Source organism: Podarcis gaigeae (assembly GCF_964106915.1).
Source record: "Podarcis gaigeae genome assembly, chromosome: 8".
Classification (NCBI taxonomy): domain Eukaryota; kingdom Metazoa; phylum Chordata; class Lepidosauria; order Squamata; family Lacertidae; genus Podarcis; species Podarcis gaigeae.
In genome coordinates this window covers 6,885,205-7,025,500 of record NC_139684.1, presented here as the reverse complement: position 1 = coordinate 7,025,500, position 140,296 = coordinate 6,885,205, and the positions used below count along the sequence as shown (strand labels likewise).

The 140,296-nt window shown below is 48.7% G+C and overlaps 5 protein-coding genes and 1 long non-coding RNA gene across 8 annotated transcripts; 2 read left to right on the top strand and 4 right to left on the bottom strand.

Annotated features, from left to right (window-relative positions):
* The first annotated feature begins 2,539 nt into the window (after positions 1-2,539).
* Positions 2,540-11,980, top strand: SLC20A1 (solute carrier family 20 member 1). 2 transcript variants are annotated; one of them, XM_083751276.1, is made up of 11 exons: positions 2,540-2,804; positions 3,795-4,438; positions 4,599-4,739; positions 4,882-4,967; positions 5,726-5,822; positions 7,538-7,657; positions 8,163-8,423; positions 8,534-9,074; positions 9,227-9,412; positions 10,847-10,931; positions 11,433-11,980. In XM_083751276.1, the coding sequence occupies exons 2-11, from the start codon at positions 4,084-4,086 to the stop codon at positions 11,592-11,594; spliced, it is 2,034 nt and encodes a 677-aa protein (XP_083607402.1). In that variant the 5' UTR covers positions 2,540-2,804; positions 3,795-4,083; the 3' UTR covers positions 11,595-11,980. The 2 variants fall into 2 exon arrangements, with proteins under 2 accessions (XP_083607402.1, XP_083607401.1); XM_083751275.1 differs by having other exon boundaries at positions 2,561-2,804; positions 4,882-4,971; positions 5,730-5,822.
* A 25,348-nt stretch (positions 11,981-37,328) lies between these two features.
* Positions 37,329-79,941, top strand: NT5DC4 (5'-nucleotidase domain containing 4). Its single transcript, XM_083753301.1, has 18 exons — positions 37,329-37,661; positions 49,499-49,572; positions 51,200-51,317; positions 51,419-51,514; positions 57,468-57,559; positions 58,786-58,843; positions 58,984-59,077; positions 59,427-59,480; positions 62,517-62,600; positions 62,960-63,001; positions 65,443-65,550; positions 65,909-65,975; positions 66,902-67,072; positions 68,334-68,385; positions 70,189-70,249; positions 74,583-74,759; positions 76,093-76,188; positions 78,700-79,941. The coding sequence occupies exons 1-18, from the start codon at positions 37,555-37,557 to the stop codon at positions 78,745-78,747; spliced, it is 1,599 nt and encodes a 532-aa protein (XP_083609427.1). The 5' UTR covers positions 37,329-37,554; the 3' UTR covers positions 78,748-79,941.
* LOC310851261 lies at positions 52,374-53,972 on the bottom strand. The gene is made up of 2 exons (XR_014567667.1): positions 53,799-53,972; positions 52,374-53,014 (listed from the first exon to the last, which is right to left on the bottom strand). It is a non-coding gene; the product is annotated as an uncharacterized lncRNA (long non-coding RNA).
* CKAP2L (cytoskeleton associated protein 2 like) lies at positions 79,893-97,252 on the bottom strand. Its single transcript, XM_083753255.1, has 9 exons — positions 96,888-97,252; positions 96,627-96,705; positions 93,900-93,957; positions 89,536-90,615; positions 85,033-85,236; positions 84,017-84,172; positions 83,046-83,106; positions 80,437-80,548; positions 79,893-80,279 (listed from the first exon to the last, which is right to left on the bottom strand). The coding sequence occupies exons 1-9, from the start codon at positions 96,979-96,981 to the stop codon at positions 80,000-80,002; spliced, it is 2,124 nt and encodes a 707-aa protein (XP_083609381.1). The 5' UTR covers positions 96,982-97,252; the 3' UTR covers positions 79,893-79,999.
* A 1,008-nt stretch (positions 97,253-98,260) lies between these two features.
* Positions 98,261-112,706, bottom strand: LOC310851192 (interleukin-1 receptor antagonist protein-like). Of its 2 annotated transcripts, XM_083753426.1 has the most exons (8): positions 112,333-112,706; positions 109,660-109,705; positions 107,568-107,607; positions 105,290-105,452; positions 103,547-103,723; positions 101,054-101,193; positions 99,534-100,381; positions 98,261-99,311 (listed from the first exon to the last, which is right to left on the bottom strand). In XM_083753426.1, exons 2-7 carry the CDS (start codon positions 109,695-109,697, stop codon positions 100,175-100,177), a joined length of 765 nt encoding a protein of 254 aa, XP_083609552.1. In that variant the 5' UTR covers positions 109,698-109,705; positions 112,333-112,706; the 3' UTR covers positions 98,261-99,311; positions 99,534-100,174. The 2 variants fall into 2 exon arrangements, with proteins under 2 accessions (XP_083609552.1, XP_083609553.1); XM_083753427.1 differs by lacking the exons at positions 98,261-99,311; positions 103,547-103,723 and having other exon boundaries at positions 100,067-100,381.
* Positions 112,707-128,424: 15,718 nt separating this feature from the next.
* IL1B (interleukin 1 beta) lies at positions 128,425-136,852 on the bottom strand. Its single transcript, XM_083753422.1, has 7 exons — positions 136,693-136,852; positions 134,177-134,236; positions 132,359-132,407; positions 131,161-131,359; positions 129,626-129,796; positions 129,379-129,515; positions 128,425-128,760 (listed from the first exon to the last, which is right to left on the bottom strand). The coding sequence occupies exons 2-7, from the start codon at positions 134,221-134,223 to the stop codon at positions 128,560-128,562; spliced, it is 804 nt and encodes a 267-aa protein (XP_083609548.1). The 5' UTR covers positions 134,224-134,236; positions 136,693-136,852; the 3' UTR covers positions 128,425-128,559.
* Positions 136,853-140,296: the final 3,444 nt, after the last annotated feature.

The following is a 140,296-nucleotide window of genomic DNA, read 5'->3' as shown; positions in this document are numbered from 1 at the left end:
TGCCGGCCGCACCGGGCACAACATCTGGGGGTTAGGAGGCGCAAATCCACAGGTTAGGGGGCGCAAATCCACGGGTTAGGGGGCGCAAATTACTTGCCTTGCCCCGGGTGCTGACAACCCATGCTACGCCACTGAGGAGGGTAAATATGACAAGCAGGATATATATCTGGTTATGGTCTGGATTTTGAAGCAACAATTGCCTTTAATCCCCACTGTGGCACCTCACATTTAAGACACACATAGCATTACACTGCAATGTATGTTCAGAGGAGGCTCCAAGCTACTCCCTGGACCAAGAAAGAAAATGAATCAATCAATGAAGAGGAAGGATAGGGGATGGCAGAGGCAGGTGGCGACTTCCAAATATCCCAGAGAGGAAAATGGGAAGCCTTAAAAAGCAGGGTTCAAATTACCCATCTGGCTCTCTCACAAAGTATCCAAAGGGCAAAGCTCAAATGTGGGTGGTTATTGGTTTGGGGTTTTTTTGCATATGGCATTTTATTTCCTATACAAATATTGAGGCATAGGGTTGCTCAGTACCATCAGTACATGCAAATATCTGGATCATTTAAGACGATATAGAACCTTTGTTCTCAATAAAGATGGAACTTACAGGTGAAGAATGCTGTTGTTTTTAATAAATCATTACTATTTGTAAAGGGAACCTTTGTTTAATACTGTATTAAACAAAGCTCCTTTGGAGTTGTGGTGGATCTCTGTAGTTTTCTCCAGTGATTTTTTTTTTCTGGGGGGGGGGTACACAGGGGTACGCATACCCCTAAACATTTTTTGAATCTTTGTACTTTTGTCCATTTACTGTATTTATTTTTCCCGATTTTAACTATGAAATAGTGATTTTCTTGAGTCAAAATGAGAGCACCCTTAAACATTTTTTTAGGAAAAAAAGTGCTGCTTTTTCTCCTTCCAGATTGTGGTGCTTTACAGTTTAAATTTCTGATTGTTTTCTTTCTTTTTTGTTATGTTTGTACTTGTTTGTCAACAAATGAGTAGCTTTTTAAATAGCCACCCCCCAAAAAGTTTGGGGAGCTTTGTGGTCCAGCGCCCCTCAGGCTCCCTTCCGCAGCATAATCCACACGGCTGTGTCTGCAAATCCACTTGGCAAGAGTGGAAAGTTATTGTAAGACTCCATCCAAAGGAGGAAGATGTTTGCTCCAAAGCATCAGATTAAAAGGTAAAAAAAACTGAAAAGGCAGGTGTTTATTTTCAATGAAGGTTTCATCTGCTGGGCATTCCTGTAGCACATGATATATGGAGGTGTGTGTGTGTGCGCAAAACAAACATGCTGTGTGCCTGTGGCCTGGCTCTGCTGCACAGGGGTAGGAAATTACACCACATGGGACGGAAGAAAAGAGCCAGTCTGTTCCCCAACGTCTCCTCCAGCTGCCCTTCCTGCCCTCCCAAAGCCACAATGACTTGCCAGCCCACTGTGGCGCAGGCCCTGCTGGGACGAAAACAGGATCCTTTTCCTCCCACAGGTCTGGCCTGGCACCATGACAGTGACACCGGCTCTGGCAGGCTTGGCTCCAAGACATTCATGGGAGGGAGGGAGAGAGAGAGAGAGAGAGAGAGAGAGAGAGAGAAAGGAAGGAAGGAAGGAAGGAAGGAAGGAAGGAAGGAAGGAAGGAAATATAACCTAGTGTCTCATCACTGGTGTGCCAGGAGGGCATTCTACAAAAAGCACCCAGTATTCAGAAATTGCAGAAAGCACAAAAAGTACACATTTCCCACATGAGAGACAGAAAACTAGAGGCCTGCCATAACTGTCAACCTTTTCGTTCTGCCCGGACACTGAGGTCCAGCGCCGAGGGCCTTCTGGTGGTTCCCTCGCTGGGAGAAGCCAAGTTACAGGGAACCAGGCAGAGGGCCTTCTTGGTGGTGGCACCCCGCCCTGTGGAACGCCCTCCCACCAGATGTCAAAGAGAAACACAGCTACCAAACTTTTAGAAGACATCTGAAGGCAGCCCTGTTTAGGGAAGCTTTTAATGTTTAATAGGTTATTGTATTTTAGTGTTTTGTTGGAAGCCGCCCAGAGTGGCTGGGGAATCACAGCCAGATGGGTGGGGTATTATTATTATTAATAATTTTCTCTTTTCTTGCGTGGAATCCTACTCGGAATAAGGGAAATTCACTTAAAAAAGGGAAACGTTGACAGCTATGGGGGGGAGAGGGAAGGATCGGGGTGGGGGGGGGGCCCTGCGTGTGCCGGAGGGGATAGCGTGCTTCTCTCTCTATTGGTGGTTGGGGGCACCTCTGAGCAAACAGTGGGTGGGGCATCGCCCGTGGGGGGATCCTTCCTTCCCCCCCGCCTCTTCCACGCGGGGGAGTCGCTGGGCGGGGCGCCCCCTGGCGGCGCTTCCACCCACTGCACCTTCCCAGGAGGCGCGCCTGCGCGGGAGGCCCCTCCGGTGCGGGGGCGTGGCTTCCTTCGAGTGGGTGTGGCGGGACACAGAGCGCGCGCTCTCTCTCTCTCTCTCCCGCGCGCGCCCATTCTCTTGTCTGGTCCCGCGCAGGAAGTGACTGGGCGGCCTCGGCCCCGCCTCCCTCGAGGGCCCAGGCTATAAGTAGGCGCGGCCCGCGCGCCTTCCGAGACAGAGCCGTGTGCGCACGAGGTCGGGCGTCAGCGCTGTCGGCGCCGCTGATTGGCCGAGGCGGGCGGACGCCAGCCAGGGAAGGGAGAGGAGCAGCCGGCGCGAGGCGGCGACGACACTCCCGGGCAGCCGCCGCTCGGGTCAGACCACCTGAGGGGACTCCGCCGGCGACGCCACTCCTACGGGCCTAACTCGGTGAGGCGGAGGCCTGAGGCGGAGAGAAAGAGCGGGAGGGCGGTTCTTCCTCCTCCGGGTTTCCCTCAGGCGGGAGCGGCCGTTACGCGCAGGCGGGAAATGCGGGTCTGAGGGGCGGGGAGGGTCCCCCGGGAGGGGAGGGGGAGGGGCCCGGCGCCCCCCCCCTCCGAGGGAAAGGGAGCGAGCGGGCCCCCGCCTCGGACTCCTGTCAGGACAGGCCGGTGACCTTGGCGCGGGCGGGCGGCATGGCTGCTGGTGTGGCCGGCCGGCCTCTTTGTCCCGCGCGGAAGCCGGCTCAGCGCCGCCCTCGGAGCGAGGAGGAAGCATTGAGCGCCTGGCCGGGGTGAGGGGCTCCCCCTGGAGTCGGACAGTGGGCAGAGGCGGCCCTGCCTCTGATGTCTGTGGGGTGCCTAATCCATCTGGCTCAGTACAGTGGTACCTCGGGTTACAGACGCTTCAGGTTACATACGCTTCAGGTTACAGACTCCGCTAACCCAGAAATAGTGCTTCAGGTTAAGAACTTTGCTTCAGGATGAGAACGGAAATTGTGCTCCTAAAGCAGCAGGAGGCCCCACTAGCTAAAGTGGTGCTTCAGGTTAAGAACAGTTTCAGGTTAAGAACAGACCTCCGGAACGAATTAAGTTCTTAACCTGAGGCACCACTGTACTTAATTCGTTCTGGAGGTCCATTCTTAACCTGAAGCACCACTTTAGCTAATGGGCCTCCTGCTGCTGCTGCATGATTTCTGTTCTCATCCTGAAGCAAAGTTCTTAACCTGAAGCACTATTTCTGGGTTAGCAGAGTCTGTAACCTGAAGCGTATGTAACCCAAGGTACCACTGTATTGCCTCAGCCGTGGCTCTCCAGGGCTTGAGGCAGGAAGTCTCCTCTTCCTACCTGGTCTACAGACCTTCCATGTGGTGGGCGGCATGGGCTGACTGACACAAGGCTTTTCTTCTTTTCTCTCCCCTCCCCTCCAATCTCCTTCCAGGATGAGAGACCCCCAGTTGTTGCCGCCTCCTTCTTCGCACAGACGTCCTTCTTCCTCCTCCTCTTTCGCAGCAGGATGGCGGACCAGGCATCTCCCCTGAGCATCTCTTTCAGCCAAAGGAACTTGACCACAGAGACTGGCATACCCAGCTTATAGCAGTGACTTTCTGGCCCTGCAGTATTTAATTTTGTAACACTATTTATTACAGTATTTTTTTAATCATACCTCAGTTTTTGTTTACACATCAAAGTAACGAGTTGCTTGTTGGGAACCGCCAAAGTTAGTTATCATGGAGACAACCACCGCCACTGTGAGGAGTTACATCACCACTGCCCTGAGCGGCACGGCCTCCTCAGGCCCCTTGGTGGATTTCCTGTGGATGCTGATATTAGGTTTTATCATTGCCTTCATCCTGGCATTCTCAGTGGGTGCCAATGACGTAGCAAATTCCTTTGGCACCGCCGTGGGCTCTGGGGTGGTGACCCTCCGGCAAGCCTGCATCCTGGCATCTATCTTTGAGACGGTGGGCTCTGTGTTGCTTGGAGCCAAAGTAAGCGAGACCATCCGGAAGGGGCTGATAGACGTTGAAATGTACAACAGCACCCAAGAGCTGCTCATGGCTGGCTCCATCAGTGCCATGTTCGGTGAGGAAAACATCCATTCCTTCTTGCCTGCGCTTGGAAACTTAAAAGCACTTGTATGTGGCTCACATTGTTCATGCTGGGTGTCTTGCTGCGAATTAACACTTTGAGTGGCTCAGTGGTTGCCCAAACTCCTCTTAACCACTTTGCCTTTCTTTCTTAGGCTCAGCTGTTTGGCAACTAGTGGCTTCGTTTTTGAAGCTTCCCATTTCTGGTACACATTGTATTGTCGGGGCGACAATTGGCTTCTCTCTCGTTGCCAAAGGACAGGAAGGAGTCAAGTGGTCTGAATTGCTTAAAGTTGGTAAGCATGACCATCTTTTCCTTAATAAATGACCATCTTTTCCTTAATAAATGCAGGCCTTGATTTCAGTATGTAATTTTAATGTGGCAACAGCATTGTCTTGCAGTAGCAAATATTTAGTGTGCCCTTAATTCTTTTCCAGTGCTGTCCTGGTTCATCTCTCCCCTCCTTTCTGGCATCATGTCTGCTGTCCTGTTCTTTGTTGTCCGTAGGTTCATTCTTTCCAAGGTAGGTCTTACTCCCAATAAAACCTGATGTGCATATGAGATGAATGTGGTGGGTGGGGACTCCTGAAACATGCTGCTGCCGGTATGTCAGAGCTCACATTGGGAGCCATGAGGTCTAGAAGCTTTTTATTAACTGACGCTGGAATGCTAATAATGGATTTCAAAATGTGCCCCCCCCGAAAGGTAGCCTACTGTAATTTTTAATTTGTGTCCGTCTGTGGACACCTTCCACTTGGCTGGACATTTTCCAAGTGATGGCATTTTCCCTTTTCTTGGCACTGACTATGCTGAAGAAGAAAAAAAAGTGTTCTAGGCAGAACAAATGCTGTGTAAACCACAGTTTAAAACATTGCTTATGTGAAATGTAATTAAGTTTTCCCCAGCAGCAGATTCTCACACCTCTCTAAAAGATGAATTGTCTCTGTTACAGCTGTCCAGAGTCCTGGTTGTTCCTTTACATGCAGGCACATGGCTGAATAGATCTGTAGTCCACAGTCTGGCCTAGACTAGATGGGAGGGGCAACAGTGAATTGCCACTGGCAACTTTGGTTCTAGATTTGAGTAGCATTGTATTCATTTCAGAGACCCAGTTTCAATTGTATTGTGTTAAATCATGCTATGATAGTTGCAAAGCAATGCATTTGTAAAAGTGGGGAATTCCCCACAGAAATGTGGGCTTGAATAATGTTTCACTTATGTGGTATCGCTGTGAGCAGAGTGGACCTGGGTTTGCCTATTGCGAAACTCCTTGTCTTGTAGGTAGATCCCGTTCCGAATGGTTTGCGTGCATTGCCCATCTTCTATGCCTGTACAATCGGGATCAACCTCTTCTCCATTATGTACAGTGGTGCGCCTTGTAAGTAGACATTGAAACAAGAGCTTGAATTTTTATGACCCTTTATTAACTTCTCAATCAAACAAAGAATTTTACCCCTTTTGCTTTACAGGAATGACTTCTCCTAGAAGGCAGCTGGCCTGGGCCAGTTACAGAAGGCTGCAGGCTCAACCCTAGATAATAGTTTCCTCCCTCCTACCCAAGAGGCCTGCCTGCTCACAATCTAAATGGCTAGTAGAGACCTGTTCTCCTTAGTCCTCACACAAGCTGCAGATTCTGACAGCTTAGCTGCTGATACTGGGGTGCCACAGGCTCCCTCCTTTAATTACCTGCAAATCCTGACACTCTCCTCTTGCCCTCCCCCTTTGCCTTTTTTTCTGAGACCTGGGATGCTAGCTGCTGAGAAAGAAGGGGGCCTTCTCAACATTCTGCTTAATGAATTCAGGCTCACGGCAGGGCAAGAGGCCCTGTGGTGTTTTTTCCGATGATGCCTTGATTGCGTTTGATCCCAAATAATTCATCCTGTTATCCTCCCGCCCCCAAGAAGAGCTGCTGGCAACCAAGTACTTTGAAGAGGAATTCCATGGTCCTTTCTTGTGGCTTTCTGGGGTCTCTCAGTTGAAATCTTAAACTGTCTGTTACTAAGAGTAGAAGAAAGAAGCTGCCTTCTAGTTCAATACATAAGATGTAGGATTAGGTTGTGACTGGTGGAAAGCAGATGGGTGTCAGCAATTCTAAGTTTCAGGTTGTCTAATGAAGGTTAAAAGCTTAGATTTGAATATTGGTTGCCTCAAGGTGAGAGACTGTGGCAGCTCTGACACAAAGAATATGGGGCAAGGGTAGGCTATGCCGCCATGTCCCACTTGAAATGGATGGTTTGCACCACAGTTGCTCTGTGGTACTTGGGGGTCAGGTAAATGTCAATCACAAATCTGTGGGCTCCCTCCTGGTTTTGCCTCGGAGCCTTTTGTTGCTATTGACACTCTCTGCATCTAGCCTCATGCCTTTAGGGGGGCCAAGTTAACAAAAAGTGCAGCTAACCATGGAAGCGAGGGGTGGAGGTGGGCAGGGAGAAGCAACTTGCATCCAGGTGTGTTATGGTTGGAGGCTAAGACCTAATTTGAACTACCTAATTCCATCAGGGCAAATCCTTTTCTGTAAACGAGGACTTATGCTGTGAGGGACCCTGACGTTTCTGTAGCTGGGCCAATTGAAGTGCTCTCGGGCTAACTCTGTAAAAAGAATCTTGAGTCAGACAGGTTTGGGAAGCCTGATGATGTGAGTGGGGCTGTTTCCAGGCTTCACAAACACTGTTAACGGAGGGAGGGTTTTAGAGTATGTGGATGTTGGATGGAAAGAATGTACTTTTTACAGTGGTACCTCGCAAGACGAAATTAATTTGTTCTGCGAGTTTTTTCGTCTTGCGAAGCAAGCCCATAGGGAAATTCGTCTTGCGAAGCAACTCAAAAAACGAAAAACTCTTTCGTCTTGCGAGTTTTTCGTCTTACAAGGCATTCGTCTTGCGAGGTACTACTGTACTTCTGTTAAGCTGCAATTGTAACTTTGAATGCTAGACTTCATGGCCTGTTAATATGGAAGACATAGATGTTGCAGATCTCAGAAGAGCAAGAAACCCTGGTCGCTAAACCTTCTCTTCAGCTGGGGAAGAGCTCTTTTGTGCTGGGAAGGGCCCCGCCGGCCTTGGGGTTTTCAAGATGCATTGTTTTATTTCCTAGTGCTGGGCTTTGACAAACTTCCCGTCTGGGGCATCGTCCTCATATCGGCGGGGAGCGCTGTTGTGTGTGCTCTCATCGTCTGGTTCTTTGTCTGTCCAAGAATGAAGAAGAAAATTGCACGTAAGTACATTTAGAATTGTACATAATGTAATCTTGCAAATGTATATCTGAATGCAGTGAGAGGCTGGCTGTTTGCTTTCAAGCGTAATCTAAACATGAAGCGCCCTTCATGCGTCTTCCCACAAGGCACTTGACTGGCACAAATGGATGTCTTCTGGATTTTGTGCAGTTGAGAACTTGAGAGCCTTTTCTGTGTGCACTTGTATCTGTTCCCTGTGTCAGGCCAAGTGACAAAAGGCAGACATAAACTATGCACATAGGTGGTAGGAAAGGGATACCCAAGAGAGGCATGTCTGTCACATCTAAAGACCTGGATGCAGAACCCTGTGCACATTCTCAGCCTTTTTTGCCCAGTGTTTTCACAGATGCGATAAACAGGATTCAAAACGTGCTAGCTCAGGGCTGCTGCTTTAACAGAGAGGCAAGGCAAGGTTTCAGGCATCTCTTTATGCACATTATGAAGGCTTTCTCTCTTGTCCTCCTGCAACTTCACTTCCTTCTGCAGAAGAGATCAAATCAAGTCCCTCTGAAAGTCCCTTAATGAAGAAGAAGAGCAGCCTGAAAGAGCAGGAAGAGGCCAAGGTGGATAATAAGATTGCTGATGATGACCAGAGGAGTTCCCCTACCGAAGGGGAGCCATCTTCTGTGCCCCACAGAGCAGCTGTGGAGGAAAGGATGGTCTCCTTCAACCTGGGAGAGCTGGAGGAGATTCCAGAGCGGGAGCGGCTGCCCAGGGTGGAGATGAAGGAGACCAGCATTGACAGCGGTGAGTTGGCTCTGAAGCGGGGCATGAGGGGTGGGGCAGCTCAAGCAAGTGTGAGCTGTGATGCCAGGGCAGTTTCCCTTCTTGTGCCAACCCGGACTTTCTGCCTGCAGGAGCCATGTCCTTTCCAAACGGTAGCCTTGCCCAATTCAACCAGGCTGTCAGCAGCCAGATGAGTTCCAGCGGGCATTACCACACGGTGCACAAGGACTCTGGCCTCTACAAGGAGCTGCTGCACAAGCTCCACCTGGCCAAGGTGGGGGACTGCATGGGCGACTCCTCGGCGGACAGCAAGCCCCTGCGGCGCAACAACAGCTACACCTCATACACCATGGCCATTTGCGGAATGCCCCTGGACTCGTTCCGGGTGAAGGAGCCTGAGCCAAAGGGAGCAGATGAGGCGGAGAGGCTGGCATGGTCTGGATCAGATTCCAAGAAGAGGATCCGGATGGACAGCTACACCAGCTACTGCAACGCTGTGGCCGACCCCCACCCAGCCGACGTGGACTTGAGCCAGGCAGAGAAGGGTGGCAGCAGCGGCTCCCTGGATGAGTGCCATGACCAGGACAAACCGGAGGTGTCCCTCCTCTTTCAATTCCTGCAGATCCTGACGGCCTGCTTTGGGTCCTTCGCCCACGGGGGAAATGATGTGAGGTCAGTGGCTGGGCAGCCTGAGTGGTTTAGAAAGTTCTGTTTTCCCATAAGGCCCTGCCTGTAATGGAGCCTTTGGCAAAATGGCTCCCTGCTGGGGTTTTCCCTTCTTTGTCTTTCCACTTAACTGATCCCTGTGTGTTCCCTTTTGGCAGCAACGCGATTGGTCCTCTGGTTGCCCTGTACTTGGTCTACAAAACAGGCGACGTGTCTTCAAAGGTGGCGACACCGATTTGGCTCCTGCTGTACGGTGGTGTCGGGATCTGCACTGGCCTGTGGATCTGGGGGAGGAGGGTCATTCAGACCATGGGGAAGGATCTCACTCCCATCACACCATCTAGGTAAAGTGGAGAGCTTTTTTGCTTTACACTGAGCATGCTCAGGAGGGAAATTAACTGTGTGGTTTGGAGGGCTGGGCTGGAATGGAGCTGGCAGATGTATGGACCCTGCTAGCTGAAAAGGTCTTGGGTTTGTCCGCTTGCTTTGAAGGTGTTTAGAACTCGGTTATGTAAGCATCAGCGTGAAGGTTTGTCATCACACCTAAAGTGTTCCTGATGCAAGCTTACTGTCTCTGACAAGAAAAATAACCCCCAGCAAAGCTTCAGCCATGCCTTCTTCTGAAGCAGTTTTCTTTAGTGAATGCTCTTGACCCCCTGAAGGTGGTGGACTCTCCTTCATTGGAGGCTTTTAAGCAGAAGTTGGCTGCCCATCTGTCAGGAATTATTGAGTTGTGGTTCCTTCATGGCATGGGGTTGGACTAGATGAGCTTTGGGGGTTCAACTCTGTTTCCACAACCCTTCAACTATCTGCCTTGTTCCTTTCACCCTTGGAGCTAGTTCTCTTTCTGACAGTGCCGCAAGTTTTCCTCCTCATACCTGCTCAGTTTCTTCAGCTTTGCTTCACGCCCTTCTTGAGTTTGCTTAGCGCTTTGTAGCCTTCAGCCTTTGAACTGGGTAGTTGTGCCTTGTGTGCAGCGGGCAAGCCTTTCATCTGCGCCAGCCTCCCCGGGGGCTTTTTCCTCTAGCCTCCTTGATGTGTAAAGGTTTGCTGTTTCAGTCTTGGCAGCAGAGCAAAATAAATGTGACTGCTAGGACTCTTTATCTCTTCAGGGCTCTCAACTATCATAAAGGTGTGTGTTTGGCTCTGCAGATGCCAAGGTGTTCTGCATCACTCACCAATGCAGCAGCGAAAGGCGCTCACCCTTTCCTCCGACCTTAGAGCAGAGGGAGGGGTAACAGGATAATTGCAGCCCCCTTTGGAAGCTCCAGGAGGAAGAGGAAGCCTGGGTGCTCCTTTGCCAGAGGGTGCTGAGCATAAATTGTGATACTGCCAGACATAACTTAATATTGTGTCCTTGACTCTGTTGCCAGCCCTAAGTGAGGCCTTGAAGAGTGTGGGTGTGTCATCCTGGGATGTCGATTCAGGCTTACAGCTAGACTTCAAAACGGAATAATGTAGAGTGGGGCAGCCAAATGTTACATGGTTACCAGTAACTGCAGGGTCCCTTATCTTTTCTTTTAGCTGCAGCTGGAGGGCAGAGCGTCAGCTTCCGCCTGCCTTTCCTATGAGCAAGAGCTATGAGCCCATGTAGGGTAAAGGAAGGAGAAATGTCAGGGCAGTTGGAGGCTGCAGTTCGCTTCCCAGCCCCAGCAAAAGGGAAAACCAACTTTAAATGGAAGGGGTGGGGATTGTGACAACCTTGGGCTCCACTTTGGGAACCCTAATATATTGAAGCTGCCCAGTGGCTCAGCCTAACACCAGCTCTTTGTCCACAGTGGCTTCAGCATTGAGCTGGCGTCTGCTTTGACCGTAGTAATTGCTTCAAATGTTGGCTTGCCTATCAGCACGACTCACTGCAAGGTAAGTGGAAGAGCTTCTTTGCGTAACATTTGGATCTGTGTCACTGTCAAGGGCAGTCCAGTTGAGGATCAGGGGCTCTACAAGAGCATTTTGGGAAGAAAGTGGGTCTATAGAGTGGCAGATTTTGGTTGGCTCAAGAACCGGGGTGGGGTATTGCATTTTTATTCTCATACCTGGGCTGGGAGAGAGTTGTTTGCTCAAGGCTACCTCGGCTTCATGGCTGAGCAGGGATCTGATTCCTGATCTTGCAGATCCAAGTCCTAGCACACTTTCCCTTTTGCCTCTGTCTCAGTTTGAGAACTGGATTAAGCTTTTAAAATTCATTTGAACTCTAAGGTAATGGAGAGTTCTGCACACGCTTCATCGTTTTGTGAACTGAATGAATTCTGGACTGTTCTGACTAGCCTTTGTGGGTCTGCCTGCTTTGGTGCCTGGGACTTTCAGATCTTATCCCTTGTCAGGAGTGCTTGTGCAAGACCTGTGCTTTGTCCCTTGCTGCAGGTGGGTTCTGTGGTCTCTGTGGGATGGCTGCGCTCCAAGAAAGCCGTGGACTGGCGCCTGTTCCGCAACATCTTCATGGCCTGGTTCGTCACAGTCCCAATTTCTGGTCTCATCAGTGCTGCCATCATGGCACTGTTTAAGTACCCCATCCTAGGGCGATGAAACAGACATGCCAGCAACCCCCGTAGCTTTGCTGCCCACAAGCGCCTGTCTGCATATCCTTGTGGCTGAAACAGTGTTAGGGTGACTCCACCATGTGCAAGAGAGGCCGGTTGTCTTCTTGATGCTGTACCTGCTTTTACGCGTAAATCTCTTGTCTTGGAACTAGAGAAGTCCCACTTCTGCTGGGCTGTGACTAATTGTGTCTACATTTCTATACTGTTTTGTATTGAGCTTTAACTTCATAATTAATGTTGTTAGACCTATCATTCTTGTTCTCTGAGCTGAGCCTTGAACCTGGCGAGCACAATGAGGAGGAGGGAGTAGCTTAGCAGAAATGTATGTGATGAGGGGCCACTTTTATAAATAAAAAAACTTTTTAAAATAAAGTAGGCTGGGGTGTGTTTTGGTGGGGGGGCAGCGCTGAATCTTTGCTTGGAAGTACGTGGTACTGGGGCCCAAGACAGCCATCAGCCCAAACTCTCTTGTTAAATAAGCACCAATCCAGTTTGGTTCAGTGAGCCAAGAACGTCTGCCTGTGCAAGCGGCTTCACTGCATGATTTGGAAACGGCAGCACCTGTAGAGTTAGTTGAAAGGTGACCCCAAGGGTCATCTAGTCCAACCCCCCCCCCTGTAATGCAGGAATCACAGCTAAAGAATCTGGCAGATGGCCAGCCTCCCAATGAAGGGGAATCCATTACCTTCTGAAGGATTCCTGGAGATAGTCCTCTCCTTTATGAATGAAGGGGCTATTGATGTCTGCTCTGCCTGCACAGCTGGAGGCAGCAATGCTTCTGAACACCAGTTTCTGGTAACCACAGGAGGGGAGAAGGCTCTTGGGAGTGAATCTACTTGAGGGTCTCCAGCTAGGGCATCTGGTCGGCCACTGTGAGAACAGGTTACTGGACTAGATGGGCCATTGGCCCGATCCTGCAGGTTCTTTTTTTCCTGAATGATCCAAATTTGTTCCTTCATGTCAAATGCACTTGCAAAGATAAACATTAAAACGTTAACTAACAGGCCACAAAATCAAAGAACCAGCATGAAAATATCAAATATTTGAACCATTGCCAAAAAGCTCAGGAAGATCAAAAGGACTTTGCAGAAAGGCAGGCGCCTGGGGAGATCCTGTGAGGCACCACCTTCAAAGCAGTCCCGTATATTTGTTTATAGGTGGGTACCCGGGGGGGGCGGGCAGAAGCAGCCCTTAAGTGCTCTGGCCCTCAGCCGTGAAAAGCTTTTCTAGGTCCCAGCAAACAGACTGGGTGCCTTAGGGGATTGATACACCACAGGTGTCACATGATACCAGCCAGTCCTAACTAGTCATCTGGCAGACACATTCTCTCCTGAGGGCAGTTTACGGAGACAGCCCCATGTAATGAGCCTGACCTGCAGGTTACTGGAGCATGGAGCACCTGGTTTATCATGGAAGCTAGGAGTTAAGGCATTCCATTCCAAAGAATGGGCCTGAGCTTTGCTGAGGTCGAAGTTGAGCTACCCAGGGGAGCCCTCCACTTCCATGCTGTCCTGTCTACCTTGCCTCAATCCCCTCATCCCTTAAGGCACACATGGGGGGTGGGGAGACCTAGAACATCTTTCATCCCCCTTGAAGATTAGAGCATATTTTCTGGCATGCCGTCAGTCCTGGAAGATCATAGCCAAATGCTCTGAGGAGCATCTGGCACACTGGTAAGTGGGCGCTTCAGCAGCCACGTGGATGGGCAGTTAAACTGCAATGTTGAGAAGCCAGTCTTATTTCGTGCAGCCTCCTGTTTCCTCTATAGCATGCTCTAATCTTCAAGCTGCACCCTGTAATTATATAATTACTCTTTCCCCCACTGCTGGCTCCGTGGAGTTGTGAGCTGGGGTGGGGGCAGAAGGGAGTCCTGCAAGAATCTGTGCTGGCCCTGAGGACTTCCTGCCCTGTAGTCACAACTGCAGATCATTCTTTCCCAGGCAACTCTCCCCTTCCTGGCATTTTATCTCATCTCGTAATCTGCTCTGAAGAATATTCCATGGCTGTTAAGTCCTGCTGTTGGGAAAGTGGTGAGAGGCAGTTGGGGAACTGTAGGGATGGTCCTACTGTAAGCAGAACCTGGTCTGCATCTAGTTATGTGGCTAGCCAGCTACAGTGCCTTCCTGAGTGTTCCTCCGCCTTGCAATTGGTATTCAGCTCCAGTTGGAATGTGTCGGGGGGGGGGCTGGGGTGATCTAGTCCACCGTTTATGGTAGCAGCCAGCCAGATGTTCTGGTAGCTCCCATATATGGCCTGGGCAGATGGCCTCCCAGGTTTGATCCTCCCCGGGAAGCCCCACAGATAGCACACTGCAGTAATCCAGCCTTGAAGTAACCAGTGCATGAACTTTAGTTGAGAGTTCTGCATTGGAGGATGTTGGACTAGATGAGCTTTGGGGTCCCTTCCAACTGGACCATCCTATGATTCTATTGTGGCAAGGCTTTCCCGATCCAAAAATCAATGCTTCATTGGAAAGTGGGGAGGTACAATTTGCCTCGAAGGAGTCAGTGCTGCGCCCCGCTCCTTAAGAAGACTCGTGCCCTGGCCCCATAAGTGTTAACAACTATTGCCCAGTGGCAGATACCCACTTTCTGGACAAGGTGCTTGAGAAGGTTGACGGTCCAACTTCAGGCATGTTCGGAGAAAGTGGATTACTTAGATCTGTTCCAATCTGGCTTCAGGCCTAGTCATGGCATCCAAACTGACTTGGTTGACCTTGACTGATGACATTTATTGGGAGAGAGATGAGAGTGTTGTGCAATCTTGGCTCATTCTCCTCAATCTGCCGCTTAGGATAGTGTTGGCCCAGCATCGTTCCAGACAGGTACGCCATCTCCTAGGGGCTGAGCCCAATATGCAGATGCCCAGCTCCATCTCTCTCTTCCACCTGAATCAGGAGAGGTGGTTGAGGTGTTAGACCAGCGCTTGGGGGCAGTGATGGGTTGGGTGTGGGTCAATAAACACAACCTGAGTGCTGAAAAGACGGAGGTGTGACAGGCCCCAGATTCTCAGGCCCAACAGATGGGGAGCTGACTTGCCCTTGGTGGGGTTGCGCTCCCTTGGAAGGCGCAGCTTTGGCGTTTGCTCCTGGGTTCAGCGCGGTCACTGGACTCTCAGCTGACCTTAGCTGCCTTATTTCAGCTCTGGCTGATTTGCCAGCTTTAACACCGTTTGGATTGAGATGACTTGGCTGCTGTACTCCGCACGCGGTAACTTCCAGATTGGATAATTGCAGCACACACTATGTTCTTTGCCAGCTGCTCTCCACAGCCATTTTCAGCCTAACCTGCCTCACAGAATTGTTGGAAGGATGAAAGGGGTGAAGGGAACACAGAGCCGTTCAGAGGAAGAGCAGAAGAAAATCCAATTCTGATGGTCTGCAGAACATTGAGGCTTGAGACTCCCTCAGAACGTCTCCTTCACTGGAGGTTTTTAAACAGGTTGGGCAGTAATCTATCAGGAGTTAATTAGCTGTGATTCCTGAATGGCAGAGAGGTTGGACTGAATTAACCCTCAAGGATTCCTTCTGACGCTATGATTCTACGGCTATCCATCTTGCGTTGCTCTGGAATGGGATGCTGAACCGTCGTCCTCCGAGGTCCAGAACATTTTAAACTCTAATGCGATATCGGTTAGCAAAACTATGCTGCCATCTCTAATTGGTTTTCTTTGCAGCTCTAAGATGAGAGAGTGTGTTACACTTTGGTCCAATGCGCATAAGGACAAGGTGACGTCCTTCTGCAAATTAAGAAGTGTCTAAATTCGAGGTCCCCTTTGTGCTTGAGAAACACTCCCCCCCACCCCCCCAAATGATCCTCCTGATTCCCCATCCCCCACTCACCCTGACTGTCCCTGAGCTGCATTGTTGATGCTGCCTGTTGGAAGGATGTTGGGGGGCAGGCAGGCAGGTGCTGTGATTGGCTGGCCCCTTCTCCAGGGGAGCCCGCCTGCCAGAGGAGGAGGAGGAGGAGCCCTCTCTCTCTTTGGCAATGGCTGCTGCTGCTGCGGTTGTGAGCCTGCAAGGTTACAGCAGCTGCTTCTGTTCTTGTAAGGACGTCAGAGGCTGACTATGCCAGTGCAATCCACTTAATAGCTAACTGCCTCTCCCAAATGCCAGCTCAATGCAGTACCTGAAGGGGGAAGCTTTGAAGAGGACATTCTGCCCTGCATGGAGGTGGGGGGGGGCGTGTAGCCAAGGTGATTTTGGGTGCAATGGCGGTGCTTTGGCCTGGTGATACGGGTGGGTGGGCTGTGTCAGGTTTCGTTAGCAAGGGTCAATACGTGCTCATGCATATTTCGCCATGGCTAAAGGTCTCCCCTCGCCTGTTGCAAAACTTGCCGTATTGAGCTTGCGAAAGGTGCCGAAATAATTTCGCTAGCAATTGGCTCGACTGGAGCCGGGCAGAGAAGAGGTGTTCTGGGCTTGGAGATTGGGGACAGGGACCTGCCCTTGATTCTAGGGGGGTGGGGGGCAGTGATGGGCCCAGGCAGGGCCAGGTGGGAGGCGTTGTTCCTGCTTGCAAGTGGGTGAGGGGATAACCCTGAAATTCAGCAAGCAGCAAATGGCATTAGAAACAATTTCTAGTGGGATAATGGCCCATTCCCTGTGCTGTGTTGAGTGTGAGGGAGGGGACGAGGTTGGCCTGGAGGTTGGTCATTTGCCAGGGATTCTTCAGCTGCAATTCCTGCAGTGGGGCTACCTTTGAAGGTGACCCAGAAACTACAACTAATCCAGAATGCGGCAGCTAGACTGGTGACTGGGGGCGGCCGCTGAGACCACATAACACCGGTCTTGAAAGACCTACATTGGCTCCCACTGTGTTTCCGAGCACAATTCAAAGTGTTGGTGCTGACCTTGAAAGCCCTAAACGGCCTCGGTCCAGTATATCTGAAGGAGCGTCTCCACCCCCATCGTTCTACCTGGACACTGAGGTCCAGCACCGAGGGCCTTCTGGCGGTTCCCTCCCTGTGAGAAGCCAAGTTACAGGGAATCAGGCAGAGGGCCTTCTCGGTGGAACGCCCTCCCACCAGATGTCAAAGAGAAAAACAACTTCCAGACTTTTAGAATACATCTGAAGGCAGCCCTGTTTAGGGAAGCTTTTAATGTTTGATGTATTATGGTGCTTTAATATTTTTTGGAAGCCGCCCATAGTGGCTGGGGAAACCCTGCCTGATGGGCGGGGTATAAATAATAAATTATTATAATATATTATTATTAATATTATTATTATTATTATTACTACTATTATTATTGCAAGGGGTTGGGCTGGCAAGATGTCCCTTGGGGTCCCTTTCAACTCTGCAATTCTATGATTCCATGTTGACTGCGGTTTTGCTGCTGCTGCTGTTACCTTAGGAGAAGCCAAGACCTGGAGGGGGGGGGGACACATCTGCTCTACTTACCTGCTCCCCAACCACTCCCAGACAATTTGTGCCTTTGACAGTTTTACCCTTGGCAATATAGGAACCAGACCTGGCCTGGGATGGGGGAAGAGGGCCTTTGCAACCTTAGTCAAGGTCCTTTGGGTGCAGGAGCCAGGGCTGTGGGTGGCAGAAGTTAGGTGCCTGGGTGCTGGTTTTGGGAAGGCAGCAGTGTTCAAAGCCAGCGAGAGAGAGAGAGAGAGGAGGGGTTTCCTGGAACTTTTGGATCTCAACTCCATGGCAGCAGCTGAAGGAAGCTCTGCTTCTTCCTTGTGGGTGGTCTGGCTCCCTTAATCTACATTTAAGGATGCTGATGATTCATGATCTTGGGCTTCACACTTTCATTCTCAACTTCCTGTGAATGTTTTCCAAAATTAGAGGGGGCTTGCTTTGTTGTTGTTGTTTTTAATTTAATTTCTGTTTAGGTGGAAGATTTAAATGTGGCAGATGAAAAAAGGAGCCGGGTGGTGGGGGTGAGAAAACGCAGGGGGTGCAAAAGCAGAACCTGTCTCTCCAGAGTGCTGGAGCATCACACAACTGCCACCTTGGGGGCCTGGGATTTGTTTCGGTTTTTCACAAGGCAAATGACGCTCCCAGGAGTCCCCGTGATTCGGCCATCTGATTTTGTGTCAAATTTCGCATTTGTACCTGTGAAATCCCAGAGGGGTGTGTGTGATGCCTCATAGGCAGACTCACTGAGTGGGTGGAGGAGAAGAAGAAGAAGAAGAAGAAGAAGAAGAAGAAGAAGAAGAAGAAGAAGAAGAAAGAAGGCAGTGCTGCATAGTGGGTAGAGTGTCGGACTAGGATAAAGGTAAAGGTAAAGGTACCCCTGCCCGTATGGGCCAGTCTTGACAGACTCTGGGGTTGTGCGCTCATCTCACTCTAGAGGCCGGGAGCCAGCACTGTCCGCAGACACCTCCGGTTCACGTGGCCAGCATGACGAAACTGCATCTGGCGAGCCAGCGCAGAACACGGAATGCCGTTTACCTTCCCGCTATAAAGCGGTACCTATTTATCTACTTGCACTTAAGGGTGCTTTCGAACTGCTAGGTGGGCAGGAGCTGGGACCGAACGATGGGAGCTCACCCTGCCGCAGGGATTCGAACCGCTGACCATGCGATTGGCAAGTCCTAGGCGCTGAGGTTTTACCCACAGCGCCACTCGCGTCCCTAGTTGGACTAGGATAGGGGTCAGCAAACTTTCTCAGCAGGGGGCCAGCCCACTGTCCCTCAAACCTTGTGGGGGGCCGGACTTTATTTTTTTAGGGAGGAAATGAAAGAATTCCTATGCCCCACAAACAACCCAGAGATGCATTTTAAATAAAAGGACGCATTCTACTCATGTAAAAACACCAGGCAGGCCCCACAAATAACCCAGAGATGCATTTTAAATACAGTGGTACCTCGGGTTACATACACTTCAGGTTACAGACTCCGCTAACCCAGAAATAGTACCTCAGGTTAAGAACTTTGCTTCAGGATGAGACCAGAAATCGCGTGGCAGCGGTAGCACAGCGGCAGCAGGAGGCCCCATTAGCTAAAGTTGTGCTTCAGGTTAAGAACAGTTTCAGGTTAAGAACGGACCTCTGGAACGAATTAAGTACGTAACCAGAGGTACCACTGTAAAAGGACACATTCTACTCATGTAAAAACACCAGGCAGGCCCCACAAATAACCCAGAGATGCATTTAAATCAAAGGACACATTTTACTCATGTAAAAACATGCTGATTCCTGGACCGATTGGGCTGGATCCGGCCTCCAGGCCTTAGTTTGCTTACCCATGGACTAGGACCTGGGAAGAAACCAGAGTTCAAATCCCTAATTGGCTGTGAAGCTCCCTGGGGTGACTTTGGGCCATTTACTGCCTCTCAGCCTGACCTACCTCACGGGGTGGTTGTGGGGAATTAAATGAGGATGGGGAAAGAACTGTGTTAGCCACCTTGATCACCTTGGAGAAAAAGGTGGGATATAAGTGCACATAAGAATAATGAGCATCACCACTGGGAGAAGCCATTTTTTAAAAAAAAATATTTTTATTAACTGGCCAATCACATCAAATTAAATCACATCGCATAAATTCCAAATTACAAAGCCAATTTTTAAAATTTTGTCGGGGGAACCCATACTTCAAGATCCAAAGGGGGATTCAGATCATCTTCTTATTACTGCGTTAATGTCCAATCAGTCCAGACAAAGTTCATAATTCTATCCAGTCTTGGTGTTTCCACATCATATCTTGTTCATATGATTTCTCTTTTTCCTTTATGATCTCTTCTGTTAGTCTCCTTAAGCCGATAAGCAAGTATAATAATCCTGTGTGGATTTACCACTGGTAGAAGCCATTGGCTGGCCAGGAATTTGAGTCTGTTAGGAGATTCCAAAAAGCCCAAGGAGTTCCAAAACTGGTGAAGGCTTTCTGGATCCGGCTGCCCACATGCCCTTTGGCAAATCTGGAGGAGAGGCTCCTGGATGGGCAGTAGCCAGCCAGGCCAGGTTGACCTGCGGTGGGGAGGAAGTCCAGGCTGAAGTCCCACTGGGATGTTTGCTCAGCCTGTCCAGCCCAGCTGGTCTTTACTTCTCTGCTTCTAGCTCCAGCTCCTTTGACATTGCAGAAGTCAGGGATAAGTGGGGGGGGGGGGAATATCCACAGCTGTGTTCATCTCAGGAGGCCTTGGGGTGAGTGAAAATAACCTTCTCTGTAGAGGCAGCCAAGAGGTTGCTTAGTTCAAATAGCTGAAGAGCTGTCCCACGGAAGATGGAGAAGCTTGCTTTCTGCTGCTTCGGAGGAGAGGTCCCAAACCAATGGATTCAAATGACCCAGAAGGAGATTTTGACTAAATCTTTCTGATGGCAAGAGCCAATTGACAGTGGACCTGGAGTCCCTCAAAATCTCCTTCATTGGAGGTTTTTAAAGCAGAGGTTGGATGGCCATCTGTCAGGGATTCTCCAGCTGTGATTCCTGCGTTGCAGGGGATTGGACTAGATGACTGCTGGGGTCCCCTTCTGACTCTACCATTCTATGATTCTGTGAGTTCTGATGCCAAAACAGCTGAGCAAAATATCAATCAAAGCCCAAGCAGAAGGGATGGAGGGGGGGGGGGGAAGGAACACAACAAGCCCTAGTGGGCCAGTGAGTGGCCCAGCCAGCGGGATGCTTCCCTTCCTTGCTGGCAAGAGGCAATGCTCCCTTTGCTTTCCTCCAGCCCGTTCCAAAGCAGAACTAGTAGCATTCAGTTTCCTCCCCTACCTGCCCCCCAGCCACATATGATCGGGAGCTGATTTTGAGGGTGTGCATTGGGGGGTGGGGTGGGCTTCAGGGCAAGGAAGGAAACATTACATGCTGCAAGTGGGTGTTACTTGTGCTCGTGGAGCAGAAGAGTGGGGTAAAGGTAAAGGGTCCAGTCATGGCCAAGTCTGGGGTTGCGGCGCTCATCTCGCTTTATTGGCCCAGGGAGCCGGCGTACAGCTTCCGGGTCATGTGGCCAGAATGATTAAGCCGCTTCTGGCAAACCAGAGCAGTGCACAGAAATGACGTTTACCTTCCCGCCGAAGCGGTACCTATTTATCTACTTGCACTTTGACATGCTTTCGAACTGCTAGGTGGGCAGGAGCAGGGACCGAGCAACAGGAGCTCACCCTGTCGCAGGGATTCAAACCCCCAACCTTCTGATCAGCAAGCCCTAGGCTCTGTGGTTTAACCCACAGTGCCACCCGCATCCCAGAAGTGTGGGATACCACCCCATTATTTCCTTCATAAGATTAGAGTGGGTTAATCTAGCAAATGCTAGGATAAATAAACACACCCAATCCAGCTATATGGCTGAGCACCAAGGCACCTGTGCTCATTTCAAATCGATCTGCATTCCTGAAATTGTTTTCTCTGAAACAATGGGATCCACGGAATTCACCCATGTGCAATTTTAGGGCTGGAGTGAACTTACTTAAAAATGTAGTTCATTGAATAAATTGTTTATCATTTAAAATTTAACCAATTATGAAGAGTTCTGTTGGCTCAGACCAGTGTCCCATCTAGTCCAAGTTGCATTTGCCATCTTGCTGCCTGTTTCCCCAATCTGGATAAATCCTCTTTGTGCTCTTCACAGCCTCTTTTTATACCCCAATAGAATTAGTATCTTCAGTGACTCTGGCAATCTCACTGTTTGCTGGCATCTCCAGGTCATTTATGAGCAAGTTAAGAAACATAGGTCCCAGTGCTGGTTCTGGGTGGACTCTACTTCCTTCATCCCTCCATCAGGATAGGTAAAGGTAAAGGTAAAGGGACCCCTGACCATTAGGTCCAGTCGTGGTTGACTCTGGGGTTGTGGCGCTCATCTCACTTTATTGGCCGAGAGAGCCGGCGTACAGCTTTCGGGTCATGTGGCCAGCATGACTAAGCCGCTTCTGGTGAACCAGAGCAGCACAGGAAATGCCGTTTACCTTCCCGCCGGAGTGGTACCTATTTATCTACTTGCACTTTGACCTGCTTTCGAACTGCTAGGTTGGCAGGAGCAGGGACCGAGCAACGGGAGCTCACCCCGTCGCGGGGATTCGAATCGCCGACCTTCTGATTGGCAAGTCCTAGGCTCTGTGGTTTAACCCATAGTGCCACCTGCATCCCTCCATCAGGACAACTGCCCCTTTATTCCTTCTCTTTACCGCTTCCTGTTATCTAACCAGTTCATGATTATCCACAAGAGGGTTTTGCCTCTTATTTCATGACTTACTTAGGAACCTCACTCAGGAAACAGAGAAGGAGGAGACATCACAATTAACAACTTGTGATGCTGGAGAAATATTTGCAACAGAACTAAAGAAATAGGACAGCAAGGAGAGGGAAAGAAACCCAGAGGAGAGATGATAGACTGAAAGAAAGTGAAGAAAGTTGAAATTCATACAAGGGGGAGACCAAAAAGTTCCAGAATAAATTGGACCTCTCTCAGGTGCCATTAAAGGTTGTGGACAATAAATGTAAAAGCTGAGATGGAAACACAAAAAAACACATAGCTAGTGGCTAAAATGGCTAAATAGTGGCTAAATATGTGCAACTGTTACAGAAGAAATTACAGCTGAACTGCATCTGCACAGAGACGACAGTGGAATGACAAGGACAGATTTAGCTGTTAGATTCCGAAGTAATATTAAGCGGAGATGAATCACAGAGAAAGGTGAAGGAGACGACCAGTCAGAGTACCTTTAAGGTACAGAGTCTAGGACGAGAGTGGGAGTCACAGAAAGAGCTTATAGGATTAACCTGAGATCTGCAGTTAAAAATAAACTTGACAGGGATATTCACATTAAATATATAAGAGTGAAATGTAATAATCTGAAGAGACACAGAAATATTAGGTGATGTACAACCAACCTGATGTTCTGAGGCAAAGGGAACCTGTGGGGTTTTTTTACAAAATGTTTAGACGAAAGAAAGATTCGGTCTAGATGTGCACTGATAAGGAGGGACAAACTGTGGTTCAAAATGCTGAAGAAGAGACAATTGCAAGGAACAATAACTTGCCCAACAAGGGTGGAGAAATTCAGAGGAGAGAAGCAACAAGGAAGCAGCCCTTTTTGGGGAAAAGATCTGTGAGATGGAAACGAAGTGTTTCTCAGTAAACATACATAGAATTAACGATGCGACAAAAACAGAAAATAATAGTTACAAAATGCTGCTGCGGGGATGCTGACTTTCTGATTGCAGTAAACATACAGTGATACCTCGGGTTACATACGCTTCAGGTTACAGACTCCGCTAACCCAGAAATAGTGCTTCAGGTTAAGAACTTTGCTTCAGGATGAGAATAGAAATTGTGCTCTGGCAGCGCGGCAGCAGTGGGAGGCCCCATTAGCTAAAGTGGTGCTTCAGGTTAAGAACAGTTTCAGGTTAAGTACGGACCTCCGGAACGAATTAAGTTATTAACCTGAGGTACCACTGTATATGCAAAGAAGGGAAATGAACAAAAAAATAAAATAGTTTATAACAAGCTGTATATTCAGTACTCTCTGGTAGACTGGGTATTAGAACATGTCTCTGTAATCTCACATTTATTTATTTATTTAATGTAATAAAATTTATACACTGCTAGATTGTAAAACAAAATCCCTCGAAGCGGTTTAAAAAAAGATAATAACACTGAGTAAACTGGGGGAAATGTTCAAATGTACAGATCAAATAAGTGTTGGAAATGTGAAGAGAAAGAAGGTTCCCTTTATCATATGTGGTGGTCTTGCAGTAAGGTTAAGGCTTACTGGGAAATGATTTACACTGAAATGAAAAAGATGCTCAAAATAATGTTTGTAAAAAAACCAGAAGCCTTTCTCTTGAGAATTATAGGAACAGAACTACCTAAATTATATAGAAACTTATTCGTGCAAGAATGTTACTTGCCCAAAAATGGAAAGAAGAAATTGTCTCAGCAAAGGAAGAATGGATACAAAAACTTACGGACTATGCAGAAATGGCGAAACTTACCGGAAGAATAAGAAATCAAGATAACAAACTTTTTATAAAAGAATGGAAATGGTTTATTGAATATTTAAAGATAAATTGCAAACAGATAAAAACATTAGCAGGTTTATAATATTTAAAGTAGATAATTAAATGAGCAAATTAAATGAATTTGGATATGCAGATGATATTAAAATATAAATTTAATGAACCGCAGAAAGAAGGGGAAGGAAGTCAGACTGAAATGTTAAAATGATTTTAAAACTAATGAAATGTATCAACTTGAAAAGTATAAATAAAAACTTTAAAAAAATAATAATAATACAATGGATAAAAATTCACAGCCGTACTTTAAAACATACAAAAGTTGAAATAATAAAACAGATTAAAATGAGCTCAACTTTCTAAGCATCTAGGTAAGCTTGCCTAAACAGGAATATTTTTAGCAGGCGCCAAAAGGACTACAATTTCAGCTTATCTGGAATTATTGCTGAGTCCCAGAAGCTTTAGGTACATTTTATCTTCTTTTTACTGGGAAACTGAGGCTTAGGTGGGGTCACGAGATTTGCCTCCGCTGTGAGGCCACCAGCCCTGCCTACGAGATGATAAAACTATCAGGGACTCTGGGGCAGCCTCATGTGATCACTGCAGCTTGTTTTGGAAGGTGGGAGAAAGGACCTCAGGAACCCTCTAAGAGTCTTTGCAGAGGAAGCCCAAGGCCAGTCTTAGCTGGAAGCAGTGCCGGATTTACGTAGCGGCGAAATATGTGCAACTGTTACAGAGGAAATTACAGCTGAACTGCATCTGCACAGAGACGACGGTGAAATGACAAGGACCGATTTAGCTGTTAGATTCCGAAATAATATTAAGTGGAGATGAATCCCAGAGGAAAGTGAAGGAGATGACAAGCTATAGCTTAGGGCCCCTCTCTCTTGGGGCCCCCCAAAAAAATTAAAGGAAAAAAACAACCCTGGATGTGCATTTCCAAAATATAAGATAAAAAACAAATAAAATAAAACCTAAATACCCCAATAGTGTTTTGTGTTGTGTAGGCTCCTATGATGTGAGCCTGCTAGCCTGCTCCCTCAAATATCACTGGTTTGCTCATTTCTATATATAGGGTGCCTACATTCTGCTATTTATAATTATTAGTAAAAGATAAAAGTAAAGGGACCCCTGACCATTAGGTCCAGTCATGGCTGACTCTGGGGTTGCGGCGCTCATCTTGCTTTATTGGCCAAGGGAACCAGCATACAGCTTCTGGGTCATGTGGCCAGCATGACTAAGCCGCTTCTGGCGAACCAGAGCAGCGCACGGAAACGCTGTTTACCTTCTCGCTGGAGCGGTACCTATTTATTGCACTTTGACTGCTTTTGAACTGCTAGGTTGGCAGGACCAGGGACCGAGCAACGGGAGCTCACCCCATTGCAGGGATTAAAACCACCGACCTTCTGATTGGCAAGTCCTAGGCTCTGTGTTTTAACCCACAGCGCCACCCGTGTCCCATAATTATTATCATATATTTACGCCTATTATTATTTCATGTTATAGCAAGTTTCTAGAGACTAGATCAGGGATTAGCAACCTTTTTCAGATGTGGGCTGGTCCACTGTCCCTCAGACCTTGTGGGGGGCCAGACTATATTTTTTGGGAGGAAATGAACGAGTTCCTATGCCCCTTAAATAACCCAGAGATGCATTTTAAATAAAAGCACACATTCTACTCATGTAGAAACACCAGGCAGGCCCCATAAATAACCCAGAGATGCATATTAAATAAAAGGACACTTTCTACTCATGTAAAAACATGCTGATTCCCGGACCATCTGCAGGCCGGATTGAGAAGGCAATTGGGCCGCATCCATTAATTTTCTCTATTTTAAAAAGAATCCATTTTTACCATAGGTTTTCATACATTGCAAGCATTACTCAAACCCTGCCAAAGTTTTTAGTTGTTTACAGTGTTCTCTTAAATACCTTGTAAAATTTTCCCATTCCTTCTTAAAGTTCTTCTCTCCCTGGTTTCTGATTTTCCCAGTCAGTTTCACCATTTTGGCTAGTCCATGATCTTTATCAACCATTTGTCTCTGGTTGGGACTTTATCTTCTTTCCATCTCTGGGTCAGTAGCTTTCGTTGCATACATAAATAATTGTTTCTGCTCCTTTGGTATCTCTGCACCTAAAATACCTAGCGAAAAAGCCTTCGTTTTTTCCACAAACATTATTTTAAACATTTTTCCCCAACTCATTATAAATCATTTTCCAGAATGCTTTTATTATCTTGCACGGCCACCGCATGTGATAGAACATGCCTTCCTTCTGCTTACATTTCCAACAAACATTTGAAGCAGTTCAGTACATCTTTGCTAATTTAAAGGTAAAGGTACCCCTGACTGTTAGGTCCAGTTGCAGACGACTCTGGGGTTGTGGCGCTCATCTCACTCTATAGGCCGAGGGAGCCGGCGTTTGTCCGCAGACAGCTTCCAGGTCATGTGGCCAGCATGACTAAGCCGCTTCTGACAAGCCAGAGCAGTGCACAGAAATACCGTTTACCTTCCCGGTGGAGTGGTACCCATTTATCTACTTGCACTTGACGGGCTTTCAAACTGTTAGGTTGGTAGGAGCTGGGACCGAGCAATGGCAGCTCACCCCGTTGCGGGGATTCGAACCACCGACCTTCTGATCAGCAAGTCCTAGGTTCTGTGGTTTAGACCACAGCACCACCTGCCTCCCTCTTTGCTAATTTAACAGGTGTTAAATACAACCGATGGGACATGGGTGCTGCTGCGGGTTAAACCACTGAGCCTAGGGCTTGCCAGAAGGTTGGTGGTTTGAATCCCTGCGATGGGGTGAGCTCCTGCTGCTCGGTCCCAGCTCCTACCAACCTAGCAGTTTGAAAGCATGTCAAAGTGCAAGTAGATAAATAGGAATTGCTCCGGCGGGAAGGTAAACGGTGTTTCTGTGCGCTGCTTTGGTTCTCCAGAAGCAGCTTAGTCATGCTGGCCACATGACCCAGAAGCTGGACGCCGGCTCCCTCGGCCAATAAAGCGAGATGAGGGCCGCAACCCCAGAGTCGGCCACGACTGGACCTAATGGTCAGGGGTCCCTTTACCTTTACCTTTACCTAAATACCACCGATACCTCATTTTCACATAGTTCTCCTTCATTGTACAGCATGCTGTTGATTTTAAATCCTCCAATTCATTGGAATTTTTAAACTGCCAGGGTTGGGCTGCATGACCCTTGGTGTACCTCGCAGCTGTGCAATTGCAGTTGTTCTCCAGACATAGGTGGGGTGGGGGGTAGCCCTCCACAAACTCCCTTCTCCAGCAGAAAGGGAGCCGAAAGGGCTCCTCTCTCCCCACCCTGGCAATCTCTCAGCCACAGTGGGTGGCCCAGCTCAGCTTGGCTCTGGAGATCAAAGGCTGGCACAGGTTTGGGTGTGGCTGCCGGAGACAGCTGAGTGCAAGTCACTCCATGTCCTTCCCTGCCATTATCAGCTCCTGCAGTGGCTCTGGAGCTGGTGGGAACCCAGGACTGGGGGGCGGGCAGGAAGGAAGCAGAGGCAGGCGGGAGGAGGAGGGAGAGCTCAGGCTCTGCTAGCTCCAACTGAAGGGCCTCTTCCTCCCCACCTGTGCCCTGTTCTGTCACCCAGACGGCCCCGTCTGTTGGGGCACCCCAGAAAGTCCTCCCTGCCCCCCCCCACTGTGTGGGAGAGCATTGCACATAGGTGGGCAGGGGTCTCAAGTCTCAAGGGACATAGACCCCCCCTTCCCTTTCACAGGCCTTTTAGCTAGCATGGTGTTGTGGTTAAGTGATCTGCGTTTGAATCCCCTACTCAGCTGTGAAGCTCTCCCTGGGTGACCTCAGGCCAGTCTCTCACTTGCAGTCCAGCCTACCTTGCAGGGTTGCTGTGAGGATTAAAGGAGGAGGAGGGGGAGGACCAGGTATAAACAACAAGAACAACAAGAACAAGAAGAAGAACAAGAAGAAGAACACAACAACAACAACAACATAATTTATTATTTAGACCCCGCCCATCTGTCTGAGTTTCCCCAGCCACTCTGGGCTGCTCCCAATCGAGTGTTAAAAACAATACAGCATTAAATATTAAAAACTTCCCTAAGCAGGGCTGCCTTCAGATGTCTTTTAAAGATAAGATAGCTGCTTATTTCCTTCACATCTGAAGGGACGGCGTTCCATAGGGCGAGCACCACTACTGAGAAGGCCCTCTGTCTGGTTCCCTGTAGCTTTGCTTCTCGAAATGAGGGAACCGGCAGAAGGCCCTCGGTGCTGGACCTCAGTGTCCGGGCAGAACGATGGGGGTGGAGACACTCCTTCAGGTATACTGGACTGAGGCTGTTTAGGGCTTTTAAGGTCAGCACCAGCACTTTGAATTGTGCTCAGAAACGTACTGGCAGCCAATGCAGATCTCTCAGGACCAGTGTTATGTGGTCCCAGTGGCCACTCCCAGTCTAGCTGCCACATTCTGGATTAATTGCAGTTTCCGGGTCACCTTCAAAGGTAGCCCCACGTAGAGCGCTTTGCAGTAGTCCAAGCGGGAGATAACCAGAGCATGCACCACTCTGGCAAGACAGTTTGTGGGCAGATAGGGTCTCAGCCTGCGTACCAGGTGGAGCTGGTAGACAGCTCCCCTGGATACAGATTTGACCTGTGCCTCCATGGACAGCTGTGAATCCAAAGGTCCTTGGAAGAAAAGGTGGGATAGAACTGCAATAACTATGGGTGTCAGACCCATCTAAATTCATGCACCCAGCAAGGATTAATATATAAACCAAGTGAGCTTCCTCGCGAAGTAATCGCCTGGGGTGATGGGCCATTGAGAGAACAAAGGAACAGTGATGGGCGAATGGGTGGGACCTCTCCAGCTCTTAGACAGTGAGAAGAATAAAAGCCAGAGTTTTGGGTTGAAAAAGTTGTCTATGAGATGACCTAGAGGGGAAAAGGTTGGAAAAGGCAGAGCATGGTGTTTGATTTCTGCTTGAATCCAAGGCTACAGCTATGGAAGAAACGGGACCCTCTTGGGGTGTTAATGCTGTGAGCTCATGGGCTCAGGTTGTATATATGTGTATATAAACCATATATCACAAAGACACCACAGTCTCCGTTGTGCCTCATTTCCAAAAGGAAACAGGAACTCTGGGTCAGCTCCTGGAATCCTCGCTGCCCAGAGATTGAGGTGATGTGCAACAATACAGTGGTACCTCGGGTTACAGATTCTTCAGGTTACAGACGCTTCAGGTTACAGCCTCCGCTAACCCAGAAATAGTACCTCGGGTTAAGAACTTTGCTTCAGGATGAGAACAGAAATTGTGCTCTGGCAGTGCGGCGGCAGCAGGAGGCCCCATTAGCTAAAGTGGTGCTTCAGGCTAAGAACAGACCTCCAGAACAAATTAAGTTCTTAACCCGAGGTACCACTGTATCTTGGAAGGCACACAGAGGACACGAGATTCCTGCACCAGGCTGTTCCATTGCTAATATTAAATTGTTTCCAGATATTGTGTTTATTACGCTGGCATAAGATGGGACTGGTGTGGGCATGGGCGTTGCCTATAATGGTCTTGGATTTATTTATTTTTTGGTATGTACGCCTGGCTTTGTACTTTGAACCGAGGCTGTGGGCCTGGGGTCTAGGAGAATGCCGGATGCTCCTGCTGCTGCTGGGCAGTTAGTTGGGCTGCAGGGGGTCGTTGCGCAAGGGAGACCACAGAGTTCCCAACCTGCCCAAGGCTATGCTGCTGCTGAGGCAGCTCTCTGGCTGTGCTGTGTGTACAGAGGGGCTTATTGCCAGCCTCCTCCCCTGCCCTTTGCCCCCTTTTCGAACGTGAGGCCTGGATGGCCCATCTGCACTGCTTGGTTAGGGCAACCTCTGGCGGTCAAGGCCTGGACACTTTGACGGTGCCAAACAGCAGGAGGTGGATGGGATGGCTGTTGCAAGAGGGAAGGGTGATTGCAGGGTGGGCGAGCTCAGATCCAGTTTCTCCTGCTGTTTTGGGGCTCTGGGAGCTGCAGTTTCCCCACGGATGGTAACATGGCAATTTGTGGATGCCAAAATCCAGCATCGCCTGAGCTCTGCAAGTGCAGCTTTCTCCCAATTGAAGTGCAGAGTGTTTGAGGACCGGAAAATTCGCAGGGAAACCAAAATGCTAGTTTACAAAGCTATTGTACTACCAACCTTACTATTGTTGTTGTTTAGTTGTTTAGTCGTGTCCGACTCTTTGTGACCCCATGGACCAGAGCACGCCAGGCACTCCTGTCTTCCACTGCCTCCCGCAGTTTGGTCAAACTCATGTTTGTAGCTTCGAGTTGTGAAACATGGACCACTTATAAACACCATTTCCAGCTCCTTGAAATATTCCATCAACGGTGTCTCTGAAAAAGTTTACACATCACTTGGGAAAACAGGCAAACGAATGCCAGTGTACTGGAAGAAGCAAAGATCACCAGTGTCAAAGCAATGATTCTTCAACATCAACTTTGTTGGACTGGTCATGTTGTTCGGCTGCCTGAGTATCATCTTCCAAAGCAACTGCTCTATTCCGAACTTAAAAATGGAAAGCATAATGCTGGTGGTCAACAAAAGAGGTTCAAAGACTCTCTCAATGCAAATGTAAAAAAATGTAGTATAAACACCAGCAACTGGAAAACACTGGCCTGAGAACAGTTGTGGGCTTTGAAGATGCTCAAACTCAGGACGAAAGGGAGAAATGCGCTAAGAGGAAGGCATGTTTAGCAAACCCTCATCATGATTAACTTCCACCCAGAAACTTATGTCCCCACTGTGGAAGGACATTTATAAACTCACGGTTAAGACAATCTTACTCAACTACGAGGGATCACCAAAGTAGAAAATGGCAAATGCAATTCTGTGTGTTTCAAGCGATGCAAGTTTGGGCAATTTCTGTTTCTCAAATTCACATATGCGCTCATGGGGCTTGAACCGGGGGTGACGGAGCAGGAACGAGACCTTGGGGTCGCAGCAGGCAGCTCAAGGAAGATGTTGACCCAGTGTGTGGCGGCCGTGAAAAAGGCAAATTGCATGCTAGGGATCATTGAAGATAAAACTGCTGACATCACAATGTCATCATACAACAAATTTGTGTTGCAACTGCATTTGAAATGCCACGTGCAGTTTTAGTTGCGTCACTTGAAAAAGGATATTGTAGAGTTGGAAAAGGTTCAGAAAAAGGCAAGCAGAATGATCCAGGGGGAGTAGAGAGACTCCCCTGTGAAGAAAAGTTGTAGCATTTGGCATGGAGAGAGAAATGTGTTTTTTCCTCCTTCCTAACTCTGGAACTAAAGGTAAAGGGACCCCTGACCATTAGGTCCAGTCGTGACTGACTCTGGGGTTGTGGTGCTCATCTCGCTTTATTGGCCGAGGAAGCTGGTGTACAGCTTCCGGGTCATGTGGCCAGCATGACTAAGCCGCTTCTGGCGAACCAGAGCAGCGCACGGAAATGCCGTTTACTTTCCGCTGGAGCGGTACCTATTTATCTACTTGCACGTTGATGTGCTTTCAAATTGCTAGGTTGGCAGGAGCAGGGACCGAGCAACGGGAGCTCACCCCGTCACGGGGATTCGAACCGCCGACCTTCCGATTGGCAAGTCCTAGGCTCTGTGGTTTAACCCACAGCACCACCCGCGTCCAAGCTCTGGAACTAGTGGATATCCAATGAAGCTGAAGGTTGGAAGATTTGGGACAGAGAAAATAAAGTGTTTATGCAGCGCATAGTTAAACTATGGAACTATGGCTCTGCTCCCACCATGTGAGCCACTGTGAGAACAGGATGCTGGGCCAGATGGGTCCCCATTGGCCTGATCCTGCAGGCTGTTTTTATGTTCATATGTTCAGGAGGCCTATCACACTCAGATCCTTGAGTGTTTTTGGGGAAAGCTGCCATCAGCTTTAGCACACATTCCACCCATGGCGATGCAGCTGCAGTTTTGGATCATATCGCATGGCGGGAAGTACGCCCCTGCCAGCGCGCATTCTGCGCAGTAGGCTTCGTGCGGGGGGGGGGGGGCTGAAAAGGCTGGGGGTGATGTGACTTTTATGCTGGGGTTTTTTTTTTTACAAAAACCGACCACTCCCAGATTCTGGACGCTCTTCACTGTAAATAGTTTGCACCAAGAATAGAGCCTGGAAAAGACAGATCGGAGTCCTGCCTGGTTACTCTCAAGCAATCACACCAGTACCTGACACCTTCCTGGCAAGGTTGTTGTGAAGGCTACAGAGATAATGTGTTTGCTGCACTGTCCGTCTTCTCTGTGACGGGGAGGAGCATGGAAACAGCCAGGCATTGCCCATACCCGGGGGTCTGAGGTTCGTAGCTGCTGTTTGCTGTGAAGGACTAGAATGTTCCCAGCATGAAATCTCTTGGGAAGCGGAAGTCTGGTCACCAGTGATGCATTTCTTGTCTTCCCAGAGGCTTGTCCTGCCTGGGGTGTGGAATAGCGCAAATGACTAAGCCTGCTGCCCCATTGCCACTGATGCTGTAGCCACACTGCCTCTGTGCCATGGAAACTCAGGCTGCTGGTTTGTGGGATCAGGGCCCCCCCCCCTTGCTCCCCATGAAGCGAGAAAATGCCTTGTCCATGTGATTTCTTTATAATCAGCTGAGGAAGTTGTTCTGGGACCAAATTTGCCTGGTGCGATGAGTATTCTTAGCACTCCCTGCCTTGTGATGTGTCTTTCAGAGTCCGGGGCACCAGAGTGATATTATTTATATCTGCATTTCATCCTGAAAGCCCATTTTACACTTCAGTGTCATGCTCTCTTTTGTATTCTGTTTGAATTTGCTGTTGCACAAATCAGCCGAAGCTCTTAAGCTCTTCCAAATCTCCTTTGAGTCCTAGTTGCCACCCAGCCTGAATAAATTTGCACAGCGGGACCTTTGAATGGGGTAGATTGGATTTGCTTCACCCAATTGCAGCCACCAGCCAGTGAGAGGTTTTTTTTGGGGGTGTGTGTGTGTGTGTGAAATGCAGCTCTGTGAAGTCTTGAGATGGCACTGCCCCCATCCCCCCCCCAGAACTTGGCCTTCAAAGGTTCCTGATGGCAGCACCAGAGATGATCTGGATATTCTGGTGTATAGTTAATGGCACAAGTGAGGTGGGGTTGGGGGTGGGAACGTGGGGACAGAGCTGGCCTCTTTGAAGGACAAGGTATGCCAACACAATCCGATGTCTATTTGCTCAGGAATAAACCCCATGAAGTTTACTAAGTGATTTTAGGAATGCAGCCTTACTGTGGCTGGAGAGAGAGACCCTTGTGGATTAGAGGCTGATTTGTTGGGTGCTGTCATTGGCAAGGTCACACTTTTCTCTGCAAGTGGCACGACATTTGTAGGCACTTTGCATTTCCCCCAGTCTCAGGCCTGGTAACCCCTTTCCCCTCATCTGTCCGAAATTTGGAAGGCCAGAAGCTGGGGTGGGGACTGTCCTATCTGCAACTTTCCTGCGGGGGTTGGACTAGATGGGGTACCTTTCTGTGAAAGCAGGAACACAACCGATGGCTTCGGCCAACAAAGGTTGGCCCCTTTGGTCATCTTGATGACAGGCTTTCTAAGCAAGGGTCCGAGCACTTTTCTGTTTGCACTGCCCGGGAAAACCCATTCTTTAACACGGAATTTCAGCAAATCCGATTGACGTTTGTTCCGATTCAGCACCAAAGAGCGGGTTTTCCTGGAGGAAAGCGGTGGCACAAGCCAAAGTCTGGATGAGACATGGCCAGCTGAATAAAGGATGGCCTCCAAGTGCCACCAAACTGGCTTTCATTGTGAGAACGCAATTGATAACATGCAACTTTCAGGAAAAGAAATCAAAGGGAATTTAACTGTGTGCTGATGTATGAATACAGTGGTACCTCTGGTTACTGACGCTTCAGGTTACAGACTCCGCTAACCCAGAAATTGTATCTCGGGTTAAGAACTTTGCTTCAGGATGAGAACAGAAATTGTGCGGCGTCGGTGTGGTGGCAGCAGGAGGCCCCATTAGCTAAAGTGGTGCTTCAGGTTAAGAACAGTTTCAGGTTAAGAATGGACCTCCGGAACGAATTAAGTACTTAACCCGAGGTACCACTGTACTGGAAAAGGGGAATAATCAGTAAGACTGTTATGGGTTGTGGGGGCAAAACAGTTTGTGGAAGTTCTGCCTTAATAATGTATCTGGTGGTCTTCCAGGTCCCACCAAAGGATAAATGCCAGCTCCTTCCAAAAAAAGGTCTAAGCTTTCTCATTTGAAAAAATGACTGAAAAAAGTGCTGCAATTGACTTCCAACAACACACAGAGTGCGAACAAGACTGAGTGTATGGGGGGTGGGAGGGGGCTTGTTTAATTTCACTGCACACGGGTGGTGTAGTGACAACAAAGGTTTTATTTATTACTATTATTTATTATTATTATTTTGTTAAGAGCATCCGTGCTTCTGGTGGACAAGGGGCACCCTCTGCTGGAAGATCCACACAATGGCGCCTGGTCTGAAGCCATGTAGTGTTTTGATTACCTCTCCCCATTGCTCATCATTCAAATGACACATCCGTCTCCATGCTCTCCCTGCGCTCATGGCCCCCTGGTTCCTAGAACAGCCCCAGCATGAGCAGTCCAGCTTCCCCAGAGCTGGATTTCATGGTGTCATGCCTAAAAATTGAAGGCATGGGAGAGCAACTGGGAGAAGAATTTGCCAAATAGAGTTGGGGCGAGAAAGCAACCCTGTTTCACACTGATCTTTATAGGGAAGGCATCCTAGGATGAACTGCTGTACTGGACAGTGCCATGCGTGCTCTCGTGGAAGGGACACTATCATCTTGTTGCAACCATAGCAAGTGACCAAAGGAGGCACGACCGCTGGAAAGAGTGCAGAGAGAACAAGCATTTTGGTACATCTACAGCAGCACAACCGGACGCCCAGCTGCAACAAAACATGTCTCTCCTCCATCAGTCTCTATAGCCACAACAGGTGCTGTAACACTTCCAACAGTTTGACTTCATCCCTGATGGCGAACTCAATAATAATAATAATAATAATAATAATAATAATAATAATAATAATAATTTATTTGTAGCCCGCCCATCTGGCTGGGTTTCCCCAACCACTCTGGGCGGCTTCAAACAAAGATTAAAAATACATTAAAATGTCACATATTTAAAACTTCCCTGAACAGGGCTGCCTTCAGATGTCTTCTAAATGTCAGGTAGTTATTTATCTCTTTGACATCTGGTAGGAGGGCGTTCCACAGGGTGGGTGCCACCACTGAGAAGGCCCTCTGCCTGGTTCCCTGTAGCTTTGCTTCTCGCAATGAGGGAACCGCCAGAAGGCCCTCGGTGCTGGACCTCAGTGTCTGGGCAGAACAATGGAGTGGAGACGCTCCTTCAGGTATACTGAGCCGAGGCCGTTTAGGGCTTTAAAGGTCAACACCAACACTTAGAATTGTGCTCAGAAATGTACTGGGAGCCAATGTAGGTCTTTCAAGACATTGTTCTGTGGTCCCGGCGGCCACTCCCAGTCACCAATCTAGCTGCCGCATTCTGGATTAATTGCAGTTTCTGGGTCACCTTCAAAGGTAGCCCCACGTAGAGCGCATTGCAGTAGTCCAAGCGGGAGATAACTAGAGCAGGCACAACTCTGGCCAGACAGTCTGTGGGCAGGACAGTCCCGAGACTGACAGTTGCTAACCATACGTAAGAATTAAATATCTTCAACAGAATAGTAAGGTAAAGGGACCCCTGACCATTAGGTCCAGTCGTGGCTGACTCTGGGTTGCAGCGCTCATCTCGCTTTATTGGCCGAGGGAGCCAGCGTACAGCTTCTGGGTCTTGTGGCAATCATGACTAAGCCGCTTCTGGCAAACCAGAGCAGCGCACGGAAACGCTGTTTACCTTCCCGCTGGAGCGGTATCTATTTATCTACTTGCACTTTTATGTGCTTTCAAACTGCTAGGTTGGCAGGAGCAGGGACCGAGCAATGGGAGCTCACCCCATCGCGGGGATTCAAACCACTGACCTTCTGATCGGCAAGTCCTAGGCTCTGTGGTTTAACCCACAGCGCCACCCGCGTAAATCCCCACAAAACACTAACCAGCAATATAATAAAACTTAGAGGAAATAAATGGCTGATTTGTTTGTGTATCTGCAACAGGGTTCGTTTCTGGTAGATTCCAGGGATATCTTAAGCCTGGTCACTGGCTTAAGTGACATAGGAAGAGCCTCCTGATCAGGCCAGCCTAGTCCAGCATCCTGTTCTCACAGTGGCCAACCTTCTCCCCTCCTGTGGTTTCCAGCAGCTGGTGTCCAGAAGCCTTGCTGCCTCCAGCTGTGAAGGCAGAGCCGAGGCCTTGCCATGAACTTGTCTAACCCTCTTTTAAAGCCATCCAAGGTCCTCGTTGCTTACTGGGGGAGGGAGTTCCACAGTTGAATTTTGTGCTGCATGAAAAAGTCTCTTCTATCTGTCCTGAACCTTCAGCTTCACTGGATGTCTAGGAGTTCTAGTGTTTTGAGAGAGGGAGAAAAACTGTCTCCACTCTCGCCATGTCCTGCACGATTTTATTAATGTCTATCATGTCACTTGGGACGCGGGTGGCGCTGTGGGTTAAACCACAGAGCCTAGGGCTCGCCGATCAGAAGGTCGGCGGTTCAAATCCCCGCGACAGGGTGAGCTCCCGTTGCTCGGTCCCAGCTCCTGCCAACATCAAAGTGTAAGTAGATAAATAGGCACCACTCAGGCGGGAAGGTAAACGGCGTTTCTGTGCGCTGCTCTAGTTGGCCAGAAGCTGCTTAGTCATGCTGGCCACATGACCCGGAAGCTGTACGCCAGCTCCCTCGGCCAATAAAGTGAGATGAGCGCCGCAACCCCAGAGTTGGCCACGACTGGACCTAATGGTCAGGGGTCCCTTTACCTTTTTATCATGTAACTGCATAGAACAGGGGTCAGCACACCTTTCCAGCAGGGGGCCAGTCCACTGTCCCTCAGACTTCGTGGTGGGCCGGACTATATATATATATATTTTTTGGGGGGGGGAATGAACTATATTTTGGAGGAGAAAAATGAACGAATTCCCCACAAATTACCCAAAGATGCATTTTTAAATAAAAGCACACATTCTGCTCATGTAGAAACACCAGGCAGGCCCCACAAATAATCCAGAGATGCATTTTAAATAAAAGCACACATTCTACTCATGTAAAAACACGCTGATTCCCAGACTGTCCACGGGCCGGATTGAGAAGGTGATTGGGCCGGATCTGGCCCCCGGGCCTTAGGTTGCCTACCCATGGCATAGAATAGTTTTAGAGCTGGAAGGGACCCCAAGGGTCATCTAGTCCTACCCCCTGCAATGCAGGAATGACTCGCCTTTTCTCTAACCTGAAATGCCCCAAACCCTGCAACCTTTCAGGAGAGTCCAGCCCCTTTATCGCTTTGGTTGCCCTTTCCCGAGCCTGTCCCCACTCTCTCACATCCCTTTGGCAGCGAGAACCGCGTGCAGCCTTCCCAATGCGGTCGCGCCATAGGTTTATGGTGTATAGATCGCCTTATGATCCCAGGATCGCTGGCATGAAACTGCGAGGAACGAGAGAGGGAGAGGTCCGGCGTGTGTGTGTGTGTTCGAAAGCGCCTGGCGCGCTTCTGGAAAGCGCCTCCTGCGAGCTGCAAATGCGCGCATCTTGCAGAGAGCCCTTTGCAGGATCCCACCCCTTCTCTCTCCACCCCAATCAAGTCCGGGAGGGGTCCGCCTGCAGCTGGGATGGCTGCCTGCGAGCAAGAAGAGGACGGGAAGGTGGTGTTTGTGTTTGGTGGGGGGAGAGGCTAAAAATACGCGCCGGCAGGAGGAGCAAAGTCCCCGGCAGGGGAGCGCAGTCGTGGCGGGGAGGCGGGGGCGCTGGCCAGCCTGAGCGAGCGGGGCAGCCCTCCAAGCCCAGGCACAGCAAGGGGGGCCGGGAGGCTATGGGCTGGCGGGGGGCGGGAGGAGGAGGGCCATCAGCTGGGCCGGGCTGATAGCCTCCTATCTCCCGGGTAAAAGGGAGCAGGCCGCCTCCTCGCCTCCTCCTCCGCGCCAGCCGCTGTCAGATGATGGGCAGCATTGCCAGGGAGCCCGCCGACGGAGCCATGGAGCCCCGCGCCGAGCTGAGCGCCCCCGAGACGCGGGCCCCCATCAAGCGGGACTACCATCACCGGTAAGGGGGCAGCTGGGCCATCGGGGCGTGGGGAGGCGCTGCTACCTCCAGACGAAGGGAGAGCATGCCGAGCGGCATCCGTCGAACCGGAGAGCTAGAAGGGGGACCCCAAAGGTCATCCAGTCCGACCCCCTTGCAAGGCAGCAATCACAGCTCAAGACTCCCCGGGCAGATGGCCAGCCAAGCTTTGCAGTCAAGGAAGGAGAGTCCGCCACTCTCAGGCTGCTGCTAGCTGCTCTGCGGAGTTGGGGGGCGGGAAAGGGGGGCAGCGAGCTCCCCCTCTGAGCGTATGGGGCAAGGGAGTGTTTTCGAGTGCGATCACTTGGCAGCGGCTGTGTTTGTTTATCCAGTGGCAGGGAGTTCCTCTGGTCCCCTTTGAGGATGTGGGGGCTTGTTGGGCAGGGGTGGGGGGATACGTCTCTCTTCAGCTGAATATGGTGCGGGGGGGCAATTAAGAAAGTGGATTATTGAGGGGAGCAGCGCAGCTCCCGCCTCCTCCACCCGCACTGGTTCATTTGCAATGGTTGCTGATATAATCCCTGGCCAAATTCAAGCTGTTACTTAACAGCCTTGTTACCTGTTACTTAACCAATTTACCTGCAAGATCAGCTCGCCCCATAAACGTCTAATTCGACTGCTTCCATCAGCGGAACTGACTCTGCCACATAGACCTAAATACTCTAGATTTTAGGGTGACAGCACACTCACTTTGGAACTCCCTGCCTCTTGACTGTGCTCTTGACGGTTGCCTGCTAAAATCATTTTCCTTAGGACCCAGGTGTTCAGAAAGCTGATGCTAGTCTTAATCGGTTTTTAGTCCATTGCCATTTTAATGTTACGGATGTCTTCAATTATTATTGCTCATTTTTCTTGGCGATAATTCTATTGCTTTATCTCTTTCGTGAACCGCTTGGAGGTTTCTCCTTTACAATCCAGTAGGGTAAAAATGAAATAAATGAGTGTTACTGGGGACGGGTGAGGAGAAAGGCCCTTCCTGGTCAGAGAACCAAGCTTTGCTGCATCCAAATTGGCCTCTCTTCCACTTCAGGGCTCATTTCCATCTCAAAAGCGCTTTCTGCTCTAATAACTTGTATTGTTTCCCCCCCCCCCCACAGTCCTCCTCCTCCTCTCCTGGCAAGGCCTTTCCCTGCTTTCTCCTCCTGCTGGCTCTTTGGGGCCAGGACTACACGCTCCCCCCTCCCCAAGGACAATGGCAGCAGGAAAGCTGCCCTGAAACCAGGACCCAAAAGTACAGGAAGACTGGGGGGGGGGGAATGGGGTGTCCCTGGAGGGCGGTCAGTCCTGAACTGTCAAACAGCATTGCAGGCCCAGAATCTCAAGCTGGAGGAGATAGGAGGGAAAAGACTTTTCCTTTGGGGTGCTCCTGTATTGTTGTTGTTGTTTATTTTAATTTTTGTTATTGTATTTATATCCCACCTTTTTCTCCACAGAGCTCAAGGGGGCATTTATTTATTTTTTATATAATTTTTTATTAGTTTCTTTTTTAACATACCATTTTCAACAGTAATTAAACATATTTTTACATCTTATTCCGTTTTTTTGACTTCCATCAGTCCTGTCTGAAAATGTTCCAATCTAATCTCTTAGTATACATTTCTTATTTCCCCTGTTACATTTAAAATTTGTAACCAATATCTCTATTTTTTTATCTACTTTGTAGCGCTTCATATATTCCTCCTTACAAAACTTCTTGTAGCCCTACTAGTGTAATTTGTTGATTACTGTTGCTTTTCAAATAGTTCATATACTTCTTCCAACCTTCTGTAAATCTCCGGTCCCCCAGGTTTTGAATCCTTCCTGTCATTTTGTCCAATTCTGAATAGTCCATTAATTTCGTCCGCCATTCTTCTTTCGTCGGAATTTCTTCTTGTTTCCTCAAGGGGGCGTTTAATCCCCCACAACAACCCTGTGAGGTAGGTTAGGCTGAGAGGCAGTAAGGGACTGGCCCCGGGTCACATCCAGTGGGCTCTGTGGCTGAGTGGGGAGTTGCACGCTGGTCCCCTGGATCCTAGTCCAACACTCTAACCACTATGCCACACTGTCCCTCAGCAACAACGGTGCCTCCTCCTGGCACCGGCGGCTGAATATGCAGCCTAGTTGGGGGTGTCAAAAGATCCCTCCTGAAGCCCTTCTGTGGCAAAGGTATTACTTGGCCCTTGTGACATCTCCTTTCTTTATTCTTTAAAAAAAATATTAAATTAATTCTCCAAAGATTCAAAAACAAACAGACATACAAACATACAGACATCCTGTTTCAATCTTGGTAACATTATTAAGTGACTTTCCCAAATCCCCTTCATTGAATTTCATTATACAGTGGTACCTTGGGTTACATACGCTTCAGGTTACAGTCTCTGCTAACCCAGAAATAGTGCTTCAGGTTAAGAACTTTGCTTCAGGATGAGAACAGAAATCGTGCTCCGGCGGTGCGGCAGCAGCAGGAGGCCCCATTAGCTAAAGTGGTGCTTCAGGTTAAGAACTGTTTCAGGTTAAGTACGGACCTCCAGAACGAATTAATTACTTAACCTGAGGTACCACTGTATATCATTTTAACAGTTTTCCAAAATCAATTTTCTCAAAAAATTCACTCGATCACTTAACATCTTTCGTTCTTTCTAATTTAGCTTTAAACATCTTAAATCTTATCGTTACATATTTCAATCCTAAACCTATCTAATATTTGCAAGCTTTTCCAGTTAAGTTATTTTGACATATTCAGCTAAATAGTCTTTAAATTTCTTCCATTCTTCCTGGTACTCTTCCTCCTTCTGGTCGTGGAACTTCCAGTCAGGTCGGCCAGCTCCGGAAAAATCCATCATCTTTATCTGCCATGTGACATCTCCTTTCAACCGCCAGTAAGGAACCCCGATCAGCCTCATCTGCATTCCAAGAGGGGTTTGGTTCAGATCTGGGTCAGGGAAGCTTGGGTACTTGACGGCACTTTTCTCTCGCTTCCTTCAGATTCCGCTCACCTTCTGTTGGCAAGGAGGGTGGGCGAGACCCTGCCCTCATGGCTTTTCCTGCTTCCCTGTTGCACCAGTGGCTGCCTGTGGGGGGCCTGGTCCGTCAGGGCAAAATGGGGCACTGCCAGCTTCCTACCTTCGACCAGGTGACCCTGGGGGTCCCTTCCAACTCTAGGTAAAGGTAAAGGGACCCCTGGCCATTAGGTCCAGTCGTGACCGACTCTGGGGTTGCGGCAATCATCTCGCTTTATTGGCCGAGGGAGCTGGTGTACAGCTTCTGGGTCATGTGGCCAGCATGACTAAGCCACTTCTGGAAAACCAGAGCAGTGCACGGAAACGCTATTTACCTTCTGGAGTGGTACTTATTTATCTACTTGCACTTTGACCTGCTTTCGAACTGCTAGGTTGGCAGGAGCTGGGATCGAGCAACGGGAGCTCACCCTGTCGCAGGGATTCGAACCGCCAACCTTCTGATCAGCAAGCCCTAGGCTCTGTGCATAGCGCCACCCACAGCGCCACCCATGTCCCATTTCAGTTGGTAATTTTTATTAATTGTCAAGGAAGGACATACAAAATTATGCCAAACACAGTGTTATCAAAACAGGATCTGATGACAATATTCTAGTCCATGAAGCATTGTTGAACAAATGGCCACTTTTTGGAGCAGGAACCTATTGAACTTAAAATGATACATAGCAAGGAAGCTGTGAAATTTGGGAGGGCCACAGCTCAGTGACAAGACCATCCTCTTGGCACCTGCGCAGGTTCAGTCCCTGCAATCTGCAGGTCGGACTGGGAGAGGCCCCTTTCTGAAACCCTGGAGAGAGGTTGCCCGTTTGAAGCAGCACAGGAAGACCGAACTGAAACCATTTTGATTCCCAAACTGACCAAATGTTTTCTCTGCAAGGAGGGAGGGGGTGAGCGAACCTTCCCATTGTCTCAGGAATTGAGTAATCAGCATTTTAATGGGTGACAGACTATCAGGAAAGGCAATCAGATAACCTGGCAAACAGGAAAAACAATATTCAAATTTCTGTTTTAGACCACCTTTTCTGTGATGTAAAAGGGACCCAGGTGGTGCTGTGGGTTAAACCACAGAGCCTAGGACTTGCCGATCAGAAGGTCGGCGGTTCGAATCCCCGCGATGGGGTGAGCTCCCGTTGCTCGGTCCCTGCTCCTGCCAACCTAGCAGTTCAAAAGCAGGTCAAAGTGCAAGTAGATAAATAGGTACCACTCCGGCGGGTAAGCTATATGGACCAAAGGTCTAATTCGGTATAAAGCAACTTCTTGTGGCTTTAAAAGGAGGTAAGACAAATTCATGGAGGAGAGAGCTATCGAGGGCTACTAGCCATGTTGGCCTCCACAGTCAGAGGCAGCAATGCTTCTGAAAGCCAGTTGTTGCAAACCACAGGAGGGGAGAGGGCTCTTGTATTCGAATCCTGCCTGCAGGTTTCCCACTGGGTGGCCACTGTGGGAACAGGATGCTGAGCTTTGGTCTGTTCCAGCAACCTCTTCTGATGTTCTTTTTTAAAAAAATATTATTAACATATAAAACACGAACATATACATTTACACAATACACATACACAACACACTACCTTATTTTCATAACATAAAACATACCTACATTTTATAATACCTACCTATACTATACATATCAACATACCTACACACCTACCGCACACGGACATCCACCAAGTGGCTTGACTTCCAGCTGTTCTGGTTACGCTACTTTATTTTTCCAACTGGCTTAAATGCATTTCATTATTTCTTTAATCTCTTCTTCTATCTTGACTTTACTCTCCTTTCGGTCTAATCATTTTCTGGATTCACTCAATATCTGTCAGAAATTCTACTTTTTCCACATAAATTTTGATGTATTCCTTAAAGATAGCCCACTCCTTATTCACTTTTTGCACCATATCTTCTCTTATCCTCCCTGTTAGTTTGGCAATATGGAAGTATTCCATCATTTTAGATAACCAGTCTGTTTTCGTTGGGACGCTGCTGCTTTTCCAATTTTTGGCAGTCAATAACCTTGCCGGCGTATCTGCATACATACCGTATTTTTCGCTCTATAAGACTATAAGACACACCTAGTTTTTGGAGGAGGAAAACAAGAAAAAAGATATTCTGAATCCCAGAAGCCAGAACAGCAAGAGGGATTGCTGCACAGCGAAAGCAGCGATCCCTCTTGCTGTTCTGGCTTCTGTGATAGCTGCGCAGCCTGCATTCGCTCCATAAGATGTGCACACATTTCCCCTTACTTTTTAGGAGGGAAAAAGTGAGTCTTATAGAGCAAAAAAATACGGTAAATGTTGGTCTGACCATTCTTTTTATTTCCTCTGACATGATACCTAGGAGAAAGGATTCTGGGTTTTTTACCAAATGAAAATCTAAACATCCTTTTCAGTTCGTTATAGATATTTTTCCAGAATCCCACTATCCCAGAATCCCACTATCAGTATCTTCTGATGTTCTTATGTAAGCGTGAGCCATGGAAATTGCAGGGTGAGCTCTGGGAGCCGCCGGCAAAGTGGTGACCTGCCAGAGTCAGGATTATTTGCGCTGGCTCAAAGCAAACAGGAGGGTCTCTCACCTTTGACCGGAGCCTCCGCTCATCCTACCAGGAAGGCTTCTGGCTACACACCTCTTTCCTGGCCTCTCCTGGCGGACCTTGCTTTGGCAAGAGAGGGATCCGTCCCCAAGGGAGGAAAGGTCGCCCTCCTGTGTGGGCATTGCCTGAGGCCATTACATCAGCCAGCGCTGGGGGCAGCGGCCAGGGGACCCTTTCCAAACTCTGATAGGGAAGCTAAAGTCACCACTTATGATGCAAGGCTCTGACACACGCGCTGAGGTCAGGGCCCTCCCTTGGCCTCTCAAGGCCTTTCTACAGGGTCCTGCTGGGCTTCTCCAGAGTAAGCAGCTGTCATCTCCTTGGGACAGGGTGGACAGGATGAATTGCTGCATTCCCAGGGGTTGGACCAGATGACTTTTTGTTGTAAACAATATCTGCCCTTCTTCCCTTATGGGGTATCCAAGAGCCCATATAGAGTCCTTAGGTAGGTTCCCTATCGGTAGGAGAAAATAACACAGGCCAACCAGAGACTATTGAGAAGCAAAGCAGCTAGTAAGCCTGATCTTTATTGATCTGTTGCAACAGGGTGCTCCTCTCACATGCAGGAAAATGGAAGAGGAGCCAGAACCAAGGTGTGCCTGTCCTTATATAGACATTTTAAATTCCCTGCCCTGGAGCTCAAGACCACCCCTCCATGCATCATACCTACATCACAGAAGGGGTGTAACCCAAGACCACCCCCCACAAACATCATCCCTACATCACAGAAAAGGCGGTCTACTACAGAAATTTGAATGTTGTTGTTTTCCCTGTCTGCCATGTTATCTGATAATGCCATATCTGATTGCCTTTCCTGGTGTCTGCCCATTCCTTTGAGATGGTGATTACCCAGTTCTTGAGACAATGGGAAGGTTCCTTCACCCCCTCCCTCCTTGCAGAGAAAACATTTGGTCAGTTTGGGAGTCAAAATGGTTTCAGGGCGGTCTTCCTCTTCTGCTCCAGACATGTGGTCCACATATCTATCATAGCTGTCAACATTTCCCTATTTTTAAGGGAAATTCCCTTATTCCGAATAGGATTCCTCGCAAGAAAAGGGAAAAGTTGACAGCTATGATATCTATGTACGTGCCTGGTTAGTACATTTATTATATATATAAGACCTAATTATTTTTTAATTGCTACGATTAAAAATGCTACGATTCTACGATTCTTCACTCCTAGCATTTTGTGGCTGGCCACAGGGCCTTAATGGCAGGCTTTATGCCTTGGACGTGGCTGCGTCTCCCCAGCTAAGGAGCTGGCAAGCAGCCTCTGGCAGGCACTGACTCCTTCCCTACAAAGCGGTCAGCTCCCTCCCTCCTTCCCTTGCTCATTCAAGGAATCTGCTTGAAGTCTTCCAACTAGGCCACATTGCATTTAATGTAGAACTTGGAAGCTCCTTTGGAAGAATGTGAGTGTGAGATCTGCTTGGGCGTTTTGTTAGCAAGGAGGATTAGTTTCTAGACCTCATGGTGAGGGTGGGAAGCTCTCCACCAAAGGCAAGGTTGGTTTCAGCTTGTGAAGGGGTGATGTGGGAATTTAAGCAGTTAGGTAAAGGGACCCCTGACCGTTAAGGTCCAGTCTACTTGCACTTGACGTGCTTTTGAACTGCTAGGTTGGCAGGAGCAGGGACTGAGCAACGGGAGCTCACCCCGTTGCGGGGATTCAAACCACTGACCTTCTGATCGGCACGCCCTAGGCTCTGTGGTTTAGACTACAGCACCACCTGTGTCCCACAGCAGTTAAAGGTAAAGGGACCCCTGACCATTAGGTCCAGTCGTGACCGACTCTGGGGTTGCTGCGCTCAACTCGCTTTATTGGCCGAGGGAGCCGGCGTACAGCTTCCAGGTCATGTGGCCAGCATGACTATGCTGCTTCTGGCGAACCAGAGCGGTGCACGGAAACGCCGTTTACCTTCCTGCCAGAGCAGTACCTATTTATCTACTTGCACTTTGATGTGCTTTTGAACTGCTAGGTGGGCAGGAGCAGGGACTGAGCAACGGGAGCTCACCCCATTGACCGACTCTGGGGTGCTGCGCTCAACTCGCTTTATTGGCCGAGGGAGCCGGCGTACAGCTTCCAGGTCATGTGGCCAGCATGACTATGCCGCTTCTGGCGAACCAGAGCAGTGCACGGAATCGCCGCTTACCTTCCCGCTGGAGTGGTACCTATTTATCTATTTGCACTTTTGATGTGCTTTTGAACTGCTAGGTGGGCAGGGGCAGGGACCGAGCAACGGGAGCTCACCCCGTCGTGGGGATTCGAACCGCCAACCTTCTGATCAGCAAGCCCTAGGCTCTGTGGTTTAACCCACAGCGCCACCTGCGTCCCACAGCAGTTATGGATGCTCAAAAAAGACTTCAGGGAACACATTGCTGAAAACGTTAAGACCACCGACCAGAAGCTCTTCAAATATATTAGCAGCAGGAAAACATCTAGAGAGGCAGTTGGATGACAAGGCAGTCAAAGGAGGATAAGGAAATTGCAGAGACACTGAATGAGTTACTTGCATCAGTCTTCATAATGCAAGATGATGGACATACCCCAGGGCCTGAACTAACTTTTGCAGAAGGTGAGTCCTGGAAAGACAGATAGTAGTGAGGAGAGGTCAAGTTCTAGGCCTAGTAGTCATTGAGTCTTCTTGTGCTTGAATCCTGCAAGCTGGTTTCCCACAGGTTGGCCACTGTGAGAACAGGATGCTGGAATAGTTGGGTCCTCGGCTTGATCCAGCAGGCTGTTCCTCTCTCCAAAGAACCCAGGAGGTAGTTGTCAGGACCGGAAGCCCACATCAGGGTGGTGTGGGAAGGGGTGATCTCACCAAGAGGAATGCTGATGAGTGGATGGCCTTTTCCCTTTCAAGAAAATGACCTTTGCCACCCCGGAATATTGACCCAGCCAGCTGCAGCAACCTGGCCTCCAAACAAGCCACAGGCACTTCCAGATGCAGTGATTATTGGGCACTCATCCTGATTAAGGACACCTCTTCCCATATGAACCTACCCGGTCCCCCTGAGATCATCTTCTGAAACCCTCCTTTGTGTGCCTCCTTGAGAGGTCCGGAGGGTGGCAACACGAGAACGGGGCCTTCTCTGCAGTGGCTCCCTGTCTGTGGAATGCTCTCCCCAGGGAAGTTTGCCTGGCACCTTCATGATACACCTTTAGGTACCAGGCAAAAACATTCCTTTTTAACTAGGTTGATTTGATTGACATCCCATGCCCTTTTTAAAAAAATTTTTGGGAGGTGTTATTGGGTTGCTGTTTTTATTTCGATTATGCATTTTGTGGTTTTATATTTTGATTTTGCTCTGTGAACCGCCCTGAGACCCCCAGGTATAGGGCAGTATATAAATTCAATTATTATTATTATTATTATTATTATTATTATTATTATTATTATTAATCATTGTTATGTACTGAAGTTCTCACCCTGGGCCAGCAGGGGGATACTGTAGATAGTTTTCACTCAGGTCCACATATGCAAATAAGGGATTGAAAGTGACGTTCAGTGATTGGATAGTTACAGAAAATGGTTACTGTTGCCTTGTAGTTGAGCTCTATATAAGCAGGCTGGCTGAACCCTTCAGTTCAGTTCTGTTCTGGCCTGTGAATAAACAAGAGCTGTTTGAAGAATCGCTGTGTCATCTGATATGTTCACCCACAACTTAACACTGGCGACGAAGGTGGGATTGATGGACATCAGAGCACAGCCAGATGCGGCCACCCTCTGAGCTGAGCTGAATCACTGAGCTGAAACACCGAGCTAAATAATAATAATAATAATAATAATAATAATAATAATAATAATAATAAATTAGAAGAAAAAGAAGAGCATATGCTGGATCAGGCCAGCATCCTGCTCTCATGGTGGCCAGCCAGTTGCCCATTGTGGGAAACTCACAAACCTGATCCAACAGAGGCCCGTCTTCTGCTCTTGGTACTCCAAGAGGGAGTTTGCCACTTGGATTGCAAGCGCTGGGCAAGTTTGCGGCTCCTCCTGGCCAGGCAGTGCAGGGTGTGGGACTCTGCCCTGGTGGTCCTGGAGATTCACCTGGCAGAGTGAAAAGATAACTGCCGCTTCACCCATCCCTGTGGGCCTCTTCCTGAACTCTAGAGCCTCTGATGTATGTTGTCTACTCCTTCCGCCATAGCTGTCAACCATCCCTTATTTGGCGGGAAAGTCCCTTATCCCAGCACCGTGTCCTGCTGCAGTCCCTTATTGATGATGTCCCTTAAATTTCCCAGGTTTCAAAGGAAGCAGCTCCTCTCCCTCCCTCCCTCCCTGCCGGCCAGGGAGGAGGGAGGCTCCAACTGTGTTGCTTGGCTGCGTTGCTCACCCAATAAGGAGTTGAAGAACGACTGGGGGGGTGGAGCTTGCATGCCTTGTGCCGATCAAATTGGCCGCGTTGCCTGGGGACTCGCCTTTGCTCAGCGCTTCCCAGCGGAGAGGTGACGGTGGTTTTCCTTGCTGCATCCCCTTTGCCGGGTTGCTGCGCTGTGGAAACCACCGCTTGAGGCTTCGTTTGGCTGCTGGCTGGGCTTTCTGCCTTTGGCTTGGAGGGGCTCAGAGGTTGAGCATACCTGTGCTAGGAAAATCCCTTATTTTGGCTGCTGATCCCTTATTTCCAAGGTTGCTGGTCCCTTATTTTCAAATCTGTAAGTTGACAGCTATGCCTTCCACGCAGTGGGGAGACCCCCGGGGGAGAAAACAGAAGAGTAGCGTTTTGCCTAGGTGCCTTTGGAAGCAACAGTTGGGCAATTGCAGAGCCTCAGTAATGATTCTCAGTATCATAAAACATAATTAGAAAATGCCTGGGATGCCTGTGGCAGAATCCTCGCTCAGTGTCAGGGAATGTGGCTGGGAAAGAGGAGCCCGCCTTTTCTGGAAGGCTGTGCGTGAATAAGGGCTGGCGGATGGATTAAAAACTCCTTTGCGAGCTGGTCTGGGTATCGAGATCTTGCATTGAGGAATCTTTCGGTGAATGTTAGGTTCAAGTGGGATGTGTGTGCGTTAAACAGGGAAGGCTGAGTTTCATAGCTCATAAATCCCTGTAATGGGAAACCTGTTGACACAACCTGCCCAGGAGCCCTGCTAATGTTACACAGCTACGCTTAGTGCCCTCCAGGCCAGCTCCCTCCCTCTCTGTGCATCAGCGATGCTGTGAGGCTCATCGCTCCGAGCCACCCAGGACCAGCAGCCACAAGTCAGGCCTGGGTGTGCAATAAGGTAAAGGTAAAGGGACCCCTGGCCTGCCAACCTAGCAGTTCGAAAGCACCTCCGGGTGCAAGTAGATAAATAGGGACCGCTTACCAGCGGGAAGGTAAACGGCGTTTCCGTGTGCGGCTCTGGCTCGCCAGAGCAGCGATGTCACGCTGGCCACGTGACCCGGAGGTGTCTCCGGACAGCGCTGGCCCCTGGCCTCTTAAGTGAGATGGGCGCACAACCCCAGAGTCTGTCAAGACTGGCCCGTGCGGGCAGGGGTACCTTTACCTTTTAAAGGGACCCCTGACCATTAGGTCCAGTCGTGACCGACTCTGGGGTTGCGGCGCTCATCTTGCTTTACTGGCCAAGGGAGCTGGCGTACAGCTTCCGGGTCATGTGGCCAGCAGGACTAAGCCGCTTCTGGCAAACCAGAGCAGCGCACAGAAACGCTGTTTACCATCCCGCTGGAGTGGTACCTATTTATCTACTTGCACTTTGACGTGCTTTCGAACAGCTATGTTGGCAGGAGCAGGGACCGAGCAACAAGAGCTCACCCCGTCGCGGGGATTCGAACCGCCGACCTTTTGATCAGCAAGTCCAAGGCTCTGTGGTTTAACCCACAGCGCCACCCGCGTCCCTGGGTGTGCAACAGGTGCAGTGGAAAAAATGGAAACCTGAAGAAATGGGATGCATGGGGGTCTTCCAGGAAGATTGGGCCACCTAGTCCATCTACAATTCGCACTCAGAACTCAGGGCTCTCCGTAGCCAAATGACCAAGTGTAACTTGGAGTAACAGGAAGATGGTTGGGCTTTCTCAATTTCAAAAGGACTCTGCAGCAGTGAAGGCAGAGAGTGGAGTGTGTGTACTTTTCGAAAGAGGGTTTGGGCAGAAAACCTTCCATGACACTGTATCCCAGTTTCCTAGGTCCTTTCCAGACAAAGCACATCCGATTAGATGGGACACCCAAATTGCCGGCAAGTCAGGGGCCAGATTGTGGCTCTTGGCGAACCTCATGACACAGCCTCTCCTTTTCAGGATCTTTGTGAACCGGAGTCTGGCGCTGGAAAAGATCAAATGTTTCGGCTTTGACATGGACTACACTCTCGCAAGTAAGTAAGAGGCCGCCAGAAAACAAGCTTGCTCCATCTTCCATGTGACACAAAGGAGACGGGGAACAGACCCCTGTGCATTTTAAGCTAGGGAACCAGGTGATAAAAGTTGTGCCCCAAGATGGCCCAAAACTCTTGTTTTTATACTTTATTTTAACTTTTCCTTTCTGAATCACTTTGAGCCATTTTTGTGAAAAAGCAACTAAGAAAGGGGATATACCGAGTCCTTGGGGGAGGTGGGTTGTCAAAGCGAACGCCCCATTTTTTTTTTCTTATAGCAAATACTAATACTAAATGGTTCCTCCCTCTTCAGGGGCAGTATACAAGCAACAGGGGAAAGTTAGCCCGGCTTGGGTTCTTCCAAGGACACCTGGCTACAGTTCTTGTCCACATTGCATAAATTCTTCATTTTGATTGCTTTCTAAAATTTGCTTGTTTGTTTATTATTTCATAAAATTTTTGCACCGCTTGACTGTAGAAAACATCGAAGCAGTTTCCAAAGAAGCCCCCAAACAAACAAAACACATGCACACACACAAAACACAACACTAAGAAAATTAACAATAATTGAAGACATTAAGTTAAAATAGTGATAGACTCAAAAATAATAATTGTTTAGGCTTGTTCATAATTCCACGACACAGAATAAAAGTAGAATCCAGTTGCTACTCCAATGACTCTAGAATATGCAAAGCAAGATGATGAAAAAGAATGTGAGGATATTGACAAATACAGAAGTGCAAATGGAAGTTTGCTTTATTAAGCAAACATATCCAGGCCTGACATAACAAATGCAACTAACATACTTAGCAGAAAAAGGAACCAAGCTTATAACGAATGGTTCCTTTAAAGTATCCTAAAACACGTTTCATTGCATTCCAATCTTGTTGTATTGGCATGGACATTTTCTGCTAAGTACATTAGTTGCATTTGATATGTCTGGCCTGTATATGTTTGCTAAATAAAACAAACTTCCAATTGCACTTCTGTATTTGTCAATATTCTCAAATTCTTTTTCAACATCTTGCTTTGGATATTCTAGAATCATTGGAGTAATCATTGCAAAGGGGGAAAAAGACCACTGGGCTGTATTTGATAGATGGGGCCCAAGATTTCCTGAGTTTGCTTTGCAACTTTTTTGGGGGGGGGGGGCAGTCAGACCAGCCTGCAAAGATAAACCCAGGAAATGCCTCCTCCAAAGGGCCAGATTTAGGTTTGATGAGGCCCTCAGCTACTGAAGGTAATGGGGCCCTTTATATGTCCAGCTGTCCTTTGTCAACAACAAATTGTCGCTGTTTTTTGTGTTGAATATATATGCTATATGGTAATTTATGGACCTAATAGGTATCTAAAGCCATTTGGACATAACAAAATATGTATTTTATCAAAGTAATTGTTGAACTGAAATACAATCAAGAAGAAGTATATTAATAGTGAAATACACACTGTTGCTGTATGTAGGTTTTATTTTATTTTTTATCTTATATTTTGGAAATGTACATCCAGGGTTTTTTTTTCCTTTAATTTTTTTTTGGGGGGCCCCAAGAGCGTGGGACCCTAAGCTATAGTTTGTTTAGCTTATCTGTAAATCCTGCACTGCTCCCCAAACTGCCTTTTGCCTCTGCAGTGTACAAATCTCCAGACTACGAGGAGCTGGCTTTTGAGCTGCTGCTGGAGCGCTTGGTGTCCATTGGCTACCCCCACGAGATCCTGGAGTATAGATACGACCCCACTTTCCCCACCAGGTAAGGGAGCAGCGATGCCTTGGCAGCCCAGAGGTGGCCAGGGGGAAAGGACCCACCCTCCTCACCCGCCCTCTCCTCACCCGCCCTCTCCTCCTCCTCAGGGGCCTCGTATTTGACGCCATGTATGGGAATTTGCTGAAGGTGGACTCCCACGGGAACCTGCTGGTCTGTGCCCACGGCTTCCGCTTCCTCAAAGGGTAGGTGACGTCCTCCAACACAAGCAGGACCACATAACACTGGGCCTGAGAGATCTGCATTGGCTCCCAGTACGTTTCCAAGCACAATTCAAAGTGTTGGTGTTGACATTTAAAGCCCTAAACAGCCTCGGTCCTGAATACCTGAAGGAGCATCTCCACCCCCATCGTTCTGCCTGGACACTGAGGTCCAGCTCTGAGGGCCTTCTGGCGGTTCCCTCGCTGCGAGAAGTGAGGTTACAGGGAACCAGACAGAGGGCCTTCTCGGTAGTGGCCCCCACCGTGTGGAACACCCTCCCTTCAGATGTGAAGGAAATAAGCAGCTATCTTATCTTTAAAAGACATCTGAAGGCAGCCCTGTTTAGGGAAGTTTTTAATATTTAATGCTGCATTGTTTTTTCTAAGACTTGATTGGGAGCTGCCCAGAGTTGCTGGGGAAACTCAGCCAGATGGGCGGGGTATAAATAATAAATAATAATAATTATTATATTTACTCTCCAGTCCCCACCAGCTGTGGGCTTCTGCTGCTCCCCCAAGGAAAACAGTCAGCCCTGGGAAGCCACAAGGAGAAGGTTCTCTTACGTCTCCTGGGATGTGGGAGGGGGGGGAACGGGACTTTCCTTCCTCGGAGGTTTTTAAGAAGACCATCTGCAGGGAGTCTTTAGCTGTGGCTCCTGCATTGCAGGGGCTTGGACTGGATGACCTTTGTGGGTCCCTTCTGATTCTGTGATTCCAAAACATAAAAACAAAGAAGGTCCTTTCGAACCTTCGGACCTCCTTCCCTCCCTCCATGGGTTCCATTTCCAAAAATGTAAACTTTTTTCCTGCATCTTTTACCGTTACCAATCTATTATATATAATGTTAATGTTTAATTTTTTTATTTTTTACCAACAACCAAACCACAAACAGTGAACCCCCCCAGGCGGCTGATACATTGGGTATACATAATCAATAATAACATATTCAAATCAACCATATGTACGATTTTATATACGTTAACACTCCTCCATCCACAAGGTTTATTTAACTTTTAACATTTTAATTGCCCCAAATTGTTCAAACCTACCCAAATAATTCAATATCTTCTCAAACCAATCCTCCTCTTTCTCACTGACCTGAAACCCTTTCATTCTGTGTATCTTCACAGTTAGATATTCTAAAATTATAATATTATTTAGTTTTTTCCTCCATTGGTTCACCCCTAACTTCTGCATTTTTCCAATTACTCACTATAACCTGTCTGGCTGCAGTTACCATCAATTTTACCCATTTACATTCCTCTTTTGTTTTTAACTCGGTGCTTCTCAGACTAATAAGAAGGAAGGTAGGAAGGTAGGAAGCTGGGAATATCTAAGTTAATGGTTCTTATCAATCTGTTATATAATCATATTAACCAAAGTTCATTTCAATTTACAGGTGTCAACTGTTTACAGTGATCTTTTAAGTATATTACAAATTTCTTCCAGTCTTTTAAGAAATACTTGGTCTTCCTGGTTTCTGATCTTTCATGTCAGTCTTGCCATTTCTGCATATTCCATCAGTTTGGTTTGTCATTCTTCTCTGGTCGGTACTACTCCTTCTTTCCATCTCAGTTATACTGGGCCGAGGCCATATACCTCGACAATATCGAATCCATAAAATGGGATTCTCTGAATCCCGTGACTTCCCTCTGCCCCCCCCCCCTGAAAATTTTATTTTCAGCTGCTTATCATTTCTATTCCAAATTATTATTATTTTTACCTCAGATTTCCAGTACTATTTCTAAAATTACAAGTGTTTTTAAAATCCTGCCAGTGTATTAACCTGTTTACAATACTTTTGCAAATGCATAATAAACATTTCCCATTATGTTTCAAATTTCTTGTCATCTTGATTTCTGAGCTTTCCATTTGGCTTCGCCATTTCAGCACCGTTCCATTTACTTGGTTTCCCAATCTTCTTTAGTCGGGACTGCTTCCTCTTTCCATCTTTGCGCTAACAATATCCGGGCAGCCATCATAGCATACATAAACAATTTCCCCCCCGGTCTTTTAGAATCTCTGCTCCTACAATACCTAATAAAAAGGTTTCTGGTTTTCTTTTAACAAAGGTTACTCTAAACATTTTTCCATTTTGTTATAAATCATCCCCCCCCCTTTAACCTTCCTACATTCCCACCACATCTGATAAAACGGTACCCTCTGTTTCTTTCCATTTCCAACCCTGATTAGGTCTTGTTCTATACATTTTTGTTAATTTAACCGGGGCTAGATACCATCGTGTTCATATAATTCTCTTTCAATAGACAATTTCATATCTGTCTTCCAAAGCCTTTCCCAACCTGTCATTAAAATATTATGTCCCACGTCTTTCGCCCATTTTATCCTAATGCATTTGACCTGCTCCTCTTTGGTGTCCCACTCCAAGAGCAGATTGTACATGTCTTTAACCTTCCCTCTGTGGGTTTTCCTACAGTAAGGTCAGCAGATTTTTTCCAATGAATCCTGGGACACTTTAATTCTTTATTTATTTAATTAATTAATTACTACAGGCTTGGGGCATTGATGCTGCAGCGATGGTGGTGGCAGAGGGGCCGCCTCCGCCTTGACCTCAACGGCCACGTTTCCCCTTCCTCCGAGGCTTCTATCTCCTTTCTCCATGAGCCTGGGCAGCCCCTGAGTTGTTGGTTCTTCGGTGGTGGTGGTGGTGAAGTGGTGCGCAGTGGGTCAGGCAGGAAAGGCGGAGAAGGAGGGCCGAGAGCGGCGGCGAGGCTCGGGCAGCACGATGCCTCCCTTCCTATCGGAGCAGCCCTAATCCCATTCCTACTTGTGTGCAAGCAGAAGGGGCAGGGATCCCTCAGCTGGGAAGGGTGGCTTCACACTGCCTTTCGGAGCAGCCCCATCCCAACTCCTACTTCATGCAACTCCTACTTGCATGCAAGCAGGAGGGGGAAGGGATCTCCCCTCCCATCGGAGCAGCCCCAATCCCATTCTTACTTGCGTGCAAGCAGGAAGGGGCAGGGGTCCCTCAGCTGGGAAGGGAGGCTTCCTGTTGCCTAACTGAGAGATGCCTGCTCCTTCCTGCTTGCAGGAGTTGGGAGGCTGCTCCGATAGGCAGCATGAAGCCTCCCTTCACAGCTTAGTTGCCGGGGTCAGGGAAGGTGGAGGCAGCCCGGAAGCTGCATCTTAGAGCCCCTGCACCATCATCACATGGGGACCTCCGAGCAGCTCCTGAAGCCAGCCAGAGCCAACTGCTCCGGGCTGCTGAGACGGTCGCTGCTGCGTTCCCCGGGGACATTAGATGAAATCCGGGGACGGAATTTGTCCGGGGACTTATTCGCAAATCTGGGGACTGTCCCTGGGAAACGGGGACATCTGGTAACCCTATCCTACAGGGCCAGACCTGGCAGTCACCTTCTCAGGTGGGAGCAGCTGGTCTGACCTTGGTGGTGGCTTCATCCTGCCCCTCGGAAAGCTGTTTCACCTCCCCCTCTCCCCCCCTCCCCAGCACATTCCTGCCTTGCATTGTTCTGATACCTGGGATGGTTCTTTGCCCTCTAGTGCACACAGGGCCAGGTGGGAAGGAGAAGGGACCCACGGCAAGGTCACCCCCTGCCCTCATGTCTCCCCAGAGCTTCCCAAGCTCTGGGCATTCAAATCACCAGCCTGGCATTTGCTTGCTCTGAACCAAGAACCCTTCGAGGTGTGTCCAAAGGGACCATGCTCTCACAGTGGCCAGCCAGGGAGTCGGAATTCTGCAAGCAGGATTCAAACGCAGGAGCAACTCTCCCCACTCCTGTGTTGCTGGTATTCAGGAGGAGGCAGAACACAGCTCTGGTGGCTGCCAGTAGCCCTCTCTGCCATGAATTTGCCCAGTCCAGGAGGCAGGATTGCTGCCTTTTCAGAAAAAGGCCCCATACCTCCCCTCTCCTTGGGTCGGCCAGTTCAGATAATTGTTGTCGCTTTGCCTTTAAGTTTGCCCCCTTCCCTGCTAATTTCAAGGTCTCTGCCATTCTGAGAGCAGGACCAGTGCCCTCTTTGCCCTCCCTGCCAGCAAGATACCCCTGCTCTCCTTTTCCCCACAGAGATGCCCCCCCTCTGTTTTTGTCCCTGGAACAGGCTGAGAATAGCTTTTGCAGGCGGTCCAGCCTGCAGGAGGGGGAGGCTGCAGTTGGGGGGGGGGGATAGTTCCCAGCTGCTGTCATGATGCTAAATTCTGCCCAGATGACTTTCCCTTTCCTATAGCGCGGATACTTCTGCTTCCCTAAGTGCCAGGCTTATTGTCCCCGGATCGCACCAGCTCTGGCGTCCCTCCTGATGCCACGGGGCACAGATCCCTCTTGCCTTAAACTAGGACAGGGTTGGACAGCTGGGGGTGCAAGGAATTGGCAGAGAAATGGGGAGGCCCCAAATTAGATGCTGGTCTGAATGCAGGCAGAGCCTCCGTCAGTTGGCTGCAAGGAGGCCCAGCTGATCAATGGGAAACAGGAAGAGACAGCGTGGTGCAGTGGTTAAAATGTTGGATTGTGACCTGGGGGACCAGGGTTCAGATCCCCACTGAGTCACGAAGCTCGCTGGGCATGATCTTGGTGGTCAGTCCCTGCCGCTCAGTGCTACAGGGAAAAAGGTGAGATGGAAATAAACTTAGAAAGGCGATGGCAGCCAAAGCGGAGGACTTTCTGCTCCCCCCCCCCCCGCCACCCATGGTATGGACAGAGTGGCCGGGAAGACTTCCCCTCTCTTTCTCTTCTAAAAGCAGAACAGGGTTTCCGTGGGTCCAGAGCCAGCTTGTCACTCACCTGGCATCAGGTGATATCAGGTGCAGGGCAGGTAAAGCACAGCTGCCAGGGAACCATCTGGACACACAAGCCTCCCCCCCCCCCGGTCCCCATCACGGCTTTCAGCAGGGAGCAGAATGACCACCTGATGGCAAATGGTTGACAAGTGACCCATAGATCGGTGATTAACCGGAACCCTAAGATACATCACTGCCAAATGACGGACAGGCTATTCAGGAGGTTTGCACAACACATAATTTAATTTTCCGTCGCGAGGTTTATAAAAATTCATGGAGGAGAATGTTATTATGTTACGTTATTATCTGTGATTATATATGATGATAAGGGACGCGGGTGGCACTGTGGGTTAAACCACAGAGCCTAGGGCTTGCCGATCAGAAGGTCGGCGGTTTGAATCCCCGCGATGGGGTGAGCTCCCGTTGCTCGGTCCCTGCTCCTGCCAACCTAGCAGTTCGAAAGCACGTCAAAGTGCAAGTAGATAAATAGGTACCGCTCCGGCGGGAAGGTAAATGGCGTTTCCGTGCGCTGCTCTGGTTTGCCAGAAGCGGCTTAGTCCTGCTGGCCACATGACCCGGAAGCTGTACGCTGGCTCCCTCGGCCAATAAAGCGAGATAAGCGTCGCAACCCCAGAGTCGGCCACAACTGGACCTAATGGTCAGGGGTCCCTTTACCTTTTATATTTGATGATGATATTATTCTCCTCCATGAATTAATCTTAACCCCGTGGTGGAAAATTAAATTACATGCTGCCTGAATCCCCTGAGTAGTCTGTCCATCAGTTTGGAGGGGTCGGGGATGAACTTCAAATTTTATTTTATATACTGCCCTATCCAGTCACAATGGAGTGTGTATGTATCTCTCTGTGTGTGTAATCTCTCTTGCGGGGGAGAGTCTGCCTTTGTTCCCCCGCCCAGTTTGAGGGTTTCTCATCAAGGCAACTTGTGGGATGCTGGATTTACTGGGTCCCCTCGGGCCCAATCCAGCAGTCAGGCAGGCAGCGGTGAGCAATGGGGCCCCCATTCACCGCTCCCCTTGTGCACAGCCTTACTCTCAAAACCTCTGAACGGAGTGGGAGGTTTGGGGTTCCCAGTCTGCCGGTTCCTTCCAGCCCCCCTCACCTGCTTCACCATTATACACTCCCACCTCATGCCTGTGTGCTGTCCCCTCCCCGCTTTTAGGGCTGAGATCTGGAATTATTACCCCAACAAGTTCATCCAGAGGGATGACATGAAGAGGTTCCACATCCTGAACACGTTATTCAACTTGACAGGTGAGTGCAGATGGGGGAGACACCGGTTGATTAGCTGGTTAGCCGGTGGGGGGAGAAGTGGGTGCCACCATGGGACTGAAACCGCCTTGGTCATGCTGGTCAGTGATCTCTGGGCAGGCTAGGGACAGAGGTGTGAGCTGTTTCCTGCTGGATCTCTCAGCGGCCTTTGATACCATCGACCATAACATCCTTCCTCCTCTAGAGGAGCTGGGGGCACTGTTATACAGTGGTTCCGCTCCTTCCTCCTGGACCGTGTCCAGAAAGTGCTGATGGAAGATGAGTGTTCAGACCCCCGGGCTCTCACTTTTGGGGTGCCTCAGGGTTCCGTCCTCTCCCCCATGCTTTTTAACATCTACATGAAGCTGCTGGGAGAGATCATCACGGGGTTTGGGCTGGATGTTCATCAGTACAGTGGTACCTCAGGTTAAGTACTTAATTCGTTCCGGAGGTCCATTCTTAACCTGAAGCACCACTTTAGCTAATGGGGACTCCCACTGCTGCCGCGCCACTGGAGCATGATTTCTGTTCTCATCCTGAAGCAAAGTTCTTAACCCGAGGTACTATTTCTGGGTTAGCGGAGTCTGTAACCTGAAGCGTATGTAACCTGAAGTGTATGTAACCTGAGGTACCACTGTATGTGGATGATACCCAGCTCTACCCCTCCTTTAAATCGGAACCAGTGAACATCCTGCGTGAGTGTCTGGAGGCAGTGGGGGTGGATGGCGGCGAACAAATTGAGGTTGAATCTGGACAAGACAGAAGTACTGTCATACCTTGGGTTAAAGTGAGTTAAAAGTTGAGTGCTTTCAGGTTGCGTTCTGTGGCGACCCGGAAGTAACGGAACGGGTTACTTCCGGGTTTCGCCGCTCGCACATGCGCAGACGCTCAAAATGACGTCACATGCATGCGCAGAAGCGGCGAATCACGACCCGTGCACGTTCAAACGCAGGTTCTGTTTTGCTCAGGATGCAAATGGGGCTCCGGAACAGATCCCGTTCGCATCCAGAGGAACCACTGTACTGTTTTGGGAGGGGACAGGACAGGCAGCTGTGAGGGACTCCCTGGTCCTGAATGGAGTATCTGTGCCCATAAAGGACCAGGCGTGCAGTCTAGGAGTAATTTTGGACTCGCAGCTGCCCATGGAGGCCTCTGGGTAGCTCTGGGAAGGGATCCCTGCACTGACCTTTGAGGTGTCCCACTGACCTCTCCCCCCTCTTTTCCTGCAGAGACCTACCTGTTTGCCTGCCTGGTGGATTTTTTCACCAACTGCTCCAGATACGTGAAGTGAGTGCGATGGATTGTTTTGCCTGGGCGGTCTGTGTCGAGGGGGCACGAGGTGCAGAACAGTGCCGGGGGGAGGAAGGTGCCTGAAACGGTTCAGAAATCCTAACATCTGTTTGTGGTGTCTGTTCCTCTTTCCCCAGCTGTGACACAGGCTATAAACACGGGAACCTCTTCATGTCCTTCCGAAGCATGTTCCAAGATGTCCGAGACGCCATGGACTATGTCCACCTTTCAGTGAGCACCGCAGGGTGGGCAGTGAGGGGTGGGCATGGAAAACGACAAAGGAGCACCACCCACCTTTAGAAACCTTGCCCTCTGCCAACCTCCCCCAATTTGGCATCCGCCAGATGTTTTAGACATTGGCTTCCACCAGCCCAATTCCTCTCAAGATCTCATCAAAGCAAATGCAAGAGGTGTTGATTGATGGCTGGTGCTTTTATGTCATGCTGGGATCTGTGCTGGGGGGGGGGGAACGTGTCTGGGGAAGCCCCAAGGAGGCCCTGCTGGCAGCCCTCAAAGCCTTGCCTTTCTGCTGGGCAGAGTGGGGGGACTCCGATGACCTCTTTGTGTCTTCATCTTCTAGGGCTCCCTCAAGGAGAAGACGCTGGAGAATCTGGAGAAATATGTGGTCAAAGACGTGAGTGTTAGAATCATAGAATCCTAGAGTTGGAAGAGACCACAAGGGCCATCGAGTCCAACCCCCTGCCAAGCAGGAAACACCATCAGAGCACTCCTGACATATGGTTGTCAAGCCTCTGCTTAAAGACCTCCAAAGAAGGAGACTCCACCACACTCCTTGGCAGCAAATTCCACTGTTGAACAGCTCTCACTGTCAGGAAGTTCTTCCTAATGTTTAGGTGGAATCTTTTTTCTTGTAGTTTGGAACCATTGCTCCGTGTCCGCTTCTCTGGAGCAGCAGAAAACAGCCTTTCTCCCTCCTCTATGTGACTGTTGCCCAGGCCTAGGTGCAGAACTGCTGTCAAGACAGGAGGTTTTCTTTGGGGTTGGCCCCTTTGGCCCTTGACAGGCAGGCCTCTCCACCTTGAGCTCACCTTGCCTCCGCTCCACCAAGCCTGCTGAGGCAGGTGCCAGAGGGCCAGGAAGTGCGAGGCAGCTTCCGGCTCAGCAGCTGCAGCTGTCGCTGCAATTCCATTTTTCAAATTTCCTGTGCTCGGTCATACTTCAGCAGCTGTTGATAAAGAATCTGGGGAGCTCAGATCCTTCCCCAAGGTCATTTTGCCCAGAGGAACCAGGGGGCTGAGCGACAAGTCCAGAAGTCCCTAATTTGAATCTCGTCTCTGCCCTGCCTTCACTAAAAGAGGGTGGAGCTTAGGCAAGCCCCTCCCACCCAGCCTCAACCTTCCCTTCTGCAATATGGGGTAATCCTACCCACCCTGCTGGGCATTGATTACATCAATCCATTGAACGTAAAGCCCTTTGATCACGCCAAAGTAGGAGGTGCTTGGATTCTTCCTGGCTGGGGTCTGAAGCTCCCTTATCCATCCTTAGGTCACCCAAAGGTGCCTGGATGGGTGAAGCTGCTTGGGCATCACTTGGCGCTCTCAAGATTGTCCCAAAAAAGAACAAAGGTTAGGTTTCTTGAACTGATGTACAGGTTCCATTGACGCCGGGGCTACATTCCAAGGCACCGAAGGCATCGGTGAAATCCTGTACAGTGGTGCCCCGCAAGACGAACGCCTCGCAAGACGGAAAACTCGCTAGACGAAAGAGTTTTCCGTTTTGGAGGCGCTTCGCAAAACGAATTTCCCTATGGGCTTCTTTCGCAAGACGAAAATGTCTTGCGAGTTCCTGCGGGTTTTTTTCCCTCCCCCCCTTTTTCTAAGCCGCTAAGCCGCTTATCCGCTTATCTGCTAAGCCGATAAGCCGCTAAAAGCTGCTAAAAGCCGCTAATAGCGCTAATCCGCTAAGCCGTCAATGGGCTTGCTTCGCAAGACGCAAAAACCGCTAGACGAAGAGACTCGTGGAACGGATTCTTTTCGTCTTGCGAGGCACCACTGTAGAATTGAAACCCATTGAGAAAGCCTGAAAAACACCCCTTTTTGCCACTGTTCCATCCTTTTAGTGACGTTTCAGTGACGCCTTTATGATGTTTTCTGGGGTTCAGCACAATGTGCATATACATGTTCACACACATATTGAACGTGTGTAAATGGGGGGGGGGGGTTGCCTGCATAAACTCCCACAGGGGAAAATCCCAACGTGATTTACAATGAGAATAAAATGCCATGATAAAAATACTTCCAGAGAAAGGGCAAGTAGGAGGGTGCAGAACAGAAATTTATAAAATTATACGTGGCAGGGAGAAAGTGAATCAAGGAAAGTTTTTCTCCCTCAGGACCCTATTTTTTTACAGTGGTACCTCGGGTTACAGACACTTCAGGTTACAGACTCCGCTTACCCAGAAATATTACCTCGGGTTAAGAACTTTGCATCAGGATGAGAACAGAAATTGTGCAGCGGCAGCAGGAGGCCCCATTAGCTAAATGCTTCAAGTTAAGAATAGATTCAGGTTAAGAACAGACCTACAGAACGAATGAAGTTCTTAACTGCTTAATTGCTCAGTTTATTACCTACTTCTCACCATAAAGTCCCAGGATGCGCTACAGCAGTTTAAAATACAGTGCAGTGGTATCTTAGTACTCGAACAGCTTGCCTCCCAAACAAATTGGCTCCTGAATGCCACAAATCTGGAAGTAAGTGTTCCGGTTTGTGAACGTTTTTCGGAAGCTGAATGTCAGATGTGGCTTCTGCCTGAGAGCAGGAAGCTCCTGCAGCCAACCGGAAGCTGCTCCTTGGTTTTTGAATGGTTTTGGGAGTCAAACGGACTCCCGGAATGGATTAGGTTCGAGAACCAAGGTACCACTGCATTAAGAACGTGAGGACAGGCCCGCTGGACCTGGCCAATGGCTCAACTTGTCCAGGCTCCTGCTCTCACCATGGCAACCCAGATGCCCCAAATGAGAAACCCACAAACAGGCCCTCTCCCCTCCTGCGGTTTCCAGGAACTGGTACCCAGAAACATTTACCGCCTCTGATGGTGGAGACAGAACATAGCTGTTGTGGCTGGTAGCCATCCATAGCCCTCTCCTCCATGACTTGGTCTGTTCGTAAAACCTTTTACAGTGGTGCCCCGCAAGACGAACGCCTCGCAAGACGGAAAACCCGCTAGACGAAAGGGTTTTCCGTTTTGGAGGCGCTTCGCAAAACGAATTTCCCTATGGGCTTGCTTCGCAAGACGAAAATGTCTTGCGAGTTCCTGCGGGGTTTTTTCCTTCCCTCCCCTTTTTCTAAGCCGCTAAGCCGCTTATCAGCTGATCCGCTAAGCCGCTAAAAACCGCTAAGCCGCTAATAGCGCTAATCCGCTAAGCCGTCAATGGGCTTGCTACGCAAGACGAAAAAACCGCTAGACGAAGAGACTCGCGGAATGGATTAATTTCGTCTTGCGAGGTACCACTGTATTGGCATCACATACAGCATCAAAAACAAAACAAATCAATACAGAATTACCACTTCCCCAGTGGCACAAAACATTTGCTAAAAGAAAGGAGGCAGAGCAGTCTGTCGTATAAAAGGTTTTACGAACGAATTGGTCTGTTCCCCTCTGAGGTCTTGACGCCTGCCTTCTTCATTTCCTCCTGCCTTGCTTCCACAGCCACGAGTGCCTCTCCTGCTCAGCCGCATGAAGGACCACGGGAAGGTCTTTTTGGCCACCAACAGCGACTACAACTACACAGATGTAAGTAAGCCCCGCCCCACGGCTCACCGAGGGTGGGTGGTGCACCTCCGTTTTCCCCACTTGGTGTCTGGCTTCACCCACGGAGAGAAGACTTGGCCGGCTGCCAGACGCGTGCAACGCTCGGCCCCCCACTTCTGTCGGTCTTCCCCACTGAGCTATCCGCCGAGTGCCACTGCCCCACACAATGTCATAGCAGGCAGGGGGACGTTGTTGGCTGGCAGGGGTCAGGAGGGGGAGCCACAGGGTCAGAGAAGTGTTGGCGGCCAGGGTGGCTCCTTTGGAAACAAGGAAGGCGAGCCTGTCTTAGGTTTGGGTTCCTGAAGGAAGCTCCAGTGACACGTGGGTCTGTCCCTTTGCAGGCGATCATGACGTACTTGTTTGACTTCGGAGAAGACGACGTGGTGAGTCGCCGCTTTCCCCCCCGATTGCTAGCTCTCGCTCTTTCTCTTGCTCCCTGCTCCCAAGTGTAGCGTTCCCAAAGCAAGGAAGGATTGGACTCTGATTAATAAAATGCACACAAGGCTTGACCAGCAAGACTCTGGGAGGGGTGCCAATAATAATCCTGTCCACCCCTTGGCCCAGGTCGTTTTATTCACAAAAGAACTTTTTACACAGTGTTCATAAGAACCAATCAGATTTCCTCTGAGCATTTAAAAAAAACACATCCCACGTGGGGACAAAGTTAAAATTAAAACTACAAAGAAACTATTTCCTACTTGAGCATGCATACATAGTTCAGAGTATCGTATTTTTCGCTCTATAAGACGCACCAGACCACAAGACGCACTTAGATTTTGGAGGAGGAAAACAAGAAAAAAATATTCTGAATCTCAGAAGCCAGAACAGCAAGAGGGATCGCTGCGCAGTGAAAGCAGCAATCCCTCTTGCTGTTCTGGCTTCTGGGATAGCTGCGCAGCCTGCATTCGCTCCATAAGACGCACACACATTTCCCCTTACTTTTTAGGAGGGGAAAAAGTGAGTCTTATAGAGCAAAAAATACGGTAAATAAAATAGGAATCAAGGAGGAATGCTTTTAGGAAACCCTGGAGGTCATAAACAGCAGTAAACGGGAGAGGAAGGATGTCAGTATTTAACATCTCCTTGTGAACTTTCTTCCTGGCCCTTAGATTAACAAAACTAAATAAAGGTACATCAAAGAAGCTGCCTACTATCTTTATGACCCAGGATGCCTGATGATCAACTGGCCTGTGTATTTAGAATAATAATAATAATAATAATAATAATAATAATAATAATAATAATTATTATTATTATTATTTATTATTTATACCCCGCCCGTCTGGCTGAGTTTCCCCAGCCACTCTGGGCGGCTTCCAATCAAGCGTTAATATTAAAAACTTCCCTAAACAGGGCTGCCTTCAGATGTCTTTTAAAGATAAGATAGCTGCTTATTTCCTTGACATCTGAAGGGAGGGCATTCCACGGGGCAGGCGCCACTACCGAGAAGGCCCTCTGCCTAGTTCCCTATAGCCTCACTTCTCGCAGTGAGGGAACCACCAGAAGGCCCTCGGCGCTGGACCTCAGTGTCCGGGCTGAACAATGGGTGTGGAGACGCTCCTTCAGGTATACAGGATGCTTATATTTGCCTGTCAGGCATAGAGAAAGCAAATGGCAGAGGTGCAGAGGCTTGTGGGATTCGATCAGAAATTATTGTCAATGAATCAAACCCAGTCAACGCAATGCTTTCATTGCGGACGCAATGACTTGCTCCATATTTCATGATTCCTCATAGCAATCCCACCTGACCCCCACACTCTGGATATTTGCACTCCTACATCAAGGACCAGTTGGAAAACTCCATGAGTGGGCCTCATGTGAGGAGAGCTTCTTGTCTCCTGCTGGGTGACAGGAATGGGGGAGATTCCCCTTGGTGGGGTGCCGCCTCACAGATGGGCCAATTCTGGGTTAGAGTGTTGGACCAGGACCTGGGAAACACCAGGGTTTGAGTCTCCTCCATGAATCTGTCACTGGGTGTGACATTCTATCACAGCCTACCTACCTCACAGGGTTGTTTTGAGGACAAAATGGGGAGGAGAACCCCCGCACGCCACCTTTCAGAGGAAAGGTGGAATAATAATTATAATTATAATAATTTATTATTTATTCCCCAGCCACTCTGGTTTCCAACCAAATATCAAAAACAATACAGCGTCAGACATTAAAAACTTCCCTAAACAGGGCTGCCTTCAGGTGTCTTTTAAAAGTAAAATAGTTGTTTATTGCCTTGATATCTGTTGGGAGGGCGTTCCACAGGGCGGGTGCCACTACCGAGAAGGCCCTCTGCCTGGTTCCCTGTAACCTCACTTCTTGCAGTGAGGGAACCACCAGAAGGCCCTTGGTGCTGGACCTCAGTGTCCGGGCTGAACGATGGGGGTGGAGATGCTCCTTCAGATATACTGGACAGAGGCCGTTTAGGGCTTTAAAGGTCAGCACCAACACTTTGAATTGTGCTCGGAAACATACTAGGAGCCAATGAAGACCGGTGTTATATTGTCTTGGCGGCCACTCCTAGTCACCAGTCTAGCTGCTGCATTCTGGATTAATTGCAGTTTCCGAGTCACCTTCAAAGGTAGCCCCACGTAGAGCGCATTGCAGTAGTCCAAGCGGGAGATAACCAGAGCATGCACCACTCTGGAGAGACACTCTGCGGGCAGGTAGGGTCTCAGCCTGCGTACCAGATGGAGCTGGTAGATAGCTGCCCTGGAATACAAATGTAATAAATAAACCAATAAGCTTCCAGACTCAGAGGTCAGCATCTTCCCAACAAAGACCCCCTCCTACCTAGCTCTAAGCCGCCCTGATTTTTCCTGTCCCCCGGCAGGAAGAACCCCAGAGCCGGCCCTGGCGCTCCTACTTCGACCTGATTGTGGTGGACACTCGCAAGCCTCTGTTCTTCGCGGAGGGCACAGTCCTTCGGCAGGTCAACACGGTAAGTGCCCTTTTGGTACCAGCTGGGAGGCTGGATGGGGGTAGAGGCATTGCAGGGGGTTGGACTAGATGGCCACTGGAGGGCCCTTCCAGCTCTACTGTTCTATGATTCTAGGAAGTGCTTCCCCATCCAGAACTGAGGCAGGATTGGGGTCTAGAGCAGAACACATAGACAAAGGCAATTCCTTTAGCTTGGGTTCCTGCATTGCAGGGGGTTGGACTAGATGACCCCTGGGGACCCCTTCTCAACTCTACAATTATGTGATTCCATGCTGAGCAGCTGGAAAGCCAGTCCCCCCTCCTTCCAGCTTACCTCATTCCTTCCCTGCCCGACATAACTCCCTGTCTTTTTTTCTCAGGACACAGGGAAGCTGCGGATCGGTACCTACACAGGACCCCTTCAACACTGCGCTGTCTACTCGGGAGGTAAAGCCTGCACCAAAGCTATAGGCCACGTTGGGAAAACTGCCTGGCCTTTATAAGAACCCCCAATATTAGCCAGACGTGGGCTGCTGCAGAAGGGAAACTGAGCCACAGGGAGCTTCCGGGTCATGTGGCCAGCATGACTAAGCCGCTTCTGGCCAACCAGAGCAGCGCACGGAAACGCCATTTACCTTCCCGCCGGAGCGGTACCTATTTATCTACTTGCACTTTGTGCTTTTGAACTGCTAGGTGGGCAGGAGCAGGGACCGAGCAACCGTTGCGGGGATTCGAACCGCCGACCTTCTGATTGGCAAGTCCTAGGCTCTGTGGTTTAACCCACAGCACCACCCGTGTCCCTTTTACATCACAGAAAAGGTGGTCTAAAACAGAAATTTGAATATTGTTTTTCCTGTTTGAGAGGTTATCTGATTGCCTTTCCTGATAGTTTGTCACCCATTAAAATGCTGATTACTCAAATCCTGAGACAATGGGAAGGCTCCCTGACCCCCTCTCCCTCCTTGCAGGGAAAACATTTGGTCAGTTTGGGAATCAAAATGGTTTCAGTTCGGTCTTCCTGTGCTGATCTATGTATGTGCTTGGTTGGTACACTTATGAACATTTAACATATATCTAAGACCTCCAATCCTGCCAACTTAGCAGTTCAAAAGCACGTCAAAGTGCAAGTAGATAAATAGGTACCACTCTGGCGGGAAGGTAAACGGCGTTTCCGTGCGCTGCTCTGGTTCTCCAGAAGTGGCTTAGTCATGCTGGCCACATGACCTGGAAGCTGTACGCCGGCTCCCTCGGCCAATAAAGCGAGATGAGCGCCGCAACCCCAGAGTCAGCCACGACTAGACCTAATGGTCAGGGCTCCCTTTACCTTTACCTTTAAGACCTCAAAATTCCTATCGCACCTCTTCTCTTTCCAGGCTCTTCAGACCTGGTGTGTGACCTTTTGGGAGTGAAGGGCAAGGACATCTTGTACATCGGAGACCACATATTTGGGGACATTCTCAAATCCAAGAAGAGGCAGGGATGGAGGACCTTCCTGGTGGTACCCGAGTTGGCCAAGGAGCTGCAAGTCTGGACAGAGAAAAGTGGTAAGGAGGAGGAGGAGGGGGATGAAGGTTTCAGTGGGTGGAGGCAAGCTCCTCTCACCCCTTGGCAATGACCCAGAGAGACCACCAGCCAGAATTTCTGTTAATCTTTGGAACTCCTTGCCACAGGAGTCAATGCTGGCTAGCAACTTGAATGGCTTTCAAAGAGGATCAGACAAATTTGTGGAGGAGGTTAGGGCTATTGATGGCTCCTAGCCAGGATGGCTCTGCTGTACCTCCACAGTCTGTGGGGGTCAGGTGGGATTGCTATGAGGAATTATGGAAAATGGAACACGCCATTGTGTCAGCGATGAAAGCATTGCTTTGACCGGGCTTGATTCGTTGACAATCATTTCTGATCAAATCCCACAAGCCTCTGCACCTCTGCCATTTGCTTTCTCTACGCCTGACAGACACGTATAAGCATTCTAAATACACAGGACAGTTGCTTCAGCAGGCATCCTGGGTCATAAAGAATAGAAGGTAGCTTTGATGTAGTTTGTTAATCTTTAGGGAGATCTTAAGGGCCAGGAAGAGAGTTCATAAGGAGATGGTAAATACTCTTTCCTTGCCATCTTTCCTTTCCTGCCTGTTTCTGACCTCTGGGATTTTGCTAAAAGCATTCCTCCTTTATTTACAGTACTCTCAGATATGTATGCATGCTCAAAGTATTCTTTTGTAGTTAAAAGGATTTCTTCTGATCTGACTTTGTCCCACGTGGGATTTTTTGAAATGCTCAGAGGAAATCTGATTGGTTCTTACGAACATTGTGTAAAAAGTTCTTTTGTGAATAAAACGACCTGGGCCAAGGGGTGGACAGGATTATTATTGGCACTTCCTCCCAGAGTCTTGCTGGTCAAGCAACGACAGTCAGAGGCAGCAATGTTTCTAAATTCCAGTTGCTGGAAACCACAGGAGGGGAGAATCCTGCTGGTGGTCTTCATCTGGTTGGCCACTGTGAGATGAGGGTGCTGGATTAGATGGGTTATTGGCCTGATCCAGCAGTCTCTTCTTATGTTCTCTGCCCTCCCGTGGTTAAGGGGTGTCCCAGCCCACCCTACCTCCAGATCTTGGCTCCAATCTTTTTACTCGTGCCCCAAACCAGGTCTTATTTCCTAGATGTGTATCAGATAGCTTTGCTACTTGCTGATACCAAGAATCTAAAGACCCACCTCACCCCCAGTCCTAAGAGGTTGTGCTGGCAGGTCTTCTTCACCTCCTTTTCAGAAGCCACACTTAAGAATGTCCATTTCCCCCTCCACAGAACTTTTTGAAGAGCTGCGGAGCCTGGACATCTTCTTGGCTGAGCTATACCAGTAAGTTGGGATTCCTGCCCATTAGCACTTTGCCTGGGTGCTGCCTGTTGTGTGCACATGAGAAATTTGCAAGGAGCCCATGTTTCATATTATTAGAAGAGAAACTTTGTTTTTAGACAGACGGACAAAGTTTCTGAATGTGGAGTCGTTGCCAGGGAGAGCTGCCTCTGTTGGAGGCGTTGCCATGGCTGGAACCGGACTGGAAGTGTCTTGCGGTGCCCCCTGCCCTGATTATGGCGATTATAGAATCACAGAATTGTAGAGTTGGTTGGGACCACTGAAGGGTTATCAAATTCATCCCCCTGCAATGCAGGAATCACAGTTAAAGAAGCCCTGACAGATGGCCATCCAGCCTCTGCTTAAAAATGTCCAATGAACGAGAGTCCACTTCCAAAGGAGTTCATTCTATGGACAAACAGCTCCTACCCTCAGAAAATTCTTCCTGATAATTAGACACAATCTCCTTCCTTGTCATTTGAATCCATTGGTTCAGGACTTACCCTCTGGGGCAGCAGAAAACAAGCTGGCTCCATCTTCCATGGGACAGCCCTGAAGATGGTTAAAGATTGCAATCAAATCCTCTGTGTTTGTGTACTTAGAGCATCTGTATGTTGTCCTTCAGCCAGAAAGAATGGGCTTACATACAATACGATAATCTTTATTGTCATTGTCCCATACAGAACAACGAAATCGAAAAAATCTACATCAGACATTCAAAAACCAACAAGCCTGCTATCCCAGTCTGGTTAACCCCCTAAAAACTCTGATACCCCATAATTAAATACAATATATTCCCATAGAGACTACCTTACACTGTGTTTAAAACCAAAATTGCATTTGGATAAAAACTGTTTCTCAGGCGGCTAGTCCTGGTCTTTATAACCCCGTACCTTCTTCCAGAAGGCAGAAGCTGAAAGAGATCATTTCCGGGGTGTGCACTATCCTGCGCTATCTCTGCAGCTTTCTTATGGCACCTGGAAGCATAGATTTGATCCAAGGTGGGAAGAGTGCACCCAGTTATTCTCTCCGCAGTCTTTACAACCCTGGACAGCATTGTTTTTTCCCTGACCATGCAGCTCCCAAACCACACACAGTAAAAACAAGACAGCCCATACTTGCAGGCTTACAATTTTTTTTAAAAAAGTCCTATGACAAACAGAGGAAAAATGACAGAGAGGGAATAGGAAACTCAGCATCCAAATTCTTTTTTTTTTAAAAAAATATTTATTAAAATTTCAAAACACAAAAAAGTAAAAAACAATTAAAAACAAATCAACCTTTCCATATCCTGACTTTCATTTGCTTGTTTCCCTGACATCCTCGCACCTCCCTTTTTTGTATTCTAGTTCAATTAGTTATTTCAGCAAATCCTTTCCATTTTTGCTTTTATCTCAATAATTTATCTTAATATATTATAACTTTATATTCTCACCAGTTAACAATCCATCTTTAAATACTCCTTTAAAACATTACTGCTAAAACCACATAGCTTCATTCCAACATCCTTCCAACATTCCTTAATTTTACAATATTTCTGTAAATAGTCTTTAAATTTCTTCCAATCTTCTTCTACCGACTCTTCTCCCAGGTCTCGGATTCTGCCAGTCATTTCCAGTCAGCATCCAAATTCAGGCACCAGCTTCAAAACAGCTGTTCCTATAATCCCCAGCTTGTACATTTCAGGGGCAAGGAAGTGCTGGGTGGAGCTGGGCCCACAACAAATCTTTAGGCAGGCAATGTGACCTCCACACAGAAGGGATTCAGGTGGGATTTTGAACACAGGTGTCCTCTTTTTCCCCCCAGGCACCTGGACAGCGGGAGCAACGAACGGCCGGACATCAGCTCCATCAAGAAGCGGATTCAGGTACACCCCCCCCCCCGTTCCCAAGCAGCATCTTGGCCTATGGCCTTCCTGAGCCCATCACTCAAGCCTTTGGGCTGCTGGTCAAGGCTTCTGGGGCCAGAGCTCAGCCTCACTCAGTCACAGATCCATTTAGGGCTTGCTTAGTAGGCAGCAGAGTTGGCTAAAAAATGGAGCCACCTTTAAGGCTCTGCTGTCTTATGGTCCAGATGCCCAGCAGCGCCATCCTCTTGGTTCCTACCTGGGGGGCTGTGACAGGCCGCAGGTGACAGCCAGAAGCCCCAATGAGGAAACCTGCAAGCGGGATTTGAGCGCAAGAGGAGTTTGGATTTGATATCCCGCTTTATCACTACCCTAAGGAGTCTCAAAGTGGCTAACATTCTCCTTTCCCTTCGTCCCCCCCCCAACAAACACTCGGTGAGGTGAGTGGGGCTGAGAGACTTCACAGAAGTCTGACTAGCCCAAGGTCACCCAGCAGCTGCATGTGGAGGAGCGGAGACGCGAACCCGGTTCCCCAGATTACGAATCTACCGCTCTTAACCACTACACCACACTGGCTCTCACCCTCCACCTGTGGTTTTTAGCAGCTGGTGTTCAGAAGCATTGATGCCTCTGGCTTTGGAGGCAGAGAATAGCCTTCTCCTCCATGAATTTATCTAGTTCTTTTTTAAAGCCGTCCCTGCCTCCTGCAGGAGTGAGTACCATAATTTAACAATGCGCTGCATGAAGAAGACCTGGCTTCTGTGGGCAGGAGTGGGGGAGGTGGGTTTCTCACAGAGCCTGCTTTCTCCCACAAAGCAAAGAATGTCTTGCTGGTCCTAGGCAAAATCCCCAAACCCACATGAGGGCAGGAGCTTCTTTAAACCAAGCAGCACGTTGCACAAAAGCTCCTCTTTATCGGTTGGTAAACTAGATGATGGGCAGGTCCAGCAGTGGGGAGAAAGTCCATGGGCAATGGCAGAGGTGTGGGTGACACCTGTTATAAGAAAAACACCTCTGATTCCCTTATGGGGTTATCTAGAGCCCACATAATGGGACGTGGGTGGCACTGTGGGTTAAACCACAGAGCCTAGGACTTGCCGATCAGAAGGTCAGCAGTTCGAATCCCCGCAACGGGGTGAGCTCCCGTTGCTCGGTCCCTGCTCCTGCCCACCTAGGAGTTCGAAAGCATGTCAAAGTTCAAGTAGATAAATAGGTACCGCTCTGGCAGGAAGTTAAACGGCGTTTCTGTGCACTGCTCTGGTTTGCCAGAAGCGGCTTAGTCATGCTGGCCACATGACCCAGAAGCCATTAAAGCGGGATGAGTGCTGCAACCCCAGAGTCGTCCGCGGCTGGACTTAACGGTCAGGGGTCCCTTTACCTTTATTATATATATAAAACCTTAATTTTTTTATTACATTTTTTTTTTTATTATTTTACCTAGAGGCTCTGCATTGTGATACCAAAAGCGGTTCCCTGAGAGCCCACCAAGTTTGTTTTTAGCTCGATTTGAAAATCAAATGAAAGAATGGAGTATTTTTTTAAAAAAAGATTAAAAGTAGTGCAGAATATCTGGTGGGCCAGCCTTTTGGAAGGCACCCTCAAGAGCTGTAGCTCTCCCCATGTCCACTTTCCCCCATGCTCTTCCCCCCACAGGCCAAAAAAGGTAATCCACCCCCGCCCTGGTTTTAGGAGGCCACAGAGAGGTCTGCTCACGCAGCACAGATTATTCAGGCAGTCGGGAAACAGGGGCTAGAACCGCCAGATTCAGAACATTGCAACATAAGCTTGCCACAGGGGAAAATTTGTTTTTTTCTCAGGCCCTTGAGCGATGCAATCCAGCTGACCACAGCTGGTTTTGCAACATCCTGAGGGGGTTACTCCAACTTTAATTACGCCTCTCTCTGTTTCCTGTGTTAAACGTTAACCAATCCTGGGTTTTTTCTCTCTCTCCAAGTGTTCTGTTATAGAGAAGTAGTTCCTAAATTTTTTTGGGCCAATGTCCTCTTGGTTCCATATTATTTGGCATTTTGCACACCCTATTATGGAAGATAATAACACAATAAAATTCAGAACAGTAAGGATGAATTGCACATTTATTCAAAACCCAATTAGAACAGTTTATGTTTAAGGAAGTCAACAAAAGTGATGCACTTGATCAAGTGATACCAGCTTTTTGAAATAAGATAGTCATTTATACCTCCAGCGCCCCCCACCCGCCCCCTTAGTCATCCTATGATCCCAGTGGCTGCTACAACTCAAGTTGGGAACTCACTGTTAGGGAGTCCTGTATATTGGTTCTTGAACTCAATCCTTTCGGGTAGTCCATTTGACTTCGAAAACGTTTGAAAACCAAGGCCCCGGAAACCATGCCGACAGCTGAAATGGATGTTCAGCTTCCAAAAAACATCCCTAAACCAGAACACTTACTCCGGGTTTGCGACATTTGGGAGCTGAATTGTTCGTCACCTAAGCTGTTCAGAAACCAAGGTACCATTGTACTTAAAATACCCCTGGCACCTGGACATTGTTGGCTGGGTTGGGGGAGCATTAAATGTTTTCCTGTTGTGAAAGTCATGGAAGAAAATGAGGAAGAAGACACAATTAAGGGTTCAATGCAAAAACCTAAAATATTAGTCGGAGCGGCCACAGGTCACTTGGACTGCTGTTAAGACTGAGATCTTGTACAGTGGTACCCCAGCTTAAGTACTTAATTCGTTCCGGAGGCCCGTACTTAACCTGAAACTGTTCTTAACCTGAAGCACCACTTTAGCTAATGGGGCCTCCCACTGCAGCTGCGTGATTTCTGTTCTCATCCTGAATCAAAGTTCTTAACCTGAAGCACTATTTCTGGGTTAGCTGAGTCTGTAACCTGAAATGTATGTAACCTGAGGTACCACTGTATAGGGTGGTATACAAATTTCAATACTAATACTAATAATAATATGGTAAAACTTGCATACTAGAAAAAGCTACCTCACATGTGGAACAAGGCCAAGAAGCTGCCACCATCGGCGAGCTTACTTGCTTACAGGATTTGCTCATTTCTTCAGGGACGCTTCCCAGTTGAGGGAGTTGGGGATGTTTAGCCTGGTGAAGACGGAGAGGTGACAAATACCTGGAAGACGGAGTGAGCTTGATTTGTGCCGTTTCAGAGGGGAGGACCCGAACTGATGGATTCAAATTGCATGAAAGGCGATTCTGACTCAACGTTAGGAAGAACTTTTTGATGGCAAGAGCTGTTTGCCAGTGGAACGGATGACCTTGGAAGGTGGTGGAATCTCCTTCATTGGAGGTTTTGGACGGCCATCGGTCAGGGATTCCTGCATTTCAGGAACCAGATGACTTTTGGCGTCCCTTGCAACTCTACAATTCTCATATTCACTTAGGCTTTCATTTGCAAAAGTCCTGAGAGCCAGTGTGGTGTAGTGGTTAAGAGCGGTAGTCTTGTATTCTGGTGAACTGGGTTCGCTTCCCTGCTCCTCCACATGCAGCTGCTGGGTGACCTTGGACCATAGCTGTCAACTGTCCCTTATTTGGTGGGAAACTCCCTTATCCCAGCGCCGTGTCCTGCTGCTGTCCCTTATTGTTGATGTCCCTTAAAACTCCCAGGTTTCAAAGGAAGCAGCTCTTTCCCTCCCTCCCTGCCAGCCAGGGAGGAGGGAGGCTCCAACTGTGTTGATTGGCTGCATTGCTCACCCAATAAGGAGTCTAAGAACGACTGGGGGGGTGGAGCTTGCATGCCTTGTGCTAATCAAATCGGCCGCGTTGCCTGGGGACTCACCTTTGCTCAGCGCTTCCCAGCGGAGAGGTGACGGTGGTTTTCCTTGCTGCATCCCCTTTGCTGAGTTGCTGCGCTGTGGGAACCGCCGCTTGAGGCTTCGTTTGGCGCTGGTTGACTAAAATCCCTTATTTTGGCTGCTGATCCCTTATTTTTGAGGCTGCTGGTCCCTTATTTTCAAATCTGTAAGTTGACAGCTATGCCTTGGGCTAGTCACACATCTTTGAAGTCTCTCAGCCCCACTCACCTCACAGAGTGTTTGTTGTGGGGAAGGAAGGAAAATGAGAATGTTAGCCACTTTGAGACTTCTTCTGGTAGTGATAAAGCGGGATATCAAATCCAAACTCCAAACTCCTCCTCAATATACAGATAGTAGACCTGAAAGTTGTGGCCATATCTCGCACAAAGCATTTGTGTTACCACCACAGAGAGATGGGAGTGTGTGTGTCTCCTCTCCCCTGACAAAGGATAAAAAACCAAAAAGGGGTACCTGGTTGCCAGGACCCCACCTCCCAAGCCTAGGTTTCTGCGCTTCTACCCTTGCCAGCTGACTGAGCAGGGACTCTTCTCTTGCAGAAAGTCACCCACGAGATGGACATGTGCTATGGGAAGATGGGGAGCCTCTTCCGCTGTGGGTCCCGCCAGACCCTCTTTGCCAACCAGCTGATGCGCTATGCAGACCTTTATGCCGCCTCCTTCATCAACTTCCTCTATTACCCTTTCAGCTACCTTTTCCGGGCACCACCCACCCTGGTATGTGGCTAGGGCATCCTGGGGCAGGAGATGGGTTTGTGTGTGTGTGTGTGGACCTGCCTCTTGGCCCAGAGAAAGGGCTGAGGATTACACAAATTCAGGGAGCAGAGGGCTATCGATGGCTGCCAGCCCTGCTGGCTGTACAGTGGTACCTCGGGTTAAGTACTAAATTCGTTCTGGAGGTCCGTTCTTAACTTGAAACTGTTCTTAACCTGAAGCACCACTTTAGCTAATGGGGCCTCCTGCTGCTGCCGCATGATTTCTGAAGCAAAGTTCTTAACCCGAGGTACTATTTCTGGGTTAGCAGAGTCTGTAACCTGAAGCGTGCGCACCGTATTTTTCGCTCCACAAGAGGCACCTGACCATAAGACGCACCTAGTTTTTAGAGGGAGAATGCAAGAAAAAAATATATTATTTAAAGGAAGTGCTGAGCAGAGCCTGTATGCATCCCAGGCTCTGACGGGCTGCCCTTCTCCCTGCTCGGGAAAAGCCCCCAAGAGCTGCACACACGGCTCTTTAAAGGGAGCATGGCTATCCCTGGCTTTTGTGGGACGTGGGGGAAGGGACAGAGTTGCGTGCTCTGTCCCTTCCTCCACCTCCCGCAAGAGCCATTCGCTCTTTAAAGGGAGCGCAGCTATCCCTAGCTTTTACGGGAGGTGGGAGAAGGGACAGAGCTGCCCGCAAAAGTCAGGGATAGCTGCTCGAAGCCTCTGCAGGGCAGCGGGAAGCCTTAATCCCACTGCCCTGCGGAGGCATCATGGGCTATCCCAGAAGCCAGAATAGCTAGAGGGAGCACTGCGTCGCGCTCCCTCTTGCTGTTCTAGCTGCGCAGCCTGCATTTGCTCCATAAGATGCACACATATTTCCCCTTCCCTTTTAGCAGGGAAAAAGTGTGTCTTATAGAGCGAAAAATACGGTAACCTGAAGCATATGTAACCTGAGGTACCACTGTATTCTGCCTTCACAGTTGGGGCCAACAATGCTTCTGAATGCCAGTGGAAACCACATGGCGGTCGGGGAGAGGGATTCCCACTGGGGCATCTGGTTGGCCACGTGAGAACAGGATCCCATAATAGATGGGGCCCTTTCGGCCTGCTCCATCAGGGCTCCTCCAATGTTCTTACATCACAGGCTTTTTCTATGGAAGAGACCAGTCTTCTAAGCTGGCAGGGGGACGGGATGAGAGGGGCAACCGTCTAGCTTTCCTGCACAGGCTTGCAGCTTTTGGCCAGCTCTGCAGCAGCTTCGCTTTTTTCTCCTCTGGGAGGCTGGGTCTGCCTCCCGATGCCCACCCCCAACCCTGACAGTTGTATGACAATTCTTGCCCCTCCAGATGCCCCATGAATCTACTGTGGAGCACACTCGGGTGGAGTTCAGCGAGATGGGTCTCCTGGCAGGGCATATGATGCCCCAACACAGGCCGCTGCAGGTGAGTCTCTCTCTGCTCTGCTGTCCCAACACACCCCTGCTTTCTTCCTCCTTTTCCTCCTGTGGTTTTCGACTGCCCTCTACTGACACCCACACCGGCACACTGAAAATGGCTTTAGGTTTCAGTTAGTCATTGCCAACACAGTGGTTCTCAAACTTAATCAGTTCCAGATGTCCGTTCCAAAACCAAGGCACGCAATCAATCAGTAGCTGAACTGATTCCACACATTCGCATTCACAAAACAAAAAGAGCTGCAAAAACAAAAACGCAAAATGAATAGCAAAAACAGACAGACCTCAGCGTAACACTCAAAACGGAAGTGTGGCACTCAAATTGGAAGCGCAAAACTCAAAACAGAGCATGTTCGGCTTCTGGAAAAGGTTCGCAATCCGGAACACTTACTTTGCAGTGTTTGGGTTCCAAGGTGTTTGAGAACCAAGGTACCACTGTGCTCCTAAAAGCTTGGCCACACTAACTGAAACATGCAAGGGTTTCTGCAATGCAGGAATATGCAGCTGTCCCACATGGGAATTGAACCTGCAACCCTGGCATTATGTGCACCATGCTCTAACCAACTGAGCCATTGTGAAAGGATGGAACAGAGAGATCAGGACCTCTTGGACATCTGAGTGCCAGCACCCAAATACAATGAACACTCTGGGATCCTATGTCCACATCCCATGCAGCTTCTTCAACGGGATGGCACTGTTGAAATCCTCACTTGGCCGTGAAGCTCACGGGGTGATCTTGGGACAGTCATTGCCTCTTAGCCTAGCCTACCTCACAGGGTTGTTGTTGAAGATAACATGGGAGAACTGTGCCACCTTTTTGAGCCCCTTGCAAGAAAAGGTAAAGGCAAAGGGACCCCTGACCATTAGGTCCAGTCGTGGCCGAGTCTGGGGTTGCGGCACTCATCTCGCTTTACTGGCTTCCAGGTCATGTGGCCAGCATGACTAAGCCGCTTCTGGCGAACCAGAGCAGCTCACGGAAACGCCGTTTACCTTCCCGCCGGAGCGGTTCCTATTTATCGACTTGCACTTTGATGTGCTTTCGAACTGCTAGGTTGGCAGGAGCAGGGAGCGAGCAACGGGAGCTCACACGTGTCATGGGGATTTGAACTGCCGACTTTTTGATCGGCGAATCCTAGGCTCACTGGTTTAACCCACAGCACCACATAAATGCAAGAGATAGCCAGCTCCCCTCCGCCTGTCCCAACAGAGGCAGTGAAAGGAGGGCAGTGGTGGTCCCCACCCTCTGCTGCTAGCAAGGGAAGGATGGGGGAAGAGCCAGGGCAGAGAGCGCCCATCTGAGGAATGGGTGACCTTGGCACGATGAGCTGCTGGGGTGGAGCATGGGTGCCCCTGCAGTAGAGTGTGCAAGGCACCCACCCAAAAACCGAGGGAGATGGGCAGGCATGTCTTCTGCCCGCTAGAGAAAACACACAACAGGTCACTAGCTTTTAGATAATTCCACCCACCCAATATAGACTTATTTCAATTTGCTTGTTGCTGTGAATTACATTTAGAGGGCTGCATAGCCTTGAAAGGTGTTTCACAAATACCTACCTAAACAAAGAGGAGCAAAGGACCTAAGAAAACCAATTCTGAGCTCATAGAATTGGGTTCTAGTGCAAGGGTCATCCAGACCAACCCCCCAGGAAATACTTATTTTCAGCTGGGGGGGGGGCAGTCCCTGCATTCGGCTGCCATGTTGCTATTCACATTTTTCCTCCTTGCTCTTCTGTGTGCCTTACCGACCTTCCTAAATGGCTTCGGCCCAGTATACCCGAAGAAGCGTCTCTGTCCCCATCATTCTGCCCGGACGCTGAGGGCCTTCTGGTGGTTCCCTCCCTGCGAGAAGTGATGCTACAGGGGACCAGGCAGAGGGCCTTCTTGGTGGTGGCGCCCGCCCTGTGGAATGCCCTCCCGTCAGATGTCAAGGAAATAAACAACTACAGTGGTACCTCGGGTTAAGAACTTAATTCGTTCCAGAGGTCCGTTCTTAACCTGAAACTGTTCTTAACCTAAGGTATCACTTTAGCTAATGGGGCCTCCTGCTACCACCGGAGCACTATTTCTGTTCTCATCCTGAAGCAAAGTTCTTAACCCGAGGTACTATTTCTGGGTTAGTGGAGTCTGTAACCTGAAGCATCTGTAACTTGAAGCGTATGTAACCCGAGGTACCACTGTATCTGACTTTTAGAAGACACCTGAAGGCAGCCCTGATTGGGGAAGTTTTTAATGTTTGATTCTATTTTTAATATTCTGTTGGGAGCCGCCCAGAGTGGCTGGGGAAGCACAGCCAGATAGGTATCAATAAATTATTAATTATTATTATTATTAGTAGTAGTATTATTATCCTCCCCCCACTGCCTCAGGGTTACACTTCATGCAACTGGATTTGAGTCCAGGAAAGAAACTGCTTAAGCGTTTAGCAAGCAACACTTTAACTGCTGCAAAAGAGCAGCTTTGGGGCCTCTCTGAATGCTGTACCAATTTCTCTGTCCTGTAGAAGCTGTACAGCACTTCCCAGGAAGACACCGACGATGAGCACGACTGAGCCAGACCCCAACGGAGGATGCGGAAGGAAAATCTTGAGTGGAACGAATGCCTTAAGCTGCTAAGGGAGGGGTGGGGGGAGGAGAGGTCCGCCCCAGACCCTTCCCTGTGATGCTCCTGATTCCAAAGAGAGGCAAAGGACCCCACGGCTGCTTTCCAAAGTGGGAGCTTTCTGGGGAGCAGCCCCAGCTGAGCTCCTTATGTCTGCTGGCTTCCCACCTCCCCAAAGGATTGTGGCCCCTGCAGTTGTGGGGCCAAGGATTTAAGGGAGAAATCCAGCGTGCTGGAGGGAAGCCCCTTCCCTCAAGGCTCCAGCCACTAGGCTGTCCTGCTCTTCCAAAGACTCAAGAAGTCCTGGGAAGAAATCGGGAGATGCTTACGGCAAAGGAGAGGCTCTCTGGTGGGGTTGGAGAAAACCCAAGCCCCTCTTCTGCCTGGGCACTGAGGGAGGTCAATGCAGTTGCCACAAATGTAAGGGGCTGTGGCTCTGTGTTTTGACAGGAACAGCTGTGGCCTCGACGCTGAGCACTGGCAACCTAGACAAGCCCCTCAGCTGTCCCTTGAGCACAAGGACCTCCTAAAGGAAGAGAATGTCCGAGGGAGAAGAGGGGCAGCATTTGGGGGCACGGTGGCCGCCCACTGAGGATGGGCTTGCAACGGAGTGGATTTGAGTGTCTTTCAGAGAAGCCAGAAGCAGCCCCATAAAGGAGTTCAGAAACAGCCCCATGCCAGGTCCAAGGGGAGCCCGGAGACCCCCTTTGCCACAATGCCCTCTCTTGCGAAAAACGCGGAAGAGCTAACAATCCACTTGCAGCTCCCAGAAAATCCACACAAATGCCACCACCGAGGGGCTTCCCGTTCACGGCCACCTGGCAGCCAAGACTTGGACTTCGTTGGGGGTCTAGGGTGAGGCCCGGCGGTGCCAAGCCCAGGACGCCAGGCCCCCACCCCACTCTGAAATACCCATTCCACAACCAGGATAAGGGGAGGACCTTTCTCTGCCTGTGCCCACAAAATGGCAGGCAGAGGCTCCCCGTCCCCCAATTCCTTTTGCTCAGAGAGAAATCCAGCTGGGAGAGATGAGGGACCCCCCCCCAAAAAAAATCTTGGCGCTTCCTAAAGCCACCCGTGTTGTCAAAAAGGTTGTTTTCTTTTTCTTTTTAATCATTTCAAGAATAAAGATACATATATATATATATTCTGAAAAGGGTCCCATGCTATGACCCCCACATTTCCAGTCCGCTGATGCAGCTCTAACAGAAAAGGGCCCTGTGTAGGGGTGGGTCTGGGGAGGCTGGCGCTGAGGTCCGTGGCAGAAAGCCCTCCACCTCCACCGTCTCTGGCAAAGCTTCGTTCTTGCGGAAGATGAAGCGACAGCCGTCCTCCGCATCCATGATTTCGTCCAGGCAGGACACGACGGGGTCGTGGTCCCTCAGCATCTGTGGGTAGCGAGCAGACGCCTGCTCGATCCGCAGGGACCGCCGCACGGGGGTCAAGAGCTTCAGGCTTGGCCTCGCACTCGGCTCCTTGGCTCTGGAAAGGGACAGAGGGCGTGGAATCACAGAGCCCCCCCAGAACCCCCCCAGTTGCCCCGGCCTGCTCTGCCATCTCGTCCTTCCTTTCCTGGTTGCCTCACCTCAGAAAGGATAGGGTAAAGTTGAAAAAGACAGAGCTAAGGCCCACCCCGTACCTGGGCAGCGATGCCACTTGAAGCTTGATTGCCGAAAGAGGCTGGCAAGCCGGTCTTTGCCCGCTGCTCTGCGCCTGCTCCTTGCCGGGAAGTCGGAGTTCAGCAGGGGTTGCTGTTGGGGGAGAAGAGAGTGAGAGAAGCCATTGAACGAGAGGCAGTGGCTGAAGAGGAACAGCCCTGCGCTGGGCCTGCAGAAGACCGTCCTGCTTCCAGGGGCAGGCAGTCGCCCAGAGAGCCCATTGCCACAGTTGGCAACCGACAGCAAGTGGGGCATCTTTCTTTCAAGCTGGCTCCAGAGGGTCCTGCCCATAGCTGTCAAGCGTCCCTTATTTGGTGGGACAGTCCCTTATCCCAGCGCCATGTCCCTTAAATTTCCTGGGTTTCAAAGGAAGCAGCTCCTCTCCTTCCTTCCCTCCCTCCCTGCCGGCCAGGGAGGAGGGAGGCTCCAACTGTGTTGCTTGGCTGCGTTGCTCATCCAATAAGGAGTCGAAGAACGACTGGGGGGGGTGGAGCTTGCATGCCTTGTGCCGATCAAATTGGCCGCGTTGCCTGGGGACTCGCCTTTGCTCAGCGCTTCCCAGCGGAGAGGTGACGGTGGTTTTCCTTGCTGCATCCCCTTTGCCGGGTTGCTGCACTGTGGGAACCACCGCTTGAGGCTTCGTTTGGCTGATGGCTGGGCTTTCTGCCTTTGGCTCGGAGGGGCTCAGAAGTTGAACATACCTGTGCCCGGAAAATCCCTTATTTTGGCTGCTGGTCCTATTTTCGAGGCTGCTGGTCCCTTATTTTCAAATCTGTAAGTTGACAGCTATGGTCTTGCCCTGCTGCCTACCCAGCCATGCTGCCAGGGAGGCAACTCCAGCGCTTTCAGGCCCAACAAGATTCAAACGGTGCTGAGATTCTCCAGCGTTAGCCCTCCCTGCCCGCCCTCATCCGTCCAGGTCCAAAGCTCTCTCCCTGCAGGGCTGCATTAGGACATGCAGAGCGAGCTACGGTGCATTAAGACACAAGAGTAACAAAATATAAACTGAATGTAGACCTATAAATGCAGAAATTGCAATCGGGTAAAAAGAAACACGCACACAGCCTTCTCGATGTGCAATGCTTGAAAAACTCTGAAGAACAGGGAGCCGCCTCTGCTGAAGGAAAGCAGGGCATGAATCAAACAGTCCATGGCCACTTTGGGGATCGAGGACGGGGTCACGAGATCCACTGTGTTGGATTTGGAGGTGCACGGTTCCTTGCAACCTGGGACACCTTCAGGGAATGGCCCTGAGCTCTAAGGAAGCTTTGGCAAGAAGCAAAGGAACATCGCTCCCTCGCAGGAAGGTTTTGAAACAAGGGGGCCAGAAAATGGAAGCTTTGACTGGCACCCAGGAATCCTTAGCCCAATCCCATCTGGAAAAACCAGGAGCATTGCCTGCAGAACTGACAGAGGCTTTGGGCATTGCCTGCAAAAGGCCGCCTGCGTATATTCCCAGATGCAGAGATACAGTGGTACCTCGCAGGACGAAATTAATTCGTTCTGCGAGTTTTTTCGTCTTGCGAAGCACGGATTTTGGAAAAGCTTCAAAAACCACCAAAGTCTTCAAAAAGCTCAAAAAAGGCTACCACACCGCGTGCTATGAGTTGCTCCTCAAAGTCAAGTTGCAACTGTACCCCCTGAATGCACGGTTTTAAGAAAAAGGAAACAAACTTGCAAGACAAAGGAAACAAACTTGCAAGACGTTTTCGTCTTGCGAAGCAAGCCCATAGGGAAATTCGTCTTGCGAAGCAAAAAACGAAAAACTCTTTCGTCTTGCGAGTTTTTCGTCTTACGAGGCATTCGTCTTGCGAGGTACCACTGTACAACATTAACTTTCAGTGAGGAAACTGAAAAATCATTTTGTTTACAATTCCTTTGCTAGGCACTGGCCTTAAACCACCAGTAAGGTATTCTACAAGGGGAGGGGGGAGGCGGGGTAGGGGAGAGAGAAGCTGCACTCTCTTCACTCTTTCGTGTGTGTTTGGGGGGGGGGCAGGGGCAGAGTTTGGCTGGCAGGCCCAAAGCCCAGACCAGCCAGTGATGATGGCTATGCTCTGCCCTCCACAATTGGAGGCAGCAGTGTTTCTGAATCTCAGCAGCTGGAAAACACAGGAGGGGAGAGGGCTCTTGGGCTCGGATCCTGTATACCTGAAGGAGCGTCTCCACCCCCATCGTTCTGCCCGGAAACTGAGATCCAGTGCTGAGGGCCTTCTGGCGGTTCCCTCATTGCGAGAAGTGAGGTTACAGGGAACCAGACAGAGGGCCTTCTCGGTGGTGGCGCCCTCCCTGTGGAACGCCCTCACTTCAGATGTGAAGGAAGTAAGCAGCTATCTTCTCTTTAAAAGACACCTGAAGGCAGCCCTGTTTAGGGAAGTTTTTAATATTTAATGCTGTATTGTTTTTAACACTCAATTGGGAGCCGCCCAGAGTGGCTGGGGAAACTCAGACAGATGGGCGGGGTATAAATAAATTATCATCATCATCATTATAATATTATCCTGCTTGCGGGTTCCCAAAGGCATCTGGCTGGCCCCTGTGAGAACAGGATCCTGGACCAGATGGGCCCTTGGCCTGATCCATTGCTTACCCCAGGCTTGACTGGAACGCTTCAGAGTGTCAACAAGGGCATCTCTCAACTCTCGTAGCGGCTGGAATGAGAACAAAAAGGCCACAACTGAGCGACCAGAGCAGGCCTCAGAGTGCTGCCTGCAGGATTTCACAGAATCATAGAGTTGGAAGGGCCCCCCAGGAGTCATGTAGTCCAACCCCCTGCAATGCACGGATCCCAGCTAAAGAATCCTCGACAGCCGCTAAAAAAATATCCAATGAAGGCAAGTCCACCACCTTTCCAGGGAGCAGGTTTCATGCACAAACATCCTTTTGCTGCAGCTGTTTGGGGGGCAGGGGGAGAGACACACATGGGGGGGGCACAGAGCTGGCGGCCCCTGCAAGGGCGATTACACAGGACTGGCTGCTTAACAGCTCCACCCCAGGACGGATGGTCCTTTATAGCAGAGGTGGGGGGACCACAGCCAGTTGCAACCCCCTCCCCTGCTTGTGGGCACACAGGTCTTCCAGCAGCCCCCAGAGAATCATAGAATTGTAGGGACTCCCAAGGCTCATCTAGGAAAGCCCAGCCCCCATGATCTGATGAGAACAAGAGCCCACAGCAAGAAATGGCTCCTTACTGGGGGTGCGCCCCACGTTCTGGGGGCACCTCTTGTGCAAATCCCAGTCAAGCAGATGCTTCGAGCATTCTCAGTGCAGGTCGGATGGGCAAAGGGAGCCCGCTTTGGGGTTCAGGAAGCTCAAGCCCAGACGGTTAGGGAGGCAGGAGGCTGGCGTAGGGCTCCGCCTTTGCCTGGGAGCCCTGCACCTTCCCACACCTCTTGGCATGTCCTTGCAAGGGGAAAAACTCCTTTGGGCTTCCGTGGCTCTGACTTGATTTTGAACCCTGGCCTCCCAGGTCCTGGGCTGCCACTCTAACCACTACACCACACTGCCTCTCTGCCGCAGACACAGCGGACGAGAGGCCAAGAGTGAGGGGATTCCACCCACCACAGCTCCAGCGCAAGCAGCAGCACGGTACAGCCCAGCTGCATCTAACGGGCCTTGGCGGGCCAGCAGCTTCGCCTTGCAGGCCCAGAACTGTGCAAACTTCTCTGCCTCTGGGATGCGGGACAGCATGGCCAGGAGCTCTTCCGAAGGAACCCCCTGGAGGGAAACAGAAAGGAGTCAGAAGGATGAGAGACATTTTGGGCTCGCTCTGTAGGCAGACTGTTTCCACTGGGCAGTGCTAGCCCAACCTTAAGGGTGCGTTTGTGCAAAATCGGTTTTTGTTTTACTTTTGCCCCGGTGTTTGAGGATAGAACCAGCAGATGGCAAAGCCGCTGGCACTGAAGACAGAAAACTGAGTGGGCATTCCTGTACCTCCAGACATTACAGAGCCTGCCAAGAAAATGAGGCATAAAAAACCCAGTCCCTCTTGACCCTGGAGACGTATATTTTAGGACCCTCCTTATTTCTGTAATTTTGAGTTCTTTTAAATTGCTTTTTGTTTTGTTTTCAGTTTAATTTTGTGTTTTAATTGTTACCTGCCCCTTGAACCTTAGGTCACCCAACCTCCCTTTAAAAACCTCCAACGAAGGAGTCAACCACTTTCCAATGTGGTCTGTTCCACTGTCAAACAGCTCTAATAATAATAAATGCACATGGGTCCTGCGTTTTGACTTCCCCATAGAAAATGGGCTTGAACTCGCTGCCCGTCAGGCCTGACATTCTCTGCTTTGGTCTGCAAAGGGTCAGGGAGTTCCACAGGCTTAATGCAGACCCCCCCCCATATAAATGATTTAGGGAACTTTCCCTTTGATGTTGGACAACGGGCATTTCTGAAAACGTCTCTGTTTCAACTGACTCTTGGACTGCCCAGTTTGTTTCTTGAGCGGAAAGAAAAATGAGTATTTATTGATGGGTGGCGCTTATCAGTCTAACCAACCAGGCCTGCACTTTCTGCCCCATCGAAGGATGAAGTTCGTGGGCAACTTTTCTGACTAGATGGAAGACCCAAAGCTCACCTCATCTGCCAGCTTCATGCAGTCTGCCAAGGTGCTGGCGATTTGCTGTGCCACCTTTTGCCGCTCCATCTCTTCCTCCATGCAGTCCCAGAAGGAGCGGTCCAGGGCCTCCTTCTCCTTGGGCGGGGGCCGCCTTTTAACGGGGAAGGTCATCGGGGGCCGCTTGTATCGTTTCCCTTTGGATGCCAACCACTCCTCTAGCTGCTTCCTAAGGGAGAGCAAGGAGAGGTCAGTTGACGTCAGAACCAAAGACCGGCCAGCCGGATCAGCCGCGACTTTCATTTCACTTTTAATTTGTCTACCGCATTTCTATATTGCTACAAACGAGGCGGTTTGCAAGCTGAGGGAGCAACAAGACAGACAGCAGAGATCACACACCTAATCACAATCTGACCCAATACAAAAATGCCAGAACAACATATCTAATGAAGACATATTCAATAAGGCATTAAAATATAACAGTACAGTGGTACCTCGGGTTCAGTACTTAATTCGTTCCGGAGGTCCGTTCTTAACCTGAAACTGTTCTTAACCTGAAGCACCACTTTAGCTAATGGGGCTTCCCACTGCAGCTGCGTGATTTCTGTTCTCATCCTGAAGCAAAGTTCTTAACCTGAAGCACTATTTCTGGGTTAGTGGAGTCTGTAACCTGAAGCGTATGTAACCTGAGGTACCACTGTAAACAGTAAACTTTCATGCCAGCACATAATAATTAAATGGTTCACACTTAACAGTAAAGAACTGCAAATCTATAATCAGTAAAAACGTCAGCAGTTTACAATGCATAAAATACCACAAAACATACCAAACCACGTAAAAGGATCAAATTGAGAAACAAGGACACACAAATTATGAATTGTTTTATATAAAAAATGATCCCTTCTCTCTTCCCAGCGGCATCTTCTGTTCTTAAAGTCATGGTCTGGGAAAGACTCCTAGAGCTGAAGGGTGGGGTCAGGCAGGTGGTGTCAGCATCGCCCTTGAGCCAGTGCCACCAACTGGACTCATCCACTTCATTTTTTTTAAAAAAGATTTTTATTAAGATTTCAACAAATTTATAATAACAAACAAGACAAAATAACACAACAAACAGTAAACGATAAAAAACACAAACACCAAACAAAAATATATAAGTTCAACTCTTAATTTCATATAACTTACTTTCCTGACTTCCTCACATCTCCCTTATCTGTATTCAAATTTCCAATTTAGTTTAAGCAAATTCTTCCTCTATTTTGACTAATTTTAATATTTCTTAATTTCTTTTAAATTAACCATTCCCACTGCTGTCCACTTATCTTCTAGTCCCCCATCATTTGATTAATTTAACTACGTTTCTTTACTTGTTACTCATAAAACATCTTTGCACATTCCTTTCAGCTTTGTCACTAATGCCACATTGTCTCACTATCCTGCATCACTTTAACATTCAAATAATTTACAATGTTTTTGCAGATAATCTTTAAATTTCTTCCATTCTTCTTCTGTTTGTTCTTCTCCCATGTCTCGGATTCTGCCAGTCATTTCTGCCAATTCCATATAGTCTATCAATTGCATCTGTCATTCTTCCAAGGTGGGCAAATCTTGTGTCTTCCTGGACTCATCCACTTCAGCCCCGACTGGGCTAGGCGAGCTGGGTAGCACTTCCAGAGACCACCTTCTCCACAGGTACAGGTCAAAGTGCTGTGGACTCACAGCTTAGAGTTGTGAGCACCGGATTCACTTCCACAAGAAGACAGTCGTCACACAGCAGAGTCTAGCAGAGTATATAAATGACTCGGAGAGCAGCTCTGTAGAATACCTTCTTTATTCTGTCTACAACTAAAAAGGTAAAGGTAAAGGTACCCCTGCCCATACGGGCCAGTCTTGACAGACTCTGGGGTTGTGTGCCCATCTCACTCAAGAGGCCAGCGCTGTCCGGAGACACTTCCGGGTCACGTGGCCAGCGTGACATCGCTGCTCTGGCGAGCCAGAGCTGCACACGGAAACGCCGTTTACCTTCCCGCTGGTAAGCGGCCCCTATTTATCTACTTGCACCCGGAGGTGCTTTCGAACTGCTAGGTTGGCAGGCGCTGGGACCGAGCAGCGGGAGCGCACCCCGCCGCAGGGATTCGAACCGCCGACCTTTCGATCGGCAAGTCCTAGGCGCTGAGGCTTTAACCCACAGCGCCACCTGCGTCCCTAACTGTCTACAACTACTATACAACTATATACAGAGCTTAATGGGTTCTCTAAGCATAAAGAATGCTACACTACACTGAGTGTCTGCAGCTGCTCTTAGCAGCAACCTTATCTCTAGACACGATCTATAACACTCAGTCTCTCTCTCTCCCCGACACACTGACTGACTGACTGACTTGGTGCTGGAGTAGAGTAAGTAGAGAGCAGAACACGCCTCCTCCTCTCTGGAGAGTCAGCAGAGATCATCAGGAGATTCTTGGATATGGGAGGGGTGAAATCTCCTCAGGTGGGAAAAGGCCTCTCCTCCTCCATGAATTTGTCTAATCCTCTTTCAAAGCCGTCTGAGTTGTGTGGCTCTCACTGCCTATCTTGACGCATCTCCCAGGCTACAGTGAGAAGCTTGGTCTTGATCAGAGCCTCTGTGGGCAATAGGGTGGCCCAGGACAGGGGTGAGGAAAGGGGGCCAGTCCACTGTCCCTCTGACCTTGTGGGGGGCCGGACTATATTTTGAAGGGGGGGGGAATTCCTATGCCCCACAAATAACCCAGAGATGCATTTTCAATCAAAGCACACATTCTACTCATGTAAAAACATGCTGATTCCTGGACCGTCTGTGGGCCAGATTTAGAAGGCGATTGAGCCGGATCCAGCCTCCTGGGCCTTAGTTTGCCTACCCATGGCCAAGAACAGGGGTCAGCAATCTTTTTCAGCAGGGGGCCGGTCCACTGTCCCTCAGACTATGTGGTGAGCCGGACTCTATTTTGAAAAATAATAATGAACGAATTCCTATGCCCCACAAACAACCCAGAGATGCGTTTTAAATAAAAGGACACATTCTACTCATGTAAAAACCACCAGTTCCTGGACCGTCCGCGGGCCGGATTTAGAAGGCAATTGGGCCGGATCTGGCCCCCGGGCCTTAGTTTGCCTACCCATGGCCAAGGAGGTCTAATTAATAATTAGAAGCCAGAGCAAAATTGGGGTCATCTATGACCCCCTGCAGGTCTATCACTTTTCTTCTTCCTTGTCCATCTTTTGTTTGGAGCTGCTTTCTGCATGCCTTCAGTATTCATAGAATTGCAGAGCTGGAGGGGACACAAAGGGCCATCTAGCCTGACCCGCTGCAATGCAGGAATCACGGCTCATCATTCCCAAGAGGGTGGCTCCTCATGCACACAAAGTAACACATGGGCATGATGTCCCCTGTCAAGTGTGGAAGGTCTATTTGCAAGCAGATTCATTCACAAGGAGGCACTTTAGGGCACCTTTTCCGAACTGTAATCTTGAATCTCCTATCAGTCCATCAGCAGAACCTGGTGGAGATACTGAACACCTCAGCTGAATAAAGATCTAGGAGTTCCTCTGCACATTACAACACACAGGTGTATGAGGGATTGAGGCAGCAGTTTGGCCATGCGCTGGCCCACCCTTAAGGGACACGCCTAGACCCCATTCCCCACATAGGAAAGACAGACAGATGGAACAAGATAGTGGCATCAGTCCAGTCCTATGGAACTCTCTGCTACTAGAGATTCAGCGGGCAACCTCTGTGCCAAACCTTAAATGCCTGCCTGTGCAGACAATTAAGGATACATCATCCCACAATGGTTAATCGATGTGTGTTCTAAACTTCTTTATACAGTTGTACCTTGGAAATTGACACAGAATCTGTTCCGGAAGTCTGTTCGACTTCCAAAACCAAATCGCGACTTCTGATTGGCTGCAGGAACTTCCTGCAGCCAATCGGAAGCCGCGGAAGCCCCGTCAGATGTTCGGGTTCTGAAATAACGTTTGCAAGCCGGAACAATCACATCCGGGTTTGCGGCGTTCGGGAACCGAAACATCCAAGTTCCAGGGCCTTTGGGATCCAAGGTACGACTGTATAGTTTTATGGCAAGGTTTTATGCATTTATTGCTGTAAGCTGCTCTGATGTTTTTCTTTTTCCTTCCTCCTCCTGTGATGAGGCTGCATTTTAATATTTTAATGTTTCAATATTTTAATGTTGTATTTTAATCTTGTTTTTAAGTTGTATTCATTCGACTTGTTTTTATTATTGCTTGTTAGCCGCCCTGAGCCCGGCCTTGGCTGGGTAGGGCGGGGTATAAATAAAAATTATTATTATTTATTTTTATAAACGAATAATTGAAGTAGGTGCAAGAGCCACACAGGCACCTACTTCTCTGATCTGTTGTGAACAAGAGCGCAAACATTCCAGGGGCAAACCCAAGAAGGGGCACTTTATCAGCCCAGACCCCCACAATGCACCTTTGCTAGTCGCTGCTCAGAGCAGCCTCAGCCCAGATGGAATGAGTGAATGCAACTTGCCTCCGATCCCGAGTGCCTGGGGTCTTGGGCTCTTGGCCTGTCTCCCTCGCCGGCTGCTTTTCTCCGGGTGCGCCTCTCCCGCGTCCTCCAGAGCCCTGCTCCGAGGCTCCATGCCTGGATTTTGGCTCGGGAGTCCTGGGCGCTTGCTTGAACTTCTTGCCGCCCGGCTCCCTCCCTGCTGGGCTTCTGTTCTGCTTGGCGCCACCAGGCGCCGCTGAACGACATCTCTCCGGAGTGGCCTTCCGTTTCCTCTGCAAAGCCCCGTGGCGCCCGGGCAGCGGTCTCTCCTGCAGAGCACCAGCCTGCGGCCTGGACCGACCCCTCTGAAGAATGCCCAGGGATGAGGATGACGCTGTTCCTTCCCTCCCAGCCAGAGACCCTCCAGGGACAGGCGGACCAGCGGCCTGTGGAATCACCACAGGCCGCTTTATTAATCTGGGATTTTGGCTTCGGACTCCTGGCCTAGAAACAGCTGAGGGCCGTCCACGGGGTGGTGAAGTCCGCACCACTGAGATGCTGTTGACTTGCCTCTGAGGACCCCCTAAGGGTGCTCTGGGCTTAACCTGTGCCGCAGCAGCCCTGTGGTTTTTCGAAAGGGTGCCGTTCCCCACAGCTTGCTTGCCGTTCTTCACGGGCGGTTTGGATCCAGTTTGGGATTTAGCTTGGAGGCTGAAGTGAGACGTCTCTCTCTTCCGAGGCTGCCCAACAAGCTTCAGCCCAGAATTCTCTTTATCTTGCTCTGCCTTGCTGGAGTCCGAAAGGACGTTTGACGTCCCGGATGTCGTGGCCAATTCCTGCTTTCCAAGTTCTCTCATCCCGCCTAAGCGATATCCAGCAGATGAGCTCCCGCTGACCAGCTTCTCAGGGTGTTTTCTAGCAGGGGGCTTTGAGGGGAGAGGAAGTACGGGCCCCCGCTTCCTTGGAAGTTGTGTAGGTGCATTGTTTGGCTCCCGATGCACAAGAGCCCTGGAAGGCTTATCTGGAAGGACTTTGATAGCAGGTCCCAGCCCCTTTGCCTCCCTGGTCAATGCACTTTTGGCTGCGCTTGGGGCAACGGTTTTCTGGGATCCGACAGTCTGGAAATGGAGAAAATAATTTTTTGAAATTATTTGAGAAACTCTTTAAATCAATTTTTCACCAAATAGAGCTTTCAGGACATTTTATGTAAAACAGAATTAGAAAAAATAGTAAAATCCTTTGAACAAACAAAAATATTCAATTGCCTTTAGTGCCTTTGTTCCCATCCTGTGGAACTCTCTGCCACTAGATTCAGCACCTGCTGAAAAGCATTCTATTCCATCAGACCTATGCAGGCAACTAAGAACGAATTCTTCCACAATGGTTAACTGATGTCCGATTTTAACTTGGTTATGCTTTAATTGTTTTTATTGCTGCAAAGCACACACAGAGTATACCGTGGTACCTCGGTTCTCGAAAGTCTCCGTTGTCGAACGTTTCGGAACCCAAACACCGAAAACCCAGAAGTAAACGCTTCCGTTCTTGAATGCACCTCAGAAGTCAAACGGCTTCTGCTCTGTGTTTTTCAGTTTTCTTAATTGCATTTGCAGCCATCCCTTTGCATCTCAGTTTTTGAACGTTTTGGAATTCGAACGGTCTTCCAGAATGGATTACGTTCGAGAACCAAGGTACCACTGTATATATTTATGATTTAGCAGTATACATCTATTTTTATAGAGAAATAAAAATAATAATAGCATGGAGACCTTGGACAATTTCATCTGATGCTCTGCAAGTACCTCTTAATCTGGTCCTGTGAACCCAGCAAATTAGGCAGCCTTTCCTGCCACTATTCAGATCTCAACTTAGCTTGAAAAGTGCCATGTCTGTTCAGTTATTTTGAAGGAGTTTTAAAATATATATATATAACGAGCCCTATGGACAGATTTGCTTTAACAGAACATTGTGATATACTCAAGGGATAACTTAATGCCCACGCAATCATCGCATGAGGACAATTTTAGTGAGAAATCTTAGAGAAATACCTTTAAGCTGAGTAAGTCAATGTATAGAAAGACAGGAGCATTTGGGAAGAGAGTTTTTAGATAGCAGAGAAAAGGGGGGGAGGGAAGGAAGGATGAGAAATATTGCACTTTCACATAAAAACAACAGTGAATCTGACATGTTACTTGTTTGAATTTGGGGAAACTAAAAGCATCTGCCTGTTGTCTTTGTCCATGGAGTTTTCTTGGCAGGGATACTGGAGTGGCTTGCCGGTATAGTTAAAGCTCTGGTTTTCCCAGTAGTGATGTATGGAAGAGAGAGCTGGACCATAAAGAAGGCTGATCACCGAAAAATTGATGCTTTTGAATTATGGCGCTGGAGGCGACTCTTGAGAGTCCCATGGACTGCAAGAAGATCAAACCTATCCATTCTGAAGGAAACAGCCCTGAGGGCTAACTGGAAGGACAGATCCTGAAGCTGAGGCTCCAGTACTTTGGCCACCTCATGAGAAGAGAAGACTCCCTGGAAAAGACCCTGATGTTGGGAAAGATGGAGGGCACAAGGAGAAGGGGACGACAGAGGAAGAGATGGTGGGACAGTGTTCTCGAAGCCACAAACATGAGTTTGACTAAACTGCGGGAGGCAGTGGAAGACAGGAGTGCCTGGCGTGCTCTGGTCCATGGGTTCACGAAGAGTCGGACACAACTAAATGACTAAACAACAACAACAACAGTAGCATGTGCAGAGTGCCTTGCAGAAAACATGGTCTGAAAATGCGTTAAGTGCATGAGATATTTGGGGGAGGCTTTTTTCCACCCCACCACCCTCACAGGCATGATTCAGGATGTGGGAGAGGGCCATTGGAACTCCCTCCCTAATGACCCTAGACTACCTCCCTCCTTGCTTTCCTTCTGCCAGAAGGTGAAGACTGTTTTATTCTGACAGGCCTGTAGGACCTGACTGGTTTGTTTTTTTTTTTTAAAAAAGAAAGAGCTTTAAATAGGGTTGTGCTGTTTTTATTACACTATCTGTATTTTAATAGAATTAAAATACAGTGGTACCACGGGATGTGAACGGGATCTGTCCAGAGCCCCGTTCGCATCCTGAATAGAATGTGTGTGATGTCATTTTGAGCGTCTGCGCATGCGCAAGCGGTGAAACCCGGAAGTAACGCACTTTGTTACTTCTGGGTTGCCGCGGAGCGCAACCTGAAAGCGCTCGACCTGAAGCACATTCAACCTGAGGTATGACTGTAATATAAAGAACAGATCCAGTTGAATTTACCTACTTTTAAACTTTTAAAAAAAATATTTTTAGCATCCTGTGTTGTTTCAATTTGTGCAAGCCACCTTGAGTGCCATTCTGGGGAAACAGTGCGATTTAAATAAATATAGTGATAATTCAGTAACTGTCACCAAATTTGTACGGCTCCAGAGGAGAGAAAGAATGAGGATGGCACTCTATATATTTGTCAGAACCGGAGACCAGAGGATGCCTCTCTTCTTCCTGTGACAGGAGGTTTGAACAGCAAGGTTTTCCTCCAACACAAGTTGCCACCTTCTGAGTGGCCTTGGGTTCCACTGCCAAGAGAGCTTGCCAGCTCACACCAGCTATTGTGAGGAAAAGAGAGATTATCCTGGTAAAAGGGGCAGGATCTAAATCCCAAGGGTGGCCCCCAGAAGGATCCAGAGTCTCAGACACTCTTCATGCCATTGGTCAGAATATACATTTATTATTCATTTATTGCACGTACATTCCACTCTTTCCTCCAAGGAGCTCAAAGTGGGACTGGCAGAATCCGAGACCAGGGAAGAGAGACAGCGGAAGAAGATTGGAAGAAATTTAAGGACTATCTTAGGAAATATTGCAAAATTAATGAATGTTAGAATGATGTTGGTTTAGAAATTAAGTGGTTTTCAGCTGTAATGATTAAGTAAAAAGAAGAGAAAGGTTAAAAATTAAATGAAAATTAAGGGAGAGGATTTGTTGAATTAATAATTAGAAATTGGAATACAGAAAGGGGAGGTATGAGGAGGTCGGGGAAGTAAGTCATAAGAAAATAAGGGAACGAAACTTTATTTGTTTTTAAATAGTTTTTAGTTTTGTATTTTGTCTTTTTTATATCTGTTATTTTCTGTGTTGGTGTTTTGTTTTTTTCCCTTCTGTATAACTTTTAAAACTTCAATAAATATCTTAAAAACAACAACACACAAAGTGGTGTACATGGTTCTCCTTCAATTAACCTGAGAGGCAGTGGCCGCCCTGGGTCACCCAGGGAGCTTGATGGACAACTGATTTGAACCCCAGTCTCCTGGATCCCAGTCCAGCAATCTAACCACTACACCACTCTGGCTCTCTAGATCACAATACAGAGGCTCACTGGATCTTGTCTACTTACAGGTTGTGCTTTGGAGTGAGCTGGATTCTTCTGCCTGCTGTTGTCCTTCAAGCAGGGTCTGTGCAGCATAAGGAAAAGTTTGAAAATAATTTACTTTCTTAAAAAAATTCCCCCCCGTTTTACAATTTAAAGGACTCATTTTTGCATTCTTAACATATCAATGACTTCCCTTCTTCTCTTTCCATGGTTCATTTTACATATAATAAATCCCTGCATATTTTACAAAAATTATGCCAGTCAGTATTCCATTATTACATCCATCAAAACTTATTTACACTGTTGAATTTATCTTAATGCTGCCAGTGTTTTCAGCTGTACACAGTTATTTTCCACATATTCAATAAACGTTTTCCAATCTTCTCTAAACATATGTTCTTCTGGTTCTCTTATTTATATGTTAAGTCTGCAAGCTGCACATATTCTGTCAACTTAAGTTTCCATTCTTCTTGGGTTGGGACCTCACTTGCTTTCCATTTTGGGGCTAACAAAACACAGGCCGCCATAAATATTTATTACATAAATAACCTTTTCTGAAACCTGGGAATTTCAGTCTGAATTCTCCCCAACAGAAAGGACTTTGGTTTTTGGGGGAAAGTAAACAATTTTCCAATTCATCATGGATCATTTCCCAATACTCTTTTACCCTTTTACACCACATACGGACGAACGTTCCCTCTATCTTCCCTCTACAGTGGTACCTCAGGTTAAGTACTTAATTCGTTCCGGAGGTCCGTTCTTAACCTGAAACTGTTCTTAACCTGAAGCACCACTTTAGCTAATGGGGCCTTCCGCTGCCGCCGCGCCACAGGAGCCCGATTTCTGTTCTTATCCTGAAGCAAAGTTCTTAACCTGAAGCACTATTTCTGAGTTAGCGGAGTCTGTAACCTGAAGCGTATGTAACCCGAGGTTCCACTGTACTTTCAAGGGATAAAAAATGTGACCAATATTGCAATTCATGCACACACAGGAGAGCTCAGTTGTCTAAAGTGTGGCGATAATGCCAAGGCTACAGGTTCAATCCTCGTGTGAGACAGTTGTAAACCCCTGCATTGTGGGGGGTGTGTGGGGGGCAAGATGACCCACAGATTCCCTTCCATCTCTATGATACTATGGATCTGCAGTCCCACCAAATCCCATACAATTTACACCTGAAGAATCTTGCACAGGATCAGACCGCAGAAGTGCGCATTTATTTCTCAGCCTAACAGGATAAAAACAGGGAGGAAGAAAACTTATATAAAGGTAAAGGTAAATGGACCCCTGACGATTAGGTCTAGTCGTGACCGACTCTGGGGTTGTGGTGCTCATCTCGCTTTATTGGCCGAGGGAGCCGACGCACAGCTTCCGGGTCATGTGGCCAGCAGGACTAAGCCACTTCTGGCGAACCAGAGCAGCGCACGGAAACGCCATTTACCTTCCCGCCAGAGTGGTACCTATTTATCTACTTGCACTTTGAGGTGCTTTTGAACTGCTTGGTGGGCAGCAGCTGGGACTGAGCAACAGGAGCTTATTCCGTTGCGAGGATTCGAACCGCCAACCTTCTGATCGGCAAGCCCTAGGCTCTGTGGTTTAGACCACAGTGCCACCTGCGTCCCAAAAACTTATGTATACCACCTTGAACTCCTTGGAGAGAAAGGTAGGATATAAATGCAACAAATGAATGAGGGTTGTGAGCCCAGGATGAAGCCCACCCCTCTTCTCACGCCAGCAGGCCTTCACCATCCTCAAGGGGTCCTGGTCTGTTTCTGGGGTCAACCCCAGGGGCTGAATTGGGTGTGGCTGGTGCAGTGCCCAAAGGACAGAGTGGCATTGAAAGGCTGTTTGGTTGCAAGGGAGAAGAATGAGAATCTTTGACAGAAGCCTGCACCCCACTTCCAGCTGGCACATTGAGGCAGGCAGGGGTTCCCAGCCCCTTCAGAGCTCCTTCTTCCTCCAACTGCCACCTCAGGCTGCCTCAGCCAAGAGGAAGCAGGAGCATAGCTGTCAACCTTCCCTTTTTTGAGTGAAATTCTCTTATTCCAGTGCTGTTTCCCACTGCTGTTTCGGATTGTTAGATATCCCATAGACAGTTCCCAGGACAGGTGAGGCTGCTGATCCCTTATCTTCGAGACTGTTGGTCCCTTATTTTCAAATCTGAAAGTTGACAGCTATTAGCAGGAGGTTCTCTTATTGCACTAGGTTTACAGGAGGGCCTGATCCAGGGAGCAACTCTTTGGGTTAAACTGTGCCACCTTGGTGCCTGCATTCTGAGTTTTCCTCTTCCCTCCTTGTCCCTTTCCCCTTGCATGCCATGCGATGATGATGATTGATTATAAGGTAGAAGAGGGACTTTCTTGTTTCGATGCTATGTAAGCAACTCCAAAAGGGTGGCGCTGTGGGTTAAACCACAGAGCCTAGGACTTGCTGATCAGAAGGTCGGCGGTTCGAATCCCCGCGACGGGGTGAGCTCCCGTTGCTCGGTCCCTGCTCCTGCCAACCTAGCAGTTCGAAAGCACGTCAAAGTGCAAGTAGATAAATAGGTACCGCTCTGGCGGGAAGGTAAACGGCGTTTCCGTGCGCTGCTCTGGTTCGCCAGAAGCGGCTTAGTCATGCTGGCTGCATGACCCGGAAGCTGTACGCCGGCTCCCTCAGCCAATAAAGTGAGATGAGCGCCGCAACCCCAGAGTCGGCCATGACTGGACATAACAGTCAGGGGTCCCTTTACCTTTAAGCAAAGCAAAGACTCACTTGGTGCTGGCCGGTCTCAGCTTTCCTTTGGCAGCTAAATATTCTTGCAGCTTCTGCCGCCGCTCCTCCACTGCTGCTGCTGCAGGAAAGAGAGAGAAAAGTCCTCAGAGGGTCGCAGTCAAAGGGGCGCCCCTAATCCCCTCGCCCCAGCCCCTCTGGAGAGTCAGCAGAGAAGTCCCCCCAAACGACCTTTCCTCCTGGACCCCCTTCCCCGTTCGCGCCTGCACTCTGCACATGCTCCGGAGACCCCTGCACCCTCACCGATCTCCTCTCTCCTTCCTCCTCCGCGCCGCAGCCCCGGCCCTCCCGAGCTCCGAGGCGCCTCCATGACAGCCAGCTGCGGCGGCGGCGGCATCGCCTTAGGGCGGCCGCTTCCCGCAGCTCCCGTTCAAAGGGACCAATAGGATGCGAGGGGCGGGGAGGAGCCTATCCAATTGGTCGGGGAGAGCGGAGTGGGCGGAGTCGGCGATGTTCTTTCAGAAAGGGAAAGGCCACTCCCCTGGCCGCGCCCCTCGCGCCGTAGCCACGCCCAGGGCCAACTCCCTCTTGCCACGCCCCCTTCTCAGCTCGCCTGCCGAAGTTTTCCCACGTGCAAAAAGCCCCGCCTCGGTGGTGGAGGCGGGGCTGCGCAGGGCTCCCCAGCCCCACTTTTTAAAGGGTGTCCAGCCCCTCCCAGGCCCCCGCAAATCCTGTGCTCAAACAGGAGCGCCAGGACTGCAAGGGGTTTTGTCCGGGGTGGTGGTGGTGTGAAGGCAGCCCCTTGTCAATCATGGGATCACGTGATTCCTGCATTGCAGGGGGTTAGACTAGAATCACCTCCTGGCAAATAGAAGGGGAAGAAACGGAGGCAGTGAGAGATTTACTTTCTTGGGCTCCATGATCACTGCAGATGGTGACAGCAGCCACGAAATTAAAAGACGCCTGCCTCTTGGGAGAAAAGCAATGACAAACCTAGACAGCATCCTAAAAAGCAGAGACATCACCTTGCCAACAAAGGTCCGTATAGTTAAAGCTATGGTTTTCCCAGTAGTTATGTATGGAAGTGAGAGCTGGACCATCAAGAAGGCTGATCGACGAAGAATGGATGCTTTTGAATTCTGGTGCTGGAGAAGACTCTTGAAAGTCCCATGGACTGCAAGAAGATCAAACCTCTCCATTCTGAAGGAAATCAGCCCTGAGTGCTCACTGGAAGGACAGATCCTGAAGCTGAGGCTCCAAGACTTTGGCCACCTCATGAGAAGAGAAGACTCCCTGGAAAAGACCCTGATGTTGGGAAAGATGGAGGGCACAAGGAGAAGGGGACGACAGAGGACGAGATGGTGGAACAGTGTTCTCGAAGCTACCAGCATGAGTTTGACCAAACTGTGGGAGGCAGTAGAAGACCGGAGTGCCTGGGGTGCTCTGGTCCGTGGGGTCATGAAGAGTCGGACACGACTAAACGACTAAACACCAACAGACTAGATGACCGTGTGTGGTCCCTTCCCAGTCTATGATTCAGTGACTGGTGTCCCCGCCCACCTATCAAAATTGGGCCTTAGGTAGAGATCTGGCAGCCCCCTTGCACCACCCAGACAATGGAACCCCCCCTTCCGGGCTTAACTTTACTTTCAAGTTACAGGTAGGTAGCCGTGGGGTTTTTTTGTTTTTTAAAAAACAATTTTTATTGATTTTCTTTTATAAAAAACAAATATTCAACATCATCATTTAACATCCATTTTCTAGTTTCCCCCTCCCTGTTGACTTCCCCCACCTTCCATTTCTGGTTTATCAAACCAAATGTTACATTCTGCTGTTTATACATAACGTTCTATTATCACTAATTGTATTTCTTGTTGTCTGTAAAGAAAATTGTAAATGTTTATATAAATTCTGCCAACGAGTCCATGTTTTTTTGTTGTGTCTGCAAGTATGTTGTAAAAGGTTCCCATTATTTTCCAAAGTCACTATTGTCCTTTTCACACAGTTTGTCCGTTAACTTTGCCAGTTCTGCCTATCTCATAAATTTTTCTTGTCATTGTTCTTCCAATTTTGTGCTGTTAGAATTCTTGCTGCTGTAGTAGCATACATAAATAATGTCCGATTTTCCTTCGGCATTTCTTGTCCTAGAATACCTAACAAAAAGGCTTCTGGTTTCTTCACAAAAGTTATTTTAAACATTCCCCACCCCCCAAATCATTATATATCATTTCACACATCTTACAATCCCACCACATATGATACAATGTACCTTCGCCTTCTTTACATCTCCAACAGTTCTTTTGTTCTGTTTTGTATATTTTGGCAAGTTTTAATGGTATAATGTACCACCTGTACAAGGGATGCGGGTGGCGCTGTGGTCTAAACCACTGAGCCTTGGGCTTGCCAATCAGAAGGTCCCGTTGTTCAGTCCCAGCTCCTGCCCACCTAGCAGTTCGAAAGTATGTCAAAGTGCAAGTAGATAAATAGGTACCACTTTGGCGGGAAGGTAAACGGCGTTTCCGTGCGCTGCTCTGGTTTGCCAGAAGCGGCTTAGTCATGTTGGCCACATGACCCGGAAGCTGTACGCCAGTTCCCTCAGCCAGTAAAGCGAGATGAGCGCTGCAACCCCAGAGTCGTCCGCGACTGGACCTAACAGTCAGGGGTACCTTTACCTTTACCACCTATACATCATTTTCATATAGTTCTCTTTCAGCAATACAGTGGTACCTCAGGTTAAGTACTTAATTTGTTCCGGAGGTCTGTTCTTAACCTGAAACTGTTATTAACCTGAAGCACCACTTTAGCTAATGGGGCCTCCTGCTGCCGCCATGCTGTCGGAACCCGATTTCTGTTTTTATCCTGAAGCAAAGTTCTTAACCTGAAGCACTATTTCTGGGTTAGTGGAGTCTGTAACCTGAAGTGTATGTAACCTGAGGTACCACTGTATACAATCTGTAAACTTCAAGTTCACTTTCCAAAGCCTTATCCAGTCGTCCAATTGTATGTTGTGACCTATATCTTGTGCCCACTTAATCATCACCGCTTTAACTTCCCCATCTTTTGTTTCCCATTCCAACAGGATATTATATGCCTTTTTAACAATTTAGAATTGTCATCTATGATATCTTTTTGGAATTTGGAAACTGTGTAGGTGAATGTTGTGTAGCCGTGTTGGTCTGCTGTAGTCGAAACAAAATAAATAAATTCCTTCCAGTAAGCATCAAAATGTTCAAGTAGGTTAATGCTAATAAATAAATAAATAAGCAAATGAATGAATAAACAAATAAATAAATGCAACATTTCCATATACAGTATATACATGATCAAAAACACGTTGACAAAAACTGCTCCGAGAGTTGTTGTTTTTTTTACAATCAAGCGGTGTATAAATTTTATGAAATAAATAAATAAATAACTAAATAGACAAATAAATAAATAAATAAATAGTATAACATTTAACAATAGTATAACATATAACAGGAATTGGGATTTCTGTACGTGGTACATACGTGGCCCCTGAGAAATTCAGGCAGCCTAAAAAGATAACCAACCAACCAACATACCACTGTGGCTGCAAACATTAATGGTTATTAAAATAAATGAAAGTCGGTGTAAAAACGTTCTCCGATGACGTTGTGCATCTGTACGTAGCCGCTATCGTTTGGGGTGGCCATGTACCACCCGGGACAGACCAGGGACTGGAAAGTGAAGGTTTCGCTCGCTGGGCTGGTGGGCTTGTAATAAAAGAGGTACTTCTGGTTGTCTCCAGAGATTTCCTTCAGGGGCTTCTCCGCTTCCTAGAGGAAAGGGAGAGCGGTCAGGGGGGTGCCAGCACACACAGCCAGCGTCTTGGGGGCCACACATAGCTGCCTGAGGAGCATAGCTGTCAACTTACAGATTTGAAAATAAGGGACCAGCAGCCTCAAAAATAAGGGATCAGCAGCCAAAATAAGGGATTTTCCGGGCACAGGTATGTTCAACTTCTGAGCCCCTCCGAGCCAAAGGCAGAAAGCCCAGCCAGCAGCCAAACGAAGCCTCAAGCGGTGGTTCCCACAGCGCAGCAACCCGGCAAAGGGGATGCAGCAAGGAAAACCACCGTCACCTCTCCGCTGGGAAGCGCTGAGCAAAGGTGAGTCCCCAGGCAACGTGGCCGATTTGATCGGCACAAAGCATGCAAGCTCCACCCCCCCAGTCATTCTTAGACTCCTTATTGGGTGAGCAACACAGCCAAGCAACACAGTTGGAGCCTCCCTCCTCCCTGGCCGGCAGGGAGGGAGGGAGAGGAGCTGCTTCCTTTGAAACCTGGGAAATTTAAGGGACATCATCAATAATGGACAGCAGCGGGACACAGCACTGGGATAAGGGAGTTTCCCACCAAATAAGGGACGGTTGACAGCTATGCTGAGGAGCCCCATGCATTTTGTGGGGGGCTCTGGAGCCCTACTGCTCACCTCCTACTCACTACTCACCTCCAGCTGCAGGCGGCAGCCATCTCCCTCCTTGACGCATGTCAAGTACAGCTTGCTGTCGACAATGTCCAGAGCGACCAGCTGCCCAGAGTTGGCATCGCTGCCCAGCGGTGAGCGATAGAAACGCAGGTCCAGTTTCACTGGGAAGAAACCAAAGGGCAAATTCTGCCTCAGTTCTGATGAGCTCAAGGCCAGAACTCTTGCAGAGGGAGGGGGCTTGAGCTTTGGCTATGTCTCCCCAAGCCCCCTGCTCCTGGGTGTGCGCTTCCAGGACACAGAATCATAGATCAGGCACAGGGTGGGTTTCTGGTCTCCTGCCTCTCCCCCTAGCTGATGTCCTCACCGATTCCCTGCTGAAACATCTAGAGGGGTGACTTGAAATGCACCCCTTAAAATTATAAGCAGGCCGTATCGCTCTCTTGGGGCACTTTTTCATGTGACCCAGGCCAGCAGACTTTCACAGCTTAAGCAGGAGATCCTCCTTGACGCTGGATTTCCCCTGTTTCATTATATTTATGAACATTTATAAATTGTTAAGTAGGTCCCATGAAACTTGGTACATTTGAACCACCTAATGCATGGGTAGGCAAACTAAGGCCCGGGGCCCGGATGAGGCCCAATTGCCTTCTAAATCCGGCCCGTGGACGGTCTGGGAATCAGCATGTTTTTACATGAGTAGAATGTGTTCTTTTATTTAAAATGCATCTATGGGTGATTTGTGGGGCCTGCCTGGTGTTTTTACATGAGTAGAATGTGTGCTTTTACTGTGTTACCTCTGGATGCGAACAGGATCCGTCCTGGCGCCCCATTCGCATCCTGAAGCGAACGTAAGACGCGACTGTGCGTCTGCGCGGGTCGCATTTTGCCACTTCCGCGCATGCGCGTGACTTCATTTAGAGCCTCTGCGCATGCGGCAAAACCCAGAAGTAATGAGCTCCATTACTTCCGGGTTGCCACGGAGCGCAACCCGAAAATATTTAAGCTGAAGCGTATTCATCCCGAGGTATGACTGTACAGTGGTACCTCGGGTTAAGTACTTAATTCGTTCCGGAGGTCTGTTCTTAACCTGAAACTGTTCTTAACCTGAAGCACCACTTTAGCTAATGGGGCCTCCTGCTGCTGCCACGCCGCTGGAGCACAATTTCTGTTTTCATCCTGAAGTAAAGTTCTTAACCTGAAGCAATATTTCTGGACAAAAAAAATTCCTTCCAGTAGCACCTTAAAGACCAACTAAGTCAGTTCTTGGTATGAGCTTTCGTGTGCATGCACACTTCTTCAGATTTCTGGGTTAGCGGAGTCTGTAACCTGAAGCGTATGTAACCTGAAGCGTATGTAAACCGAGGTACCACTGTATTCAAAATGCATCTCTGGCTTATTTGTGGGGCATAGGAATTTGTTCCTTTCCACAAGGTCTGAGGGACAGTGGACCAGCCCCCTGCTGAAAAAGTTTGCTGACCCCAGACCTGATACATAAGCATTAGATGCCAGGGATGTTCTGATCTCGCCCTCCACCTGCAAAAAGATGTACCTTGCCCTGACACTGAAATATATGCCACGAGGAGGCTGGGCATGCCACAAACTGGGAGCTAGCACAGAGAAGACCCTCTTATTGTTTCCCTATCTTTCATTGACCAAACTGTTGGAGACCATTGGCACCCTCCAGATGCCTTAGAGCATCTATAACTCGCCCTACAGTGGTGCTTGGCTGGACAAAGGAGGGAGGCTGGTGTATGAGGGAAGATGGAGAGGTGTCGTGCTGGCACTTTGAAATATCTGAAGGGCTGTCTCACAGAAGTTGGAGCCAGCTTGTCTTCTGCTGCTCCAGAAGGCAGAACCCAGACCAATGGGTTGAAATGGCAAGGAAGGAGATTCTGAGTAGATGTTAGGAAGAACGTTCTGCCAGTAAGAGCCATTGCACAGTGCAACTGGACTCCCTCGGAAGGTGGCAGATTCTCCTTCATTGGAGATTTTAAAGCAGAGGTTGGATGGCCATCAGTGAGAGATTACAAGACGAATGCCTCGCAAGACGGAAAACCCGCTAGACGAAAGGGTTTTCCGTTTTGGAGGTGCTTCGCAAAACGAATTTCCTATGGGCTTGCTTCGCAAGACGAAAATGTCTTGCGAGTTCCTGCGGGTTCCCCCCCCCTTCTCCCCCTTTTCCCCAAGCCACTAAGCCGCTTATCAGCTGATCCGCTAAGCCGCTTAACAGCTAAGCCGCTAAGCCGCTTAACAGCTGATCCGCTAAGCCGCTTAACAGCTGATCCGCTAAGCCGCTTATCAGCTGATCCGCTAAGCCCGCTAAGCCGCTAATAGCGCTAATCCGCTAATCCGCTAATGGGCTTGCTTCGCAAGACGAAAAAACCGCAAGACGAAGAGACTTGCGGAACGGATTCTTTTCGTCTTGCGAGGCACCACTGTATTTAGCTTTGCAGGGGGTTGGACTAGATGACCCTGGTGGGTCCCTTCCAGCTCTACGCTTACATGATTCCTTACCTGGCTTTTCGTTGGCTTGTAAGTGCAAGGCAAGGAGCTTGGGCTGCCCTGGGGTCCTGTCCAGGAAAAAGCACTTGTTGTCCAGGTCTTGGATGGTCCACCTTTCCACTTTGACATAGGTGTAATCAGACGGAAGCCCTGAAGACACAAGTCTGGCTTCAGCAAAGGAAGATGGACCTGGACATGCAAGAGGGAACAGGGAGCATTATGGTCAGCACAAGGGAGAGGCCAGCAAGACTTGGAAGCTCTTGCTACAGCCCTTCCAGAACAATCCTCTCGACGCTCCTTCTGGTGGAAGCGATATTCTCCCAATCTTAACACATCTTTATCCTCTAAAGACCTCGGATTGGTACACATGGTTCTCTGCCAGCTCATGTTTCCCTGTGAGGTAGAATAAAGGTAAAGGTAAAGGAACCCCTGACCATTAGGTCCAGTCGTGGCCGACTCTGGGGTTGCAGCGCTCATCTCGCTTTACTGGCTGAGGGAGCCGGCGTACAGCTTCCGGGTCATGTGGCCAGCATGACTAAGCCGCTTCTGGCGAACCAGAGCAGCGCATGGAAACACCATTTACCTTCCCGCCAGAGAGGTACCTATTTATCTACTTGCACTTTGATGTGCTTTCAAACTGCTAGGTGGGCAGGAGCTGGGACCGAGCAACGGGAGCTCACCCTGTCGCGGGGATTTGAACTGCCGACCTTCTGATTGGCATGTCCTAGGCTCTGTGGTTTAACCCACAGCACCACCCGCATTAGGTGGGGCTAATGTCACCTATGGCCGTGTGGGAACTTGCATAAGAACATAAGCAGAGCCAGAAGGAACATTTTATCATATGTGGTGGGAGTGTAAGAAAGTAAAGAACTTCTGGGAAATGATATATAACAAGATGAAAAAGATGTTGAAATATACGTTTTTTAAAAAACCAGAAGCATTTTTACTTGGTATTATAGGTCAGGATATTAATAGGCAAGATGTTAAACTGTTTTTATATGCAACAACAGCAGTAAGAGTATTGTTAGCCCAGAAATGGAAGCAAGAAGAAATTCCGACGAAAGAAGAATGGCAGGTGAAATTAATGGACTATGCAGAACTGGACAAAATGACAGGAAGGATTCGAAACCTGCGGGAACAGAGATTTACAGAAGATTGGAAGAAGTATATGAACTATTTGAAGAGCAATTGTAATCAACAAATTACACTAGTAGGATTGCAAGAAGTTTTGTAAGGAGAAATATATGAAATGTTACAAATTAGATAATGAATAGAGATATTGGTTATGAGTATTAAATGTAATAGGGAAAGTAAGAAATATATAATAAGAGATTAGATTGGAAAATTTTCAGACAGGATTGATGGAAGTCAAAAAATTGTATAAGATGTAAAAGTATGTTTAATTACTGTTGAAAATGGTATGTTAAAAAACATGTAGAACATATAGAACATAAGCAGAGCTTTCTGGATCAGCCATATGGACCGTCTAAGTCCAGTTTCCTGTTCTCACAGGGGCCACCCAAATGCAGGATTTGACCACTAGGACCCTCTCCCCTCCTGTGGTTTCCAGCAACGGACATTCAGAAGCACTGCTGCCTCCAACTGTGGAGCCAGAGTCCGGCCGTAGTGGCTAGTAGCTGTCAGTGGCTTCCTCCTCCTCCATGAGGACATCCAATCCCCTTTTAGAACACTGCTATCCTTTGGAACTCCTTGCCACTCAAAACTGGGACTGGCTGAATAGAGGGAGCTCAGTACCTTCCACCAAGTTGCTGGTCAGCATCTCGCTCAAGTCGGCATCTGTGAACAGCCTGCTGTGGCTGGGCCTTCTCCGTCTCGGTGGCTGCGTGCTGGGCTTGGTTGCGGCATCTTCTAGAACGGAAAGGATAGCTGCGTGCTGGACAGACTGATAGAAGGAGATCTATAGGGGGGAAATGAGCTGGAATAGTCAGAAAGGGGCCCTGGAACAAACAGCGCAAGGTGTCCCCTTATGGAAAGAGCTCAAGGGAGCAGCCCCTTCCTCAGGGGCTCTGGCTCATTCTGAGGAGACCTCCTGCCGCTTCCTCCAAATGCACCCTGCTTTCGCCCCTTCTCTCCTGCCTGCTCCCATTGCACCCAGCCAAGGGCTTGGCTCTCAGGCACCCGAGGGAAGGAAGTGGTTGCTGCTGTTGTCTGCTGCTGATAAGAATGCTCAGGCCCTTCTTGGAATACCGTATTTTTTGCTCTATAAGACTCACTTTTTCCCTCCTAAAAAGTAAGGGGAAATGTGTGTGCGTCTTATGGAGCAAATGCAGGCTGCGCAGCTATCACAGAAGCCAGAACAGCAAGAGAGATTGCTGCTTTCACTGCACAGCGATCCCTCTTGCTGTTCTGGCTTCTGCGATTCAGAATATATATATATATATATATATATATGCAGGTTTTGGTGTCCTCGGGTGTCTTCCCGTGTAAAAGTTGGGGTGTCTAGGCGACGTTTCGACGAGGTCTCACTCGTCATCTTCAGGCTGGTGCTTTCGGCTTCTTGTTACCTGCATTCCTGTACCCGTGAAAATCTACGAAAGCATATATATATATATATATATTGTTTTTCTCCTCCAAAAACTAGGTGTGTCTTGTGGTCTGGTGCGTCTTATAGAGCGAAAAATACGGCAACAGGTTTGGAATTGCTCAAGAAAGATGTCAAATTTGTTTTTGTATGCCACAACTGCAGCAAGAATTTGGTTAGCTAAGAATTGGAAAACACAAGAAGTTCCAACAGTGGAGGAATGGCCATCTAACAGGAATCCTTTTTTCCGTGATCCCTGCATTGCAGGGGGTTGGGCTAGATGACCACTGCAGTGCCCCTTCCAACTCTGTAATTCTAACCAGACTCAGCTGTGACGTTTGAGACAGCTTTGCTTGGCCGGAACTACAGCCGTTGCTGGGGAACACACAAAGGTGGAGTCCGCAAGGCATTTGCTTTTCACAAGCATATAGAGAGGCATCTCTCAGCCTTTGCTTTACACATGCGTAGAAATTAAGTACGTAAAGAGCAGTTACAACCAGATAACTAAGCTACAGCCTTATCAGAGGAGCAGAAGTAACATCCTAGGCCAGAACTTCAGAAGAAACAAGAGGTCAATCCCTCTTCCTTCCTTATGAGGAAGTCTTGAAGGAGTTGAATATGTTTAAGCTTGGGGAGAAGATGGCTAAGAGGAAATATGATAAAAAGGTAAAGGGACCCCTGACCATTAGGTCCAGTCGTGGCCGACTCTGGGGTTGCAGAGCTCATCTCGCTTTACTGGCCGAGGGAGCTGGCGTACAGCTTCCGGGTCATGTGGCCAGCATGACTAAGCCGCTTCTGGCGAACCAGAGAAACGCACGGAAATGCCGTTTACCTTCCCGCCAGAGCGGTACCTATTTATCTACTTGCACTTCGACGTGTTTTCAAACTGCTAGGTTGGCAGGAGCAGGGACTGAGCAACGGGAGCTCACCCCAACGTAGGGATTCGAACCACCAACCTTCTGATTGGCAAGCCCTAGGCTCTGTGGCTTAACCCACAGGCTACGACAGCCAAGGATTTGTCATCTTGTGTTGGAAGAATTGTGTAAAATTCAATAAAAATTATATTGAAAAGAAAATTTCATTGTTTTATCTTCATTGGCAGCTCATGCACGACGCTATTCTGAACAATGTTTTTCATAGGGGAGGGTAGAGGGAGGGAGGGCAGGAGGCCTGGGGACCTGGCAGAAAAGATCTGGGGCTGTGTCCCTCCCCAACAATGGCCCTGAGCCTAACTATGGCACTCTGCTTAAATGCCATTAACTATGGCACTCTGCTTAAATGCCAGGTGAAAAACATCTTGGCCTACAGCTCTCTGTCTGGAAGGGCGAATTCCTGGGCTGAGCCCCAAGCCTTCCCTGCCCTCTGGGTACCATTGAAGCCACTCTGATAGACTTGCAAGCCACCCCCATTCCCAAGTTGGAGCCGAATAAGGGGGTGAGCTGTGTTATGGGGTTTCCCCTCCCACCCCCCAAAATGCTGAAGGTTTCTTACCTCGTTGCCGAATGAGAACTCCATCTCCATCTCTTCCTCACTAGAAGGGAAGGGGGGCGGGGAAGGAGGTGAAGAAGAGAGTTTAGATTCTGAGATATCAGACCCTTAAGGATAGGACTCAGTAATAATAACAATTATTATTATTATTATTATTATTATTATTATTATTATTATTATTTATACCCTGCCCTCCCCAGCCAAGACCAGGCTCAGGGCGGCTAACACCCAGCATAAAAACAAATTAATTGAAATACAACTTGAAAACAAGATTAAAATACAACATTAAAACATCAAAACATTAAAATTAAAATACAGTCTCATTTCAAATCAAAAACCTTTTTGGGGGATGAAAATGTCAGGTCTTCACCCGTGCTAACTTTCCAGACTGGTCCTACATGGGCCAGAAAAAAGCCAGGGAAGTCCCCAAATAGGAGTTCCATCACAGGAGAAGAAAGGAAAAAGGAAAGAGGGGGAGTTAAAGAAAAAAAAGTGGTGGTAATGCCCACCACTGCCCTGGCCAGCTGGTGACTCTTCCCATCCAGGTGACAGCAGGGCTAGGAAGGGGAGATGCCAGAGACGGTGGCACTCCTCAGAGGGGTACCCAGGAATCCCACAATGGGAGAACGGACTTGGGGTTGGGGCAGAAAAATAGACGGCAGTGAAGGGGTCAAGCAAGGCCTTCCTGTTTCATAATATTTATACAATGCTTGATCGTTAAAAAACAACAACCCTCAAAGCAATGTACAAATGAAATTTGGCAGAGGGAGGAAGGAACTGTCTCAGGCGGCAAGGAAGGCTGTTCCTCCCAAGGTCAGGGCCGGGCCGCGAGATTTAGTTGCTTAAGGCAAAGAACAATATGGAAACTGCCTGGAGCTACAGCTGAACCTCAAATGATAGTGATGGGGCACCGTCCTCCCCCATCCCTGAGGGCAGCAAGCTGGCATCTGCATGGAATTCATAGCTGCTCGGCCCTCCAGCATCTTCCGCCTGAGGCAACTCCTTGCTCTGCCTCTGCTCCGCACTGTTTCCTTGGGGGTCTGAGCCATGGGTGCCTGGACTGAGTCTCTGTCTCAAGCTCCTGGCCTTCAAGGTTGGTGCAGGATGCGATCCCATTCCTGGCATGGAGGCAAGATTCAGCTGCTGGTAGATTTGGCTTCTGTGTAAGAACATCAGAAGTGTCTGCTGGATCAGGCCAGTGGTCCATTTGGTCCAGCACTCTGTTCTTACAATGGCCAACCAGGTGCCAATAATAAAAATAAAAATAAAAATAAAAATAAAAATAAAAATAAAAATAAAAATAAAAATAAAAATAAAAATAAAAATAAAAATAAAAATAAAAATAAAAATAAATAAATAAATTATACCCTGCCCATCTGGCTGGGCCTCCCCAGCCCCTCTGGGTGGCTTCCAGCAAAACACTAAAATACAATAACCTATTAAACATTAAAAGCTTCCCTAAACAGGGCTGCCTTCAGGTCTTCACCCATGCTAACTTTCCAGACTGGTCCTACATGGGCCAGAAAAAAGCCAGGGTCTGGTAGTTGTTGTTCTCTTTGACATCTGCTGGGATGGCGTTCCACAGGGCGGGCGCCACCACCGAGAAGGCCCTCTGCCTGGTTCCCTGTAACCTCACTTCTTGCAGTGAGGGAACTGCATTCTGGATTAGTTGTAGTTCCCATTATGGGAAACCTGCAAGCAGGTTTGGAGCGCAAGAGCCCTCTCCGGTCAGCAGTTTGCCAGCGACTGGCATCCAGGAGCATTGCTACCTCCAACTGGGAAGGCAGAGCGCAGCCTCTGACAATGGCTAGTAGCCCTTGCAACCCTACTCCTCTTTTACGGCCACCCAAGTTGCGTGCAGAACCGTGGTGTTTGTGAGCATCTTGTCCTCTGTTCCAGGCAGCAAGTGGCTCAGCCCTGAGACGGACCCTGCTGAGGAGCAATGATGAGGTTCATGGGCTGTGTGAGGGGCGCTCCATGACTTCCTATGGGGCCACCCATCACACCCCACCACAGAAAACCCTCCTTCTGCCTCTGCATAAGCAGGTACCAGGAGTGCAGATGACCCGGCAAGGAAAGCAGGGAAGATTCTCACCTGATGTCTCTCAGCAACATGTCCGGGACTCTGGCCATGGTTGTGTCTGGAATGGGAAAAGTGCAAGGGTGAGCCCCACCAGCCACAGGCCCCCCCCCCTGAATAGGGTTCCCATGTGCCCCCTTTTTCCAGGACACGTCCTCTTTTTCAGGGTTAAAATTTCTGTCCAGATTTTTTAAATTTGCTGAAATGTCTCTGGTTATAACATATTTTTCGCTCTATAGGACTCACTTTCCCCCCTCCAAAAATTAAGGGGAAATGTGTGTACGTCCTACAGAGCGAATGCAGGCTAAGCCCAGATCCAGAACAGGGAGACGGAGTGCTGCGGAGTGGGGTGCCTTCACCCCGCTGCTCTGCAGAGGCTAGAAAGGCTGTTCCCAAGGCTGTTCCCAAGCCAGAACAGCAAGACGGAGCGCTCCGTCTCGCTCTTCTAGCTTGGGGATGGCTGCGCAAAGCTATCCCTGAATCTTTTGGAGCACAGTGGGACCTTGCGCTACGCTCCAAAGGCTTCAGGGATCTTTGAGGCTGGCGGAGGGGGAAAGTAGCGCTTCCCCACACCGCCAGCCCCACAAGCTCAGGGGGCAGCAGCAAGGCTGTGCACAGCCTTTTCGCTGTTGCCCGACCTGCTCTTTGGGGCTGGCGGTGGGGGAAAGCAGCGGTTCCCCCTGCCAGCCCCAAAGAGCAGGTCGAAAGGAACCTGAAGCCAAGCCTCTGGAGCCCAGCGGGAACTCCCCGCATGCTCCAGAGGCTTCGCGTTGCCTTCACTGAAGCCTGGAGAGTGAGAGGGGTCAGTGTGCACCGACCCCTCTCGCTCTCCAGGCTTCCAAGGTAGCCGCCTGAAGCCTCCAGAGTGCAGCGGGAACTCACGCTGTGCTCCAGAGGCTTTGGGTGAACGCACCTTGAACGCACCTTGTTTTAGAGGGGGAGAACAAGGGAAAGAATTTTTTCCCCCCGTTCTCCCCCTCCTATGGTCCGCTGCGTCCTATAGAGTGAAAAATACGGTACTTTCTGGTTGAGACATAGACATAACTGGTGGTTGAAGGCTTGCTTTCCTCTTCTCTCCTCCTGCCCCCCCCCATAGCAATATACCACAGCTTCTATAGCCTACATAAAGGTAAAGGGACCCCTGACCGTTAGGTCCAGTCGCGGATGACTCTGGGGTTGCAGTGCTCATCTCGCTTTACTGGCTGAGGGAGCCGGCGTACAGCTTCCGGGTCTTGTGGCCAGTATGACTAAGCAGCTTCTGTCGAACCAGAGAAGTGCATGGAAATGCCGTTTACCTTCCCGCCGGAATGGTACCTATTTATCTACTTGTACTTTGACGTGCTTTTGAACTGCTAGGTTGGCAGGAGGAGGGACCGAGCAACGGGAGCTCACCCCGTTGTGGGGATTCGAAACACTGACCTTCTGAATGGCAAGTCCTAGGCCCTGTGGTTTAGATTACAGCGCCACCCGCGTCCCTTTTATAGCCTACATAGAGTAGGGGTATTTAAAATGAGAGTCATCATAGCGTCCTCCTTTTTGCTCTTCAAAATATGGCAACTCATGCCAGCTGGGCCTTGGACGTACCAAAGCTCAGGGCCGGAACAATTGTTTTGTTGCTGGAAGTTGTTATTCACTACCCAGTGAAAAACAAATCCTTAGAAAGATTAATAAAACCAAAAATCTAGTAAGTATTTTCCAATGATTTATTGGTAAACATAGATCCTATATTCTAGGTCAGGGGTCAGCAAACTTTTTCAGCAGGGGGCCGGTCCACTGTCCCTCAGACCTTGTGGGGGACTGGACTATATTTTGAAAAAAAATAAATGAACGAATTCCTATGCCCCACAAATAACTCAGAGATGCATTTTAAATAAAAGCACACATTCTACTCATGTAAAAACACGCTGATTCCCGCACCATCCGTGGGCCAGATTGAGAAGGCGATTGGGCCGCATCCGGCCCACGGGCCTTAGATTGCCTACCCCTTCCTTAGACTCTTATATATTGCATTTATATATCCCACCTTTTTCTCAAAGGTGCTCAAGGTGGCGTACATGGTTTATTCCCCCTCCTCATTTAATCCCCACAACAACAGTCTTGTAAGGTAGGTTGGGTTGAGAGGTAGCGGCTGGCCCAAATTCACCACCCAGCAAGCTTCATTCGTGGCCGAGTGGAAGGATTTGAACCCAGCTCCTATTCCGTCACACTAACCCAGACCTTTGCAAACTTTTCATATTGGTGACGCACCTTTTAGACATGCATCATTTCGCGACACAGTAACTACGTTTTCCTAGCAAACCAGAGGTTAAACAAACCCCTTTCCAGCCCTGGCAGGAGCACACGGAGTGTTTGCGCGACACGCCAACACACAGTTTGGAAAGCTCTGTTCTAACCACTACGCCACATTGCCTCTTGAGCGGCAACCTGCCAGTATCTGAAAGACATGACCATTCCCTGGAAGCTTCTCTTGGCAACCCCAATTGGCAGGGGGCAAGCTCTGGCAATCTGGGTGGAAGGGGCTGCAGGGTGGAGGGGTAGGAGCTTCAGGATTTGGCTGCAAAGGTGAGCTTGGGTTTCCTCTCCAAAGGCAGTCTCCCCATCCATCATCTCCTCAGCAGAGCCACCAAGAGAGGAGGATGCCTGTGACCAGGAGCCAGGTGGGAGGGGAATCTATGGAGGCATCCTTACCTGTGGTTCTTGATCCAAGGCTGCTTGATGCTCCTCTGCTTTGGTTCTCACTCCAGAAGCCTCTGTCCAAATTTATAGCATGGAGAAGGTGGAGCCTGAGCCTGGAATTTCCACCACTGCCTTTTCTACGAACCTGCTGTCAAGCTCGGATTGTGCAATCTACTTTTGCTTGCCTGCAAGGCCGGAAAGTCTTTTGCGTGGGGTGGAGAACTATCTTCGCTCCACCCATGAGAAAGATCAGCTCCTTCCAGGGATCAGATCTTGGAGAGTTCGTGGCCTCTGGCCTGGTTTCTCTAAAATACAAACCATCTGGCTGAACATTTGATCCAAGATGCAGAATCTGTCCCCCAAGCCAAGCTTTTCTCTGCTTCTCAAGAGCAGAAGCCCAGAATTATTATTCTGTCCCCCCCCCCCCCCGCAAACACTTTATGTCAAATGTATGCTTTCAGTTTTTAGCTCCATAGGTATCAAGGCTGCAAATGCTGGGACAGAGCAGATATTCTGGAGATGTCCCCAAATCAGAAAATTCTGGGAAGATATTGCAGTGGAAATTGAAGGAATAACTGGCTATACCTGTATATCTTCTAATTTTACAGTTTGGATATGTTAAAGAAACTGTGCTAATAGAGGACAGGGAATTAATGCAACATCTTTGACCCCATTATTCTATGAACTCTTAACTGCTGCCAGAGTTATTATTTGTCAAAACTTGGGGGTGGTAATGAGGACACTGTCCACGAAAGAATGGAGAACAAAAATGTGGGACTCTGTATGCATGGTTAAGCTTGCATATATGGTGAGAAACAGAGGGCAGGCAACGAGATAATGCCCTTATTGAGAAATAGGTCTTTTAATAATTTACTGAAATAATAAGGTATAGGATAATGTAAACGCATTTGTGATACTTTCAGCCTTGTGATATTAATTAATTAATTAAGTTTGACATTGGTGTGGAAATTTTTTCCTATGTGTTTGGTTCTAGATATCCCCTTCTACTTTTGCGTCATTGAAAGGGCATCTCCTTCATGCCTCCCATTTCACAGCTTGGAGAACTGAGGCCGGGGGCTTTCCTTACTATTTATCACGGAACATAGTTCACTTCTGAGTGAACAGTCACAGGATGACACAGCTCAACAGCTCTTACATATTTGGGCACAAGGAAAAGCCAGTGCAGTGGTTAAAAGCAGGGGTAGGCAACCTAAGGCCTGGGGGCTGGATACGGCCCAATCTCCTTCTCAATCCGGCTTGTGGACGGTCCAGGAATCAGTGTGTTTTTACATGAGTGGAATGTGTCCTTTTATTTAAAATGCATCTCTGGGTTATTTGTGGGGCATAGGAATTCGTTCACCCCCCCCCCCCAATATAGTCCGGCCCACCACATGGTCTGAGGGACGGTGGACCGGCCCCCTGCTGAAAAAGGTTGCTGACTCCTGGGTTAAAGTGTCAGATTAGGACCTGGGAGACCAGGATCCGAGTCCCCACTCAGCCATGGAGCTCACTGGATGACCTTGGGCCAGCCACAGTCTCTCAGCCTAGCCTACCTCACAGGGTTGCTGCGTGAGGAGGAGAACAAAGTTGGGATATAAGTGCAATGAAGATATGAATAAGCTCTTTATTTGGGCTAATAGCAGGAAGTGCTAGATGCAAGCACAGAGTCTGAGGTCAGGATCCTTCCAAGGTTCAAGGGCAAGGGAAGAGCTGCAGGACTGAGCAGATGACGACATCCCAACGGCTGCCATGCTTCCCTCTTCAGGGCCAACTGATTGGCCACTGTGGATACAGGAACCTGGACTAGATGCGCCAAGCCCTTTTTTATGTTCTTATTTTGCTCATACGACGCAAAATTCCAGCATAAGCATCTAGCATTTCCTGTGACTCACTTCCTTGTTATTTTGTGTTGTCAGAGGCTCCCTTGGACACCCCATTGGGTTTTTCTATCTTTTAGATCTATCTAAGAAAACAGTAGCTTAGTTCCTTGTTTGAAAAAAGGCGGGGGGGGGGGGACTTATGGAAAAAGCAATTCTTTAAAAAGCAAGAAAGACAACATATTGCTCCAAGGTTAGAATTGAAAGCCAACAAAAATATTTTTCATTATGAAAGAAACTCAGGGATTCTTAGTAAGTTTTGATTCTAAATGATCAAAATTCTTGTGTCCAGGTTTAATATTGCTATGAGTTTGTGGGTGCAAGACACCCATCATTCCTGGACTTGTTAGAATGTAATCAGTGCTTGGAGAGTTAAACTGGAAGGCAGACTTTCACCTCCCTGTGTTCAAAAGATCGCTTGAAAGATGGGCCATTAGTAGGGGGGGGAGATTGAAAGTTGGGCTATCAGCAAATCAAAGACTCTGTCTGCCAAACTGCAAAAAGTGTGTGTGTAGGGGAGAGAGTCCCTCCCTGAGCTCAGAGTTTTTGTTAGGAGGAAGTTTTAGGATTTCGGTTGGCTGTGGCCTGATCAAGGAAAAGAGGTGTCAGTCTGTCAAATGCAGCAAACTGGAGGAGTGGGGGTGAAAGGTCAGTGTGGGCTGACAGTTGGAATCCAATGGGAAAAATGGGACCGTCTTGGAGTGTAGAAGAAGAAGAGTTTGGATTTGATATCCCGCTTTATCACTATCCGAAGGAGTCTCAAAGCGGCTAACATTCTCCTTTCCCTTCCTCCCCCACAACAAATACTCTGTGGGATGAGTGGGGCTGAGAGACTTCAGAGAAGTATGACTAGCCCAAGGTCACCCAGCAGCTGCATGTGGAGGAACGGAGACGCGAACCCGGTTCACCAGATTACGAGTCCACCGCTCTTAACCACTAGACCACAATGCCTTGAACCCCCTCCACGGCAGGCTCAGGTTGCATATATGTGTAAATAAACCATCTATCATAAAGACACCACAATCTCAGCTGTGCCTCATTTCCAAAGGAAACCTAGACCCTGGATTCCTGGAAACTTGCACTGCTCAGAAAGTGGGGTGGTGGCATGTAACAATATCTTAGTTTTCCAGAGGATGTTTTCAGTCTGCTGTGACGGCCAACTCACACCCACAAGGATATTGATAAACTGTGCAGAGGACGACAACCAGATAGATAGATAGATAGATAGATAGATAGATAGATAGATAGATATCTAGGAATTTACTTCCAGTATAATATGGGATGGAAAGCGCATATCACATATTTACAAAATAAGGTTAAAGCCCTTATCTACACTCTATTACGCTTCTTCTTTACTGAGGGGGCTATGCATGTTCCATCCGCCTTAAAAGTTTATAGTGCAAAAGTGGTTGCAACTATGGCCTATGCGGTCCCTTTATGGGGCGCCTTTGTAAACCTCTTGCCTCTGGTGACGTTGCAAAATCTTTTTCTAAGACGCCTTTTGAAACTACCCTCCTGTGTAAGCAACTCTGCCATTCACTTAGAACTTAAGACCCCCTCCCTAGAGATTCTGATGTGGAGACATGCCTTTAATTATTGGCTGTCCCTTTGGCATAAATTGCCAAACTACCATCTTATTCAGTGCCTTTGGAGAGATGAATTCACCAGCCCATGGGCAACAAAAATCCATTCCAAACTGTTGTCTTATGGAATCTCTCCTTCTGATATACTTAATTTAGATCTAATTACAGCTAAAAAGGTCATCAAACAAAGATTGGAGGAGGTAGATTTGCAACAAAATCTTACTACAGGTAGAGGTAAACATGTTCCCCGATAAATCAGGGCATTACATCTATGTCCCAGATACCTCGATATCTGTCTACTTTATCGGCTGCGTCGCAAAGATTCGCATTTGTTAGAGCCAGATTTAATGTGTTCCCCTCAAATGTGCTGAGCAATAGATTTTCTAATGGTAAAACCTCTGTTTTATGCGCATGTGACAACAAATCAATAGAATCCCTTTATCATATCTTGTTTAATTGCCCCTTATACATTGTTCCCCGATCAAGGATCCTGCACCATCTTTATCTTCAAGGCCATAACACGGTACATCTAGAGATTGTAAGTAATGTGAAGGAGATTATGCGTTGAAATGTTTTAGTTGATATTTTAGATTGTAAAATGATATTTTATCTATTGATTTGTTTTACCTTGTGGGCTTATAGCCGAATAAAGTATTATCTATTCAGGACGACAACCAGGATAGTCAAGGGTCTGGAAACCCTAGAGGGAGTTGGGTACTTTTAGCCTGGAGATGAGAAGACAGAGGTGACACGTTAGCCATCTTCAATAACTGAAGGGCTGTCACATGGAAGATGGGGCAATGCAGTGGTACTTCGGGTTACTGACGCTTCAGGTTACAGACTCCGCTAACCCAGAAATTGTACTTCGGGTTAAGAACTTTGCTTCAGGATGAGAACAGAAATCGTGCTCCGGTGGCATGGCGGCAGTGGGAGGCCCCATTAGCTAAAGTGGTGCTTCAGGTTAAGAACAGTTTCAGGTTTAGAATGGACCTCCGGAACGAATTAGGTTCTTAACCTGAGGTATCACTGTATTGTTTTCTGCTGCTCCAGAGGATAGAACCCAAACCCAATGGATTCAAATGACAAGAAATGAGATTGCAACCAAACCATTAGAAAGAACATTCTGGCGGCAAGAGATGTTCAACAACCTCAAAATGTGGTGGACTCTCCTTCATTGCAGGTTTGTAATCGGAGGTTTTCGGAACCTCGGTGGTCAGGGATTCTTCAGCTGCGATTCCTGCATTGCAGGGGGTTGGACTAGATGATCCCTTGGGTTCCCTTTCAACTCTGCAACTCCGTGGTTCCTTCATTTGAATTGCAAATAAATCCCCAAGGCTCCACCCAATGGCATGTGGCTCCCTGCACAGACCTTCCCTCTGGGGAACTTCCATATCTTATGTCATCATCAGGAAACTGAAAACCACAATTTCCACTGCGAGGAATAACCAAACTAGTTATAACCGTCCAGATTTATTAGACATCCTGGGTGCTCCTGGGTATCACCCCAATGAGGCTCATAGCTCTGCCACTTTGTGGATTTTTTAAAAAACTTTATTGCAAAACAATTTACATATAACAACACAAAGACAATACCTTAATGACAACTAAACATTAACTAACAGCACATTGTCTAACATCACACACACTTTTGACTTCCGATTCACCTCATTCTGCTTTCTACATATTCTTAACCTTTATGCATTTCCTGTTATATCTGTTACATATCCAGAAAATTTTATACATTTATAGTTTCCCTTAATATTCAAGATTCAGTCTAGACCTGTCAGGAGATTTGCATTTTCACAATATTGTTTTAGATATTCTTTAAATGTTATCCATTCTTTACACACTTTCTGGTTTGAGTTTCCTCTTATTCTCCCAGTCATTTTCACAAGTTCCAAGTATTCCATCATCTTCATCTGCCAGTCAAGCTTTGTAGGAATTGAGTCTTTGTAGGAATTTCTAGTTTTTTGCTACTAAAATTCTCTGCACTTCTTTTGACAGGGAAAGAGCTTCCATGTGAGAGCGTCAAAATATGATTTTGAGATAAAAATAACTCTATATCTCTTATTTAGAAATTAAGCCATACTGCATAAGTTTATGAATTTATGTATTTATTACATCTACACATCCATTGCCAAAAAAACTAAAACACCAAAGCTTTTCTAATGTGCAGGACACTTAATTCCATTTGCATGCAGTTTTCCTCCCTCCAAAAATTAATTTAACTTTTCCCTTGAAATTAAAAGGATTCCAACCTACAGACAAACAATGATTATTTTATTTTAGCCTATTGGATCAGGTCAAAGGCTCAGTTGCGCTCCCTGCAGCAATCAGCTGATCGCTGCTGAACATGTTTCTTCAAAGGAGGTTACTGCAATCACTGATCAGCTGATTGACAGTTGCAGCAACCTTCTTTGAACTTTGACTGGAGTCAATCACCTGACATCATTATGACTGACAGGTGATTGGTCCCAGCCACCTGCCCAATTGACCAACCAACCCTTACTGGGGTAGAGAGAATCCCTATCAGATTTTCAGACAACACAAAGCTGGGAAGAACAGCTGACACTTTGGAAATCAGGTACTGTATACAATACAACTGGAGAAGGTTTTGGGACAAACCAGCAAAATTAATGGGAGCTACTTAAGGTCTGTATAGTTAAAGCTATGGTTTTCCCAGTAGTGATGTATGGAAGTGAGAGCTGGACCATAAAGAAGGCTGATCGCCGAAGAATGGATGCTTTTGAATTATGGTTCTGGAGGAGACTCTTGAGAGTCCCATGGACTGCAAGAAGATCAAACCTCTCCATTCTGAAGGAAATCAGCCCTGAGTGCTCACTGGAAGGACAGATCCTGAAGCTGAGGCTCCAATACTTTGGCCACCTCATGAGAAGAGAAGACTTCCTGGAAAAGACCCTGATGTTGGGAAAGATGGAGGGCACAAGGAGAAGGGGACGACAGAGGACGAGATGGTTGGACAGTGTTCTCGAAGCTACCAGCATGAGTTTGACCAAACTGCGGGAGGCAGTGGAAGACAAAAGTGCCTGGCGTGTTCTGGTCCATGGGGTCACGAAGAGTCGGACATGACTAAACGATTAAGCAACAACAACAACTTAATCCCAGAGGGACGCGGGTGGTGCTGTGGGTTAAACCACAGAGCCTAGGGCAGGCCGATCAGAAGGTTGGCGGTTTGAATCCTCGCGATGGGGTGAGTTCCCGTTGTTCAGTCCCAGCTCCTGCCCACCTAGCGGTTCGAAAGCACCTCAAAGTGCAAGTAGATAAATAGGTACCACTCCGGCGGGAAGGTAAACAGCGTTTCCGTGCGCTGCTCTGGTTCGCCAGAAGCAGCTTAGTCATGCTGGCCACATGACCCGGAAGCTGTACGCCGGCTCCCTTGGCCAGTAAAGCGAGATGAGTGCTGCAACCCCAGAGTCATCCGCGACTGGACCTAATGGTCAGGGGTCCCTTTACCTTTTTACTTAAACCCAAATGGAACTAGATGGCTGGCACTTAATATAAAAACTGTTGCAGAGCAGCTTTTAAACTGACCTCTAGGGGAATTCCGAGAGGAGCTGGGTACATCAGGCTTGGGATGATTCACCCCAAGGAATTAGGGCAAAAGCATCTCTTGATAGTTCAAATGAGGGCAGAGGAGAAGGAAATTGGAATACAAAGGAGCATGACAGCCATTCGAAGAGGGCAAAGTAAACACACCACAGACATCTGGAGAAAAATCAATCTCATTTATTTGTATGCTGCCTTTCCATAGTTAAAACCATGCTAAAGGCAGTTTACAATATACAAGATTTGCACAATTAGAAATATATAACAAAAGTAGTCCCAAGCACAGCATCTTAAAAAGTAGAGACATCACCTTGCCAACAAAGGTTCGTATGGTTAAAGCTATGGTTTTCCCAGTAGTGATGTATGGAAGTGAGAGCTGGACCATAAAGAAGGCTGATCACCGAAGAATTGATGCTTTTGAATTATGGTGCTGGAGGAGACTCTTGAGAGTCCCATGGACTGCAAGAAGATCAAACCTCTCCATTCTGAAGGAAATCAGCCCTGAGTGCTCACTGGAAGGACAGATCCTGAAGCTGAGGCTCCAGTGCTTTGGCCACCTCATGAGAAGAGAAAACTCCCTGGAGAAGACCCTGATGTTGGGAAAGATGGAGGGCACAAGGAGAAGGGGACGACAGAGGACGAGATGGTCGGATAGTGTCTTCGAAGCTACAAACATGAGTCTGACCAAACTGCGGGAGGCAGTGGAAGACAGAAGTGCCTGGCGTGCTCTGGTTCATGGGTCACGAAGAGTCGGACATGACTAAACGACTAAACAACAAAGTCCCAAGCAACAAGTCCTGAGAGCCAGTGTGGTGTAGTGGTTAAGAGCGGTAGACTCGTAATCTGGTGAACCGGGTTCGCTTCCCTGCTCCTCCACATGAAGCTGCTGGGTGACCTTGGGCCAGTCACACTTCTCTGAAGTCTCTCAGCCCCACTCACCTCACAGAGTGTTTGTTATGGGGGAGGAAGGGAAAGGAGAATGTTAGCCGCTTTGAGACTCCTTAAAGGGAGTGAAAGGCGGGATATCAAATCCAAAATCCTCCTCCTCCTCTTCTTCTTCTCCTTCTCCTCCTCCTCCTCTTTTTATACAATATTTTAGACTTCCGTCAACACCTCTGATGATTTTCCGTTCTTTATAACTTATTCTGCATTTCTTAATTTCTATATTGCATTTAATTATCCTTAACTAATAACTCTTATCATAGTCTTGTAATATTTCAGATAACCCACCTTACTAAACGTCTTGCAATCCTACTAGCGTACTCTGTTCATCACAATTACTTTTCAAATAGTTCATATATTTACTCCAGTCCTCTAAGAATCTCTGATCCTGCAGGTTTCAAATCCTTCCTGTTAATTTGTCTAATCCTGCATAGTCCATCAACTTCATCCGCCATTCTTCTTTCGTCGGTAATTCTTCTTGCTTCCATTTTTGTGCCAATAATATTCTTGCTGCTGTCATTGCATATAGAAACAACCTACAATTCTGTCTGTTAATATCATCTCCTACAATGCCAAGTAAAAATGCTTGTGGTTTCTTAATAAATGTATATTTCAACATCTTTTTCATCTCATTATATATATTTTCCCAGAAGCTTTTCACTTTTTTACGTTCCCACCACATGTGATAAAAAGTTCCTTTCTGACAGTACAAAGTCATGTTTGACAGCGGAAAGGACTGTCTCAGAAAGTGGTGAATTCTCCTTCTCTGGAGGTTTTTAAGCAGAGGTTGGGTGGCTGTTGCAGTGGCGTAGCATGGGTTGTCAGCACCCGGGGCAAGGCAAGTAATTTGGACCCCCAAACCCGTGGATTTGCGCCCCCTAACCCATGGATTTGTGCCCCCAAACCCCCAGATGTTGCGCCCGGTGCAGCCGGCCCCCCCTGCACCCCCCACGCTATGCCACTGGGCTGTTGGACTGGGATTCATAGCTGTGATTTCTGCTTTGCAGGGGGTTGGACTAGATGGTCCCTAGGGATCCTTCTAATTCTTTCTATGAGGTAGTTTTGCTCTCTGTGTGTCAAGAAGGGCATTTTCCAACAAGCTAGAAATCCCAGAAAGGGCAGACTCCTCCGCAAAGCCAGATGCATGCTTACTAATAAACTTTTCCTTCTATGCAAATTGCAAGGGGGGAAACGTCCACCCCCCCCGCCTACACATACACAGAGCAGATATTCTCCAGGCTCTTTACTAGGAAGTATAAATGATTGTCAGTGCTATTGTTGGGCGAAGATTATGTCATCGCCTGCTGACAAAAGCACGATGATCAGCCAGGAAGTGATATTTCCAAACCGCAAAATTTCCGGTAATTCGAAATGTGACAGTGGCTTAATGCGGCTCCTTTTTAAGCAGATGGCCTCAGGGCTGCTAGGGAAGCAGTGATTTAGAGCAAGCAGTGAGTACGATTTAATGGTCAATCCATTCAGTGAAGGTTATTCATCAATTTGGAGGGCCAGTAAACCTTGCCAGAACATCGCAATCATGGAAGCCAGAGTTATTTTCAGACAGTGGCTGGCTCTGATATGTAATTTTTTTGGGGTGATAATTCTATTTTATCTTCTTTGCAAACCGCTTGGAGGGTCCTGTCCCCCACAAGCAAATTTTATGAAATAAATAACTTAAAAGAGCCAAAAGCCTCCTTTTTCACCACATACCTAGCATCAATTAGCTGTGATTGCAGAGGGTTGGACTAGACCATGGGTAGGCAAACTAAGGCCTGGGGGCCAGATCCGGCCCAATCGCCTTCTGAATCTGGCCCACAGGTGGTCCGGGAATCAGCATGTTTTTACATTAGTCGAATGTGTCCTTTTATTTAAAACACAGCTCTGGGTTATTTGTGTGGCCTGCCTGGTGTTTTGACATGAGTAGAATGTGTGCTTTTATTTAAAATGCATCTCTGGGTTATTTGTGGGGCATAGGAATTTGCACATGTTTTTCCCCAAAATATAGTCCGGCCCCCAACAAGGTTTGAGGGACAGTGGACCGGCCCCCTGCTGAAAAAGTTTGCTGACCCCTGGACTAGACTAGGGGTAGTCAACCTTTTTATACCTACTGCTCACTAATGCATCTTTCTTGATGGTAAAATTTCCTTACCGCCCACTGGTGCTCAATGGATGGAAGATTCAGCTTGCGCCGTAGAAGCCCCTACAGCCCACCTAGAATCCTGAAACGTCCACTAGTGGCCAGTAGGGACCAGGTTGACAACCCCTGGAGTAGACTCTTGGGGTTTCCTTCCAACTTTCCTATGATTCTAGGAGCAGAACTTAGATACCTTTCCCTCCCTGTTGCTCCCAGGGGAGAAGGCAGGGCCTGGAAAGGTACCAGGGCTGTGAAACCGGCTGTGAAACCAGCAGGGCCAGTCCAAGACAATTTGCTGCCCGAGGCCAACACGGTACCTGCACCCCTATGCCCATTCCATGCACCAAGAAGCCGATGGGATTTAAGGCTTGTCGAAGTGCCCAGATGGCCATGCACACCAGGCAGGAATCAGAAGAGCTGAAGGAGTGATGCTTTCATTAAAGTGTGATGCTCTCACCAGAGAGATGGCCGATAGAGGCTGGGTCTTCGGCTGCAGGCAGGTTCTCCAGGAAAAACCCTGGATTAGCATGAGGGAGGCAGGGACAGGCCTTGATTCAGGGAAAGGAACAGCACAGGGATTTTTTTTTAAAAAATTGTTGTTTAAGCCCAAATGTTTCATTGATGACACAACTGGGAAATTTGTTGTGCTAAACAGTCAGGCACGTAATCCCAGCGTGTCCGTTGCCAGTGGTGAACTGAGTGCGTGCAAAGATGCACTCCAGATTCCTTCCATCACGGATACACGGCTGCACGGACTCCCCCCTGACGTGCTGTTGCGTGCACGCACACACACACACACCCCCCCGTGAGAAATGAAGACCGAGTGGAGCGGAGTGCAAGTCTGCAAGACTCATAAATACAACTATTTTAAGATAGAAGCACTGCAAATAAGGAAGTCTGGGGCGAAAGTCTGGCAGGGTTGCTGAGTAGGCACATACAGATTAGCCTGAAACTTACCCATGCTAATATATATATATATAGAGAGAGAGAGAGAGAGAGAGAGAGCGCGCACGCACGCTAAATTGAGACAGGATTACATGTATTCTGATTTAATTAATTTACTTTATTGCATTTCTATCCCATCCTTTTCTCCCAGGAGCTGCTCTTGGACTCTTTTCAGCTGAAGATTAGGGTACAAATGGTTCAAACAATAAGCAAGCAAGCAAGCAAACAAACAAACGGTGGCATATGTGGTTCCCCCTCTCCTTATTTAACACCCACAACAACAACCCTGTGAGGTAGGCTAGTCTGAGAGGCAGCGACTGGCCCCCACCGAGCTTCGTGGCTGAGTGGGGATTCGAGCCCAAGTCTCTCAGGTCCTAGTCCAACACTCTAACCACTATGCCATACTGTTGGTGTGGTAGCAGTACACTCCAGCATCTCAGGCCAGTGGAGGAGGCTTTGCTTGTGTGTTTGTGTGCTGTGCCCACAGGGACTGCAGACATGGAGGTAGTGCCGGGGGGGGGGTGGGTTTTACGGAGGAGGCAGTAATTGGGGGGGGGGCTGTGGAGGAGGCAGCAGTGGCAGGTGTGTGTGTGTGTTGCATTTTCTGGTTTTTCTCAGGCAAGCAGCGAAACATCAGCCCTGACTTCATCCCAAAGCATGGCGAGGGCACTCAGGAGAGATTGTGCCAATGGTCCCCCCCCTCTCCATTGCAGAGAGAAGAGCCTTGAAAGGGTGTTCTGGTCATGCGGACCAGGAACTCCTGGGATCACTCAGGAACCTACCAGGCCCCATAAGTCTCCAGGGGTAGATCATCTCAGTGGATCTCCTACCCCTGGCAGAGCGGAGGATCCATGCACAGTCCAAACCTTACCAGGTAGTGACCTGTCCATGAAAAGAACGAACCATGTAATGAATTGAAAAAAGTGTTGAAAAACACATTTATTAAAAAACCAGAAGTCTTTTTACTTAGTGTAATGGGGGGTGAAATCTTCAAAAAAGGATGTTACTTTTTTTCCTGTATGCCACAACAGCTGCAAGAATATTGCTAGCGAAGAATTGGAAGAAACAAGATTTACCAACTATTGAAGAATGGCTGATGAAGATGATGGACTATATGGAACTTGCCGAACTGACCGGGAGACCAGAGAGACGAGACGGTGGAAGAAGATTGGAAGAAGTTTAAGGAATATTTGAAAAAAATATGTTAATATTTAAATCTTACAATAGCTTTGGAAATGGATATAGGCGGTAGGGTTAGAAGTAGAAGATAGTGTATTTTATAAGTGATAAAATGTGAAGTCTTTTTGTGGTTAAAGTAAGTGTTGGGGGAAAAAGATGGTTAGAAATTATGATATATGTAAACTGCTAAAGATGAAGTAAAATGAAAATCAGATAGGTGGGATTTGGGGAAACCCACTTAATGTTTAGAAAAATAAGAATATGACAAGAATTTGTTTGTATTCTTTGTCTTTTCTGTTTGTATTTTTTTATCTGTATTATAAAATGAATAAAAAAAATTTGGACAAAAAAAGAACTGACCATGAACTCCCCCTCCAGTCAGCATTGTGCCACTGATCCATTCTGGTTGAGGTGATGTCTCTCCACAAGGGCCAGGTGCATAGCTGTCAAGCGTCCCTTATTTGGCAGGAAACTCCCTTATCCCAGCTCCGTGTCCCGCTGCTGTCCCTTATTGATGATGCCCCTTAAATTTCCCGGGTTTCATGCTCGCCCGGCTCAGGAGGGAAGCAGCGGCACGGTGTCCTCTGCCATGCGAGAGAGAGCGCGCTGGCACCGTCGTCCTGGCGCGAGGATTTCCATCGGCCCTTCCCCGCCTGAGAGAGGGGGGGAGGGAGAGAGACTCTTGCCCACGCTGCCCACGAAGCTGGAGGTGGCAGCGGTGGTGGTAGCTGAGGAGGCGACCTGAGGGAGGAGGAAGAGGAGGGGATGGGGAGGGATGCAGAAGGGCGGTGCTTCAGCGGCTGCCGCGGCGCCGCAACCGCCTCATGCCTGATTGACAGCATCTGTCAATCCTACCAATGTATGTAACTCTTTACAATAGCAAAATCCCTTATTTTGGCTGCTGGTCCCTTATTTTCAAATCTGTAAGTTGACAGCTATGGCCAGGTGGGTGATGTACGGAGACAGCCCAGGGTTGACTAGGAGACCAGGAAGTTCTGAGGAGGCCTGCTGGGATGGTTCATTAACATCATCCCCATCCCCTTTAACCCAGACCCTGTGCAGGTTGGCTTCCTAGCAGGGGAGATGGATGGATGGCTTTGTTTTTTTAACCTGTCTTTGACCACGAGACACTGCCCCTCTGACCTGCGATGGTGTTAAGACCCTATGACCCCGAGAAGAGCTTGCTGGATCAGTCCAGCATCCTGTTCTCACAGTGCCCAATGCTCTCCCCTCCTGTGGTTTCCAGCAACTGATGTTCAGAAGCATTGGTGCCTCCAATTGTAGAGATACAGCATAGCCATTGTGGCTAGTAACCATCAAGAGTCCCCTCCTCCTCCATTAATTTTTCTGATTGTCTTTTAAAGCCGTCTAGCTTGGCGTCCAAGGGTGGTGCTGTGGGTTAAACTCACAGAGCCTAGGACTTGCCGATCAGAAGGTCGGCGGTTCAAATCCCTGCGACGGGATGAGCTCCCGTTGCTTGGTCCCTGCTCCCGCCAACCTAGCAGTTTGAAAGCACGTCAAAGTGCAAGTAGATAAATAGGTACCGCTCCAGCGGGGAAGGTAAACGGCGTTTCCATGCGCAGCTCTGGTTCGCCAGAAGCGGCTTAGTCATGCTGGCCACATGACCCAGAAGCTGTACACCGGCTTCCTCGGCCAGTAAAGCGAGATGAGCGCTGCAACCCCAGAGTTGGCCACGACTGGACCTAATGGTCAGGGGTCCCTTTACCTTTTACCTTTAGCTTGGTGTCGATTGCTGCCTCCTGTGGCAGAGAGTTCCATAGTACATGCACAGGGTACATTGGGCCACCCAGCTTACCCAACCAGACCTTTGCTATACACGGCAGTCTGGGCCCTGGCACCTGAGAGCAAATTGTGTGAGGCAGATGTTTAATTGTGGGTAGATATGGTACCTAGCACCATCACCTCCAGACCAGACACTGGGTTAACAGGCAGCCTCAAATCCGGGCACATAGGAGTGAATCAGGGGGGCTAACAAGGACTCTGCAGCAGCTCCTCCTGACTGTTTCCCAGCTCCCGACTCCTCTGCTCTTCCTGGCTGTTGTTCCCTCTGGGATGCTCCAACAGCTGGGCTGAGGTCATCTTTCGCTCTGCATGCCTGTCCTCCTCGGCATACAACTGTCTGGTAACGTACTCCAGAGTCAGCTTATCAGTCTCTACCGACTCGAGGGAATTGACCAGCATATCATAGCTGTCATCAAGGGAACTCAGGACTATAAAGACTTTGTCCTCTTCCCCCTCTTAAGGCTAGCTCCTGGAAACAGCCTGTTAGGAATTTTAGGTGGTTCACCAGGGAGTCCCCCGGTTTCTTCTGACACCGGTACATTCTCCTGGTTTCAGTGTTATCAGTGAGCCAGCTGTCTCTCGCACATGGACAGCCTTGGGCGCATTCCACGCCTCACTTGCCGTCACCTTGTCAGCTACGTAAACTAGCTGGCTGTCGTCCACTCCAAGGATGACCGTAGCCAAAGCTTTCTCATCCTTTTCTAGCTGGGCCTCTGCTAATGCCAGCTTTTCATCATCGTCCTCCTCCTCCTCCTCCTCAGGGGGCCGCGGTGGATCTTCCACCACCTTCCACAGGCCCTCACGCTTGAGGAAGTGCTGCATGCGGACCGACCAGATGCTGTAGTTTGTGGCCGTCAGCTTCTCCAGCAACACGCCAGCTCTGGACTGCTCCATCCCTGCAGCTCACCTCCAGCACCCACGGCTAGATAACTGCTACCTGGACTCTTGCACAGCGGAAGCGTGCTGGGCCCATAACCCCGTCGCGAATTCCTTGTGGCGCTTTTAGCAGAATGCGCAGAGTCCCAGGTTCTTTAGTGCAGTATTTATTAATGTGATATATATATATATATATATATGCAGGTTTTGAAAGCATATATATATATATATATATATATATATATATATATATGGAAGTGAGAGCTGGACCATAAAGAAAGCAGATCGCCGAAGAATGGATGCTTTTGAATTATGGTGCTGGAGGAGACTCTTGAGAGTCCCATGGACTGCAGGAAGATCAAACCTATCCATTCTGAAGGAAATCAGCCCTGAGTGCTCACTGGAAGGACAGATCCTGAAGCTGAGGTTCCAAGACTTTGGCCACCTCATGAGAAGAGAAGACTCCCTGGAGAAGACCCTCATGTTGGGAAAGATGGAGGGCACAAGGAGAAGGGGACGATGGAGGATGAGACGGTTGGACAGTGTTCTTGAAGCTACGAACATGAGTTTGACCGAACTGCGGGAGGCAGTGGAAGACAGGAGTGCCTGGCGTGCTCTGGTCCAGGGGGTCACGAAAAGTCGGACACAACTGGATGATTAAACAACAACAAATATATATACAAATGTCTACAGAAGCAGTTCAGACAGAGTACCTGCAGCTTGAGGCAAAAGAAGACTCCACACTCATCTACACCACATCACCACTCTTACTGTTGAACAGGCTTTTCTTTTAAACCGGTGACAGCCAATCACATTCCACAGAGAGTATTGCATCAGCCTGTTGCAAACTGAAGCCTGCAGACTTACTTACACAGCATCCTGTGAATCCCAGCACTCTTGGGCTGCCTTGGCTCCAGGCCAGCCTCTCCCTCTTGGGGGGTCTGGCTAAAGGGACACCCCCCCTCTTTCAGAAGGCCCTTCTCTTCCCGTCTGGCTCCTTCAGTTGGGTGTCGGAGGTACAATTTACAAGCAGCAGTTAGAAGCCAACCTTACATACCAGATAATTTATTAAGATGGGCCGTCAGGCAAAAAACAATTATTAAATTATTAATAAATACTTGCAATAAATATACAACAGAGAACGGCAGAGTCGAAAGGGACCTGGAAGGGCCATTTAGTCCAGCCCCCTGCGGCTTTCTTGGCAACTGCCAAGTCCTTCCAGAAAGGAGGCAGGTGTTGTGTTGTCTCAGTGACGGGACTTTCCTTGTCACAGAGTCAGGAGGCTGAAATTTGTCCAAAGGCGCATGTAAGGGTTCTGCACGTCTTGCGCGTTTTATGTGACAATATAATCCACAATGGAGACCTCCCCGATCCGGTTTGTCACGCTGACAGCTTTGTTGACCTGGGCAGATGTGCAGATGTACCACTGAGGAAAGGCAGCTGACTCGAATCTGGTGTAGTCCCCAACTGCAACTCTGTAGAAGAGGAAGCGCCCTTTGTCGGATTTGTCAAGGTCCCCTTCGATGCTGGCCTCCTGCGGGTGGAAAAGATGAGATTACATCTAAGGAAATCCACTTTCCAAGGCGCCTACACTAGCTCCACAACACCACTAGGTTTCAGGGTGGTTAACAACATAAAACCACAACAGAAAACCACAAAATACATAGTAAAAACAAGAAAACCCAATAACCACCCCCTCCTCAACACATTTTTAAAGGGATGTCAATTGGCCAAAGTCCTAGTTAAATAGGAATGTTTTTGCCTGGTGCCCAAAGTTGGATAATGAAAGTGCCTGATGAACCTCCCTGGGGACAGCATTCCACAAATGGGGAGCCACTGCAGAAAAGGCTCCGTTCTTGCATTGCTTCCCCCTGGACTTCTCAAGGAGGAAGCATGTGAAGAAGAGCATCGGAAGATGAACTCAGGGTCTGGGTGGGTTCATATGGACAGAGGCAGTCCTTTAAGTACTGCGGTCCTGAGCTGTTTACTCTGACCATTGCAACAACGAAAGAAGAACCTGCTGGATCAGGCCAATGGTTCAGTATCCTGTTCTCACTGTGGGCAACCAGCTAGCAGGATCCAAGCACAAGAGCCCTTCCTCCTTTTGGGATTTTCAGTAACCGGAAGCATAAGCTGTGAAGGAACCTCTCACCTCCAGCTGAAGTGCTGGTTGGTCTCCGCTCTGCACGCAAGACAGGTACAGCTCCTTCCCTTTGATTTTCAGGGCAATGGGGATCTTCGCTACGCCTTCCTCGATTTTCGGCCGATAGACGTACATTTTCACCCTCGCTGGAAAATGTGAGGACACAGGATTAATAGCAAGAAACGTTTCAGCCCGGCTAAGACTGGCCACCCGTAGGAGATGGCTGGTGAGGAACATCAAGGATGGGGGTTCCTACCTTCTTTGCTGATGTCCGCCTGTTGGAGCTCCAAGGCCACCAGCTGGGTTGTCCCGTTCAGGACAAGGGACTTCTGGTTGACGTCTCTGATGTTGCAGGAGATGCTCCTGCTGAGGTGGTAGATGGGATCTGTGGCATAGGTGCATTCGCAGGTGTCAAAGTCAACTGGTTCTGAAGAGGAAAAGACACTCTGGGTCAAGACTTGCAACGCAACAGTAAGAGCTGTTCTTCGGTGGGACGTATGATCTCAGAAGGTGGTCAGCTCTCTCCATCAAAGGCTTTTAAACAAAAGCTTGGTTGCAACAATTCTTTAGCAGTGACACCCCACCTGCTGCTGCCCCCACCCTTACCAAGCCAGAGCTGTTCTCTTTTTTTGCCCCCACATCCAGCGGTGGAGCAAGCCGATTGGGCGCCTGGGGTGGCATGCGTGCCCTGCGCCCAGGAGTGGGGCCAGCCGCCTGTGGGGCTGGGCAAGCCAGGGCAGGACGCTCCATGGGGCCTCTGAGGAGTCCCACTCAGTTGCCCTATAGCTGAGGGGGAGGCGGTGGGCGGACCATTTGGGGCAGCGCAGAGCCTGCGGACACCCAAGCCACTGCGTCACACCCAGGAGAGACGCGTGGCTCGGGCACGCTGCAGGCCCGTGGTGAGTGCCACCCGGCATTTTGTCACCTCCTCAATGGTGACACCCGGGGTGGCCCGCCCCCCGCCCCCTTCCTCTACCTCTGCCCACATCTTAAAGGGACCCCTGACAATTAGGTCCAGTCGTGGCTGACTCTGGGGTTGCGGCGCTCATCTCGCTTTACTGGCCGAGGGAGCTGGCGTACAGCTTCCGGGTCATGTGGCCAGCATGACAAAGCCGCTTCTGGCGTACCAGAGCAGTGCACGAAAACGCCGTTTACCTTCCCGCCATAGTGGTACCTATTTATCTACTTGCACTTTGACGTGCTTTTGAACTGCTAGGTTGGCAGGAGCAGGGAATAAGCAATGGGAGCTCACCCCATGGCAGGGATTCGAACTGCCCACCTTTTGCTCGGCAAGCCCTAGGCTCTGTGGTTTAACCCACAGCGTCGCCTGTGTCCCTTGCCCACATCTTATTCAGTGCTAACTCCCAAAAGTGTTTAGGCAAGCAGGAAGAGATCATGGCCTCTGTGTGTCCCTGATCCACCTCAAAGGAAACTGTTTAGGGAAGTTTTTAATATCTGATGCTCTCTTGTTTTTAATATTCAGTTGGAAGCCACCTAGCGGGGCTGGGGAAACCCAGCCAGATGGGCGGGGTATAAATAATAAATTATTATTATTATTTTGAAGGGTCCTGCAGTCCAAAGGCTGTTGCTTCCCTCTAAAGCCAGAGGGATGGCGGAAAAGAACAGCGACACGACAGCAGCTTCCAGTTGGGTCTGCTTGGCCAAGAAATGGAATAAAGTGCTTTGTCCTTCAACCACCTCCTGCTGAAGGAAGTGTCTCTAGGCTCCTTGCTGGGGATTCCCATTGGGATCACACCCAACATGGCAGCCAGCTGGTGTCCCATACTGTACCTAAGACAGAATTGATTATGTCCATCAGGTCGTCATCTGTGAAAAGTGCCCTGGCTTTGGAGGACTTCTTCTTCTTCATCCTCTCAATCGCCACCATAATGATCGCTGCCTTCTGGAAGCCCAGAGATGAAGGGCTGTTGGCGATCTTCACCTGAATGCCAACTTTGCAGGCAGGATGGTTCAGCCCTGGGAAGGCCTCCTGGGGTGGGGGAGCAAAGCAGACCTCAGCTGAAGTCAAACCATCAGCAGCAAAGTCCCCTCCTGTCCACCTGGGGACAAGAAGTCTCATTCTGCAATTGTAAGGACTTGATTATTTCCCTGTGGCGGCCCCTGAACTCTGGAACTCCCTGCCTATTGACATCAGGCAGTACTCTTTTCAGTGCCTGAAATTTTATGATATTAAATAAATAAGGCAAAGTGCTGAGGAATGGGGCACCAGGCAACACTCATTGCTCTTCAGGGAGGAGTTGTCTAGCTATTTTGCAAGTCCACCACATGTGGTGAAATGTACCTTCTTTAACATTACACCTCCAACATGTTGTGTTCTTATACATTTTCGCTAGTCTTATAGGAGTCAAATACCAACTACACATCATCTTTATATAATTCTCTTTTAACGTACAGCGAGCTATAAATTTTAAGTCCTTATTCCATAACTTCCCCCATGAAGCAAATTGTATATTCTATCCCACATCTTTTGCCCAGTGTATCGTTACAGACGTCCTAATTTTTTGTTTCCCATTCCAGCAACAATTTATACATTTTCGACAGAACTTTTCCATTATTATCTAACAGTTCTTTCTGCACTTGGTTCAGTCTAAAAAGCCAACTCCTTTGTTCAATCTAAAAAGGTCATTTAATTGATGATATTGGAGCCAATCAGTTAAGAAATGTCTTATATCCTAATTTTATTTTATTTTTTTACTCTCAGTTGATTTCCCTCCTCAATTAACAGTTCCCTATATGTTGGCCATTCTTTTTCCATATTTATTTTTTCCACTGACATTTCTTCTAATGGTGATAACCACCATGGGGTGTCTAGCCTCCTTGAAAGGCAAATGGCCTTCTTGCTTGGAGGTTGTTCTGCAGCTCCAGCCATCTGGCAGACTAAGCCCTTTTCAGGTGTTCATTTCTGCTCATGATCAGGATGGGACAGAGTAGTTTTCTTGAACTGAAGCAGCCTGGAGAAATTCCTTACCTTGGCCAGAGAAGGCCGGTCCTCTTCGTAGAACTGCATCTCGTCCACACTGCAAGCAGAAAGGAAGAGAAGGAGGTCAGAGACTCCCAGGCATCATCATTGGAACTAGGCTGGATACGAGCATCATGCGCGACACATTTCTTGGGGTATTTGCTGGCATTGCAAGGGGAGTCAAGGTGTTGGGTTAACAAACCCCAGGCGACACCTTCTTTAGGAAAGGCAAAGATCTCGCCCACCCTGGTTGTCCAGAAGAATATCATGTCCACCGGGATCAATAGAGATGCTGTAATGGGAATTGGGGTTGCTCGTGTGTAAGTTGCCGCTACTCTTGGCAAAGTTGCCTGGTTAAACCTTTCCCTGGCTGCACAGCCCTTACTCCGTGGCTGTGTCAGTCACTGGCAGAATCCGTCAGTGGGCGTTTCCTGAACTTCTTCCAGCATAAAAGTTCTTTGACGCCAAGTCTCCGCCTAGCCTCCCTGCGCGGAAGTCTTCTGCGCAGGGTGGGCGTGGCCAGCGGAGGACCTGTGCTCTCCCCGCTGGTCTCTGTAGAAGAGTCCTGGAGCCATCTCTCCGAAGCCCTCCCCTGCTCCCCTTTCTTCCTGGTGTCACGCTAATTTCCTTCCCCAGTGGAAGAGTTCCCTCTCTCCCTTCTGGGCCCTTCTCCGGCATCGCTGGGGAGCTTTACCTCCACTCCTGGCTCCGATGGCAGTTCCCTGACAGATACACACACACACACACACACAGAATCCCCCTGTCCAGTTCCTATAGTAGATTTTCTACCAGGGACTCAGCTACATTAATTTTTGTTTTTTTTAAAAAGCGTTTTAAATGCGTTATAATGCTGTGACACCAGATGGTGCTATAGAGTTTGATCCTTTCGCAATATAATTTCACATTATGAGCTTTACAACACATTTTCCTGAAATGTTTTTTTTTTTATGTGTCTAGATCCAGCCAAAAATAACACTGGCAACTTCTGTTCCATGTCCAGACCAAAAGCTGGATTAAAATGGGTCTAGCTCAGTGGTTCTCAAAGCGGGTGGTGGGATTACCTGGTGTGTGTGTGTGTGTGTGTGTGTGTGTGTGTGTGCACTAAGAGTCAAGAGGGGCAGGGAGGCACCTGAGGTATAAATGACAATCTGTCTATGCAAGCTGCCGTCACTGGACCGTTCACCAGTTTTGTCGAATTAATTAAACAGAATAGTTTGAATTGGATGCTAAACAAACGTGCAAACAATTTCTTACTGTTTTGAATGCTAATTGTGCTATTATCTTCCTTTCTGGGTCATACAAACCACTATTATGAACAATGCTTTTTATAGGGGAGGAGCTCTGGGGGTGAGTTTATGTTGGGAAGCATTGGGCTAAGGAATCCACACAATCAATCAATATCTGGACCTGAGAAGCAGGTGGCAGTCATAGTGGCGTGATTAATCTCTGCGGGAAACATCGGGGGCACCAGTTGTTCCACCTGCCTTGGACCTATATAAGGGGGAGCTGCTGCTTAAGTGCTAATTCTTGCTAATTTCACAGAGAATAATCTGTTGCCTTTCTGGATGTTGTATTTGCTTTTTGGAATATTCAGATTTAGTCTGATTTTTATTGAATTATTGTGTTTGCACTGGCATGTTTGCATCTGCATTGTTTGTGAGCTGCCTTGGGGTGTCTTTTTTGGCCAAAGGGTGGTATTATAAGTCAATAATACTATAACGTGTGTGTGTGTGTGTGTGTGTGTGTGTGCGCGCGCGTGCGTGTCTGTCTGTCTGTTCCTGAGCACCCAGCACAGCTTCACAAGCTGCGGCCATCAGTGGTGGTTACCTGCAGAAGTCCATCGCCTCCTCTTCGCACTCAGGCACTCTAGACATGGGGGCTTTTGATCTAGGGAGAAGAAAGAAATTTACGGAAGTTAGCGAAAGAGTCTCACACTGGAGCACCTTCAGAGGAAGGAGAAGCGAAGCTGCTGTTTCGTAACCAGACGAACAAGATTGCGATTGAAACTATGGGCACACTGTGTGGACAGATGACGAGGAGCCCCAGGAAAGGTGTTCGTACGGCTGTTGTGGTCCCACAGAATACAAAGCAGGGCAGCAAACATGAGCAACTCAAGCAAATTACTTAAATAAAGGTGGAGTTTATGATCTTTGTTGTCTGAAAACAAGCAATTCCCTTAACCACTTAGAAACTCAAGAGAATTTCGATGTGATTTAAGTCAGAGCCTTTGCTGAGGACAGTTGCCCAGTCTCCTGTCTCTTACTTAGCATCCTCCTCTAATTCCCACAAACTTTCATCTCCAGCCTGCAGAGGGAAAGGGAGAATTTTGGGGAGTGAAGAGAATTCTTGAGCGTGCAAGAAAAAGGAAAGCAGGCAGGTCAAGAGCAGAAGTGCCTTCAAATAACTTTAGTTTGCACGAGGAATTTCAGCTTGCAGACTTCCTCTTCTGCAAGGAGCTGCAGAGCTTCTGCAGAGAAGGACAGACCCGGGAAGATAACTTAGTGGTTAGAGCACTTGCCAGGCAAGCGGAAGGTCCCAGATTCACTCCCTGCTAGCATCTCCAGGTAGAGTTGGAAGAGACCCCTGTCTGAAATCTTGGAGGGCAGCTGCCAGTCAATGACCCAGTTTCTTACATTCCTTTGGGCTGGAGCATCAAGGCAGACTGTCAGGTGGCCATGGGCATGTTGCTCTCAATTCTCCAATAACACCCAACCAATGACCATGCAAATAAATTACCATATCTCCATGGCCCTGAGATACAGCAATTTATAGGTACTGCAAGCCACAGTACTAGCCAAGTGGCTGAAGGCAGCCTTGCATTCTGAAGGGTCAGGCAAAGCAGGGCTGACCATTTGGGGATGAATCAAGAACTGGAGAGTGGGAAGGGATCCAGTAGGTCATCGAGCCCAACCCCATGCAGGAATCACAGCTAAAGAAGGTTGAGGTCTCTTCATGAAACCTGCAAGTCTCCCCTTTGACCGCAGACTGTCTTGCCAGAGTGGTGCATGCTCTGGTTACCTCCCGCTTGGACTACTGCAATGCGCTCTACGTGGGGCTGCATTTGAAGGTGACTCGGAAACTGCAATTAATCCAGAATGCAGCAGCTAGACTGATGATTGGGAGCGGCTGCCAAGATCACATAACACTGGTCCTGAAAGACCTACATTGGCTCTGAGCACAATTCAAAGTGTTAGTGCTGACCTTTAAAGCCCTAAACAGCCTCAGTCCTGTATACCTGAAGGAGAGTCTCCACCCCCATTGTCCAGTCCGGACACTGAGGTCCAGCTCCGAGGGCCTTCTGGCGGTTCCCTCACTGCGAGAAGTGAGGTTACAGGGAACCAGGCAGAGGGCCTTCTCGGTAGTGGCGCCTGCCCTGTGGAACTCCCTCCCACCAGATGTCAAGGCAAGAGTGTTTGTTGTGGGGGAGGAAGGGAAAGGAGAATGTTAGCCACTTTGAGACTCCTTAAAGGGAGTGAAAGGCGGGATATCAAATCCAAACTCTTCTTCTTCTATTTTATTTTTAAAAGACAACTGAAGGTGGCCCTGTTTAGGGAAGTTTTTAATGTTTTTAATATTAGGTTGGAAGCAGTCCAGAGTGGCTGGGGAAACCCAGCCAGATGGGTGGGGTATAAAATAATAATAATAATAGTAATAATAATAATAATAATAATAATAATAATAATAATTAGACCCCTCCAGTCTTCTCAAGGCAGTTGCTGTGGGGTATCTTTTCCCAAAGTCAGGGTTGGCAGGGTCCTCTCTGCCCTGCCATTCATGAGATGATCTGGCTCAGGCTGGGCCAGCTTCCCCCCTCAAACCGGCAGTGGCGTAGCGTGGGGGGTGCAGGGGGGGGCAGCCGCACCGGGTGCAACATCTGGGGGGTAGGGTTAGGGGGCGCAAATCCACGGGTTAGGGGGCGCAAATTACTTGCCTTGCCCTGGGTGCTGACAACCCACGCTACGCCACTGCAAACCGGTTCCTCCTTCTCTGCTTCATAGGAACCTGCCTTTCACAGAGTCAGAGAACTGGGTCTACCTGGCTCTGTAATATCTGACTGGCAGTGGCTCTGTGGAGTTTGAGGTAGGAGTCTCTTCCACACCTGCCAGAAGATGCTTGCTGGCATGGCAAAATCCTCTACCACTTAACTACAGCTTCTTAGAGTTCTGACTCCCAAACCATCCCATTTTCACATGGACCCCTCAGCCAGATGTCTGCCTGGGGGTCCGTTTAATCCTTGCAGAACCTCTTGGCTGACATTTAATGCAGCTAATTATAGACTCAGCCTTGCAAGCCAGACATATTCCTCAAGATGACCTCCCTGCAAAGCAATGCAGAAGTTTTACCTGTCCAAGGAAGTCCACGCCGGTCTTTTTCCAGAACAGAGGATTTCTAGCCTTCCAAGCTGCTCCTCTTGCTGTGAAGTGGTTTCTGCTACAGCAGGGATGCCCCTCTTATCTGTTTCTCGGCAGCGGAAGAAGACATGCTCATGCCAACAAACTTCCCTCTCGTACCTGGGCGTTTCGAAAGCGGCGAAAAGGAAGTCCTTTCTTTCCTGCTTCCATGAACAGGAAGCGGTTGCGTTGCAAAACGAGCACAACAACACAAATTGTGAAAGCGCAGAATTTTGTGGGGATTTGCTGTGCTCAGTAGAGGCAAATAACAAGAATACCACAAGAAGTTACATCCTGGAGGCTTTTAAGAACTTTGCTTCTGCTGTGTGATGTAATCAGGCCGTTTTGGGATTTTTCCGGCGTCCCAGGGGGCCCAGCTGGTGAGGAACCAAAGGCTAGGTTGGGTGGTTAGGTCAAGTAGTATTCCTGCACCCCCACTTCTTTCATGTGGCTTCCCACCCAGTAATCTAAATAATAATAATAATAATAATAATAATAATAATAATAATAATAATAATTTATTATTTATACCCCGCCCATCTGGCTGGACTTCCCCAGTCACTCTGGGCGGCTTCAAAAAAAATACTAAAATACTGCAATACATCAAACACTAAAAGCTTCCCTAAACAGGGCGGCCTTCAGATGTCTTCTAAATGAAGGAGAGCATGGGGAGTTGTTGTTTAGTCGTTTAGTCATGTCCGACTCTTCATGACCCCCTGGACCAGAGCACGCCAGGCACTCCTGTCTTCCACTGCCTCCTGCAGTTTGGTCAAACTCATGCTGGTAGCTTCGAGAACACTGTCCCACCATCCCGTCCTCTGTCGTCCCCTTCTCCTTGTGCCCTCCATCTTTCCCAACATCAGGGAGTCTTCTCTTCTCATGAGGTGGCCAAAGTATTGGAGCCTCAGCTTCAGGATCTGTCCTTCCAGTGAGCACTCAGGGCTGATTTTCTTCAGATTGGAGAGGTTTGATCTTCTTGCAGTCCATGGGACTCTCAAGAGTCTCCTCCAGCACCAGAATTCAAAGGCATCAATTCTTCGGCGATCAGCCTTCTTGATGGTCCAGCTCTCACTTCCATACATCACTACTGGGAAAACCATAGCTTTAACTATACAGACCTTTGTTGGCAAGGTGATGTCTCTGCTTTTAAAGATGCTGTTTAGGTTTGTCATTGCTTTTCTCCCAAGAAGCAGGCATCTTTTAATTTCGTGGCTGCTGTCACCATCTGCAGTGATCATGGAGCCCAAGAAAGTAAAATCTCTCACTGCCTCCATTTCTCCCCCTTCTATTTGCCAGGAGGTGATGGGCCCAGTGGTCATGATCTTCGTTTTTTTGCTGTTGAGCTTCAGACCATGCACAGATCTACTCTGATATTTTCTTTCAAAAAATGCCTACTCAGAACTAACAATGTGTAAGCTGAGAGGGCCTCAGAGGTTTCTCAGGTCTTATCCCTCCAGAATTCCTTGCCGTGAGCAAGAGGCACCCCACATTAAACCTCTATAATATAACAAACTGGTTTCGAAGTGGTTTAATTGTCAGTGAGCACTCAGGGCTGATTTCCCTAAGAATGGAGAGGTTTGATCTTCTTGCAGTTCATGGGACTCTCAAGAGTCTCTTCCAGCACCAGAATTCAAAAGCATGAGAACATCCCACAGCCTTTTGTTTGATGGTGCAGAGCAACCCCTTTGGTTATGTTCATTGTGGTGCTTAACCAGTCAGCTAAAAACCATTACCGTCCTAGACAAAGGGGCTGGTTTGGCAAGCTTGGTCTCATACCTTCTACCCCCACAGATACAGGCTCCTGAGAATGGGGAGGGTCTCAGGGCATCACCCAGACTGAGCCCCCAACCCACGGCCTTGTTAATGCAGCACACCTAGGTTTGCTATGACCGGCGGCTCAGTGGATGGGCATGCGCTGCTTGCTGAAATGCCAGCGTGGCTCGTGCATTCTCAAGGGGGATGGGTGTCCAAATGAGACACAATGAACAACAGCACTGTATGAACCGGATCTTCAAACTGAACTCTGGGTTTGCCAGCAGCCCTGTTTCTGAAGCGCATCAGAGAAAGCCTCTCTGAGCATTCCTGCCCATGGGTTTCCGTGGTAGCTCAGTGGTACAGCAGCCGCCTTGCATGCGGAAGTTCCCAAGTTCAATCCCCAGCAGCTCCATGTAGGGCAGAAAGAGTAAAGGTACAGGTAAAGGTAAAGAGACCCCTGACCATTAGGTCTAGTTGTGGCCGACTCTGGGGTTGTGGCGCTCGTCTCTCTTTACTGGCTGAGGCAGTGGCATAGTGTGGGTTGTCAGCACCCGGGGCAAGGCAAGTAATTTGCACCCCCTAACCCGTGGATTTGCGCCCCCTAACCCGTGGATTTGCGCCCCCTAACCCTAACCCCCAGATGTTGCCCCCGGTGCAGCTGGCCCCCCCCCTGCGCCCCCCACGCTACGCCACTGGGCCGAGGGAGCCGGCGTACAGCTCCTGGGTCATGTGGCCAGTATATTTTTTTTTGGGGGGGGGAAATGAACGGATTCCTATGCCCCACGAATAACCCAGAGATGCATTTTAAATAAAAGCACACATTCTACTCAAGTAAAAACACGCTGATTCCCGGACCGTCCGTGTGTCGGATTTAGAAGGCGATTGGTCCAGATCCGGCCCCCGGGCCTTAGGTTGCCTACCCATGCCCTAGAGAGTGGCTGCTGCCCATCCGTGTAGACAATACTGAGCTAGAGGGACCCCAAGGGTCTGACTCAACATTAGGCAGCTTCTTATGTTCTATTGTGCTCCAGCAATTAGGATGACTCAGAGATTCACCCATCTCACCCCACAGTCCTGCTGGCGACGGCCTGGCCTGAATCCCAAAAGCCACAGCCTGGTCAGGATTCCAAGTACCCCTTGAGCAAAACTGGAAGTCGGACGTCACAGATGCTCTGTCTGAGCGCATTGCTGGGCACTCCTGGGTGCGCGGTCGCTGCGCGGCTGTGGTCACGACCGGAACCAAACTTCCTCCTTTGCATCACCGCAACCCGCTTCCTGTTTCTCTCATTGGCTGGGCTGCATTGTCCTACGTGGGGTTTGACTAGGGCTGGCAAGCCTCTTAATTTACATATGTGGGGATTTGTGAAATTGTGACAAGTCCCCTGTTTCCCCTGCTGACCCAGTAGGAGAGCAGGAATGGTGACTCAGGTGGGTTTCCAGGCTGGCTCCTGCGTTGGGAAAACCCGATCCCCATGCCCAGTAGATGGGGTGTAATGGAAGGGAAGGTTTGGGGGCACTTGGGGGTCTCCTTATCGTAGCTGTGTGTTGGAGCTCAGGGAGCAGAATTTGCAGTGAGAGCCGTTTTGTGCATCTGCTGAATAAAGAAAGGTAAAGGACCCCTGACAGTTAGGTCCAGTTGTGAATGACTCTGTGGTTGCGGCGCTCATCTTGCTTTACTGGCTGAGGGAGCCGACATTTGTCTGCAGACAGCTTCCGTGTCATGTGGCCAGCATGAGTAAGCTGCTTTTGGCGAAACCAGAGCTGCGCATGGAAACACCGTTTACCTTCCCGCCGGAGCAGT

Excerpts from the sequence above, each read along its gene's own strand:
- SLC20A1 (XM_083751276.1), top strand. The coding sequence starts at position 4,084 with ATGGAGACAACCACCGCCACTGTGAGGAGTTACATCACCACTGCCCTG. Across the intron at positions 4,968-5,725 it reads GTAGGTTCATTCTTTCCAAG|GTAGATCCCGTTCCGAATGG; the intron begins GTAGGTCTTACT and ends CTTGTCTTGTAG. Across the intron at positions 5,823-7,537 it reads TATGTACAGTGGTGCGCCTT|TGCTGGGCTTTGACAAACTT; the intron begins GTAAGTAGACAT and ends TTTATTTCCTAG.
- NT5DC4 (XM_083753301.1), top strand. The coding sequence starts at position 37,555 with ATGATGGGCAGCATTGCCAGGGAGCCCGCCGACGGAGCCATGGAGCCC. Across the intron at positions 51,318-51,418 it reads GACCCCACTTTCCCCACCAG|GGGCCTCGTATTTGACGCCA; the intron begins GTAAGGGAGCAG and ends CCTCCTCCTCAG. Across the intron at positions 65,976-66,901 it reads CTGCGCTGTCTACTCGGGAG|GCTCTTCAGACCTGGTGTGT; the intron begins GTAAAGCCTGCA and ends TTCTCTTTCCAG.
- CKAP2L (XM_083753255.1), bottom strand. The coding sequence starts at position 96,981 with ATGCCGCCGCCGCCGCAGCTGGCTGTCATGGAGGCGCCTCGGAGCTCG. Across the intron at positions 96,706-96,887 it reads AGGAAGGAGAGAGGAGATCG|CAGCAGCAGTGGAGGAGCGG; the intron begins GTGAGGGTGCAG and ends TCTTTCCTGCAG. Across the intron at positions 85,237-89,535 it reads GCACTCGGGATCGGAGGCAA|CAGCTAGAGGAGTGGTTGGC; the intron begins GTTGCATTCACT and ends TCCCTTAGGAAG.
- LOC310851192 (XM_083753426.1), bottom strand. The coding sequence starts at position 109,697 with ATGGCCAGAGTCCCGGACATGTTGCTGAGAGACATCAG. Across the intron at positions 107,608-109,659 it reads ATGTTGCTGAGAGACATCAG|TGAGGAAGAGATGGAGATGG; the intron begins GTGAGAATCTTC and ends CTTCCCTTCTAG. Across the intron at positions 101,194-103,546 it reads ACAAGCCAACGAAAAGCCAG|TGAAACTGGACCTGCGTTTC; the intron begins GTAAGGAATCAT and ends GTTTCTTCCCAG.
- IL1B (XM_083753422.1), bottom strand. The coding sequence starts at position 134,223 with ATGTCTAGAGTGCCTGAGTGCGAAGAGGAGGCGATGGACTTCTGCAG. Across the intron at positions 129,516-129,625 it reads GGCGGACATCAGCAAAGAAG|CGAGGGTGAAAATGTACGTC; the intron begins GTAGGAACCCCC and ends CACATTTTCCAG. Across the intron at positions 128,761-129,378 it reads AACCAGCACTTCAGCTGGAG|GAGGCCAGCATCGAAGGGGA; the intron begins GTGAGAGGTTCC and ends TTCCACCCGCAG.